At 41.1% G+C, this 141,365-nt stretch overlaps 4 protein-coding genes across 18 annotated transcripts; all 4 read left to right on the top strand.

Moving 5' to 3' along the window:
- The first annotated feature begins 29,038 nt into the window (after positions 1-29,038).
- Positions 29,039-54,877, top strand: ZNF384 (zinc finger protein 384). Of its 10 annotated transcripts, none has more exons than XM_081941516.1 (11): positions 29,039-29,062; positions 31,336-31,406; positions 31,488-31,728; positions 32,301-32,625; positions 38,598-38,822; positions 39,374-39,556; positions 40,369-40,447; positions 42,212-42,370; positions 42,550-42,804; positions 46,411-46,465; positions 51,349-54,877. In XM_081941516.1, exons 2-11 carry the CDS (start codon positions 31,341-31,343, stop codon positions 51,360-51,362), a joined length of 1,602 nt encoding a protein of 533 aa, XP_081797642.1. In that variant the 5' UTR covers positions 29,039-29,062; positions 31,336-31,340; the 3' UTR covers positions 51,363-54,877. The 10 variants fall into 10 exon arrangements, with proteins under 10 accessions (XP_081797642.1, XP_081797635.1, XP_081797643.1 ...); XM_081941508.1 differs by lacking the exon at positions 29,039-29,062 and adding an exon at positions 29,079-29,406; XM_081941514.1 differs by lacking the exon at positions 29,039-29,062 and adding an exon at positions 29,957-30,084.
- A 1,419-nt stretch (positions 54,878-56,296) lies between these two features.
- On the top strand, positions 56,297-67,117 carry ING4 (inhibitor of growth family member 4). Of its 2 annotated transcripts, none has more exons than XM_081941527.1 (8): positions 56,297-56,429; positions 57,619-57,690; positions 57,849-58,015; positions 58,190-58,304; positions 61,117-61,225; positions 62,481-62,628; positions 64,685-64,746; positions 66,418-67,117. In XM_081941527.1, the coding sequence occupies exons 1-8, from the start codon at positions 56,393-56,395 to the stop codon at positions 66,455-66,457; spliced, it is 750 nt and encodes a 249-aa protein (XP_081797653.1). In that variant the 5' UTR covers positions 56,297-56,392; the 3' UTR covers positions 66,458-67,117. The 2 variants fall into 2 exon arrangements, with proteins under 2 accessions (XP_081797653.1, XP_081797652.1); XM_081941526.1 differs by lacking the exon at positions 56,297-56,429 and adding an exon at positions 56,436-56,614.
- A 2,311-nt stretch (positions 67,118-69,428) lies between these two features.
- On the top strand, positions 69,429-92,329 carry ACRBP (acrosin binding protein; the record flags this gene model as incomplete). The annotated part of the gene is made up of 9 exons (XM_081941519.1): positions 69,429-69,474; positions 71,021-71,233; positions 75,296-75,390; positions 80,732-81,198; positions 87,230-87,362; positions 87,607-87,786; positions 87,891-88,055; positions 88,142-88,228; positions 91,836-92,329. The coding sequence occupies 9 exons, from the start codon at positions 69,429-69,431 to the stop codon at positions 91,947-91,949; spliced, it is 1,500 nt and encodes a 499-aa protein (XP_081797645.1). The 3' UTR covers positions 91,950-92,329.
- A 3,204-nt stretch (positions 92,330-95,533) lies between these two features.
- Positions 95,534-128,844, top strand: LPAR5 (lysophosphatidic acid receptor 5). 5 transcript variants are annotated; one of them, XM_081941524.1, is made up of 2 exons: positions 95,534-95,554; positions 127,214-128,844. In XM_081941524.1, the coding sequence occupies exon 2, from the start codon at positions 127,438-127,440 to the stop codon at positions 128,572-128,574; it is 1,137 nt and encodes a 378-aa protein (XP_081797650.1). In that variant the 5' UTR covers positions 95,534-95,554; positions 127,214-127,437; the 3' UTR covers positions 128,575-128,844. The 5 variants fall into 5 exon arrangements, with proteins under 5 accessions (XP_081797650.1, XP_081797648.1, XP_081797649.1 ...); XM_081941522.1 differs by lacking the exon at positions 95,534-95,554 and adding an exon at positions 107,022-107,122; XM_081941523.1 differs by lacking the exon at positions 95,534-95,554 and adding an exon at positions 107,344-107,364.
- The last annotated feature ends 12,521 nt before the right edge of the window (positions 128,845-141,365 follow it).

Below are 141,365 nucleotides of genomic sequence, written 5' to 3'. Positions count from 1 at the left end.
TTTATATTTCATTCCAAAAACCTTATTTTAAATTTATCTGGTCCCTCAGGCTGTTTGTAACTTTCAAAAACCAAAGCTTTAATCACCTTTTGCTTTTCATTCCATTAAAAAAGGTCCTTAAACTGTATTTAAAATTTATTCTGCTAAGTATTGAAGGAAACTCAGCCTGTGCTATAAAACATGTGGATCGAAAGATCCTTACAGCTGAAAACCAATTAAGAAGCAATGTCTGAAAGTTATTAGAAAAGGAATTATACAAACTTAGTGTTTCAAAGGCACTGGCTGTGGTTTGAGCAAGATGGCTATTCCCTCATCTCCCAGAATGCTAAACCATTAGCACCAGTGTCTTGCAGTCTCCTTGTAGACGGCAACAGGCTGGAGCACTTATGGGTGATCTTAGTTCTTCTCCTTATCTATAGAGGAATTGTGAAGAGCTGATTTATTTGCCAGTTCTTTCTTCAACTATGGCCAGCAGCTCTGCTTTTTGCAGGGCTGTCTTCAGTTTGCCATTTTTTTCCTTGGAAGTTCCCACTAATTGTTTATTTATTTATTTATATATGCACTAGGTCTAAATCTGCACTTTTGAACAATGATTCAGTTGAACCAAGAGAAGAAGCTAAAGGTCCATGGATCCCAGTTACTCATTTATGAACGCCTATGCTGCCCTTCACTATAAATATTTTCACAAATGATAAAACAATAAAATTTTGTTTGACTCTGACTCTGTCCCAATTGCATCTGCAGTTTTAAATTCCTCTTATACCTCCCTCATGGTAAATAATCAGTCATTCCAACAATGACAAACTGTCCATTGTTGGGGAAGAGATTGATTGCAGGTGCTTCCTCGTATCATCTTAAAGGGCTATCCTTCGGCCGACAGAAAATTATAATGGCATAACATTTGCTGCCCTACTGGTGATCCCTATCTTCCCAGAAGCACAATGCCAGCCTTTAGATCTACAAATGAAACTCTCCTTATTTACAATGTACAGAGCAAGTTAAGGACAAGGACTGGAGAATTCCTCTAGTTTATAGCTCTCCTCTTCCACCAAAGGTCATAACCCGGCAAGGAAGCATCCGTCACCCACTCTCTTTAACAGTGGGGCTGCAAAGGAAGTGAATTTTAACAGATATTTGGACCAGTCAGTTTAGCCATCTATCGAAACTCACTTGGGTTCTGTGGGGTACTAAAAAGCTTCCTGATATCAGCTGATGCACAGAAGAGCACTAAACCCAGATTCAAAAAGCAGCCAGAACAATAGCTGAAAGTCATGGGGAAAGAATTGTGCAATGAAGCAGCAGGGAGCTGACTTCCTCTGTCCCACTTCACCAAGCAGCAGCCCCATAAATGGTTGCTGTTCAGTGTTCTATGACATAAAGGCCATATAAAATCGTGTTCAAGGACCAGAGGGGAACATGACCCCACACTACCCAAGAGCCTGTTTGTGCTGTAACTAAAGTCAAGTGAGGAAAGGCTTAGAGCAGGGGTGTCCAAACTTGGGAACTTTAAGACTTGTGGACTTCAACTCCCAGAATTCCCCAGCCAGGCTGGGGAATTCTGGGAGTTGAAGTCCACAAGTCTTAAAGTTTCCAAGTTTGGACACCCCTGGCTTAGAGATATGCAGGTAAGTATTTCAGGGAAGGGGAGAAAGCAATGTGACAACAGAGGAAGAGTAGTAGAATGTGGTGAAAACTGCTGTTCATTTATCTGCTTTCCTCCTAGTTTTCTTTTCTTTAAATTCCTTCACTCCCATCTCTTGCCCACATCCTCAGTTGTGACAAATGTCTTGTGTTCCTATCATTTCCATGTAGGGAAATGATGTGAACATCTAAAATAAAAGTGGGCAGCCAAGCATGGGGTACCAGCATGAGATTCAGCATGGGTTCCAGTCAAGAATGAGCTCTGCCATCAGCATTAAGAAGTTTTTAATTATTTTGTAATGGCACAATTTTCTCTCAAGCGTGGCACTAGAAGTACAGCATCATCGTATAATTGCGATTTTTTTTTCTAGTGAAATGGTCTGTTTCCTGAAACACTATGAGATGGCCAAGCACAGGGTGGGGATGGGGGATTATTAGCAGGCATGGTTAAAGGAAGAGCAGTGTGGCTACTAAATGAAAGGCAACTGTGGGCAAGCAATTTCTCTTCTGCCACCGCTTCCATCACTGTCACATGTAACAAATGCCTCCTTTGCTGTATGTGCCATGGAAACCCATCACTTCTTGAGGCAACTCGTGGCAGAATAAGTGTGTGTGTTTATTTGTAACATGTGACAGTAAACTTGCAGTTTCTCTCATGGAAGTGGAATATTTATGAAACCTTTGGCATGTGTGCAGGGTCACTGTGTCTTTCTTCTTCCTCTTTCGCCCCTTGTGCACTGTATGATATATTTTTGTAGAATTCTTTTCTTCTCGTGGTGAAGTTCTTAATACCTGTGGAATGTTAAGTTTCAAGAATTTTAAAATAAAATTGCAAAATGATAAAAGAAAACGACTTTGGTGTACAGTAGTCTTATTGGCAGAGCTATCCAGTTATTGTAAATAGATGTATGGCCTTCTCCACCCTGGGTTCATCCAGATGTACTAGAGCAGGGGTGTCATTGAGGGCAGCATCAGAGTTGTGTTTGACCTTGGGGGGCTGGCGGGGGGGGGCACGGCCAGCTCAACGTTGATCATCTCAGGGGCGCCTGTAGTGGCCCGAGCACTCTGCCATAAAAAACAGGCTCCCGAGAATCCATTTTAGGCTTCACAGCTTCCTGCAACCCTCTGCCAGCGAAAATGGAGTTTGTGAGGGTCACCTGAGGCCTCCCAAGCTCCGTTTTCACTGGCGGAGACATCACAGGCCAGTCCTTTGCTGTTTCTAGGGCGGCCTTGCAGGCCAGATCTAAGGAGCCTGTAGGCCGGATCAGGCCCCCGGGCCTTGAGTTTGACACCCCTGTGCTAGAGTCTAGACCAGTGTACCTCAACCTTTTTTCACTTGTAGCCCCCTTCAAACCTTGTTTTTCTCCTATGCCTCCACATCCATGTCCCATTATCATAGATGGACACAAGACAGTAACTGGTATGTTTTCTGATCAACAAGACAGTATTTGCAATATGATACACTTTGCTTTTCCAAGGCCCACACAGCATATATCATGGCCCTTGATATGTATGTTTTACCTGTGGCTCCCTTAAAACATCCTAAAGCCCCCAAGAATCCATATAGCCCCCCCCCCCCCCCCCAGTTGAAAACTTCTGGTCTAGAAGACAGTTTCCACAGTCCACAAGAAGACTGAGCCACTGAGCCACAGAGCCACTGGCTGCATAAATAAAATTATGAGAATTGCACAATTCTCTCCATCCAGAGAAAGGAGCAATGCTTGGTAAGAGTGAATGTCTATGGAGATTCTCAGCCATCCAGATCACAGTTGTCACAAAGGGGCTTTTTCAAGAGGCAACTGGACTTTCTGGTTTTTCTTTGAAGATGTTTCGCTTCTCATCCAAGAAGCTTCTTCAACTCATGGTTAAGAGTGAGTTTTGGCAAAATAACACTCATGCTTCTTAATATCCCAGCATTGTCAGTGCTGTATTCCTAAGAGCTTCTAATCGAAGATAGTCTTCTGATGGAGATCTCCAGAAACTTTCAAATGAAGCTATCAAGAGATTGGAAAAGAGGGCATATGCTATCCTGTTCCATTAAGGGAAGATTGATATACTGCATATTGAAAGGCATACTTTGACAGAGCTGAGCAGAAGATTAGGTGAAAGCTGGAACCTTTTTGTAAAGATGCTTCTCTTTGGTGTCTATGATGAGATGGTACTTATGCTGCCATGTATGGATTGGGTACTGTCAAAAATATCAACAGGTTTGGCCCAAGTCATTTTGGCCTCTGAGATGAAAAATCTAAATGGCATTTTCTTAATGAGCCGCGGTGGCGCAGTGATTAGAGTGCAGTACTGCAGGGCTACCTTTGCTGATCACCTTCTGCCAGCAGTTTGGCAGTTCGATTCTCACCAGGCTCAAGGTTGACTCAGCCTTCCATCCTTCCAAGGTGGGTAAAATGAGGACCCAGATTGTTGGGGACAATATGCTGACTCTGGGAACGGCTTAGAGAGGGCTGTAAAAGCACTGTGAAGTGGCATATAAGTCTAAGTGCTATTGCTATTAATACACAATGAAGATTACTTGCACAAAGCTGCTGCTGAAGAAGAAGAGGAGCTGGGAAGCTACAAAAGACCTTGCTGTTCATCTGGACTACATATGTCCTACTCAACAATATCTTTGATAGCACACAAATCCACCATCGCACCGTTTTCCTTCATTCAGCCTCCTGGTTAGAACTGAATTTTCATCCTTGCTTCTATAATTGCTGCTTTGCCTGTAATGTAACATCTCCCATCATAAAAACATTTCGTAACATTGTAATTTCAGGCTGCACCAGGCAGGGAGGAGGAAGGGGAGACAGAAATAACTAGAAGAAAAGGAAGAACAAGGCAGGGAGCTGAAAGCTTGTTTGCTCAGATTCTCCAACCCTTTCTATTTAAGGCTCTCCTGTAGCTTTCTTTTGTGTCAAGGGTGCAGCTGCTGCTAGAGTTCTAGTTTTCCAAGGGGAAAACTAGAACTCCACTCGCCCACCTTCTGCTTTAACACCTTCACTATGTCAAGCCGGCAATCAATAATGGGAAATGAGAGTGCAGCATTAAGCGGACACATATTAGACCTTGGTCCTCCAGAGAGTTTGAAGTGGGGGATGGATTAATTAACTCCTTTCAGCTGCAGTGAGGAGTTTTCCCCCCCAAAATGAATATAAGAAGTGCCAGAATTTCTGTTTTAGAATGCATTTTATTCCCCCTTGTTCTTGCTGAATTAACTGGATAAAGTAGACCATAGCCTACTACTTGATAAGATAGAAAAATGTGGGTTAGACAGGATCATCACAAGATGGCTTAATAATTGGCTGAACTCAACATGTACTACTTAGAACTGCATCTACATACAGGGAAGTATATAGTGGAATCCCCCCAAGGTCCTGTCTTAGGCCCAGTACTTTTCAGCATCTTCATAAACAATTCAGATGAGGGGATAGAAGAGAAACTCAAAAAATTTCCAGAAGAGACTCAAGTTCCAGAATGATATCAACAGACTTGTACACTATCTAACAAAATGAAACTCAATGGAGAGAAAACTAAGCCTTTACACTTAGACAAGAAAATCCAAATGAACAGGTATAAATTACCTGATTCAATAGAAGTAACTGTGGGATCTAGGAGTCCTAGCAGGCAACCACTTAGATAGGAGCCAGCAGTGTGGTGCAGTTGCCAAAAAAGCCAATGCAATCCTAGGCTGCCTTAACAGAAGGATAGAATCAAGGTCACGTGAAAGTACCGTTTTTTTTACTGCACTAGTAAGGCCACACTTGGAATATTGCATCCAGTTTTGGTCACCACAATATAAAAAAGATGCTGAGATTCTAGAAAGAGTGCAGAGAAGAGCAGCAAAGATGATTAGGGGATTGGAAGCTAAAACATGAAGAACAATTACAGGAATTGGTCTAATAAAAAGAAAGAATGGGGCTGACATGGTAGCAGTGTTTCAATATCTCAGGGCTGCCACAAAGAAGAAGGAGTCAACCTATTCTCCAAGGCACCTGAGGGTAGAACAAGAAGCAATGGATAAAAACCAATCAAGGAGAGAAGCAACCTAGAACTAAGAAGAAATTTCCTGAAAGTCAGAACGATTAACCAGTGGAAGGGCTTGCCTTCAGGAGTTGTGGGTGCTCCATCACCGGAGTCTTTTAAGAAGAAATGGGTCAATCATTTGTCTGACATGGTATAGGATCTCCTGCTTGAGCAGGCAGTTGGACTAGAAAAGCTCAAAGGTCCATTCCAACTCCGTTATTCTATTAATATCATACCTTGACTACAAAACCACATCCCATATTTGAGGTTAGAAGAGTGCCAAAAGGGAGAGTAGCACTTGGGCAGGGAAGTAATTTGTATCACCTAAAATCAAAAACCCTCTTGGCCCAAAACAGAGACCAGTGTTAGAACAAACCCTGCAATTCCTGCCGTGTAAAGTAGCATATCTCAAAAGAACCATCAACTTCATTGAAAACATAGAATGGTTTTTCCTTTAATCCAAGAGTTTTCCTTTAACTAAGGGTTGTTGGTTTTTTTACATTTCTTTCCTCTCTTCTTTTTTAAAATGGAGCTCTCACAAAAAACCATGGATATTAACTTATTTTGGATAACACAGTCTATTAGCAACTATGCTGAAGTCTAACAGAATTGCTTCTGCTTCAAGCAACTTGTCATAAGGATACAATGGGGTCCTGCTGGACAGAGCTGCTGGAACCAACACCGTGAGGCAAGGCAGTGTTTGGGCGTGGGTAGCCTGGCTGTAGGGAACCTGAGGTAAACCAGTGCAGGGCGCGTGCATGGGCAGCTCCACCATCCCTGCCTGGCGCCACACGGCCTCCTGTACAGGGGGGGATTATACAACTCCCCCCCCCCCAAAATAAGCCCTAGTGCTTTTTGGGAGGCCCAAAAGAAAATAAGACCTGGTCTTTGCTCACTACCCAGTACATGGGTAGTGGGCAAATCCTGAGGACCTCCTCCTTCTTGATTTAATGTATTTCAGTTGCTTCAGCTTCTCCCCTTGATATGAAGCTTTTAGGTGAACAAAGGGGGGGAGAGATGTCCTTCAGTAGAAGATATTGGACACCCGAGTTATTCTCTCTATAATGGCAAAAATGCTCTGAATTTGTATCTCACTGAATTCTGTTTCTGCTTCAGCCAAGTCTTGATACTGGGAAAGAAATGTCACCTCCAAGGTTGATTTATCAAACATAGGAATACATTACTTCAAATGAAGAGTGGAAAAGTGCTGAGATAGTCATGAATATTCAGGAGGTAATTCAAATAACCCCAATAAGGAAATTAATTACAAGAATGATTAGGGCTGTCAGTTCCTTTTACTTCGAAGCACCAACAATTGCCTCTACACAATCTAGTTCACTGGGGGGGGGGGGTGCCATTTGCCGAAGAACTGAGATTCCACTATACTTTTTTCTAGATTATTATCCAGACAGGGGGCATCATCACACCCCCATGATATGAGGTTAACTGGAGACATTCACTTTCCATAAAGCTGGATTTAACTTTACAAAAAGCTAAGTGGTAATCATATAGTATATGAATATCTTGTTTTAATTTATATTTTTGGCATCATGTAGAACATAATTTTGATCTTCTGCTTCAGGCACCACAAAATATGATTGGAAAAAATAGAGTAAGAGAAGTATTGCCCTTGATTTCTGCTTCTGTGCTTCCTCCCAAAATCTGTTTCTCCCTCTTGGAAAAAGGATACTGGACTTTGTCCAACAGCCTCTTGTATTTTTATTTCTGCTAGTAGGAAAAGAGAGCATGACAATATAGTATGTATGTGAAGAATTTTATCACTAGCCTTCAAAGCTATTGATTTTCAAGAACAGCCCATTCCTAATTTTAATTTTCAATCTTAACCAAAAATCTAATATTTGAAATGCATATTTGTTTTTACAAATTAAACTTATATTTTGCCTGTCAGCAAAAGGCAGAAACTGGGTGGGATTTGTGAAAGTATAGATGGAAAGTAAGGGAAGATCAGGCCTGGGATGAAAAATGTCCAAGAAATACTTTGGCTGTAAACTAGACTGTGAAGTTGAAAAATACATCCTGAAAAAGGGCAGTAGCAAACCACTTTGCTAATGAAGCCAAGAAATCTCCATGCAGGTTTCCACGAAGTTACACAAAGTTTAGCTTGAACTAAAGGTGACTTTATCTTTGCTATATCTTGTACTATTGTATGTGATATCTATTATAATATTCTCCTTTTGGTTAAGCAATATTTTGGAAAGTACATAAAAGGATAGGAAACACCGGGCAAAATAAATTAAAGGCATGAAACAAGAGAAAAGAAAAATCTAATTAAATTTAGCTTATACCAATACCACTAGTTTTATTTTTCCATATCTTATCTTGCTTTCTCCATATCCGTACACTGATTCATACTTTGCCTTTTATTTTTTTCACCTCTCAGTCTGAAAATGTCATTAACTTGGTCAGCCATCACATTTTCAATCTTCATCTTCCCCTCAATTCACCCCATCTTCGTATATTAATTTTACAGTTTCATCCTCATTAATTCCCTTTCTATAAGCAGTACAAAAGGAGTTATGAGGTGGTTTGGCTCATTTTTGTATGTTCATTCATCGTCTATTCATTCTTGAGCCTATTCTTCTTCTTTTACCACACACATTCATTAAATAGCCCATTTCCATTCCCATTGCATTCAATTTACTTTTACATGTCTTTTTCTACTCTACTCCCTACTCTCACTTTCACATAATAAAGTAGACAGAAACACACCTATATGCAGCCACTATAATTTCTTTCAGCCAAATAGTCTTTTCTTGCAATAGATTACCTCTTATCTATAACCTATCAACAAACAGTTGGATATGTTAAAATTTCTCTATTCATTTTCATACCCTTTAATAAACTACCAAGGTACATAAATTCATTGAATTCCTCTATTTTGTTTCCATTTATGTATAACATGCAATCATTTATTCCATTTCTCCTGTCAAAATACAACTACCTTGGTCTCTGACACATTAATTTTCAGTTTCTTCCCCTCTGTGCATTATATAATTTACCGGTACCTAACATTTGCTGGAAATCCTTTATGTTCTCGTGTAACATGGAATCACCTGCATATAAGAATACACACACACATTCATGTCCCCATCATTACCACAAGCATTCCTTAGACATTTATTCATAAATGTGTTAAGCAGCACAGATCCTTGTCTTATTCCCTGCTCAATTTTGAACCAATTTCTAAGCCAGCCATTTATTCTCACAATGCTTTACTTTCATTATTTACTGCTCCTATTGCATTTAACATCCACCTTTTAACTCCATATTCGAATGAACATTCCATAATTCAAAGCACGGTTGCTATACATTTTCTTTAAAACTACAAACTTGCTGAAAAGATCTGGTCTGCAACATCTACCTTGCGTAAGTCTACACCACATTACCCAAATTGTACTCAAATTTTGTTCATTGTCACCTCTTTTACCCTCTTAGGTAGAATTATACACACATACTTTCTTGGGCATGCATAAACGAATTTCCCTTTCATTCCTGTATTTATTTCTGCTACATTTCCTTGGTAGTGAAAGAAGTAATAACAGTGAAAACCTGGTAGAAACTGGTGCAAGTCACATAGGAGGCTTTCCTCCACCGGATATCACCGGATACACATTTCAGAAGTTGAATTAATTCAACTTTTGAAATGTGTATCCGGTGTATCCTAAATCAGAAGGAACCAAACTGCTTGTCAGGTCTGCCATCTTCAGCTTCTTCACTTCATTGGCATCCTGCCATAAATCACAAGGGAGGGGGAAGGAATTTAGGGTGGTAACATGTGGGCCTGGGAATCAGAAGACAAACTGCGGGAGGGGTGACATATTCACGAGAATCAGAGGTGCCAAACTGGAATGAACCAGCCTCCAAGTACACCTGGCCTGAGAACCGAATACATAGCTGCAATGAGAGGCACCAAACATCCGAGCCATCCCAGAACATCCCAGCCCTATGGGGCACTGATGGACTGGTCAAAGGAGGGAGGGCTAGGAGAAGTGGGTAAGGGGAACCTTTGCATGGGAATATTCAGATCTAGCTTTACTTTCGTCGCAACTATTTAACTTTAGTAAAAGAACCTATCATTTCAATCAAATGCAGTCGAGGGTCATTCTTTCCTAAATGTCTTAAGTTGGGGCAGGTCTGACAGTGCTCCTCCGTCTGTTCTCATACAAATGGCCACAAATGAACATTGAGGAGCAGAATAAACAAAAACCTGATGGGGGGGAAAAACCCCTATACTGTTCTGATATCACTCAGAAACAGTGTAGTTTGGGCAGCAAACTATACAAAAAGTGAATGAAAGAATGAATAAAATCCATTCTAAACCACCAGTGTAAAATAAATGCATGCTACAGAGCTCTTCTTTACATCTGTGTTAATGTGAATTCCTCCATTCCTTAGATGACAAAAAGAAAGATATGTCACTCTGAATTGTGCTTCTCCAACAGCAAATTCTCACCTGCCCTAATAATGAGGCTGGTGAGGGAAGTTGAGGGAAGATTTAAAGTTAGCAAAAGGAAAAACTACTGATCATTCTAAATGTGAGATGTAGCTGGAGAGGAATCAAGAGTGGTAGATTTAGTCATTATGTTCTGGTTTTGTACAAGCATCTGAAAGCTGGCTGAGGTACTTTGGGCCAGTCATTCTCTCTCAGCCCAACTACTTCACAGGGTTGTTTTTGTGGGGAACATAAGAGGTAGGCTTATTAGGCATGTTCACTGCTTCACATTGATGAAATATACTGTAGAGGGTGGGGAGAGAGAAAAGCAGGCAGGCAGGCAGGAATGAAGGCAGGCGGGAGGGAGGGAGGGAGGGAGGGAGGAAGGAAGGAAGGAAGGAAGGAAGGAAGGAAGGAAGGAAGGAAGGAAGGAAGGAAGGAAGGAAGGAAGGAAGGAAGGGAGAGTCTGGCTAGCTGTTAACCACTGATAAGTCAGGATTTTTTGCACTTGATTTAGTGTAATCCTGGAATAGTATTGTTCTAGAATCATGCTAATTAATTTTAAAGCATCTTGAAAAACTACTGATGAGTGAGTAGCTGTGATGTGAGGTAGAAAACAGCTCTCACACTGCACAGAGTAACCACTCCCTGCTCCCGTCAGGTATTTTTAAAGAAGAGTGCTAAACCGATGTCTAAAAGTTGACAAGCACTGCAGAGGTCACACAATGATTCTCTTCTTTCTCTACGCTGCTCTTCCCCCTCCCCATCTGTCAGTTGTATTTCAGGCTATTTTTAAACACAGGTTTAGGAGAGTGCTAAAACCAACTTTAATAGCAGCCCTCGCACAGACGTCTCTTGCCATCCCACCCAGTCCTGGCAGCCTAGAGATCAGCAATCATCAGATTTGGGAAGAGTATTAGGAGGAAGTGAGATATGGTTGTGAGACCCTTTTGCTCCTCGTGAGATTAATCCCACTGCCCAGGAAGTTGCAAAGGTTGAGAAGCAGGCATGTACTATAGCAAAGATTTAGTTTGGTGATAATAGCGCTTGTCAACAACATAGCACTTATCTATTACTCAGTGTTGCAAACCCTTTTCCTTCTAAATTCCATCTGGGAAAATGGGAGCAGTGTTTAACGTGATATAATACTCTACTGCAGGGTCTCCAACTTGGCAACTTTAAGCCTGAAGGATTTCAACTCCTGGAGATGAAGTCCTCCAGGCTTAAAGTTGCCAAGGTTGGAGACCCCCACTCTACTGGATACCCAGTTAGATGGTCCAGAAACACGCCCACACAAAGACCCTTGTGCTGCCCCAGCATATATAGCTAGTGTAGTAAGTAAGAACTGTCTCCTTTAAGAAACTACCTCATGGGAAATGTAGGCAGAGACTGCCTTATGGGAAATGTAGTTCCATAACATGTGATCACATCTGTGTTTCTGATTGGCCACCAGGACAGTCTGCCCTGGTGCAAAGTTTATAGCAGATCAGTTTGAATGCCTTTGTGAATCAGAATAGTAGTGTTTTGTATCTCCGCTCAGCATGGGAGTGAAATCATCATCTTTTTACACCACGTGATGGGACAGATTATGGAAAGTCAGAAGTATCTTAACACTGAACTGTAAGTTTTGCTATTAAGAATGCCTGATAATAAACTTGATCTGAATAAGATTCCTAAGCGTGGAGTTAACCGCATGTCCCGAGCAAGCCTACAACTCTCGAGGCAGAACAACCCTGGACATTTAAGAACTGGCCCTTTCCTTGGCAAGAATATACCCTTTGCTTCCTTCCCAGCAGAGATGCAATGCCTGACTTAATGCTTGCCCCTGTTTCTCTGTAGGTGAACAAATTGAGTCCTACGTGGCTGTGCAGAATGACTAAATCTGGGTTTAACCAAGTGCTGATTTTGGCTGAGGTTTGCAGTGGTTACAGCTGCAATCTGGACTCAGGTGCAAGAGGGGACACCTAGAGGCCAGAAGAGAACATGCAGGTTTTGGAAGGAATCCTATATAGCAGTGATGGCGAACCTATGGCACGTGTACCACAGGTGGCATGCAGAGCCATTTGTCAGGGTACGCGAGGCGCTGCCTTGTCAGCTGGCCAGCGCGCATGTGCGCACTGGCCAGCTGAGGTCAGCCTTTTTTAAAGCCATTTTTCGCCCTCCCCAGGCTCCAGAGGCTTTATAGGAGCCTGGGGAAGGCAAAAAGAGCCTCCTCCCGCCACCCCGGAGGCCCTCATGAGCTTCCCTGAAGCCTCCGGAGCCCAAAAAACCGTCCCTACGGGCAAACCGGAAATTCAGGAATGGACTTCCTGTTTGCTCTGAGGGTTGTTTTGACTGCTCCGGAGGCTTCAGGGAAGCCTCCTGAAGGACCCTGAAGCCTTCGGAGCGCTTAAAACATCCCTCCAAGCAAACCGGAAGTTACTTCCTGTTTGATTGGAGGATCGCTTTGAGCGCTCCGAAGGCTTCAGGGAAGCCTCCTGAAGGTCTCTGAAGCTCCGGAGGGCTTCTGGGGGGCGGGGGAGGCTATTTTCATCCTTCCCATGCTCCTATAAAGCCTCTGGAGCCTGGGGAGGGCAAAAAAAGCATGCATGGGGTTGTGCATGCGCATTGGGGGGGTTGCGCATTGCATTATGGGTGCAGTACGCCTGCACACAACCCCCCTGCGTTCCCCCCACTTATGGCACGCGAGCCAAAAAAAGGTTTGCCATCGCTGCTATATAGCAAATAGATGCTGAGCTCTGTCCTGACTACATTGTTGACAAAACACATCCGCTTTGTATCCAGAGCAAAAATTGTATTGGGACAGGAGAGGAAATAGCAGTTTTAAAAGTAATTTATTAAGTTTTAAAAACTGGGACGGCTAAATAGAGCTTCAGCAGCAGACTGGGAATGGGGCAAAGCCAACATCGTAAGCACGTGTCCTTTATAATGATTAGCAGAGCTTTGTCCCACATTAGTGGGACATGACAAAAGCCCAAAGAAACACGTATTTTACTGTAGTGCCATTAAAAAAGATGGGAAATTTCCTTTGGCACAATTCTTCTTTTAATGGAAAGATTAGCTGCTGGAGGAAAATATTTATAGTTACTAGGAATGCAGCAAGTGAAGAAAAGGACTTTAATCCCACATGTTTCGTATTGCTTTGATGAAAATCATTCATTTGAAGCTTGAATCTGCCTTGGGAGGAAAGCCCCCTCAAGGGTACCAATTATTCTAAAAGTGCAAATTCCAAGTCAGCTTCTGCAGATCTAAGATGTGACCTGCGGAGGGTTAAACTGGGAGATGACATTCTTAACCTCTTTTACTTATTCATTGAAATTACCAAGACTTGTTGCCAGTACAAAGTGAACAAGCCCGGATAAATTGAAAAGAGTCTACCCTTGTGCAAGTTGGTATCTAGGCAGATAAACAAATCTCAGCCAGCCACTGCTGCCTGATGAAAGATATTATAGAGAAATATCCAATTGGTTCATTATGCAGATTTTTGCATTTATTTTTGAATGCCGCACAGACAGCAATCAATACAAAACTAATAAAGCAAAATTAATTTATGATACTTAATTGGATGCTACCTTCTTGAGCAGAACCTCAGGGCTCATAACATCTGCCATATCCTTTGCAGAGATGGATTGAAAAAGAGAGAGCAGTTCATACATATCTTGGGTTTGGAGATTATATGCTATTAGAAAGAGAGAGAAGGGAAAGTCCTGCTTTTATGGAAAACTTCCAGAAAGCTTTGATACAAGTTACTTCGATCTCAGGACTTAACCACGTTGCTTACTTACTTACTTTGTCCAATACTGTCGTATTTTGTTTAATCTTCCATTTCTTATGCCAGCTTGTTTAATTAGCAAGAAAATTACTTAGCAACTGAAATGAACTTCTTAATGATTTCTTACATGCATGATAAAAGGATTAGTCAAGTATAGAAGAGATGTGAGAAAGGCCTTAAGGACAATACATATCAGATCTGGATTACTCAGGTTTCCCAGCATGGTGTAACCTCATCATATACTCCATGGAATAACAATGATTCACACGAGGACCAGTTTGTTGTAGTGGTTGAGGAGCTGGCCTACAAATCAGGAGACAGTGAGTTCTAGTCCTATCTTAGAAATGAAAGCTGGCCTGGTGACCTTGAAGTGGTCAATCTGTGTCAGCTCAAACTACCCCACAAGACTGTTGTTGTTGTGGAGAAGTGTATTAAGTATGCCCACTCCCTCGAGTTATTTATAAAGTAATTAAATAGGATTAATATCTAATAACTAAATAATATAAATAACTTGAAGTTTTTGTTTTACAAAAGATACATTTCATTGTATCATTGTACCAGAGGTGGGTTGCTCCCGGTTCAGCCTGGATCCTGCGAACCGGTAGTAGTGGCGGCAGGAGGCTCCGCCCACCCGCCCAGAGGCTTCTGCGTATGGGCAGAAGGATCGTGCACATGGGCGAGAGCGCACCCAAACCGGTAGTAAAAATATTGGCAACCCACCACTGCATTGTACCATTAAAAACTAAAATAACAATTGAGCTTCTTCATTCCCTACAACTGATTTATTTTGGGGCGGGAAACACCAAAATCTGTATATAGTAGAACCTCTGGTCACGACCATAATTCATTCCATAACTTTGGTCGCAACCTGATTTGTTCGTGACCTGAACCTAACCAAAATTAATGCAATGGCCACACATGGGTCGCTGTTGTTTGTAAACAAACAACAGGAAATTTGATGCTTACAAAAAAACCCAATTTGGTCGTGATCAGAAGTGTTGATGACCAGAGGTTCTAATGTACCTATCCACCTTCTTATCATAGTCTTTGTGTAGTCTTCGGTTAACGCAGTTTTTACTGTTTACTGTTTACGTGGGCATCCTGTATGAAAAACAAAACATTTCTCTGAAAAGGATTAGGTTTATTTCAGAGTTCTTTACTAGGTGGAGTGTTTTTTTTTCCCCTTCAAATATATGCCACTTCAATGCAAGCACAGCTATCTTATCCATTTACTGGCTGCATTTGCTGAATAAGTCAGGTCTCCCTACACATTTGAATAATAAATATGCTGCTGAACAGAGAGCTGTTTTCTTTCCAATTTTCCCAAGGGAGTAAAATTAACAAAATAATAATTTATTGTGATATTCAAATCTGAGATCCAGGTTTGCTTCTCCAATCTCATCAAAACCACAGGCCAGCAATAATTTAGCCTGTGTTCTTTACCTTGCACAGGGGCAACAGCATTTTATTTTCTCATAATATACTATTGTGTCTTAATTAATTTTATACTAATAAATAGAAAGTATGCATTAGCATACTGCTGTTCACTCTAAGTCAAGATAAATAAAGAATTCAGATATATACTTTTGTGTAAATGGGCCACACATAATGTTTGGATTTCTCTCTTGCATTTATTGATAAGATATATGCATACAATCATACCTGATTAATTGAATAAAACATAGTTGCTTTGAGTTTCCACCGCACACTAAATCATACAAATGTTTTATAAACCACAACTGGATTTCCATGAGACATTCAGCCAAAATCAAACATATAGTACAAGTTTAGGGTTAATCATGATATATGGACTCAATCATTATGCCAGATGGATCTAGTTACCTATTGTAAGATTGATTGATTGATAGATTGATTAATGTGGAGGCCATCCAAGCTTTGTGATGCTATGTGGCTTACCATTCAAAGTGGCTGGAGGCATGAGGGAATTCTATATCACACAGAAACAAAACAAAACAACTATAGGAACTCAACCACTAACCAATCCGAAGGTCTGGGAGAACAACCATATTTTTAATAGTTTACAGAAGTATTAGGATATTAAAGTAAAATATTATTTTTAGATTTCTAAGATTGATCTCGGCCTTCTCAGGTAGTCCACAGGAAACATGGTCAGATGAACTAATTCTACTTTATTGTAAGGCTACATTAATTCCGTGCCTAAGACGCTGAATTTCTCGATCAGAAAGGTCGGCAGTTTGGCAGTTCGAATCCCTAGCACCGCGTAATGGAGTGAGCTCCCGTTACTTGTCCCAGCTTCTGCCAACCTAGCAGTTCGAGAGCATGTAAAAAATGCAAGTAGAAAGATAGGAACCAACTTGGTGGGAAGGTAACAGCGTTCCGTGCGCCTTTGGCATTTAGTCATGCTGGCCACATGACCATGGAGATTTCTTCAGACAACACTGGCTCTTCGGCTTTGAAACGGAGATGAGCACTGCCCCCTAGAGTCAGGAATGACTAGCACATATGTGTGAGGGGAACCTTTATCTTTACCTTACATTAACAAAATCTTGCAAGTCTGAAAGTACAAAAGTCCTGCCATCTCTTTTACTGTCTGATAAATTAGGGAAGTTCTTTCTTGGTTTCTTTGACTACACCTCTTTTTATCTGATACTTCCCTAGGCAACATCCCCCCCCCCCTCACATCTCCCATGGTCATCACCACATACCATCATATAAATGTTTTTGTCATAATGACAAAATGTCTAAAGTGCCAGAACGGTCTTTGTTTTTCCTAACCAGTATATTGTCTTGGAATCTAAACACAAATTGGTGGCTTCCTGACCATACTTAATGCCAAGCTTGTTATGATAAAAAAGCAATAGCAATAGCACTGAGACATATACTGCTTCATAGGGCATTGCAGCCCTCCAAGCGGTTTACAGAGTCGCCATATTGCCCCCAACAATCTAAGTCCTCATTTTACTGACCTCAGAAGGATGGAAGGCTGAGTCAACCTTGAGCCAGTGAGGATCGAATTGCCGAACTGCTGGCAGCAGGCAATCAACAGAAGTAACCTGCAGTGCAATACTGCATTCAAACCACTGTGCCGCCATGGCTCATTAGTTTAAATAATCAATTCATCAATTAGTTTAGTTCCAGAGACAAATACCCTTTTCCATGAATTCTCTACCAGAACTCTTGCAAAATGCCTCCTCTCCTGTCCCCAAGCCTGAAATCTTTTAGGATTGCAACATTGCAAATTCAAATTTTAATGGTTTTTCCAATCACATTACAAAGATGATATCATATCTCTCGGGGAGCTTAGGAAAGAATACTTTCTGTTCAAAAGTCTTGCACAAGCTGCTGGCTTGTATCAAGATTCAAGCCTGACTATAAAAACTTTCCCATGGTATATACACATCTAATTGAATTTTGTTCCATGATTCTGAAACGTTTTTCCCCACCCTGCTACAAACAACTGTCCATGGTACTGAAATTCAAGACTTATCATTCCCAGATCCATATGTTGAACTTTGTTTACAGCTTCTGTCTCCTTGCCCTTTCTCAAGCATTCTGGATGTTATAGAATTTCCAACTTATTTCTCTATTTACAATAGGTACAGGCTATCTGTACAAAAAATCCCATTCAAAGCAATTTATAAAATATCAGTATCAGAAACATTATTACGGTAAGAATCACCAATAAAATTAAATCCTCCAAAAAATTACCATTAAGATTAAACAAATACTAAAATTAAAAACATTCTACTAACAACTCAATAAAACCCTTAGGAGAGAGCTATCAAGAATAAATGGAAGAATATATAAGGATGGAAGTGTTTTAATGAGTTATGTAAATGTAAAGTCTCCATTTATTCATTTTTCTCTTATTCTTTTATCCTTTTTTCTGTTTCTTTTTCTTGATTATTCATCTCCTTCAAAATATTTAATTAAAAATATGGGAAAAATTAAAAGCCTTCTCATTTGGGCCCAACTATCAAACTATTTTTCAAAGATAATCTCAGAAGGCAGGAGGGGGTCATATCGGTCAACGTATCTCTCAAATAATTTGATCTCAAACTATTTTAAATTATAAAATTAAAACCAGCACTTTAAACTAGATTGAAACCACAAGGGAAATCAGAACAGCTAATGCAGTATTTATCTATTTGTTATATTTTTAAACTATTGAATACTACCCAAAGACTATTGCAAATATAACTGCTGTTGCAGAACAATAATCTCTGTGTAGCATCTTCTGGAATTGGTCATCTAACTATGAAGTCACATAGCCTGACTATCTGCATGAACAAACATTTCTGCTCTCAAAAAACTCACCCACCTACAGAGCAGTATACAGTAGAATCTAAATGAAATACTATATCAATAGGACACCAAAACAAGATCTCCGTATATTAACTATAATCTTAAGATATTTAAAACACACTTGGCTAACACCATAACAGACCTTCTTCAATTAATAATGAATCCAGGAGGATCCATCATGATCTATCCCTAACCTAATAATGGATGAAAGCCTCCCAGTGGTCCACCCACTGCCACCATAACTGAGTAATCAGATAGTTGTAGATCCTTGATTCCCAAAATAGAAACAACATCAATAGAAGTAACAGGGGGGGGGGGGGGAAGCTGCAAATGAAAAGACTAGCTATAAAAGAGCAAAACTCTTATGCACCATATGTACAACTTTACACTTTCTTGGCTTTTGTATGCTAGTGCTAGGATTCAGATAATCAATATGCCCAAAGTGGAATACACCCTAGTCCTTACACACGTTGCACAGTTCTCTCAGCTTACACAGAGCTGTATTATTATTGTTGGACTCTGACCAACTATCATCAATCTTGTCGTGAAATATTGTTACACTTTAAAAAAAACAATTTTCCTGCTGTTTTATCTGTGCTTATTTGTATACCTGTATCAATTTTGTACTTTTGATACAGCCAAATGACTAAATCAATTCTATCCTACTTTAGAAGACAATTTAGAAAGGGATCTAGCTATTCTTGGGGCAGTCTTGACTATGGAAGTTCATATATGCTGATTCTTGGTAATTTTATCCATCAGTCATGCTTTGCTATCTGCCTGGATCATAGCAGAGTTTAATCATCCTGCTGCCTTTCCATATATCTTCTGCATACAGATGAACTATATGTAATGTTCTTCATTAATTAGACTGAGTATTTACTGTACAGTCATTAAGATCTTTTCCCATCATGATCACGAGAAAATATTATTTGCTGATCAAGACTATAAAATATGTTGTATTCCAATAAAATATGGAATATCCATTTATATCCAGTAAGGACGGGGTATGTCTGAATATCCAAAATACTCATGGTTGGATTTTTCATGAAGCTCAATCTCTGAATACTAAAGGGTTGCTCTTGGGAGAAGAAACTAAAACTGTATCTGGAGGAAACAATATTTTCATTGATTCCAGCATATAGAATTAGGGAATTATCATTCTTCATGTGAGGGTTATAAACACTAGTGATGATTGCATGCAGAATAGTTTAAGGTGGAACAGGAGTTGAAATTAGCCCAAAAAACTCTTCTGTAGCTAGTAATACAATACAATACAATACAATACAATACAATACAATACAATAGTAGAGTTGGAAGGGACCTTGGAGGTCTTCTAGTCCAACCCCCTGCCTAGGCAGGAAACCCTATACCGTTTCAGACAAATAGCTATCCAACATCTTCTTAAAGACTTCCAGTGTTGGGGTATTCACAACTTCTGGAGGCAAGCTCTTCCACTGATTAATTGTTCTAACTGTCAGGAAATTTCTCCTAGGTTCTAAGTTGCTTCTCTCCTTGATTAGTTTCCACCCATTGCTTCTTGTTCTACCCTCAGGTGCCTTGGAGAATAGTTTGACTCCCTCTTCTTTGTAGCAACCCCTGAGATATTGGAACATTGCTATCATGTCTCCCCTAGTCCTTCTTTCTCTTAAGCTAAACATGCCCAGTTCCTGCAACCGTTCTTCATATGTTTTAGTCTCCAGTCCCCTAATCATCGTTGTTGCTCTTCTCTGCACTCTGCACTCTAGTGGGGAAGGGGTGGGGGGCATTTTCAAGATCATAGTTTCTGTGCTGAAGCAGATCCATTGGTTACTATTTACTTCCAAAATACAATTTAAAAACTCAGTTAAAAATCTAATATGCCTTAGGCTCAAGGTAATAAGTAGTACTGCTTATTTACACATAATTTATCCTGTACTTTTATATATATATATATATATATCTAGTGAAATCCACACTTCGTTAAGCATCAACAAATCTGCTTTTTTACTAGCATGGCCTGTTATGAAACAAACTGCCATTGGAGTAGAGCGAAGAACCTTCTCCTTACTTCGTCAAACAGGCCTTTGATAGTTACAGTATTTAAGGATTTTATCATTGTATAAATGTCACCACCTAGTGGCTGCAATGGGTAATTTCTATTGTTATTGTTTATTGCACTAATCAGAGCCAAAATGTTGGTACATACTGAGCCACTGCCCCTCCTCCTTTAATTTAGAAATGAATATAAGGACTACTAATGTAGTTCAGGACCACTATTGTGCAACCACACAGTGACAGCAGAAGCACCAACAGCAGAAATTGAACAGTACTGGAAGAACCTGCCCCAGTCTGATCTCTTAGGGAAGCAAAACTCTAGACTCCATTTGGTTGAAAGGAAAAGGCACTTTTACTAAGAGATGCTGACTGCAGTAAAGTCAAGCAGAATCTAAAATCCCCATGTGCCAATACAGAACTAACACCCTGGTTTCCCCTAGCCCTTCCTCCCATAGTCAGTCCAGGTGTAGCCAATTTGGCACCACCAAGATGTTTTGGGAAATGCTGAGGTGTTTGGGCTGATGAAATTCCACTCTCGGGGCAAACAGCTTTGAAGATGTCAGTGTGCCAGCACGAACTGGATACCAAAATGCTCTTATTTTTTTCTCAATTGTCAATTCCTCCCATCATAAACATATACAGTTTTATTGCCCATTTGTTCCCCCCTTCCTTCCCCAATTGATGGCAGAACGCCAGCAAGGCACCAAGCCAAAGAAGGTGAATCTGATAATTTGGGAGAAAGAGAAACTACATAACACTAACGCAAAATGGTTGCAGACCACAACAATCTCCCAGAACAGGAACCAGTCACCATCACAGTATCAGTGGGACAAGAGCACTAAGAGCTGGAGAGCACCCAGCCTGGTCAAGACCCATACCTACTGGCTAAATAAAACTAACAGCAGTGCATGAATGCCTAGCAGCACAGATGACTAGCAAGCAGCAACTAGACTCTCTAACAGAAAGGACAGTGTTGATAATGAAATATTCCTGCAAGGGAAAGCACCAACAACTACTCAATAACCTGTCTCCTCACATCATGGAACGTCCTATCAGGTATCAGGCATGGGAACAACACCAGAGGTTCAAAACACCAGCTGTTCATAGACAGAACAATCGCCCACAACTCAAGTCTAGACATGGCTGGCTGAGGAATTTGTGGAGTCGAAGTCCACAAGTCTTGAAGTTGCCAAGTTTAGAGACACCTAGTTAGACAGAATAATCTGAACACAACTTGGATTGACTAAAGGAAAACCTACCCCTCAATGCTGCACACATGAATCAATGAATGCCTGACACTACGAAGTTAACAGGACAATAAGGAACTTCCTCAAAAACTTAAGAAGACAATTCTAGAAACCAACTCAAGATAGCTTAAACAAGTGACCATCAAGTGTGGCATGTACTAAGGTGATGCACTGTATCCACTACTGTTCTGCAAAGGTTTGACCCTCTCTGTCAGATAACCATAAGGACTGGATATGGATAGAAGAATGGAACAACCATCAGCCACCTCCTCTACATAGGTGACATCAAGATGTATGCTAAGAGTGAAGAAGACATTGACTCACTGATCCACCTGACACAGATAATAGAATCATAGGACTGGAAAAGATCTTGGAGGTCTTCTAGTCCAACTCCCTGCCCAAGGCAAGAGTCCTCTCACTATCTCAAATGGTTGTCCAATCTTTTCTTGAAAACCTCCTGCAATGGAGCCCCCAAAGATCTACAGTGAGGACATTAGGATATCATTTAGATTGGAGAAATATGAATAGATGGTAGTCAAGAGAGGAGAATAGTTAAAACTAATGGGGTGGAAATACCAGCAAGCCACACAACAAATAGAGACCAGTTAGAAGAAGAGCACATGGGAACCGTGAAGAGGAGGTAAGGAAGACAGCAACATCCAAGTACTACTAAAGGATAAGACGGGTCCTGAAGAGCCAGCTCAATGAGAAAAAGATCTAAACCATCAACATGCTCTTCCAGTCACCAGACACCTGCCGGCATAGAGTTGGAGAAAGCATAGTATGGAAGATGCCAATATGAGGACCTGGAAGTTCCTTACAATGTAGAGAAACTGTACGCTACCCGGAAAGGTGGACAAGGTCTGATGAGCATCACAGCCACCATCCTGGGTAAAACCCAGGTACAAGATAGAACCCAAAAATGAAAGCTGAGAGAATATCTGAGGCAGCAGCAGACTTGGGAGAAACAACTAACAGGAAGTCCCATGGCAAGATAAAATTCTGCATGGAATGTATCATCAACCGACAGTTGAAGTGGCAAACATTGGGAAATCCTTCCAGAGGTTGGAAAGGGCTGGATTAAAAGACAGCCCTGAAGTACTGATCGTTGCAGAATATAAAGACACCAAGCACCAGATTCGTAGAAGCAGGCGTCTATCATATTAGAGGGAACCCAAAATGCAGACTAAGTCCAGAGACCTCAGAGACAGTCCAACACATAGTGGCAGGGTGTAAAATGCAGGCAGGAACAGCATACACGGATCAACACTGAAATAGCTAGATTTGTATACAGGAACATCAGCATAGAACAGCAGTCCCTAACCTTTGTGCCTTGGTGGCCAAGCAAGGGGGAGGGAAGAGGAAGAGGGGAACCGGGCTGTGCGAGTGGTGGTCTGGCACACACACACAAACACACACACACACTTCTACCTGCATGAGTGGTGGGCCAGCACGCACACACATGCACACGCATGTCAACTAATTGAGCTGTGCATACAGGTGTGTGCATGCACCAGCCCGCCACTCATGCAAGTTGAGCTGTGAGTGCATGTGCACCAGCCCACCGCTTGTGCGAGTCAAGCTGTGTGCATGTCGCGAGTCCCTTTCGGGAGAGGGGGCGGTCTATAAATATGAATAATAAATAAATAAATAAATAAATAATAAATGTGCTTGTGTGGGGGTTGTAAATAGGCTTCGGCCCAGCAGTAGCCACAGCTGAGGGGTTGGGGACCCCAGGCGTAGAATATGAGCTAGAGCAGTGTTTCTCAAACTTGGCGACTTTAAGTCCTGTGGACTTCAACTCCCAGAATCCAGAATTCTGGGAGTTGAAGTCCACAGGACTTAAAGTCGCCAAGTTTGAGAAACACTGAGCTAGAGACTCAGGATGTGGAAAGTAAAGATCAAAGCAGTCCCAGTGGGTGCAGAAGCTGTCAGGGCTGTGACCACTGAACTGAAGAACGGCTTCAAAATATCCCAGCAGCAGTGAGCATTTGAATTAACTGTGCAGCTTCCAAAAGGGATTTAGAACTTGATTTTGGAGTTCCAACTTCATCCCCTCTGCAGTCGCACGACTGCACTTTGGGTGCTCAGCAACCAGTCTGCATTTACAGTCATTTGCAGCACTCCACAGTTACACGACTGCAATTTACTATGTTTTTTGGGTGCCAGAAATCAGCCGGTTCACTTCCAGTTTCTAGCAAAAGAAAAAAAATATGGCAGCCCATAGCAAACAATGGGTTCACTTAACAACCATAACTTTCACTTAACAGCAGCAGCATTTATTTAACTGCCAAAGAAAACATCACAAAAATGGGCCTGGTCATGTGGTCCATTACCTGTGCCTGTGTGTATAATATTTTTATTAAACATTTTTAAGAAAGAGATAAAAAGTAACAAGAATATAAAGTAGAGAAAAGAAACACAACAGAGCCAAAAGTACAAAAGAATGAAAAGAAATAGTAAAAAGTAGTTTCTGGTTTTCTTTACAGCAGTTATAAGTGCAAATATAAAATTATTTCTTACTGTAATGGTTCAAAAAACTTTATTTTCATCTATATTTTTCTAATCATCAAAATCATAAATTATATCTTCTTTTTTTTTCTATTTCACACGAAAAGTTCATAAGGAGTTTTGAATCAATAATATAAATATTGCTTTTTCTCCAATCCAGGGAGTCAGTTTAGTCTCTATATAGGTTCCATCATCTTCACCAGCCAATCATTCTTCGTGGGTAATACTGAATCTTTCTAACTATATTTATATATTAATCTCATACTTATGATATATAAAAACTTTTTTTTTACAAATTTTGTCCATAAATCCCAAAAGAAAACCCACTGGTTGAAATTGTATATTAATCTGCAAGATCTTCTGAATTAAGTATTTGAATCCAAAACTTTTTAGTGTTTTTACATGTCCGTCAAAGATAGTAAAATATCCCTTCTCCAAAGAAATTGCTGAAGACTTCTGTAAAATGTCGCATATGCCTATCGGTTGTAAAAGGTTACAAAACAATTTCTAAAGCTTTGGGGTTCCACAAATCCAATCAGACACTTAATGCTGAAATGGAAGTAATTTGGAATAATAATTTCCCAAGACTGGCCATCTGCTTAAAATAACAAGAACACTGTAAACAATTGTCCATGAAGTCATTCAGATGTATATAAGCCTTTCTTGTCTTGGTTAAAATCATCAATCATAAGTGCAACATCAAAAATGACGGAGTAAAAAAGAAATTGATGAGACAGGAGTAAGCCAAAAATCTTGCTCATTAATGCCCCCTCCCCCTTGGGGGAGGGAATAAGACAGATTTCAGATTTCTGGAGGAATGTTGATAAATGAGTCAAGAGTGGAATATTTTAAGCTACATGGATTTTGGTTTAATATTCTACATTCCACAATAAGAAACTCATGCCACTGTCTGGAAGGAGTTCTTCCGGGTGCCTGATACCCAGCTGGCATCACGTTACAAAGTAGAATCATTCACTCTTAGCCAGCTGCTGCAGTCCTACGGCATCCTTGTGGCCATAGGCTAGGGTGTCCAACCCATTTTCTGCAATCCAGCGCTTGTTGTCATAGGGGCACAGCATTTTCTTGTTCAAGCGCTGTCCATAGATGTGGTGACCCTTAGACTGCAACACATACATACAATGGTGGAAGGTCTTCTTGCTGAAGAGGGCTTCTTTATAGTCTTCATGGTGGATATGCTTTTTCACAACGTTCTTTTTCACGCCCTGGGCCTTCTTGATATTCTTGGCCCCTGGGCCACCAGCCTCCAGGATCGAATACATCTTGGGGCGCAGGCCAACATACTCAGCGATGGGCAATCCAGCACACTCATCCTTCATCTTCCCTAAGACCTTCTTGTTTGTTATGCTGTGGAGGAAGTGATCTTTTGGGTAGTCGGATGTGTCATAGAGGTCTGCCTGTGTGATCATGTCCTTATATACATCCTCTGTCTGGATCTCAAGAAGAAGGGAATCGGTATCTGTGTAAAGGAGTTGGCAGCGCTCCCTATATTGAGCCTTCATCTTGTTATAGTAGAAGTCGTACATGAAATATTTTGAGAGGTCAAGGATGCTCATACCCACATATATAGGCCGATTGAGGACTAGGCGCCTCTTGTTAACCTGGACGGCTACCAAGTCATCATCAAATACATTTGCCTGTGCAAATGCTGGGCTGGCTATCAGACGTTGCAGTTTCTTTTCCTCGTTTGAGCGTACTAGTTGGACATTGACTCGCTTGCGGAGATTCTCGATGGTCTTCCCAAACACGTTGTTGTTCATTAGCTTGTACCGGTCTTTCTCAAAGTCACTGCTCGCTTTTTTGCGAAGGTCTGTGTTTATCCTAATGTAGGGCTCCATCCAAGGGCTCTGCTTGAATTTCAAGGCCCGGTGAATCTTCTTCAGGTGCATGCCAAGAGACAGATAAAGCTGAAGGTTGCGGTAATGTAGCACATAGCATTCCTTCTTACGGAGGTTGGGGACCAGTTTTTCAACTTTGGTAGATGCCACACCTTTGCCAATGAGTTTGTGCTGGTACTCTGACATCCACTTGTTCTGAACCACTATGTGCTCCGGGGCCAGTGGGTAGGCGTTGTGCATGTCATGGAGCTCTACAGGGTATTCCAGGTCCACCTCAAGGATGTAACCCTCTGGGCTGTCTGCTGGATGGTTCGCTATGGTTTTCTCCAAACTCTGCAAATCCTTTTCCCACTTGAAGCCACCTGTAGGAAGAGGCTGACTCATGGCCCATCCGTATAGGTTATTTGCATCAAGGTACATGATGTAAATATTCGGCTTAGAAGGGTCATAGCCCTCTACCAGTGCGTTGTTGGCTTCTGCATAGCGCTTTGAGACCATGGAGATACCACCCCGTTTCCCTTTCTCAACGAAGAGGTGCTGGTCATGGTCTGTAAGCAGCTCCAGCTCCACACCAGTCTTTTTTAGCAGTGCATCCCAAGAAAGGCCTGAGCTCGAATAATAGTGGGCAGGGTCTAGACCATATTGCTGCATGCAAGTCTTCCGGAAGGTCTCAAAGATGTCTGCTAGGAGAAGTACGTCTGTACGCAAGTAGATGTCATGGTAGTCCCCTAGTGTTTGGCAGCCAAAGGCATCCCAGACCTTTTGGGCATGGATGTAGTCGGCCTCCGATATGTGTTCATCTGTGAGTTTGCTGTAGAAAGCTTCCTTTGGTGGGAGCTGTGACTCAGTGAACCATTCCCAAGAGTCCATGTATTCGTATGGGTAGACGCCCTTACGTAGCAGAAGTTCTCGTCTTTCTCTGCTGGGCTCCCACTGAGCCATAATCTGAAAGCCTTTATACTGGTTAGCTGAAACAAGTTTGTCAAGAGAGTCCAGCAGAAATTGGGCACTGTCAAGGAACCGGAGTGGCCCTAGAGAGAAGGAGATGTATTTCTCTGTGTTGTTTGGAATGCAGGTGATTGGAAGCCCTACCTTTGAGATAGCCTGCATCAGGAGGTGGGAGTCATAGACCCTCAGGTTGCGGAAGACAACTGGAATGACTGGGTTTTTGGAGTGCTGCCTCAGCTTAAGGTTACAGTCATTGTGGGCGGCACCTCGGTATTGTCCTGTGATGTGGCAATGATCACGGACGATCTTTCCATCAAGTGGCTTCTGACACACATGGCAGATAGTGGCTGTCTTGTGGGCCTTCTGGTTGTCTTGGGTCATCTGTAAGGGCTGGGGTTTGGCCAGCTCCAACTTGATTTTATTTACTTCTTCTAGGAGACGGTTTAGAAAGTCCTTTGCTGCATTTGGCCCTCTGATTATAACTGGTCGCTCTGTCTGACCATCAGAGCGCACAACTATATAACCATAGCCACAGGCCTCCTGCTCTTCTGTTTTCTGAATGTTGCTCTTTGTAGTGTTGGGCTTGGAGCACTTGATCTTTGTGGTGAGGGCCTTAGTGTCAGCGTATATGACATATGGGAATGGGAGCTGTTTGTGGTGGTTCTGGAAGAAAAGCTTGTTTTTACCTTCTTCTGGCATCACCTCTATCACCGCCGCCTGTCCAATCCCACGGCAATTAGGCTTGTGGGCTTCCAGCAGGGCTTCCCTGGTGTAGCAGTGGAGGCAGCGCTCACAGAAATGTTTGCGCGCTCGATGCTTAGTTTGATGATGCAGAAATCTGTTGAGATTTTTCACCCAGGCATAGTAGAACTTACCAGCCTCCTCGGCCAGCAAGAGGTTGATCCTGGGTATGTTTCCTGGCTGCTGGCTGAGCCGGTGGACGATGACACCCTTATCGAAGCCAAAGACATTGATGGCTAGATTGTTCTGTTTTTCTACCCTCTGGATTTCGGAGATGGGTGTGGGGGCTGGGATCTCTTTGAAATCAAGGCCGTCCTGTTTGGGGTACTTGGAGGGTCTATCTACGTGGTCTTTTGCAGGGAACATGGCTAAGCAGAGTGCCCGCCTCAGAGTGTGATCATCTTTGTTTTTCACATTTATGACAGCCTTTGTGTTTCTCACCACAGATAGTTGTGAGATGTAGGAGCCATCCCGCAAGGGTCGATACCGGGCAATATTCAGCCAGAGTGTTTGCACTCTTTCAACCATCCAACCGGAGCCTCTCTGGCTCCAATTTTCAAGCGCCTCCTGAATATTGGTGAATGCCTTCTTTACTGCCCTGTTGATCTCTTTGTCCTGCAAGATGACTTCCTGCTTGAGAGAAAGCATAGCCTCTGTGCAAGTGCCTTTCCAGAGATTAACCTTTAGCACAAGCTGGAATTTGATTCCTCTCCAAGCCCGAATTTCTTCTATGAGCGTCTGGCAGATCTGGGGGCGCACACCCTGCAAGAAAGCTCTTGGGTCTATATTGAGGGGATGATCTTTAGGTACATCCATCTGCCAACCCCGCAGGCTGTTCTGTATTCCCTTTGGTGTCTGCCTGAACACAAGCTTGCCAGTCATTTGGTTTTGCTCTGAGTCACACAGGTCTAGGGTCTCCTCCTGAGAGTCCTGGATAGTTCGTAAAGTTTTGGAGGGGGGATGTGGGTCAACCGACTCCACAATGGCTTTCCTTTTTCTCCCCTTGCCTTTGTTAGGTGGAGAGGAAAGTTGATTTCCTCCTGGCACTAAGGTTTTTAGCAGACACATCTTCAATGCTGCTTCCAGGACTTTGGGATCAACCTTCTGCCTTGGCTCAGGTGTTTGCATTTCAGCTGCTAACTGGTCGTCCCTATTCATTATTACTAGTCGGACGGGTAAACAATTTATATATATATACACACACACGATCACTCTCTAAACGAGGCTTCGGATTGGAAGGAGCTCCGCCAACGCCGGTTGACTTTTAGCCTTCCTCTACAGTGTCTATGCCGGCCTTCTCTCTCCTACGGCCTTGACGAAGCTGTACGGATCTTTAGCAGGTGGACCTCCCCTCCATAAGTCGATCCGATTTTATATTCAGACCGAACATCCAATGCAGGAAAGCCCCGCTCTTCCTCAAACGCGGCCAGGAATCACGTCACTTCCGGCAAGCCGCGAAGCGGTTCAGCCCTCCGCGGACCATGCCCCGGAAGTTTTAGCTCAAACGCCGCCTCCTCAACTCGGAAGTGATTTTTTGCTCCCTTTTCCGGTGAGGAGGAGGTTGCCGTTGCCGCCACTTGGGCCAGAGCTGGGGGGCTGTGTCTCCGGGGGTCGGGAGGGGCAGATGAATGGGCAGCGGGCGGGAGAATATGAGTGGCTTTCCTCGACAAGGAGGACTTCCGGGGTTAAATCATCCGGAAGCGGAAGAGAAGGGCTGTCTGCTGTCCGCCTGGCTCTCCGCGGGAACTGCGGCGGCGGCGGGTGGCGGCGGTGGAGGTTCCGGGGCTGCCCCGTCTCAACTGGTGGCCCGAGCGCCGCTGGACTCCGCGTCATCTCGACCACTGTTCCCCGCTTCAGCCCGGGCGGGTCGGAGAGCGAGGGGCCGCGGGCGGGGTCAGTGCCAGCGAAACGGCGCGAAGGGAGCCGGGGGTGCGAATGGGGGCGAGGGGTTCTGGGGGGAGGAGCGGAGTGCCTGGATTTCTGGCGCCTGTAAAGCGAGAGGGAAATTGGGACCGACTAGAGGAAAGTTGGTCTTCGTAACGTGCGCCCTTTGCAGACAAAGCCTGTCATTGGCTGTTGACCATTTTAATGTATATAAATCCCTGGGGCTCAAAGCCTGCATCCCTCTGAATGTTGTTGCGAAAAGAAAAAGGGAGGCTTGCTGGCTCCCTAAATTGCTTCTGGGCTTCCCTGGAGCGAGGGGGTTGGGCTTTGTTAAACTCATGGCTTGATCTAACACAACGTATTTCAGAATAGATCTAATTTCCTCAGCTGTGTTTTCTATAGGTGGTTTCTTTAGCTTCTCTCCCCCCCCCCCCCTGAATGCACACATTTAATTATACTTTATTTCGGAATGTGGTAGATTTGTAAGCCTGCGCTTGGGATGCTTCAATGATCTTGTTTGACATTTCTCTTTGAAGTCTAGTTTTTTCCAAAACAGGTGCAGGCCCACAAGATGAGATTGGGAGAAAGATGGAGATGGAATGCAGATTTCCAGGAAAGAGATAGTCTAGCACTGCAATTGTAGAATTCAAGGATTGTTCATTTTTGCATAATTATAGCAGGCTTTTGGTATGTTTCATCTGCAACTTTAGCATTTTTAGGCTGAAAACTGCTTTTAAAGAACAGCAGAATTTTCCTTTGGGATGCTTGAGAGTGTAGGGAATGGGTTGCTAACTACCTGTGATCTGCTAATATAAGTGTTAGATTACATACATACATGCCGTGAATATTTCAAAGTTCACCCCGAAACATGTTTATTAAATTTTGCCCATTTCAATGAAACCAAGAATATTTGTTTTTTAATTGCTCCTTAGTTATTCTTCAGCACAACAGAAACTAAATCCATTGTGAGCTCTATCAGAATTTGGAGGCTACTGAAATTTGAATAAGTAATTTAAGTGGCATGTTCTTGGTATGCCTGTGTCATGCTATATAAACTTTGTAAAAGCTATATGATCAAGAGTTTTCAAGCCATGGATCTTGCTTTTCTACTATCAAGTTTTTAGATCAAAGATTATTTAACCACATGTAGCACTGACAATTTCTTTTAACTTGATGGATTAAAAATATTGCGTTCTGAGATTTTTCAAAGTGAAAGAATAGGGACTATGTGCTCATAATTTTAGAAGCTATATATGGAATTCTATACAATTCTAACAACTGGAGATTTTTTAGCACTTTGTTCAGTAGAGAATATCCAGAATTAGGATATGGTTATTTGTGGCTGATTGAGTATGAAATCCAGTAGTGCAACTTCCTCAACAGAATTATAAAGATAATTCCAGCTCTCCTACATAATTTGTAAAATGTTTTCTGAAGGAAACGCACAGTGTTGGCGTTTTACCCCAGTTTTCAGCAAATTATTTGTGTCACTCATTGTATGCCAGAGAACTAAACAAAATTGGTTTCTGCAAGTACCCAGATTTAGTCATCATTAGTAGGTTTACAACATTGAGATGCAGGGTCCTTTGCCAATTCTTTGTGTTAAAATGGGGGGGGGAGGGTGTTTCAATCATTTTTAGTGATTCCAAACATCTGGCTGCTATGTTTTGCTTGTCAATATTTTTTGAAAGATACTGAGAAATGTCTTTCATGTCTTTTCATGAAAATTGTAACTATATGAAGAATGATTTCCTTTTGATGATGCTTAGAACATTTGAGAGCTATTTTAATGTTTGGAACATCAGAACATGCTAGTAAATGTTTACAATGAACTGACAAAGGATCAGAACTGGTATTGTGGAGGAATCAAGATGGTTCTCAGTACCATATAGACATTACATAGTTTGACAACTAGCTTTGTATCTTTATGTCTTCCAGCTAGAATGGAAGAATCTCACTTCAACTCCTCCCCGTATTTCTGGCCAGGAGTGCCCACAGTCTCGGGACAGGTAAGGAATATCTGAAATGTAAATTGCTTTTTATGAAGTTTGGCCCGTGACTATTCTAAAACTCTACCATTTTCTCTTTAGATTGACAACAGTATGTTCATTAACAAAATGAAGGAGCAGTTGTTGCCCTCAGAAAAGAGCTGTGGTCTGGCTCCCCCTCACTATCCTACTTTGCTGACTGTCCCTACTTCTGTGGCCCTTCCCACCAACATTTCTATGGATTCTGACACCAAGCCAGAACACCTTACCCCAACCAGCCAGACGTCAGTAACACAGAACATCACAGTGGTACCAGTGCAGTCTACTGGGCTCATGACAGCAGGTGAGGTAATTTGGATGGTCCAGTTGCTAACTCAACGTTTTAGGTTGTTCTTGATAAAAGAATATAGTTAAACTTTGCTTAGACATTGGAAAGGGGGCTTTCTGATTAAATGTATAGTGTGACCTAAATATTGCTGTATCATAAAATATGTTCTCATCTAGAGCAGGGGTGTCAAACCCGATTGCATCGCAGGCCGTATCATGACATATCGTGATGTTTTTTGCTTTGCGGAGACGGGTGGGCATGGCCTGTGCAGGCCATATCCAGCCCATGGGCCGCCAGTTTGACAGGCCTGATTTAGATAATAGCTGATCTAGTCTAGAAAGTAGAATCAGGTGTGTGGTTTTATTGAAACTTACACCTTTTTTTTTAATTATTGCAGCAACTCAGAGAGGTAGGCCTAGGGTTTTAGGATGAAGCTCGTGCGTGAACATTTAAATTTGAGCCCTGCAGGCCTAGTCTAGTAGCAGTTATACATAATTATATTAGTATGCTTTCCTTCCTTTGACATGCTGACAGGTGGATTAGGACATGTACGGTTTGAGACAATCCTTCTGTTTTCTCTCATACAGGACCTGGTCTGGTAATAACTTCTCCCTCTGGATCCCTGGTGACCACAGCCTCTTCTGTGCAAACCTTTCCCATTTCTGCACCCATGATTGTCTCAGCTCTTCCTCCTGGTTCCCAGGCAGCTCTCCAAGTAATACCTGACCTTTCTAAGAAGGGCATCCTTGCAGAGGGTGGGGCACTGAGTGCTGCTGGCAGTATCACCCATAAAGCTCCCAGGGGAAGAAAAAAGAAGCGGCTGCAGGAAACGGGCCTGCCGGACATGAGTGATCCTTTTGTGTTACCCAATGAAGATGAAGAAGACCAGCACAAAGATGGCAAGACATACAGGTGAGATTATGGGGATTAGAAATCCTTCATTTTATTTATTTGACAGTTTTATAGCCTACCCAACTCAAAACGCTCTGGGCAGATTTCACAAGAGTGCATATGAACAAGTAGTATTTCATTTGAATTACAGGGGAACTGTCTTCTTCCATGATGTGGCATTCTAGTTCATTGCGCTTCTGGTTTACTTGTGATTTAGGTAAGAGGGAAGTATGCAATAGAACCTAGCAGGTTATACTGAACAATAACTTTTCACTAGCTGGCTTTTACCCAATTGACCCAGTTGATTTGTAAGTTGCTCTCTAAATTAATGTAATGGTTGGTACATGCAACTGCATGCCAGAACTACCTGTGTGAATTTAGTCTGTCCCTCATGTCTCCATTATGTGAGTTACAGTTTTAGTCTTTCTGGCAGTGGTAAACTTTGACTGCTATTGGACTGTATAGCAGTCAAGGTTTATTTCATGATTTATCCACGCTTTTCCACCTAAAGTACCGAAAAAAGTACTTACGTCTTGTTCTGGTATTGCTAGTGAATACATTAAACTCTTGAGGAGCTAATTAAAATTATCAAGCTATGGTCATATTATGTCTAATTCTGCCTGACAGAACTGTAGTAGACTGGATGATCATGCTATCCTTGTTTTGGGATTGATAAAAGTATTTTAATGTAATAGCATAGTTGGATTGTTTATATGAATGCAATAATATTCCTCTGAAGAATATATCTCCAAGATAAAATTTGAGGACTGAGCTTTGGACTATGGATATTGCTGAAACCCAAAAAACTATTTTTAGCAAGTAGCACAATAGGCTTTATTTGAAATGAATGTCTTTTTGGAGGAAGCTTATTTATTTGTCAGTGTGGGAATCTTGCACTTGTGATACTGGGTGTTTCTAAATATATTAATTTGTCTTGCCCTGATTCTCTTACAATTGCTTTTAAAGATACATATGTACTTGTACCATCCTTATTCATGAGAAATGCACTTTGAATATAGAATTAGTGTTGGTGATCATATGGAAAATTCATCTCTTGCTTTGCACAATTACAAGTTGGTGTATCTTTTTTTCATCGTCTAGCGGAATACTGGAAATACCGTGTTTATGAATTTTAGCTCATGTCAGATGGCAGCATCTAACGAATATAAGCTGATGTTGTAAGAACTAAGCAGGGATGGATTTGGCTAATAATTGGATGAAAGGCCATCAAGAAATTACAGGAATCTTCCACAGTTTTAACAATATTATTTGGCTTAATGTCTGTATTTTTCAGGAATGAGAGATATTAGGATTATTTTCTTCTCGGGGTCATTTAGAAAGCAAATATGGAATGTGATTCAAATCATGGCAGATGTTAAGATCTAGGCATATTAAACCAAGAGTTGTCTTTCTTAGTTTGAAAGCTGCTATTCATATTTGCTTAATAACAGGCAAGCAGTTTGATTCTGAATAATATGAAAAGCTGACAGTGTGGTATAACTCAGATCTGAAAATAGCAGGAATGAAGTTCCATTGGAATATTTGGGCTAAAAGGGGAATAATACTTTACATAGCTAAATGGTTTCAGCGTCCTGTGGTCACAATGTGCAACCTCCCAGCCAACTTCCAACAAACAAAGTCAAGGGGGAAGCTGGAGTTGCTTAATGACCGCATGATTCACTTAACGTCTGCAGTGATTCGTTTCACAAACATGGCAAAACGGGTCATAAAATTGAACACAACTCCCTTAACAACACCTCGCTTAACAATGGAGGTTCCGGTCCCCATTGTGGTCGTAAGTCAAGGACTGCTTGTACATACAACTGAAACATATATTAAATAAACAGTATAGCCCAGAATCATTAGCTATCTGAGGTGAGTGCAGTTATTGCACTTTAAAAAAATACTGTGCTTGAAACAACTAATTTAGTTTTACATTTTACATTAAAAATAAAATAAAAGTTAGCATTTGCTATATATTTGGAATTGGAATATCCAGTTTTTAAAAATCAATGAGTTCAGGCTTTAAAAATGTGACATATACATCATATATATTTAAAAAATGAAACTACTTCATCAGAAAATATTACTTCATGTATTTTTCACTCCTTAAAGTCTATTTTAAAGGGATAGACATTGAATTTTTTTTAATAGAGGCGCAGGGTAAGAAATTTGAATGTTCTTTAACTCATACGGTTGGGTCTTGTTACAGCCTTGTTGTTTCAAATTTATATGTTAATGTAATTTTGTGAAAAAATATTTAAGGAATATAATATTAAATGACATCCCAAAATATGGATAAAAAGGAGAGAAATGTCCATACATTTCATATACAGGGTATATGAAAGTACCATACTCTGTGTGGAAGAGCAGATTAGAAGTATCATTAGAGACTCATAATCTGCAAAGGAGAAACCCAAGAAAATGGTTATTGGTCAAAGAAAAGCATTTATGAGAAAATGTAGTCATGCAGTACCCCAAAAAAGACAAATATGAAGTGTTACAAACCTACAGGGGAATAGCATGACTAGACTCCCAATAAGGCTATGTATTTTAAAAACTATATGTAAGTGCTTGTCAGTTTTCATGTGTACCATAATAGTATTTTTGCTCAACTGCTCTATGGAAACTGTAAGGGACAGGAATAAATTTTCTCTAGAGTGTGAGTAAAATAGTTCTTTTTCAGAATATTTTTATATTAAGTAAAGTCTTTCCCAAGAGAGTGTAAACAACAAGGAGCCAGTGGCTTTACTTATTTAGATTGCAGTATGATGTGCAAGACTGTAGCTGTCGAAGCTAACATTCAATATGATCACAAAATTCCTATAGATTTTTCAGGAGTAATAATGAACCCAAAGAATGACTCAATTGAGGTTAAGTCATTGACTGGGAATTCATTGAAACTCTTGAAATGGTCCACATAGGAAACAATTCCACATGTCTTAGTTATAATGCTGGCAGCTCCTTTTCGCCACCTCTCATATTTTCTAGTATATTGCTGTTTTCTATACAAGCTTTGCATTTGATGGAGAAGATAAAGAGACAATTTTTGGTTCCAACCATACATGTCTAGGATCTCTGGGGTTATTAGTGTCAATTTCCTTCTATTGAGACCATTATTTTTTAAATAAATTAAATTTAATGACTCAACTGGTTAAACCTGGACTCTTTTTTCATATTAGACATGGTAAAATCATTTGAAATCAGTGGTCCCTGTTATATTAGATTCCTTTTAGCTTATGTAAAGCTAAAACGTGGACAAAAGGTCTTGAAAATAAGACCTAAAGCCTATTGTATGTAGACAAATCAGCTACAGTGAGACTTGGTGTAGGCAATTTGTGGGATGGGATGGGTTATGTAAAGAGTGAATTTAATGTTTTTATCTCCAAGGTTTAGGCATCCATTTTTACATTAAAAAGTCCGGATATCACAAAAAAAAAGGCGGGGGTTCCCACATTTTTAGCCCTGTCTTTTATGGATTTGTATGCTAATAGGCTTTGAGTTGGACTTCTTGGTCTATAGCAGTGTTTCTCAACCTTGGCCACTTGAAGATGTCCGGACTTCAACTCCCAGAATTCTGGGAGTTGAAGTCCGGACATCTTCAAGTGGCCAAGGTTGAGAAACACTGGTCTATAGTGTTAGACAGGGTTCTATTCAGTGATGGAATCCTACCATTTTGGACCGGTTCAGTTGAACTGGTGGTGGTTTGGTGGCCTGGGTTGCTGGAACCGGCAGCGACCCACACCTGCTACACTCCCAAACTGGTTCTCCGGGTGGCACCTGTGGCAGCGCCATCTTTTTTTTCAGTTCTGCGCATGCACAGAACAATTTTAATTGCACTGCACTTGCGCGCAAAGCGCACGTCAAGCATGCACACAGCACACACACACGAGCGAACCAGCAGTAGTGCCTGCCGGAAACACCCCTCCCCCCCCCCCGGTTCTATTATATTAATTTTTGCTACTTATTAATTTATATAGAACTGCTATGGGAGGCTGTCCACAACTTTGGAATGAGGTGCCTTCAAATATGCTGATGAACCTTCAGTAAGTCTAGGCTGATATTTAGCCTATGTAAAGTAAAATTTACTCCTGAAAGAATGACTGCCAAGAATGGCTGGAGGGTTCCTGGGCTCCCTGCCATCTTTGAGGAAGAAGAAATGACAGCTAGTATGTTTTTATAACCGAAAGTATGCCAGATATGTCTGTTCTTAATCCAATCGGATCTGCCGGTGATTACCCATACCTTTGTTACATCGTGATTATACTCGTAAATGTGCAGCATGTTTTATGTAGCGCTTCGGGCAGAGCAAAAGGTAGCACCCACTGGATAAATGATAATGTGTCTTTGCCTGGGTTGAAATCTCTGTTCTGGTTGCCAATTGTCTTTTCCGCTAAATTCAAGATAGTTATTATCTTTAAAGCTCTAAGCAGGTAACTACTTATCTCAACATAAATCTGTACTAAAGTTGACGCAGGAGTCTCTCCTAGATTTCAGGCACCTGTTTCTTGGACATGTGAGAGGATTCCCTATCTCCACCCTTCCTTGGCTTATGGAATGCAAGGGATTGTATTTATCATTACTCGGACCATTTTTAGTAGAGGAATCAAGACATTTCCCTGCAATTGGGCTTTTTAATTTATGTAATTATGACATTTAATCGTTTTTTGTTCAGAATATTCTTACTAGATGCTTGAGCACCATAGCAAGATGAGATTAACAAGAGCACAACTGATTAGTGGAGACATTCTACTATGCCAATCTTTAGTTTAGAAATCAGGGTATTCAGGTGAAATTGCACCTCTTTGTTGAGGATTTTTGCTTTGTTAGGAATGTCTGTTCTTACTTTATATATGTTAGAAGGAAGATTAGGATGCATTTGTGAAAGATAGTTCCACTGCTGCAGAAGCTGACGCTTATCAGAAAGTTTTAAGTTGTTGCATTGTATTGGTCTGTATACCAATATATACTATATACTACAACTGTTTGTCCAGGATGGTAGAGGACTCCTGCTCCAAAGTCTTTATGATTTATACTTTATGATCCTGTGATCCTGTGCACAGTTTCATGAGTTTTAACCATCTTACCATTTGGGCTCTTTTTCAGTATCTGGTCTTAGAAACACCTTGTATATACTATAATGACTGAAAAGAATTGAACATAATAGGAAGGTTTAAAAGCCTAACTAAAATCAATATAATCGTTTTTCATCTAGTAATTTAATATCAATATGATATGAATTCAGTCAGAATAACAAAATAACAGAGTTTGGAAGGGACCTCTGAGTTCTTCTAGTCCAGGGGTGTCCAAACTTGGGAACTTTAAGACTTGTGGACTTCAACTCCCAGAATCCCCCAGCCAGCCATGCTGGCTGGGGAATTCTGGGAGTTGAAGTCCACAAGTCTTAAAGTTCCCAAGTTTGGATACCCCTGTTCTAGTCCAACCTCCTGCTCAAGCAAGAGTGCCTATACCATTCCAGACAAATGATTATCCCGTCTCTTCTTAAAAGCCTCCAGTGTTGGAGCACTTACAACCTCTGCAGGTTAGTGTGCTGGCTGGGGATTAACAAATTGTAGTTCAAAACATCTTTCTCAAACATCAAATCGAGAAAGAATCTGAAAATTTCAGATTCCATAGTGATGAAGAATTTAGCACAAGAATACTTTTAACTAGCTATGTCTTCCCTGGTACTTGCATTTTCTTTGATTTAAAGGAAGATTAACTAATCCCTGTTTGATATTCTCCAGATGTGCTGAGCTACCATACTGTTCATGTTCCAAGGCAGTCTAAACTAAGGAAAGGCCTTCCTGAAAGAGCCGAATCCAAATCAGTTTTATTCCTTTGCCTCTTAACAGAATTGGTCAGGACTGGATGTGGGCAGCTCTTCTTTCACGTGATAGGATCTTTCTGGTCAGTTGTGGATGATCCTAGGAACATAGATATTGGCTTGCCCTTGAGTGACTTTGTCTCTTTTCCCCTCAACCTGGTCTCAGGTGCCGGATGTGTTCCCTGACCTTTTACTCCAAGTCAGAAATGCAGATCCACTCCAAGTCCCACACCGAGGCAAAGCCACACAAGTGCCCTCACTGCTCCAAGAGTTTTGCGAACAGCTCCTACCTGGCCCAACATATACGCATCCACTCAGGGGCTAAGCCCTACACCTGCAGCTACTGCCAGAAAGCCTTCCGCCAACTCTCACATCTACAACAGCACACACGGTAAGGTCCGATGAGACTGGGGAGACATCCATGATGCATGCTGCCAACATCGTAGCATGAGGCAAGTGCCCATGGGGAGACTGCTCAGAGCATCTCAGCCATTTCCTGCCAGTTGGTCCATGCTTACTTTGTGCAAAGAGCAGAGGGGCCTCTTAACGTATGCAATCTGGTCCTTTGCCACAGAACAGTCTGTGAGAAAATGGAGAAGCTATTGGGTCGTCAGAGACAGGAGTTCCTACAATGTCTGGGAGACTGAATCTGTAGGTGCAGGACTGACGGCCTCCCCACTTCACATCACAAAAACACTTGCTGAGCAGCTCCGCCCCCTTGCTTCCCCAGCCCAGGATTTCTCATACACATACTCCCACAACTCCCGACTCCTCTCTCTGGCCTCCTGGTCTTGAACTCCCTTTTGTGGAGTTCAAGGCAAGTATCCCACTTGGTTTTCCTCCACTGTAGCGAGAGACAGCATGGTACCATTCCTCATGTTGTCATTGCTAGCTTGCTGGCGGTCATGTCCAACTGCTGCCCCTGCTCCTCCTCTTCGGCAGGATCCACTCCAAGCTCCACACGGCGGTTGTCAAGCCACACAAGTGCCCTCACTGCTCCAAGAGCTTCGCCAACACGTCCTACCTGGCCCAGCACCTCCGCATCCATTCGGGGGTCAAACCCTACACGTGCCGTTACTGCCAGAAGGCGTTCCGCCAGCTCTCCCACCTACAGCAGCACACACGGTAAGGGCCAAGGAGGCTGGGGGCCCAGCCTGGCCCCCCGTGCCGTCAGCATGCACTATTTTGGAGCACACACGGCAAGCATGCATGGAGAGGGTGGGGGATGAAGCCAGTCCTGTCAATTGGAAAGATGTGGCCCGCCAGAGAGGAAAGAGTGGGGGCTGCAGAGGAGACACTGACCATGCCAGGGCAGGGAGTATAGCCCGGGGAAGATGTGGCCCTTTTTCACTTCCCCTCCAGGGGGTCCCAGAGAGAAAGAGAGAGAGAGAGAGACTGAGGCAGGCATGGACTAGAGGGGCATGAAGCTACAGGGAATAAAGTGGCACTGTACAAGTGGAATGTATGGCAATGTTCCTTGATACTTTAAAGGATGAATGTATGATTTCCTTAGTTATTTTGGCAGGCATTGCAAATGTGCGTGAGCGAGCACATTCTTTGGCATGGTGGAGGGCAGAATTAAAAGAAGCAACTTCCGTTTGGGCTGAGATCTTGTTCTCCAGTCCTTTGCCCTGGCACTGCCACAGGTGGCTGAAGTAACTGAGAGTTTGCTTCTTGCCTGTGAGCTGCTTGTCTCTCTCCTTTTGTTTCTGCATGCTCTTGTGGGCTTTCCTTCTGAGCTTAGCTAGCTAAGCTGGACTGGGAAAAGGAGGTGGCATGGGGCTTGGTCAAAGAAACAAGGAAATAAGTTGGTGAAGGGCGGTGCATCTCTTGCTTGCCTAGCTCAGCTGGAGGGCATCTTCAGAACATCTGGGAGTGGGTTTCTATGCTGACCTTTTCTTCTGCTGATCTTTTCTCTCTTATCCTTTTCGTAATAGGATTCATACTGGAGATCGGCCCTATAAATGCGCTCACCCTGGCTGTGAAAAGGCTTTCACACAACTTTCAAATTTGCAGGTAAGGCTCTCCGTTTCTTCTAGGTTAGTCTCTAAAGGAATTGATCCAAATATCCAGCAACTTGGGGTTGTGGTTGGAAAGCATTGAGGGGTGGCAGTACCCTTTTGTTTAAGCATTGCCTGGATAGCGTTAGCCGAGAGCCACCAGGCAGGTGAATTGAAAGGACATACGTGCCCCAATGATTGTTTTAGAAAGGAGGGGGTCCTCCGTACCTTCTCTGCCAGCATTGTTGTTGTTTTTTCCAGGCTGAACATCTGTGTACTTATTTCATAAACTGGGAGATGGGGAAACCAGCACATGTTAAGGATGTTGCACAACTCCTTTTTATTTCATTGGGATCATTGCTGAATTGCCAGTAATCTGCATCCAATCCATAGTTGTTATTATTAAAAATAAAATTGCTCAGTAGACGTTGTACGCTGATTAAACACGATCCCTATCAGTGGGTAACTTTGAATCAAAGTAAGCAAAAGAAAGTGGACGTTTAAATAGAGGGAGGAAAGGTTTCATTTCTTCGTTTGTTACAATGTGTCGTTTTATTTTATTTTTTTACACTTTTGCAAACCTATGGCTTGTATCAACAGTTCTGCTAGGAAAACGTAACATAATTTGACCACTAGCCTGATTGAGAACTGTGACAAACCTAAATAGTTTTGAAGGAAAATAAAAAGTGTGATCCTGAGAATCTGATTTTATTGAGTAAGAGGTGGCTGGTGATTGAAACTAACTACATTATCAAATGTCACAGATAAAGAATACAATTTTGCTAAGTTCAAAAATTAACTATAATTAACAGCACAGATCTTAATTTATATTGTTTTAGGTCTTGCTTGCTACCTTCAGTTCCCAGATTTGTTGCCAAGAGGAAGCATGTGTGGCAATCACACCTACCCTGCTCAGCTTTAATAGATTTTAATAATACTAACATATTTACTTGATTACTTGCTTATTTACTTAGCAACAATAAACTCACTGCTGTAGCTTTGCCTTTGTTCTTATATGAAGTTGAAATTTATATACAGTACATGTACAGTACAGTACATTTGAAATAGCATGATGTACAATTTAGTTCTTTGGGAAGGTAAATACAATGTAATTTTGTATTTTGGACAAATTTGGGCAAGATAAAACCAAAGCAAATGATAAGGGGATCTGGTTACATAAATATTATGTGAATTGCCAGCTTAGAAGATACATTGATAGCATCCGTGCCTGTGTTCGCATACACATGCCTGATTTTTATTTAAGAAATGGCATTATTTTTTATTTTATTTATTTTATGTGTGTGCATGCGCGCGCGCACAAACACTAATGGTAAAATCATAACTAAAAACTAAAATCATAACTAAAGCTAAAAGATGGGGAGGAAAAGAACAGAATGTATGGGGAGGAAGTGGGGGCTGCTATTAGTCGATCAACCAGGTCCAGTGTGGTGCTCCCTCATCGCGGCTTCAAGCCAACTGGCAGAGCCAGGTCTTTAGGCTCTTGTGGAAGGTCAGGAGGGCGAGAGCTAAGCTCACCCCAGGGGGCAAGATGTTCCAAAGGACCAGGGCTGCAGCAGAGAAGGCTCTTCTCCTGGACCCTGCCAGCAAGAATTCCTTGACTGAGACGAACTGCAGCGTGCCTCATTTGCCAACCCAGTGGGACTGGCCTGTCCCATACGGATGAGACAGATCCTTGAGTAACATTAATAGACCTCCGAACAGAATAGGACAGTACAAGGTTTCAACTCATTGCCCTTTTTCTCGCTCCTTACCGCTCTAGTCCCACAGAAGGCAGCACAACAAAGACAAACCCTTCAAGTGCCACAATTGCCACCGAGCATACACAGATGCCACCTCGTTGGAGGTTCATCTAGCCACTCACACAGTGAAGCATGCCAAGATTTACAACTGCTCCATGTGCAATCGGGCCTATACCTCGGTAAGCACAACTTAATTGAAAGAGGGAGACAACGGGAGGACCGTTTGGCCACTGCCCTCAGTGGAGAGCTCTGGAAGCAGGTTTCTGCTGTGTCCCATGGGTATGCACCATCCTCTTAGTTGGTCGCTCCACTTGTATCCATGGTTCTGAATGTATTTTGTGCCTCTTTTCCACTTCAGGAAACGTATTTGATGAAACACATGCGGAAACACAACATCCCTGACCCCCAGCAGCAGGTGGCTGTGGTCCAAGCCCAAGTCCAGGCTCAGTCACAGGCATCGCAGCAGCAGCAGCAGCAGCAGCACTTCCAAGCACAGGGCAGTGGAGCAGCAGGGGGTCCATCTGGAGACAACCCGTCCAATCCTCCCCCACAGTGTTCTTTTGACCTTACCCCTTATAAAACTTCGGAGCATCACAAAGACATCTGCCTCACGGTTAGCACCAGCACCATCCAAGTGGAGCACCTTTCCAGTTCTTAGAGACCATGGCCGAAGAGGGGAGCGGAAAACCTCTCCTGCATCATCTGTGTGCCCACGGGCAGTTCTTTTGTGATGGCCTCTCCTCATGCAGCAGCTTGTGACGGCTTCCCTTAGGGGGAGGGAAATGGGTATTCTATCTATTTAGTGGCCGCAACCTTGGCGTTACCATTAGTGCCTCCAGAGGCACAACCTTCCCCCCATAAACGGGACCGAACTCTCTTTGTGCAAGAAGAGGGCTCCTCCCTTACACCAGGCCTTCTTGTTCATTAAGGGAACCCCACTTTCTCACTTGATAAGGTATCCAGCAGAGATAAGAAATGAGGGGGTACCAGTGGACGAAAGGAGCTTCGGCAATGACTGATTGCAAGTGAATGAGGTGACTGGGAGTCTTCCAAAGATTCCCTTGGGGTGTAGACTGGAGAACGTTCACTCGTTATGTCACTCCCTTCCTTCACCCCCTCTTTCTTGTGAGCTGGAGGAAGGAAGAATGGCTGCTCCTGTTCTAGGCATCAAATGTTGTTTGGCTTGCAAAACCTTGAAGATAATGGGATGTTGCTGGTGACTTGACAGCTGAGTCTGCACAATCCATTTCTTGAGGGGGCTATGGAATGGGGGAGTGCCTAATCTTTTCCCAGCCAACTTCAGGAAGAATTAGGGATGGGAAGGTGGGTACTACAACTTAGAAACTTACATGGTTTAACTTCCACCATAATGTTAAGCCTCCTGCAGGCGTCAAGTCTAAACAAAAAAAAATGCCTAGTGGTAAGAGTGCCAAAACGATGCCCTCACCCTGCCCCCAAAGAGACTGAGGGTTGCTTTTCTGTCTTCACTCCCCTCTTTCCCCCTTCCTGCAATAAGTGCAGTCTGGAACCCAAGGCTCAAAGGAGGTCTTTGGGGGAAGCCCCCTGGGGAAGGGAACTGTTGGGCTACTTCTCTCTACGTGCAGTCCAGATGCCTCCTTCACTGTCCTTACTGCCAAGCCAGGCTGGATATAAGATGGTTCTAGTGTGGTGATGTTTGGAGAGCAAGAATCAGAGGAATCTTCCAGGGAGTGAACAGTGGAGAAGAGGAAATGGTGGAAACTATCATTCTTGCACTGCACAGAGAGACCAATTAGAAGGGGAAATTTCCCGAGCAGCAGACTCGGGCCCTCTCCCCACTTGAATTTATATATAAATATATATATATATATATATATATAAATATATATACAAATAGTTGGATAGATATATCTATTCAAACTTCAATCCCATCCAGCCTGCCCCCTCTCCTTGCTGTAACTGTTTCTATCCGTGTTTATAAAACCACATTATCCTTGCACACTTTTATTTTCAGTTCTTGATTTTTATCCTTCATACTCGGTTGCTGCCTTCATCTTCAAAGTATTTCCCCTTTGCTTTAATCTTGTAATTTCTTGTTCCTTCATTTCAATATTCTGGTTATTCCTTGGGCCACAGAGGCACAAAAAGAGGTTTCCAAAAGCTAATGGGGATTTTTGGAGAAAAAAAATGTCTCTAGTAAGCCTGCAAATGCTGTAGATTAAAAGAGTGGGAGAACTTACTTTCAAATATTGGTGCATAAAAATAAATCAGTTCAGGTGCCTTTCTAGACAAACGAAGATTCTGCCCAATGGTGGCAGTAGATGGATACCTAAGGCAAAGAATATGAGGTTTGCTTGTTCTTCCCTCAGTCATGTCAGAGATTGTCCAGGGCAGACTGTTTTCTGTGCAATTTGCACTGCTTTCCTGCCTGCTAAAAGCAGCATTGTGTGAGGACAAACTTGTGAATGATTTGATAGTCCCACACATTTGGGATGGACCAGGACTGATGGATGTTCCTCCCTTCTGCCTCCCCTTTGTTGGGCACACAAAGTCCTACTGAAATCTAAACGGTGCATAAACATTTCAAGATTGTGCTTTGGCTGCAGGGATTATGGTGAACTTGAATGTGTGTGTGTGTGCGTGTTTGTGTTCTGTTTCTATGTTGGGCATGGGTATGAATTTTGTGTGCATGTGTCCCTACACTTTTAAGTGTACATGCACATCTGATAAAATTCTGCACTTCCTTTCCCTCAGGGTATTCATTTTCTGGACCACATAAAACGTCCATGATTGTTACAAGCATTGTAAGAGCTACAAGAGCTATCTCCCTTGTTTTCTGAGCACACGGCTGAGAGGATGATGAGAGTGAACAGACCTTGATTCAGGGCTGTAACTACTTATGTGTTAATTTTTCTACCTTGTGTAGGCTTGGCAGAAGATGCTCACATTCATGAGAGATATTGATGGATTTTTTTCCAGAAGCTTCCTTGTAACTAGATTAATGGCTTGAAGGGCCACATAGAGTGCAACAGGAAGAGTTCCTTTTCCTGACAGGGCAGTGGAAGAACTAAGATTGTGGGCAGGCAATAACTCTTTATGTATCTGAAGGGAGAATACTGCTAATACTTAGCCACCCTCAGGCATTTCACCTCAAGAACAGAATGAGAGTATTCTAGGTCCTCAATTCTTGCCTGCTCTAAGGTTCATGTTGGAACTGGGAGCATGCTGCTTTTTCCACCTGTCATGTTTATCCTTCACTGTGCAGATTGTGAGGGGCTGAGAATATTGTCCTCTACGGGCCATTGGAATTGGGATATATGACCATCATCTACTTTTAAGAAAAAGCCTGGGGGAAATTGCTGCAACAATGGTGGAAGTTAAAATAAGAATACAAAGAGGCTGAGTGGGTGGAGAATATAAAGGTAGTTTGCCTATGTATGAAGAGACTTTACCTTTTGCCCATGTCTTGCATGAAGTTTTTGAATCAGTATTCTGACTTCTAACGCTACTCCAGAGAGAGAGGACATTGTAGAACAATGAAGCTTGGGTGAGAGAATTCCACAGTTTTCCTTATGGTGACAAATAAAGCACTTTTCCAGAGATGCAGTGTTAAGGGTAGCCAATAGAGAAACGACAAATGTTGAGGCATTTGACAACATTTGTGTTTTCCTCAATAATTTTCCATCTTCACTGAAGACTGGTTACTGAATGTTAAGGAGACAAATTTGTTTGCTCTTACCTTTTCAAATTGCCGCATTAGTTCACTGTGGGTAATTTTCAGCTGTTCTTAAGAATCTTTCATATTGCATTTCCCAGAGGAAGGGGGGTGTTTTAAATTTCCAACCTTAATATTGCATTAGAACTTTTGTATTTAATTTCATTACCTTTTTTAAAGAATAAATTCCAAAAGCCCTCTTAATGTTAATGAAACTGTGTTTGTGTTTGTGGTTCATCAAGGATGATAGTAAGATGGTTATAAGTGGTTCAAAGCCTACTAGAAATTATTAAAATATATCCTGTTAAGGCCCACATATTTTCCTGAAGACTGCGTGGCCAGGTCTTTGAATATGTTTCCTTTTTCCCTTTGTACTACTTCTAAAGTTGGAGTGACTTTTTTTATCAGATTGATACTACTCTTTATTGTGTATATGGATGCTCTGTTCTCTGATCTCATCTGGATCAAGCCTCTTAATTCTCTCCTCTTGTTTTTTTCCCCCTCTTGAACTTGTCTTTTGCTCAGCCACTAGAGAAGCATGGATTTATGAGTGTTTTGCTATTTCCTGAGAAACTCCCAGGTTTGTATGAATTTCATGATAATTAAGATTAGGGGCCTAGATGGCCAGAGCTTGGAAACGCTCTGGATAGCCAGAATTCAGCCCATGTGTTGTATACTTCAGAATTATGTATGTTGGCTTTTAGTATTTCTACATCAAGGATAGATTAAATCAACCAATGTAACAGTTGAAATTACTGTACTGATTTAGATGAAATTAGCTAGCAAAAATAGCAATGGAAATAATCTATTCAAATCCTATTTTTTAAAGCTTGGGGCGATAAAAAATCTAGGTTTTTTTAAAGACTAAGTGTCTGGCAAATATCAACTTGTGCTAAGCATTATAAATATATAATATGACATTTCCCATTTACCTAGCCTTGGAAGGTAAGCAAACTACAGAGGGGTTTTCTATGAGAATCGCAGTAGGCAAGCAAGTTTATGAGACAAGGTATATCACAAAGTCATTTAGATATCTAAAAAGCATACTGATCAAGAGCAGTGTGTTTATGTTAACACTCACCAACCTCTTACTACTTTGAACCAACTGACATTCTTGACCTATCTCCAAAAGCGAATCCACTGACAATATCTTTAAGAAGTCTTATTGGAATCTTATAAAGTAACAGATAAACTTTGTCTAGGGCAGGGGTGTCAAACTGGCAGCCTGCGGGCCATGCCCACCCCAGCTCCGCGAAGGAAAAACATTGCAAAATGTCACGTGATGGCAACATGATACCGCAGGTTTGACACCCATGGTCTGGAGCAAGTTGTGGAATGCTGGGAGTTGAAGTCCATATATATTAAAGTTGCTATGGTTGACAAAAACCAGTTCCAAGGGCTGCTTCAGCTGGGAAAGCTGCTTCATTTTGCATGAAGTTGCTTACCCAAATTGTCATTAAAGACTCAATAACTTAGGCTATGCATGTGAATCTTAGAACCAAAGTGAATTGAAAGTGTAACAGGTTGATTTGAATTATTTGCAATAGTTCTGGTACATATTTTTGACACAGTTATAGTAAATTAGACTGCTCAAACGAAGTATAGGAAGTGAACTTGCATGTGAGAAACAAGCATTGTTGAATAGAGAAATCCCATTTGCATACTAAGCACAAACTAAGACTAAATCATTTATAATTGATACTGAAACAATGTTAACATTTTAATTTTTTTTAAAAAAAAAACTCCAATGAATATTTCAAGTTTTAGCCACAATAATCTGTGTTTTAGCCACAATAATCAGGTTGGATGTTGTAATCAATAATACTGAAAGCTGCCGAGAAGTCCAGCTAAATTAAGATGGGTCGTACTCCTAATTGTTTTAGAACAATTAAAGCTAATTCGGGATTGAAGCCATGTCTGAAGTCAGATTGACTATTGATCTGCTTCAACCTTATGCATGAGTGTATCATACCCTATAGTAAATATCCACTGAAGTGAATTTATCTCAAATGATATATCTAACAGTTTAACAGATTAATAGAGTTGGAAGGGACCTGGTAGGTCTTCTAGTCCAATCCCCACCCTCAAAGCAGTGTCTGGCCAAAGCCATCACAATCTGGTGCAAACAAAAGCTTTTCTTTTTTTTTCTTTTTTTTTTAGCATTGTAACTGTATTTCAAGGGGACAGAACTAATTGTCCTCATCAATGGATATTAAATTACCTTGCAGGACAAGTAAAGGATATTCTTAATAGGCTACTCTCTTTTACCTGCTAATTTATGTCTTTAGGCCATAACAGATTCATCCAACAAAGCCCTGAGGTTTTGGCAGCTGCTACAAATTGCAAGGTCTATCTATCTACAAGTATTATTTGCCATTTAATTGTGGGTGTCAGGGCAGGCCTGATATGCATTACCAAACCCTGGATGGACAGCTGTCTCTCTCAGAGATATAGCCCGCTGAAATTCAGTTTGGCACCACCTGTAGCCCCAGTGAATGGTGGGAAAGGGAATAACTACTGTCACTTATGAAATTACTAGGCTCAAAGGGCCCTACCCTTCAGATAACCGAATCTGGGGCCTTGTTTATGTGGTTAGACCCAAAGGGGATAGTAGTTGAATCAGCTGCTTTACCCTGCTGCATAGACAGCATACCTCCCGGGGCTGCTTTGCCTAATTGCTGAGGTGATAGTAAAGTCTCCCAAACTGGTCGTACAGGATATTTTCAACCAGCCTTCCCTGGCTAAGGGCTTGAAGTGGCCCAGGCATTCTGGCCACTATGACACCCATGTACCTGAACTAGTTACTGAGGGCCCAAGACACATCAGAGTCCCATGCTGTGTCTGGGTTTTGTACCAGGGCAGCCATAATGTGACCTGAAAATTGGGGGCATCGAAGTCACTCTTTGTCGGGGACATACTGCTTTTTGATTGCTGTGGATTTTGCAATGGGGAACGTCTTAGGTGCTTAACAATCCAGTGGGTTTTCAGGTTTTTTTGGATCTGGTGGGCACTTTGGTTAAGACTTTAAGTCATCCATTAGAATAAAGAGGAAACTAGAATATATGACTGGGTACACCAGAGTGGTTAGAGGTTGGATTCAAATAGTAATCCACACTTCTTTGAATTGTGAATTACAACAATAAATTGAAATGCATATGGCAATCATTTACTATGAAAACATGTTTTTCTCAGGCTGTTTAGAGAAGTCTTTAAGAAAAGTAGAATTGTGCTATAACCATATTGTTGAAGGCCCAGCCCTTTTCTTATATTGCTTTATTTAGAAAATTTCTATAGCTGCCCATCTCATAAAAAGTGCCTGTTGGCACCTTAAAAAATAATCAAACTGCATCACAATATTTTATAAATCAGACATAAATAAGAAAAAAAAGCATAAAGGAATAAAGAACCCCAAGATTGCGGGCGGACAATTGTCAAATGGTCTCATTCAACCATTTCACAGACTCGCCACGGGATTCCTAGGATTGATGGAATAACATTTTCAACATTTTCTTGGTGCTGTCTGTGCTTGGTTGCTTTCTTACAATGTTTCATTACCCAAACTAAGTAACATCATCAGCACTGATGATGTTACCTAGTTTGGGTAATGAAATGTCTGCAGGAAAGCAAGAAAGCTCAGAGAACACCAGGACCCCTTCATTTCAACTGTGAGCTATAAATATTCCCCTTTATTGATCAAGGCTTGATCAAGAGATGGGGCTAACTTCACCTCAGGGAGAATGGTGTTCCTGGGGATGGAGTTAAAGCAGGAAAGGTGCATCGCCAGGGACTAATGGAACTCCTTCGCAGGCAGGATCCAGACCATACATCTGATGGATCTGATGGATGGATGGGTAGATATAACTGGGAAGAGACAGTTCCTCATTGCACAACACACATATAAAAAGACTAGAGCTTTGACTAAACAGTGGTGGCCATCTTGAGCATTGATCTCCAAAGGATTCTACTTTAGACTGATACTCTGTATAAATTCTAATTTATATCTTGCACTAAGCCTTTTCCTGGTCTCTACTCATTTCACACAAAAAATCAGCTTAGGACTTGGGCAATCTTACATTACTCTGGCAACTTTACAAAGCTGAGCAGAAAATTCAATATTTTGTTCTAACTGCTGTGTTGTAATTTGAAAACTTGCTTCTCATCTTAGGTACAAATGCAATTATTCTTTCTTTCTCACCATCCCAATGTCCTTCCTTCCCTACCTTTTATTCATCCAGCTTTATTCCCATTCCTAAATAAGCCAATGTTAAAATAGCTGAGGGAGGGTGGGAGTTTGTGAGAGGGGTTATCTTCCCCAGTGCTTAGTAGAAGATAAGGTAGCCTCTTCCTTACCTTCTTTCAAAAACACATTAAAGGATCCTGCAAATGCTAGGTCATTGGTTATCACTGTTAGAGGGATCTGTTTGAGATAAGATTTCTAGATCATGGGAAAGTGCTATTGAAAAGGCCCTATAAATAAAGGGGCAAAAAAGACGTAAATTAGAAAATATTCCTAAGTAAAAAATATGAGCCTAGAGAATAAAGGGATGGGCAACAACACAAGCATACTGTTGGAGTTGTCCTATTGAAAAATTGGAGAAATGCGAGAGGAACAAGAGTAACACATTGTATAACTATAGTGGAAAAATGTCTATGGAAATTTTTCCACTATAGTAATTAGTGTGAATAGAGATCTCCTTTGACTTTTCTGACTTGGAGGCTAAAATATTTTGGATCAATCTGGTTAGCTACCCCCTTGTTCTTGTTCAGCAGGACTAACAGCTTCCCCTTTTACTTCCTTTATTGATGCAGGTATTATTCACATATAGATCATAAAATAATTAATGGAGATAAAAGAAAGAAATCATTGCTTACTTTCTGATCAGCTGAAGATAATCTGTGCTTCTCTGTCATTACAATAACATCTGAGAAGAAGACAGGACATCCACCATCAATTCCTAATGTATATTTAACATTTTAGTCAGGAACTGATTTTAACTACATTTCCTTTCTCCAGGAATCTCCAAGATCTAAAATTCTGTGAACTGGAGTATATAAGAATGCAGTCCAACATAGGTATATTAGGAAGGTAGTTCCTATATATTCAATGGGATTACTCTTAAGTAAGTTTATACAATGTTTAATCAGAGTATTCGTCACATTTCTACACTGTCCGTTTCAAAATCCAAGTTAGCGCTCACTGAAAGCCTGATAGGGAGTAGGACACAAAGCAGATATTGCTTTGTATGTGCATATTAGCTTCCCAGCATTCAGACAACAATTGCAGTGAAAGAAATTAATTTAATTTCAATTAGCATAGATGTGTTTCTATTTAGCTTTATCGGCTGATACAAGGTTCCACATCCTTGTTTAGAAACTTCCAAAGAAATGCAGTATTCATCCTGACACACGGATTACCAAAGAAATGTGTGTATGTTTCTCTTAATTTTTTATCTCTCTTTCTAGGTGACGAGCGCTAATAGATGGTTCTTGTTATGAAGCTAGAAGACAGAAATTTGTCCAGTGACTGCCTTTTCCTTCTGACTATGTTTGGCTAATTATCAAAGTCTCAGTTCAAATATTGTACTAAGACAGGTTCTCAGATTTTTTGTGATATGGCATCTCCCAAAATGCTAAATGTATATGTGTGATACCCCATAACAATGGAATTCTTTAAAAAGAAATGATTTTTTTTTCTCTCGGGTTAGGCTGGGGCAATAAATCAATATACTTCTTACTTTTAATAATTAAAATTTAATCTATATGTCACAGGTTTTTCAAACTTTGAAGGACCACAACTGATCCTTTCAGTTTGCACAAACAAAACAAGATGCAAACCCCAGAAATTTTGATACTGATTTGCACAAGCTTGTTTTTAAAAAATACATACAGCCTCTGTGTATCCTCTCTAAATTGGGCATAGTCTGCAGCACCAAGCCACTGTTTTAATCATGATTTGTTAAGGTTAGAGATCATAGTTTCCAAATCACAATGGCTAGAGTCACAGATTCAATTACAATCACCCAAACCACTTTACGGCTTGTATTAATAAACTGCAAATGTAGCCTTTCGGAGGACTGGCATTCACTACTCTCTCTCAGTGCTCTTGGTATAACCCTAACCCTAAACCATCAAACTGAACTCTAATACTCCTGAGAAATTGGTTTTGCTCTCACTTCTGATATAGTCAAAACTGCCTTTCTTCAACTGGTTAAAATTTGGACACTCTTATGACTATAGTATTTGCTGCAATAGCAACAACAATTCTGAAGATACCTGCACTAAGCCTGGATTTGTTATAACCATAGCTTTTTAAAATAAAGCAAAATTATGTACTGTATGTTCATACAGTGCAAAAGCCATGGTTTATAAATCAGTAGCTATGTTTACATGACAGTCAACGCCAGGGAATATATATATTCATCTGTTGCAAAGTGTGAATTCAGCATGTAAGATTACCACATGATATGGCAAATGGCTTTCAGAGCAATCCATTATACACATTTTATGCTGGAACAAGTCTAAAATTGTCAGGTAGCTGCATGTTGTGATCATATATTGTGGCTTTCTTATTTTCATGGGACCAATACGTAGTCTTGATCTCTTCTATTCCTCCGTTTGCAACTTACTACCGAAAAGTGGAACTTCATTTTCCCCACTACGTGGAAAAGGGAAATTTTGCCTTTTACCAGCCAATATTTAATGCCAGTGTGTTTTACTCCAGAAATAGACACCTTGGAACATGTTATCATCAATTTGAATTTAAGAAAACATACTGGATCAGAAGAAACCTGTTGATTTACATTTTTGGTCCCCTCTTGTCCATTCTATAAAGATTCATATGTCAGATTTCTCCACTGGGACTTCTGATGTGTTTTCTTTTAGTGCTAGAGGATGGAGGTCTTTAACCACAATTTTCCTTTTCTGTTCCTGTCTTTCAAACTTTTATTCCTGTCTCAAGTAATCAGATACCAATATTTGGACAAGCCAAAGATTAAGGGGAATAGCAAGTGTGAGGCTCTATTTCCTCAGCATTGTGTCTAAGTTTGAACTGGCTTATTGTAATTGCTTTGTGGTGAAATAGGGAAATCTTCAGGAAAAGGTATGGGAGAAGCATTGACAACATGAGTTATAACATGATGCAAATGATACAACTTACATACTTGTATCGGATGTCATCATGCAAGTTCTAGGTTGATAGGTTTGCATGATGATGTTATGATGCATGTTGTCACTTTGACATCAGACAGCTTATTACAGATTCAGCTTCTTCCTTAAATCTGTCTTTCAAACCCTCTTGTCCATTGCCTGATTTCATATTTTGCAACTAATTATGAATAACTATAAAAAGCATGGGAATAAACAAATTATACAATACAAACAAAGCATAATGGCACTTGAGATGTACCCAACTTGAAACTATTTAATGCATTTAAATTAAAAATATTTAATTAGGAAATCAACTAATGTTCCATGGGCACCAATTGAATTAACATGGCAGAAATTTAATGTTTATTACTTAAAATCTGTACTGAATACTTAGAAGGCTGGAAAAAATAGAAACAATTTCAAAGTCCTGAACTTTCTTTCCTCATCTTTTTAAGTATAAGGACATATTTTAGTACAAAATACATGTACATGCCCACCATAAAACAATGGTAAATTAATGGGCTCCAGTAAACCTATTACTGCTGAATATTTTATACAAGCCATAAGTTCCAACTGTATCTCAAAGCTCAATCATTCTTTCCTAAACTATTTACATTAATCAATCTTCTCCATTAAGTTCATTGATAAGATTACCAAATGGCCTTCATTTAGAATGGGAATTTCATAGGTTTTTAAAACTCTTTAACAGCACAACAGATTTTTCTGAAAGTCCTATATAAGTTATTTGGAACATAAATTTAGAGATTCCCAGTGCGGTGCTCTGTAGTTTAAAACAGTTTGTAAATTTATTTCATGGAGTCATCTAGATTTGCTTCTGAAGTTAATCAACAGGTGGCACTCTACTCCACATATAAGCTATAAATTTTCTAGATAGGTTTGACAAAATTCTAAAGTTATAGATATCCATTTTGACAGCAAAGTCCATTTAGACATTTCAGATTATTTTTCACCTTTTCACCCATCTCACCTAGAGGTGACTATGTGGTAATAAAAACAAGATAAAACATTAAAACATGGGTATCCAACACTTTGGCTTGGCTGAGCTCCATTGAGTGAAGAGGAATTGTCTTGTGCCACATATAAAGTATATAATATAGTTAATGTAATAAATAACAAACTTCCTTAATTTTTTTTAATATGATCTTGTGGGACCGCATTGTAGTTGTCAGTGTCGCATGCAGCCTGCAGGCCACAGGTTGGACACACCTGCATTAAAACAAATAAATGTTAGTTTTGTTAATTTTTCCTAAAACGAACAAATGTTTGCAATACAAGAAATTTAGTTAATTTCTACTAGCCACCTGGTTTTTTTATGGCAAGGACCAGAAAACTGAAATACATTGTTAAGAAGTATGAAACATAAACTTAAATGGCAAATTGCTGTAACAGAAAAATCAATACAATTAGGATCTCTGAAAAATTCTGCAATTTCAAGATCTGTTGCCAATTATTTTGCCTTTGTCTGTATAGTTATCACTATGGAAAGAAATACTGTATAAGCATGTTTACAACTCTTTCAAGGTCACTTATGATTCTATATCCATGCATAATTTTTATTTTCATTTTCAGTTGCCTTTGCTTTTGTTAAATTCAATTTACATTTTTGTATTTGTTTAATAAATCAAAATATATTTGAACTATGTACAACTTAATTTCCTTTTTTTCTTCTTGCTTATGGAAATGTTGCCCTGTGGGAAAAATCCTAGCAATGTGATTGTTTTCAAATAATTTTTATTGCATTTCTATTTCTAGACTACACCGTTGTACAATACCTCTAGGGGATTATTATCTTAAAGGGCTGAGAATAAATATGAATTTAACTGTAGGGTCAGCTTTTTTGATGTAGTAACACTTTATGCTTTTGTGCATTTGCTTCTTTCTTTGCATGTGGTTTTTTTAAAAAAAGATTTCACTAAAATTCCCAAAATTCTGTGAGTAAACAGGTATTAACTGGATGAAGGCACAACTCAGTCTAGAATGATGCTATAGAGACATTATTCACTGTCGCCATTCCCCTTCCATGCATGATGAAATTGGCTGTGAAATTCCCAAATTCTCCTTCATTTTGAAAAATGGAGAAACTTCAAAGTGAGTACCTCTGAGCTTCTGTGAAATATGTCTTCTTTCTAAAAAGAATCAAGGGCAAGAAAAGAGCACTTTGGATGACAGAATAGAAAGGAAACTCCTCAAATTTTCAAACAACACTAAACTGGCAGAAATAGCCAACACTCCAGATGGATCTCAACAGATTTGAATACCAGGTCCTACCTAACAAAAAGAAATTCAGTGTAGAGAAAAGTAAGGTTTTACACTTGGGTAAGAAAAACCAAATGGACAGGTACAGATTAAGTGAAACCTGACTTAATAGCAGTAACTGCAAGAGGGATCTTGGAGTCCTAGTGGATAATCACTATGAGTCAACATTGCGGCGGCAGCCAAAAAAGCCAATGCAATCCTAGGTTACATTAACAGAGGGATAGAATCGAGATCACATGACGTATTAGTACCACTTTATAAAGCCTTAGTAAGACCACACCTGGAATTCTGCATCCAGTTTTGTTCACCATATTATAAAAAAAGATGTTGAGACTTTGGAAAGAGTGCTGTGAAGAGGAACAAAGATTATTAGGGGGCTGGAGGATAACACCTATGAAAACAGTGACAGGAATTGGGTATGTCTAGTGAGGACGACTAGAGATAAAATGATAGTAGTGTTCCAATATCTAAGGGGTCGCCATAAAGAAAAGCTCAACCTATTCTTCAAAGCATCTGAAAGCAGGCCAAGAAGCAATGGATGGAAACTAATCAAGGAGAGAAGCAACCTAAAAATAAGAACAATCTGAACAGAGAACAATCAACCAGCGGAACAGCTTGTCTTCAGAAGTCATGGGCGCTCCATCATTGGAGGCCTTTAAGAAGAGACTGGCAGCCATTCATCTGGAGTGGTATGGGATCTCCTGCTTGAGCAGGGGGCTGGACTAGATGATCTCCAAGTCCCTTCCAACTCTCTTATTCAGAGCGCCCCGTCTGAAAATGTACTTGTTTCAGTTAAAAATATATACTCGTTTAAGGTTAAAAAAAAAAGGTACATGTACTTGCTGTAGGTTAAAAAAAGGGTGGGAAGAAAGATGGCCAGGAGGACTATCTCTCCCGCTTTCTGCCATCACTAAAACTGACAGGGCAACCGCCTCTACAAGCAGGATTAAAAAGCAGCAACCACCGGGCACGCAGGCGGAAGCGAGTCTGCCGCAGAACGGAAGTCGCTTTCAGTCAGGGCGGAAATAATGCCGGGATTGGGCGGGACCAAGAGAAGCGCCTGGGCGGTTGGCTGGAACCCAAAATGGCGGCTGGGATGTACCTGGAGCACTACCTCGATAGTAAGACCGGGCGTGGGATTCGGCCGGGAGGGAGCCCGCGAAATGCCGGCAGACGCCTCGGTTTCGTGTCGCTGGGTGGGCGCATGACGTCAAGGGGACGCTTCTTTGCATGTTCGGGCGATTCATAGGTTCAGCAGCGGAGAGAACCTGTTCAGGAGGGCGCTTCGGCTCATCGTGGTTGCCCGGTGGGTGAAGCATGATCTGGAAACCCCTGATGAGTGTCTTCCCGCCTCCCGTGGTTACCCGCGGCTCTAAGGGGAAAGGCGGTGTCGCGCCCTTTTAGTCGGGGGCATTATACCCGGGAAAGGTGGGGTGAGGGAAGAGGGTAGTCGGGACACGCTTGATATTGTCTCTGATCCAGCTTAGATGCTGAACTGGAGCTTTCCAAGAGCAGCCGAAAGATTTGCAGGCAGTTATTCAATCGCTTTGTTCAGTTTGGCTCAACTTTAAGATATATTGTAATGCAATCCGGTTTTAAGGGATGGAATTGCATGCCTCCTTCGTTTTAAAAGCAACATTCGGTCTATAGGGGTGCACCTGTGCAGAGCAGATCTATAATTCGTTTATTTGACTTTATTAGCTGCCCAGCTCCAGTGGACTCCAAGCAGTGATAGTTGTTGTACCTTAAACACATGTACTTTGAAGGAATTAAAAAGAAAGAAAGAAACCTTTAAGGAATGAATTACAGAAGAAAGCACATTTTAAGAGATGCAGGCAGTATGTTGGCCGTTTACAAAACAGTTTGGGGAGTAAAACAGATATTCCTGCATCAGTGAATCAAATGTACCATAAAAGAGACTTTGCTGTAAACATTTTTTAAAAAATTTTTGCAACCCCCTGTGATGAATAGCAGAAAACCTAATTGAGCCACTATTAGTATACATATAAGCAAATACATACTAGTCACAGCTAGGATTGGCCGCAGTATGTTTAGTGAGTATGTTTAGTACTTGTGCAGTATGTTTAGTGAGAAAGTTAGGTCTCATGTCATTTAAGATGCAGATAATCATTCCTGTGTTTTTTCATGATGATATTTGAATATAAAATTAAATATCTGACAATTCATTTTCTATTGACATATACCCAATAGTATGGGTGCTCATGTGTTAAATGTGTTAAAGAAAATAGCACAATGTTATTGTCCCCTTTGGCTGATCATCTTTCCTGTTTTTGGGTTCCTCCTTTTTAGGCATTGAGAATTTGCCTTTTGAACTGCAGAGAAACTTTCAGCTTATGCGAGATCTGGACCAACGAACAGAAGGTGAATAAGAGATAGAATGAGTGGAAGACAGCAATTAATTTGGAGTAATTGTGTGTCAGACTTTTTTTTTTAAAAAAAAGTTAATTTTAATGTCCATTTCTGTTACAGTGGAATTTATGCAAAATAGACTTCATCAGACTACTTTCTGCTTCTTCTAGATCTTAAATCAGAGATTGATAAATTGGCTACAGAATATATCAGCAATGCACGGACTCTGTCTTCAGAAGAGAAAGTGGGTCTTCTCAAACAAATCCAGGAGGCCTATGGGAAGTGCAAGGAGTTTGGTGATGACAAAGTACAATTGGCTATGCAGACATATGAAATGGTATGAGATACAGCAAGAAGACAATGTTATAAAGTTTCGTTCATTCATTGCATTTCATTCATTCATTCATTTTCAGTTATTAGTGTAGCCAGCTTCTATTTGTAGAATCTCTCTCATGCTGATGAATTGACCCTCAACTCAAATTATATTCTTGCACTCCTATTATGTTTACAGGTAGATAAGCACATCCGAAGGTTGGATACAGATCTTGCCCGGTTTGAAGCTGACCTAAAAGAGAAACAGATTGAATCAAGTGATTATGACAGCTCATCTAGCAAAGGCAAAAAGAGTGAGTTCGCAGAGATGGGGGGGGGGGGGGGGAGAATAAGGAGAATTATGAGAAATCAAGTACCTATCACAATTGGATTTGAATGTTTAGGGGGGAAATACTGTAAAAGATGAATAAGGAGAATATTGGAAATTTAACCTGACCCCACCTGATATAATAAGCTGCAGCTCACAAAAGCTTGCTTCTGTTAATAAAATTTGTTGCTCAGAAAAGTTGCTGCCTAATTCCTCTCTTTGGTACAAGAGGGAGGAAGGGAAAACATTATAGGTTTTCAAGATTCTATTCCTATAGTCTTTGCAGTGCATTTCCAATTAGATTTCAAACTATTTCTTGCCTGGACCAGCCTCTGGACTAACGTTCAGTGAGCTTCTGTGGCTGAGGATGGACCTGAACATGAGTCTCCCTGGTGCCAGTCTTGACATTTGATAGCTATACCCTTAAGCAATACTGTTGGTTTAAATATGAACTAATTTTGAGAAAATATTTAGATATCACTATGAAAATAAGATTGAAATAGAGTAACAGCCTTGACCATCGAATATAAGTAATTCGTACTGGAAATAGCTGAAAGCTATGGTCAGGAGACCCTTCTTCCAGCTTTGGCAGATCTACTAGTGGCACTCTTTCCTGGATCAGGAGATGCAGAAGATAGCAATTCATCTCTCAGACTACAGCAATTCACTTTATAGGGGACTATTCTAGATGACGCTGAAGCCTTAGCTCATAAATAATGTGGTCGCCCGCTTGCCCACTAGTGTTAGTTGATTCAGCAGAATAAACCACATGTTGTAGAAATTGCTTTGGTTGCATTTTGGCTTCTGGGCCAATTTAAGATGTTGGTGATTACCTATAAAACCCTATATGGCTTGGCCTCATTACTGTTGGGACTGTCTTTTCCAGGTAGAATCTGTCCACCCTACGCAGTCTAGCAGGGAGAGAATGCTTCAGGTGCCCACCCCGAAAGAGATCAGGGACTCAGAGAAGCACATTCTCAGGAGCAGCCCCTCCCTCTGGAACAGCATGCCCCTGGAGGTCAGATGTGCCCCTCCCCTTATGGCTTTTAGCAAAGTGGTTAAGATAGTTCTCTTTAAGGCTTGAAAATCTTTTTAAGGGTAACGATAGCTCTTGCGAACAATACCTTATTGTTTTATTTACTAGTTGCTTTTACATTTAGTTTTTATACATGTTGTAATTTTGTATATTGTAAGCTACAAGTTACAAGGATAGGCAGTACACAAATGTGGCTCAATAAATAGGCAGGGTTGGACCTGATTACTATTTTGATGTGGAACCACTTAAAGTTCTAGGAATGTTGCTTAGACTAGATTGTTGGAAAACATCCTAGGGAGAAGGCAGTTACAAGGAGTTAACCTTGCTTTATAAGAGTTGTTAGCTTGTTACAGAAATCAGACAATGGGAATAAATTTGACATTGAAAGCCATATGAAATTAATACGCATAACCATAAGAGAAAAATTAATTGAAATTTATTTATAGTTATTTGGTTTCTTAAATACTAAGTTGCATCTTTTTCTTACTTCTTTGTATTAGAAAAAATGTTATGTTGGATACACATTATTTTGGAATATTTGGGGATTATCCAGTAATGAATTAATTTTGGAATGCAGTTTTAGAGACAAGATTAGCATAGTAAACAAGCCTTTTTCTGTTTATTATATACCAAAAATTATATTTGTCTATAATTGTAATGTAGTTGAAAGCCATAAAATGATTTCTTAGTTCTTAATGGAAATATGCAGGCAAAGAAAATGGACCATAGTCCATTTTCATATTCATGGAGAATATGAATTGTTCATTCCAAAGCTATACTGTTTAGATTAATTGCATAAGTTTTGTACTACAGTTTCTATTTTTTTCGTAATGCCTCCATCCTGCAAGTGTACCTTAACTGAGAAAGATGCTGCATTAGAAATACATGCCTTATGTAGTTAATAACAATAAACCAGGACTAGTTTACAAATTAAAATTGCAGCATCTTGGTGGAATATGCATATTAAAATATTTTTAACATAAACACGGTGGCTAAGATGCTGAGATTGTCAATCAGAAAAGGTCAGCAGTTCAAATCCCTAGCACTGCATAATGGAGTGAGCTCCCGTTACTTGTCCTAGCTTCTGCCAACCTAGCAGTTTGAAAGCACATAAAAAATGCAAGTGGAAAAAATAGGAACCACTTTGGTGGGAAAGTAACAGCATTCCGTGTGCCTTCGGTGTTTAGTCATGCTGGCCATATGACCATGGAGACATCTTCGGACAGCGCTGGCTCTTCAGCTTTGAAACGGAGATGAGCACCGCCCCCTAATGTTGGGAACGACTAGCACATATGTGCGAGGGGAACCTTTACCTTTAACATAAACGTAAATTTCTTATTAGACAATGGGTAAGCAGTTTTAAGATTCAGAGCTTAAGCGTGTGGAATGTGGGATCTTCTCCCAGACAAATCAGAAAATATTTCAAAATATTAATGCTAGATTTTGAAACAAATGAAACAAAGTAGAACATACTTTATGAATAAAAAGATCAACATGACTTCTACAAAGAGAAATAAAGAATAATTTAAGAATATAAACATATATAGTAATTTATATTATGATTTTTTAAATTATGATTTATTTATTTTTACATAATTATCGTCCAAATTCTTGAATGAACTTAATCAACATGGATCAGAGGTAGAACATAAGAAAAGGTGGAATACTGAAAGTTGTGTAACTAATTGGCTGATTAGCTGAAACATTTCAGTCTACGCAGAGATATTTTACTTGAATTTTTCTTTTTATGTTATCTGTACAGAAGGTCGTGCCCAAAAAGAAAAGAAAGCTGCTCGTGCTCGTTCCAAGGGAAAAAACTCTGATGAAGAAGCACCAAAAACAGCCCAGAAGAAGCTGAAATTAGTCCGCACGTGAGTGGGTGGGAAGAAGCAGCAGACTTAGGCTGCTAGTTTGTGTACTATCGCGTTTCCCTGAAAATACGACAGGGTCTTAGATTTTTTTGACCCACGAAATATGGCCTTGGGCTTATTAAAGGGGAGGGCTTATTGTTTTTGGGTTGCCAGGCGGCTGCTCCCTTGCAAGCGGGCTCCCGAAGAGCCGGGCACAGCCACAGGGTCGAATGGCTGTGTTGCGCTGTTGCAGCAGCAGCGCAGCAGCCATGAGATGACCACACTCGCCAACAGCTGCCCAGCAACCCCCCTTTCCAGCCGGGCACAGCGCCGCTGACCGATCTAGCGGTACCTGAAAGGCACCAAGCAATGCCTGTTCGCCGCAGGTGCCCAGCCGCGGGAGGTGGAGGGCGACAAGCATTCGTGTTGCTTGGTGCCTTCCGGGTACCGCTAGTTCGGTCAGCGGCACTGTGGCCGGCTGGAAAGGGGGGTTGCCAGGCGGCTGCTCGTAAGCGTGGTCACCTTATGGCTGCTGTGTTGCTGCTGCAACAGCGCAACACAGCCATTCGACCCTGAGGCTGTGCCCGGCTCTTAGGGAGCCCGCTCACAAGAGAGCAGCTGCCTGGCAACCCCCCCTCTTCAGCTGGGCACAGCGCCGCTGACCGACCTAGCAGTACCCTGAAAGCACCAAGCAACGCAAGCGCCTTTGCCCCCACCTCATTCCCGCAACTTGGCGCCTTCAGGATACCGCTAGGTCGGCGAGCGGTGCTCTGCCTGGCCGGAGGGGGGGATTGTCCAGGGGGCTTATTTTCAGGGGTGGGCTTATATTTTTGCCCACACGAAAAATGTGGCTAGGCTTTAGTTTCAGTACAGGTCATATTTTCGGGGAAACAGGGTAGTAGGTATTCCCTAGATCAGTGTACTCCATTTCCAGCACAATTGTTGTTCTCATGCTTTCCCTAAATTTGAGAAGATAAAGTTCCTACAAGGCAAGTTGTAAAAGGTGTCCCAAAGGTGCTTTTTCCAAAAGGCCACTGGAATTCCTTGGTTTTTTGTTTGAAAACATTTCCCTTCTCATTTACGAAACTTCTTCAGTTCTGACTGGTGGGGAATAGAAGGATTTGTATTCTTTGCAGTCATCTGTTGTTAGCACTCTCAGGTGCTAACCCTGAGACCAACCATTTATAATAATAAGTAGTTTAGACGATATAGATTGGAGGGAATTCTCCTAGGGACGTTAAAAAACTCTCGCTAACTCAATTTTTTCCATTTAAAGCAGCACAGAATATGGGATGCCTTCAGTGACGTTTGGAAATGTCCACCCTTCTGATGTGTTGGATATGCCTGTGGATCCCAATGAGCCCACCTACTGCCTCTGCCACCAGGTCTCCTATGGCGAGATGATTGGTTGTGACAATCCTGACGTAAGAGAGAGTCTTGCTAATAGAGGGTGGAAAATGAGGGGAGCTAAGCAAATAAGACATAATGAAGGACATAAATGGCCTTAATACTTTTTTAGAGACATCAACATAGAACTTTTTGTTAGGATCATAACAAATTGGCAGGGTGACATATTTGCATATATGATCTTAAATTGCTAAATTAGTCTTGCACTTGTTTTCCAGATGTATTCATTTAAAAAAGTTAACCCCTAGGGAAACCCTATTATTATTATTATTATTATTATTATTATTATTATTATTATTATTATTATTATTATTATTATTATTATTATTATTATTATTATTATTATTATTATGCGATTGTATCACAGCGGCCAGTTGTTTCGCCGGATTTGGCATTGATTACTAGTCGGGCCCCACCCAGGGGCCTAGGACGTCGTAACGTATTTTCGTAATATACGTGCAGATCCAAGCAGTGCAGCTTTTTGCATTTGACTGATGGTGATTTTGTCAAGTTTTAACTGTTTTAAATGTAATTCCAGTGCTTTTGGAATAGTACCCAGTGTGCCGATTACCACTGGAATTACCACTGCTGGTTTGTGCCATAATCGTTGAATTTCAATTTTTAAGTCCTGGTATTTCGCGACTTTTTCATGTTCCTTCTCGGCGACCCTGCTATCACCTGGTATTGCGATGTCTATGATTGTAACCTTATTTTTCTCAATCAGTGTGATGTCTGGTGTGTTATGCGCTATTATTATTATTATTATTATTATTATTATTATTATTATTATTATTACTACTATTATTATCATCATCATCATCATCATCTAGATGCTTTGTTTAGAAAGAGAGTCCTTTGCTTTGGGAGTCTATTTCCTTGCCAAGCCTGAGCCTTTTGCACCTCCAAAATGTTACTTTTTCTTTTCTGCTGTTCTGTATTGGGCAAATGCACTATTTTAAGAAATACTTCCACTTGAATTCATCCTATCTGAAGCCATTAAAAGTATCCCTGGAATGTATTTCACTACATCCAAATATCTGTATATATTTCAATAGCCCTTATATCAATATTTCACCGCCTCACCCCTCTCATAAAAGAAGCTATAGATGGAGGTGGCGCTTAGTGAAACAGTTATGCACATGTGTGCCCACAGTATATAAACCTTTCCTTTAGACTAGGGAGAGTGGATGCTGCGCCTGCTTTTGAAGGTTGAGGGAGAGACCTATTGCATGGGCAATATTGGAAAGGAGACAGGACTATATCACAAATCAGTGGAGAGGATACTGTTTTCTGTTTTGGATTATTTTATGGGTTATGGAAGATACTCCTTGAGTGTTTTTAATTGTACTGGTCTTTGATTGTAATAAACTTTTGACTTACTGATTGATTGACCAGATTGCAGAACACAATCAAAGTTTTTAGAAAAAACATTAAGCTGCTTCTAGCAAAGAGTCTACATTTACATTTGTGCAATCTAAACTGCAGAAACCATACTGTCAGTTTTTAGCACTTATGGTCGGTGGGCATTCAGGAAAGTGCTTCAAGGACCAGATGCTATTCTAGGCACTTAGTCAATCATCATTTTTCTACCAAAGTGCAACAGCCTGAAGCATTTATTCAGTCTGCCCCATGCCCTCACACTTGTTCTAGTAGTTAAGGACCAGCCTACAAAGTGGGAGATCGTGAGTTCAGTTCTGGCCATACCCATGAAAGTCAAATGGATGACTTTGGGCCAGTCACTCTCGGCCCAATTCACCTCACAGGGTGATTGTTCTGGGGAAAATAAGAGAAAGAAGATGAGTTAGATATGCCCACTGCACCATGTTATCTGTAAAAATAATAAAGGCAGGATAAAAATTAAATAGCTAAATAAATAACTTTTTACCATTGTCTAAATAGCTGCAGGTCACTTTGTTCCATCCTCTTATAATAATGTATCAAAACTGTACATAAGTGGTCAGGAAAGAGGTTTTGCATTAGAGCCATGTTCTGATTCCATTGGAAATAGAATTAAATCATGACCAGTTGCCAGAAGAATACTGATTCATCTCTGTGATTTGTATCCTTTACTAGTGCTCCATTGAATGGTTCCATTTTGCTTGTGTCGGCTTGACAACAAAGCCAAGAGGGAAATGGTAAGTAACAGTACTCTCTAATCCTTGGGTCTCCGAAGTGAGGCGTGGGAGGAGTCACATATGGGTATTAACACAGCCCTTTTGCCCTGGAGGCTGAGGTAAATCTTGAGGCCACACCTCCGTACCTCCTCTGACCTCCCAGATTAACCTCAGCGTTCGGCCCAGAAGGAGTGTTTTTTCCTGACTCTTCCTCACTTTGAAGACTTAGGGTTTTTTGCTTGCAGGTTTTTTGGAGTTTTCCTTTTTTCTACTTTTACCTTTTTTTCCCTCGCTGCTGGATTTTACACCCCTCCTCTACCGTGCTCAGCATGGCTAGCGCAGAGCCTTGCATAGGAGCTTAATAGTGTTGTGGCAATTAATAAAATCTCAACTTAATAAGTTTTATGTATTCCATTCCCATGGACAAGGAAATAAACCAGGAAGCCAGAAGTAATATTGCATTAAAAACTACTGGCTTTCAAACTTAATTAAAATGTTAATTATGATCTCTCCATTTGGCCATGCAATATTATTGTCAGGGCTTTAGAATACACAGTTCATCTCCAGATTTCTCCTACTAGTCCCATTAGTGATTTCTCAGACTCCTATATCAGCGATGGTGAACCTCTTTTGGCTCGCGTGCCATAAGTGGGGGGAGCGCAGGAGGGTCGTGTGCAGGCATGCCGCACCCATAATGCAATGTGCGACCCCCAGTGCGCATGCGCACAGTACAGGCACAACACACACACCCCATTTTTGCATGCTTTTTTCGCCCTCCCCAGGCTCCAGAGGCTTTATAGGAGCATGGGGAGGATGAAAACAGCCCCCCCTGCCCCCCCGCCCCCCCGGAAGCCCTCTGGAGGCTTCAGGGACCTTTAAGAGGCTTCCCCGAAGCCTCCAAAGCAGTCAAAACAACCCTCTGAGCAAACCGGAAGTGACTTCCGGTTTGCTTGGAGGGTCGTTTTAAGCGCTCCGAAGGCTTCAGGGACCTTCAAGAGGCTTCCCTGAAGCCTTCAGAGTGCTCAAAACGACCCTCCTAGCAAACCGGAAGTCCATTCCCGAACTTCTGGTTTGTCCGTAGGGCCGTTTTTTTGCTCTCTGGAGGCTTCAGGGAAGCTCATGAAGCTTCCGGGGGGGTGTCTTTTTGCCCTCCCCAGGCTCCTATAAAGCCTCTGGAGCCTGGGGAGGGCGAAAAATGGCTTTAAAAAAGGGTGAACTCAGCTGGCCATAGGTTCGCCATCACTGTCCTATATCTTGCCCTATAAAAGAAGAAAAAATTGTTTTGGCACCTTCCACCAAGTGACAATGATCTCTTGGAAAAGTTAAAATCATTGGAGAAATTCAATTTTGCTGTATCAAGGCCACAATTTCAGCCTCCAATTCTATTTGTAAATGAAATGAATCTTCTCCATTTAGCATTTGGAACCCAACTCCTGCACGAACACATGTTGAAAAAACTTCAACTGTATTGTTCAGAATTTGAATTCTATATGGTTAGTGGTATGACTATTTATACATACATTGGTTACAAAATATTTGAGAGTGGTAGTGTAAAAATACTACTTCACAATATTAGATTTTCTTTTTTTTTGCTTGCAGAATTGTCAGCTCCTTAAATCAATTCTGTGTTTCTTTTTTTCTTGGATAGTCTTGCTCCCCCAATTATTGCTTTGCCTTTTCTCCTTGATACAGGTTCTGTCCTCGCTGTTCCCAGGAAAGGAAGAAAAAATAAATTTTATCATCTTCCAAGGTCCAGATACTGTTTCCGAAATACCCAGCCCTGCAGTTGGGGTTCAGCACTCTTCTCCCAGTTCCTGGGGCTTCGTTAGGTAGGGGTCCCCACTCTGGGTGAGCAGAGCTACTTATGAATGGCTTGTATCCATTTGATGGTTCCTGTGTGTACTGAAACACTCACTGCTTGTCCTTGAGAGGAAGATGAAGTCAGTCGTTGTCCTACAGCCCTTTTCCCTACATAGGTTTTAAAACCTGCATCAGTTTAAAGGAACAAAGGTTTCTTGGTGGAGGAATATCTGATTGAAGAAACTGCAGTTTTCCTTCCAGATTTCCTAATTGGTGTTCCAGAGGAGGGGGCCCTCAGGTCAACCCTTCATGCAGTATGTAATTTAAGAAGACAGGCTTCTTATTCTCCCTTCCTTCTCCACTACTACAACATTCCATTTTTATAAAGGGAGGGAGCCATACAAAGGCAACTGAAAGTGACCCATTTTTCTTCATGGGAAAAATATTAAAAAGTGAGATTTTTTTCCCCCTGTCTGAAATATTTCATGGATTTTGTAATGGAAGCCAACCAGGCTCGTCTTTTCTTGATGGTGCTTGTTTTAGGGGGAAACCCCATATTGTAAAATATGCATTAAATAAAACCAATTCAATATATATGAGTGTTTTTCACTTTCGAAATGATGGTGGCGTGATTGATCTGATTATCAGCTGCTAATTCTTCTGCTTCAAAATATCAGTTTGCCATTTAAGCACTTCAGGGTGTTAAATTGTTTCTCCCAACATGGAAAAGGGGCTAGAATAAAAGAAGGAGCAATTAGTGGAAAGGAAAAAGTAAGTAGTAAGCTGGATGAATAAGTAGGGTATTTAATAAGATTGAGTTAAATGACTTTTATACTTGAAAGAACTGCCTGAATAAATTATATGTTTTGCTTCCATCCATACCAATAAGTCAGATATCTACATTTCATCATTTATTTTCAGAAACTCAATATTATTTCGTTACAATTTTTACTAAAAATACAACAATAGTAAGTAAAACAGCAGGATTTACATTACAAAAAGTTCCTAAGGGGATTGTGGGAGAATATTTTGGGGGGGTATAAAATGAAAGGAATTGTGAGGTCTCTATCACTGGTTAAAATTAATTCTATAGCTGTCAATGCTTCTGAAGATAGGAGCAATTGAGAGAAGACAAATGATAGCTAAAATGTATCAGAACTGGGTGATAAGTGGGCTATCAAAATATATTCAGCGGTTAGTGGTATTGATCGAAAGGAAACAAGTTTTATTATAGGACCTTGAAGTGATGCAACTATCTAGAATTCCCTCTTCTGATTTTATCTCCACAATAATATGAGGAACACAGAAACCTGGCAATTACTTCCTAGTGATTTTCCGAAGGTATCTTGAATTTGGACCCTGATCCTAGCCTACTACAAATGCTGACTGAATTTGTAACCGATTATATAGTTTTATGCATAACACTTTCCTTGCACATTCATAGATCCAACGTTGCTTTGCAATCATAGTATTTGAGTTCAGCAGCCCTATAAATCCATTAAATCAATACATAAATTCCCTAATCACTGCACTAGACTGATGTTGTTTAATCAATTTCCTACTTAAATGCATACCTTTTGGGATAGGAGAAGTCAGTCTTGATTTCTGGCAACTGCCTAGGACAGGTCCCTCCAGAGTGGCTTGTCCTTACTTCTAAGAGAGTGATAGGCATACGGTCACTGAGTAGGATTTGACCCTGTAGCAGGACTAGAACATGCAGTTTCCTATTTCAATCCAGGTGCCTCCCAAAGGTAAGCAGAAGATATAATAAAATACAATCTTCCAGAACTGGATTATCTTGCAGTAAACTATGAAACTCACAATGGTTCAGTCTATTGTCTTAAACATTGTGTTTTCTACAGTACTACTTTGGAGCTTTCTGCCTTCAACTTCCTCATTCTGCTGATTTAGGAAAACTTAATATCTGATAAATCAATATTGCATTGTATCCTTTGCAATTAACATGAGGCATAATAGACAAGTTTTTCTCAAATAAATCAAGAGTGCATCTTGTGGAATTTTCATTCATTTCACAATAAAGTTTTCAATAGGCTGTATCTACAGTCTGTCTGCCTACCATATTCTGATTTTTAACAGCAACCAAAGGCCAGGAACAGAAAAATCTCTTGCTTTACAATATGGTGACTGCTGTTTATTCCTTATATACAATACAATACAATACAATAGTAGAGTTGGAAGGGACCTTGGAGGTCTTCTAGTCCAACCCCCTGCCTAGGCAGGAAACCCTATACCGTTTCAGACAAATAGCTATCCAACATCTTCTTAAAGACTTCCAGTGTTGGGGCTTTTACAACTTCTGGAGGCAAGCTGTTCCACTGATTAATTGTTCTAACTGTCAGGAAATTTCTCCTCAGTTCTAAGTTGCTTCTCTCCTTGATTAGTTTCCACCCATTGCTTCTTGTTCTGCCCTCAGGTGCCTTGGAGAATAGTTTGACTCCCTCTTCTTTGTGGCACCCCTGAGATATTGGAACACTGCTATCATGTCTCCCCTAGTCCTTCTTTCTCAAGCTAAACATACCCAGTTCCTGCAACTGTTCTTCATATGTTTTAGTCTCCAGTCCCCTAATCATATTTGTTGCTCTTCTCTGCATTCTTTCTAGAGTCTCCACATCTTTTTTACATCGTGGCAACCAGAACTGAATGCAGTATTCCAAGTGTGGCCTTACCAAGGCATTATAAAGTGGTATTAACACTTCACGTGATATGCCTTAGGGTCCATTTCCTAGCAGCATTTTTAACCTACCTAGAGGATTCTTGTTTCTCCTGCAATAGCTTCAACTGTGAGGTCATTGTGTTCTCATTCTAAAAGTGTCTGGTCTTGTTAGCCTTTGAAATGGGGTGTATTGGTGAGAAGTGGAGAAGTCTAAGATGAAAGAAGCAAAATGCCAGTCCTGAGGTTCAGGACCTCACCATGGGCCTTTCTGGTGGGTGAGTGGCTGACTTACCTGTATGATGAGAAACTATTCAAACTACTTTTCTATCAAATTTGGTTTAATCCATAACTGCCATTTTACCTGCCAGTCTTCTCTATACTTTACCCCATGGTCTCTAGCCAACAGTTCTCGCCAATATGGAATGAAACAAAAGTCCCAGAGACTTTTGAGTATTGATCTATTTCTTCTCATATATTGGACCATCACAAAGCCTAGAAATGTGAAGTCCTTAATAATAGCAAAGATGCCCCGAGTCCCTTTTTGGGAGAGGGGGCGGTTTAGAAATGCGAAGAATAAATAAATAAAATTAATGCTCCAAAAGCTTGGAAACTGAACTTTCACATTTTGGTGAAAAATAAGCTTTCCGCTTTAATTTGACATGTATTAACATTGCTGACAATGTTTTTTTCCTGTGTTTCGAGAAGTTTTTTCCAGCCAGGACACTATGGAGAATGGCTTTGTCTGCTTACCTGGATTAAATATTGCCATCTGATAAAGCTGGGAAGTATGTGGCGTGGGAAGATAAAATCTGAACTGGCAATGCTTCCTTTTGCTCTTAAAGTCTTGTATGTGCATATTAGGAAAAGATTTCCCCATTTGCTTTTGCTTTATACATGGCAGAACATTATTTCTTCGCATTGCACTTAGAGGGGGTAGAATGTTTTTTAAAAATATTTCACTTTTAACTGAATGTATCCTGTCTATTTTGGGATTTCAAAGAATCAAATCAGAATGCATGCTCCTTAAACAAATTGAAAAAATTCTTTTAAATGACTTTAAAATATCCACACATTTTACAATCATATTTGAACAACAGACCCTCTTATATTTAAATCTAGAAAAGCCTTCAAGAGAAGAAAATAATATATCTTAGGGAAGCTGATATCTCTTTATTTCAAGGAAATCTAAAAGTGATGCTATTCCATTTGCATTAAAAAAATACCAGATTTAATTTGTTTTGGATTTTCAAGTATTGTAACATGCGAATGCACAATAATACTCTTTGCACATTTATTCAGCATGCACCCCATTTTCTTCAAGAAAAATGAGCACATAAGAGAATTTACATGTCTTACTCTTAAACTTTTCCACTGTACAAGGCCTTTTAAAATTTAGAAAGATTGCTTCTAAAGGAAATGTCAGGCTCCTAGGAACTTTTGCTTCTCACCAGAATCCCAAGATCAATTTCTCAGAGCCTGATACATATATAAACCCAAAATTAAACATTTCTTAGACTGGTAATTTACCTTTGGGTATCAGAATTTATTTAAATTCTAAGTTTTGTCATAAATCCATTTTGATCTCCAAACTTTTATTTCAGTGATATAGTTTGGAGGGAGGAGAATAATTTTTGTTACTGGAAGTCTCAGCTTGTTAGATTGTTGTATCAGTAGACCTTCTGCTCATCAGTTTTGTTGAAATATTGGAAGTTGACGCCAATGCTCTTCAGAGTTTATTGATATTAAAATTGAGGTAGCATTGCTCTGTCCTGTTTTTTCACCTAATTAATATTTTTCCTTTCTTGTGCTGTTTTCCTTCAGGATTCCCAATCTTTTTGACACCAGCAATCCAAAGTTCCTTGTCCTCAAACCCAGGCAGCCCGCTCACGGATGATGAATATAAGGTCTTTTTCTCTTCCTTGAGTCCCACATGGAAGGCAAACCTGGTGTGTCAGATCCGCCGTAACAAAGGTTGCCATGATCCTAAAATAATAGAGCTGGATCAGTTTGAGAATCATGGCCAGATCCCAGAGGGTACGTGGTACGCACTTCAGATTTCTTCCAGCACACTTTTGTGGTGAGAGTTGCTGGTAGCACTTGATTTCCCATACATAGCTAATTTTTCATAACCTGTCATTTAAAAATTCTTAATGTAACCCTATGTGTTTGCTATAGTAATAATCTTCCACTTTTTGAAAACATGGATCCATTTTTATCCCCAGTTCTGCACAGAATGGGACACAAATTTGATTTGGTCAATATTCCTTCCTCTTTGCTCTTTTCGTTGTGACGTATCCACATCGAAGACATACTGAGACTTTACAGACGCTAATCCTTTTATTTATTTATTTTCATTTTAAAATGAAAACCTAAAGCTTTGACATTATCTTTACCATTATGATATCTAAGCTGATATTCATAGTTTTACCATAATTGACTAGTCTAAATCTTTGTGTAGATAAAGAATATATAGTGACATGTCAACTAATTTAGTGTGATCTGTGGGCTTGCATTTTATGCAGGCCTAGAACTCTCTTCAGTAAGGAACACGGTGACTCAGTGGCTATTATGCTGAGCTTGTCGATCAGAAAGGTTGGCGGTTCGAATCCCTAGTACCGCGTAACAGAGTGAGCTCCCGTTACTTGTCCCAGTTTCTGCCAACCTAGCAGTTCAAAAGCATGTAAAATGCAAGTAGAAAAATAAGTGAGAAGGTAACAGTATTCCATGCGCCTTCGGCATTTAGTCATGCCGCCACACGACTACGGAGACGTTTTTGGATAGCGCTGACTCTTCGGCTTTGAAATGGAGATGAGCGTCTCCCCCTAGAGTAGGGAACGACTAGCACATATGTGCAAGGGGAACCTTTACCTTTACCTTAGAACTCTTCACCTACCAAGACACTATCAGGCTGTGAATTAACAAGTATTAAGATGTCTTTCCATGAAAAGAAAATAACAGTATCTCTCCCCCTTTTCCCCATTAACTATGCATTTGTTTGCATGTATATGTCTATAGACAAAACCCCTCTTTAAAGGTAGAAGATGATAGCAAGGGAAGAGATGAGTTGCTAAAAGAGTGCAAAGGCCCCAGATGTGATTGCTTGTTACAAGAGGGCATTAAACCTGTTCAAAATCCTGAATCATTGTGACCATGGCAGTGCGAGTACTAAACTTCATTCAATAGCTTTCCTAAATGGAGTGGTAACAGTCAAATATCAACTACAATAAGACAGTTATAAATGCCAGAGAAGACAGCCTTGTGAACACTAATCCTCTATGGAATTGGGGGAAGAAAATACTGAAGATTGATTGCTGGTGCTGTATCTGCCCTAGTTTCAGGCAGAAATTAAATGCTAAAGCTGAACAATAATGCTGGGAAACAGGAAACACAGTAAGAAGGCTCCCCAATGAAAAATGGACAGCCGAACAGCATCAGGAAATAAGCAGTCGGTTTTCTTTGATGCCTAGAAGGGCTGAGGAAACGTCACATTAGAAATGAAATTAGTTTTACTTCTCAAATGAGCCAGTAGAGGGGGCATTCGGGCAGTGGGTTATATATAATTGGATTTACATTCATTTCTTTTCAATAGAGCACTTAGGAATTGCAGTTCTATAGGGAAGAATAAAGGTTCAATACAAAGGAAAGTTAGCCTCTGTGCTAGTTTAGTTTAGTTTAGTTTAGTGTCATTGCACCTCATACAACGAAATTAAATGCCATCTTCGGTGTACATTGTAACTATAAAATAAAACACAAGCACACATTCTATACAATTAAATTGAAAACCTCTGATATTGCATTAATATTGCACTATACAGTAGAATTCAATATGGTTATTGCCCTGGGATAGAAGCTGTTTTTCAGCCTATTTGTCCTTGTTTTTATTATCCTGTACCGTCTGCCAGATGGTAATAGTTAAAAAAAAAAGGATGCCCAGGATGAGATGGATCTTTAAGAATGTTTTGAACTTTCTTTTTTTTAAAAAAGAATTTTATTGATTTTTGAACATTTATAGGGAAAGGAAAAAGGGTACAAAGAAAGTTTTGGCAGTTCCCGTGCTAGTGGTAGAAATCCCCCCAAATCTCACAATTTTTACAGTGTTAAAAACAACGTATAAAAGATGAGCATAAACAGAATCTTGTTTTACATTATATCATCCATATGTTCAATCATCTCTTTCTTTGTCACTTTCTAGTATATCAACAATTATCATAGTATTTCAAATACATTTATTTTTGTGACCTGAGCCTTTTCGATATTGCTCCCTCCTCCCTGTCCCCAGGTGGAGCGACACCCCCCCTCCTTCATATCTTGCACCTTACTACCTTTTTTACCACCTCCCCTATTTTCGTCCTCTAGGAGGGAACTATGTTTTTTAATGAAGGCTTCAGCCTCCTCCCAAAAAATCAACATTCCCTCTGGCAATAACCATCTAAACCAAACTCCTTTATTGTACAATTTCTTTGATAAGGAGGAATACTTCCTCATTTTTTCCCTTATTTTTTTTCGGAACTTGCTTTAGAATGGTGATTTCTTTATCTTTATATTTTAATGGTCCCGCCCTTTGGGCCCCTAGCACCTCATCCCTCGTGGTCCTCCTAATGAACTTGACATGTACCTCCCTTGGAACATTATGTGTTCTAGCATATGCTGAATTAATCCTGTAAACCAGATCCATATCCTACCACAACTGTTCTTTATTTCTCTTAATATATTCTGCTAAAATTGTACTCATAATATCCTTAAGATCTTCATTTTCTGTCTCTGGTAGGTTCTGGAATCTGAGAAAAAAGGACATTCTTTCAAGTTCTATTTTTGTCATAAAATTTTCCAATTCTAAATTTCCCTTCTGGACTGCCTTAACCTCCTCCCCCAATCCAGCTGCGCCCTCCTCCAGAACCCCAATTCTTTGTTTATTTTCTGTTAAATGTTGTTGTACAGCTCTGAGTTCATCTTTAAGATCTGCCACCTCTTTTTTCAGCTCATTTTGACCCCTCATAATTTCCTGAAACATTTGGTTAACAGATAGTTCTTTTGAACTCTCTCCAGCCCCTTCTTGTTGTAACAATGAAGTAATCTTCGTCTGCTGATTGCTTGGACTGGAGGTGGCAGAGGGAGGAGCCGAGAATGACTTGCCCGTTGGAGGTTTTTTGGGCCCCATTTGTCTGCGTTCAGAGATGATAAGTCTTTTACAAAGAGAATGGCATCAGTGGAGCACGCAGCTGTCGGTCCCAGGAGGCAGGCAAATCCAAAAGTAAAAAGTTAGTTCTCATTCACAGTTCCAAGACACGAAGGTACAAGAAAGAGGAAGATAATGTTTTGAACTTTCTTAAGGCAGCAGGAGCTATAAAGCTCTTCCATAGAGCTCATTCCCAGTAGTTTGTCAGGATGATCATTGTGACCAACTGCATAGAACTCTTTTCTCAAATGTAAAATAGATAGACTTTTTAATCAATTTATATTATTCGTGGATACTACTTTCATTAGATCAAACATTGACCCAACTGAATCCCTAACACTAGCTGAGATATAATGGCCCTAAGGAGAGGCGAAGGTGCTATAAAAGAGCTGGAGATTTTTATGCATGGGGAGAGGGGTTTCTTGGAAATCAGTATATGTATGTATCTCTGCATACTTGTACTAGCAACAGCAGCAGCACTTCCAGAAGTGTGATTCTTTTCTTAATGTCACATTCAAAGCCAAAATATTGCCATATAGGACAAAGAAGGGCTATGGAGCTGCTACCAAGAAGATGATCTGGGGAAGTGTTGTATAAAATTAGCTTGTGCTTATTCTTTTACATAGGCACCCTAACTAATTTTTGAAATGTATCTGTTGATTTTTCTTTTAATTTCCTACTTGGGAATTCAGGTTGCTGTTTGCCTACAATGCTGTAATGCACGTTGGCATTCTTAGAACCTTGCATTTTGGAAATAAAATGTAAATGCTATGTTAGAACATTTTATATTGTGACACTTCTAACTGGGTTAAGGAACAAATTATGAGGTTTTCTCCTTCAGAACGTATTGGATAGATTAAACTTTCACTGCCCATTGATGTTAACGAACATAGCTGTTCTCTTCCACCTTCTGCTTCCAGGTCCTATCTGTGCTGAACTTCCCCAAAGCCCAAGTTTTGAGAGTTTTTGTGTTTTTGCACAGTTTCGATGCTTAAACCAGAAGTTCTACACAAAGGTAAGAACAAGAACATATCTTACAGCCATTTTCAGGGGTCAATCCCTTAGTAGATAGTGACTTGGCTAAAATTAAGAGAGTACAGGGATGAGATTTCCTCGCGACTGTAATATACGTCCAGAAGCGGCTTTTGTGGGTAATGGGGTTTGGGCTTCCAGCCCAACAGCCCCTGCCACTTCTGGACGTCTATTGCAGTCGCGAGGAGCGCGCAAAGTCCAGCAGAGGCAGGAAGGTTCTCGTCGTTCCCCAGTTGCTTTCGAGGACTGCAGAGCGCGAGCCGGAGGAGCATGCTCAGGAAGGCGGGGAATGGGATCACGTGTGCTGGAGGCTGAGGCAGCCTCAGCCTCAAGCACACGTCCCATTCCCCGCCTTCCTGATGACGTCACCAGCCTCACCAGCCATAAACCTCACCGCACGTCACTGTCCATGATGGTATGTTGGAAAGACCTTGGGAGACAGGAGAGAGACCAGCAACCTAGGCAACCATCTGATAAGAGGCAGCTCAGTTTGCAGATGGGGAAAAAGTTGGTAAGTGTATCAGAAGAGTCTCTCCCCAGTTTTCCAGTTATAAAAAGAAAGAAAAGGAGAAATATTTTCAGTCTTGCAGGATTCTATTTAATGTAACCTTACAATAAAGATAGTGGTGATTCTCTTGGTTGTGCTTCATGTCTGACTAACATGAAGGACTAACATCAATCTTACAAGACTGAAAGTATTTCTCCTCTCCTTTTAGTCCCTGGAAGATCCCTTCTGAAAGTGCTTCCCATTCTTTTCCCCCTGCTCCCAAGGGCATTCCCATATATCATCACATCACCTCATAACTTATTTTCTCATAAGGACCATTATTGCCTAATGATCCATCCAAAAGCATAATCAGTTCCAAAAGAAGAGTTGAGCTAAGTAAGCACTCAGAGGGCATCAACTAAAAATGCAAGTGGCAAATAGTCACAAAGACAAGCAAAAAAAATGTCTAAAACAAACTGGGATGAAAAGTGTACTTAACAGAATTTGTCCATACAGGTTGCTACACAGTGTTTTAGTAATCAGCCTTCAGTGTGGAACTAGGCTGAGAACAATAATTTCTCCTCCTCCTCTTCCTTCCTCTTCTTCAAAAAGCCAGAGACCCTCTAACTATGCTCTTACCTTGAAAGAATCAATGATTGAAGTTTTTTTTTTCTTTTGGGGCAACTTTCTGTTTTGAGGAGACAGGGCCATTTTAGATAAGGCATTAATACAAAGTGATAGGCCAGAATTCTCTATCTAGGATTTATTTATTTTATTTAAAATCTATTAAGCCTATTTTAGGGCTTAAATCGCCTTTCCAAACTGGGTGTCTCCTACCAGTTTGGACCAACTTACATTCAGTAATAATTACCTAATTCGAAGGACCACTGCTGAGAATTTGAGAATCCGAGTTGAAATTCAAATACTTTTAAGAAAACATCGGGAAAGATTGATTTATCATTGTTGGTGCAGATTAAGTCTAGGGGGGGAAATCCAGTAGGCCACTAGCAGTTAGTTTAGTTAGTTCTCTGTAAATTATATTGGTGGATTTAATAAATAACAAATGCAAAGACCAGGTTTTTTTTAAAAAAAAGAACTATATTCTTGTTTATAAATATTGCTGTCAAACAAATAAGTTGTTAAAAATATATAAGAAACATAACATCTTGAAGTTTCATCAGGAAAACTTGGAATATTTGAACATCCTGACTCAAGGGCATGCTATGCTGTAAAAAAGATACTAAATACTAATAGGTAATAGATGTGTGCATGTATGTAATATAGTAACGAATTTATGATTTTTGAAACACCTCCCTTTGCATGTAAAATATATCCCTATTTGGGGAAAGAGATTCAACAATCTTAATAGTATTACTGCCCATTCCCTCCTTCCTTTATCTTATTATTTTGCCTCTTTTCTGTCCCTCTGCCTGGTGAACTCTTCTTTAAAACAGGTAGACTTCCAGATTCTTTTGTTCAAGAGTCCGTATTTGTCTTTTGTTCTTGAGATGCACATTGGATCTCGCTTTGTACTCCAGGTCCTGCTCTGCCCCATGGCTTCCTTTTTAAACAAAGTCCTTGAGGACTGCCTCATAGCTGAGTTCATACTAGGCTTTTTGACTCACATCAGGGCAGTACATTTTATATGATGAGTATTTGTAGGATCTAGGCATTTCTGGTGGAAAGATTGTGGCTTGATTAGTATATGCCTTCATTGCTTCACAGTAAGATTATTGCAATTGTCTCCTGGCAGATGTTTGATTCCTCTCTCCATCTTCTAATCTTAGTCCAGAATAGTACCATTCAGATATTTCCCCCCTCTATGCTCATGTCTTATTACACCTCAAGGCTCTTCCCAGTAATCCAGCCAGAGCCCAATTTAAAGTCTATGCCCAATCTAGGCTATCCACTTTCTGTCCACTCACATAGTGTTTAGTCGGTCTGTGTTGTACTTTGGAGATAACCCAGGACTTTGCAATACTACCTGACATAATGGGGTGGGTCAATGTCAAAGCACTTGCCTCCTTCGAGAACCACCTAAACTCTCTTTCTGGAGCCATACTCCTTAAGGCCGAGCTGTTGGAGAATTCTGGAAGTTGAGGTCCACAAGTCTTAAAGTTGCCAAGTTTGAAGACCTCTGCTTTAAAGAAACATAGTCAATACTTTGAGGTTCTAAGTGTTTCACTCAGTATCTAAGAATTCCCTTTTGTCTTCTCACACTAGGAACATGGGACCATTAGTTGCCCTCCCCAGGCAGCCCTTACCAAATATAACCAGAGATATCACAGAGATACTTCTATTAGATCAATCCTGAAGGTACCCCTGACTTTATTTATTCTATTTCTCATTCTTCCACTCTCTCGCTGCTTTCTTTCAGCATAACCATAGCCTCCCACCATACATCCAGATTATGCTGTTGCTGTTCTTTTAAAGTAAATATTCAGAACCAGACCAGAATTAATCATTTGTTTCTCTATTAAAAATCCGACTCATTTCCATAAAGATATCCACTGCTGTCTCTGCTTGAAGCTCAGCGATTGATTATCATATGTAGCTACAGAAGAGAAAGGGCAAAGAAAAGGATGGAAAAGGAAGATGAAGAGGAAACAGGAAAAGGAAAGACCCTCAAGTTCTTTCTGAATGAGTACAATTGGAAATAAACATCTCATTCATGACTTATCTATCCAGTGATAGTTAAATGAAGTAGGAAATAGGTTGGCAGGAGGGAAATCAGAGGCAACAGGAAATGAACTAAGTGGATCTTCTCCTGTCCCCTTAGCAGTGTCTTCTCTATTTTTAAAACCCTTAGAGTGGATTACACTTCTCCACTCAACAGTTTCTCTTTCTAATTGTTTCTTTTACCCATATCCTCTATGGAGTCAAAACCCTTGAATGTCCTATTTCTTTTTTCTAACTGTCTTAACCCATGGCAAATTAAATATTCACACCTCACACATTTCTTGACAGTTATGAGTCAGTATTGTTCCAACTACTGTGACTCTTTGTGGTTAGCTAAGAATATTCGGAAACTGGAGTTCAACCTGCGTTAGTCTTCTTATTATCTGCAAAATCTGATAAGGAACGGAAGGTGAAGGGTTGAGAGAGCAAAAACTATCTAGGGGAATGGAAAGGTGTATTCTTGAAAATGACACTGAGATGAAGTATAGATTCAAGTATAAGCATAGCTTCAATGCTTTCATTGTAATCATGGCATCTATGGTAAAAATAGCTTTCTTGGGATTATGAAAACTATTAGTACTAATATTCAAAGCTCCCTGATCACAATTTCCCCAGTATTTAACTACTCTTACTTTTCTTTACAATTCTATTTGCCTCTTATGTTCTTCCAATTACGATATATCTGCCTCTCTATGGCTACTACAGGGTGACAGTCTCCAAGTTCTAGGCTTTCAAGAACCAGCTGTCTTTCTCACTATGAAAGACCTGAGGTCTTTAAAAGGGATTTAAAGGCTTTTGTATTCACTGATTATTGCTTTAGTATAAGGCCTGGTTATCCCATTCTGCTCCATTCATTCTGGCAGAAAGATAATTACTAGGAGTGTTAGGAATTACATCTGAGGTGTCACATTTGCCACTAGCCAGATTTGCAGAAAGGACATAGTTTATGTGGTTCATCTTAAAGACAGATGTTGCCAAGCTCTAGAGACAGATGAGAAGGGTTTTTACTGAGTTTGTTTTCCAGGGCAGATAGTTACATCCAATAATACATAGGATTAATTGAAAGAAATAGAAGATGTATCTGAAAATGGTCAAGCATCATGTTATTATTAACCAAGACCAAAGTCCCTGTATTGGAAATATCTATGTCCCTCTTCTAACTAAGAGAGGGAGAAAGTTGTTGAAAACAATGGGCTTATTGTACCCATTATGTTAATTAATGTTAATTAATTTTATTTTTAAATTACATTTTACGTCAAATTTTGTATTTGCCCCACTACTACTCAGCTCTTTTTCTTGCCTAGGTCCCCTTTCAATCAACATGGTATTCTACAGTCATGCTTTGATTCTCTTAAAGTTGCACAATCCAGCTATATGGATTCACCTGAATTCTGAAAACCTCAAGTTGGGTTTAAATCACAGCAATTTCTCATATTGCATTCCATTTGATGAATTGTGAGTGAAGATGATGGAGAGAGTATATCAAATCAAGTAGAGATTTTTGGCTTATCTCTTTGAAGGAAATGGAGATCAGCTCTTCCTCATTCTTTCTTCTATTTTCTAATGTAGTTCAGAGCTCTTTCCCATTCCTAATTCTTCTGGCTTTGTTCATCTGCTAATGCAAGGGTCCCCAAACTTGGCAACTTTAAGACTTGTGAACTTCAACTCCCAGAATTCTCAAGCCAGCAGAGCTTGAGTCTTAAAGTTGCCAAGTTTGAAGACCGCTGTGCTAAGGAAAAAACAGATATGCTGTTCATGCTCTTTAAGGCTGTGTGGAATTCAAGAAGCCTAATGACAGGAATAGGTTGCTTTATATAACAAGGGAATATTTAGATCTTTTTAGAAAAGTACAAAGTTACATACCTTTGTCCTTGTGTGCCACCTTCCTTTCGGTCAATGAGATGCGGGAAGCCTACTTCCAATGACAGGTGCTGGAAGCAACAAAGGTTGCTTTAGGTCAATGATAGTGTGTGAAGAGAAATAATAGCAACAAATAATGTAATTAGGCATCCTTATTGGAGAGAATATCAAAGGTAGACTATATTGTAGGAGTTGGAGACATCTGTGTCCTGGGAAGGAGTGGAAATGAGATTCTGTGTGTATATTACAGTTACATTTCCCCAATTCTTCCCTCCCCCCTGTTTTTTTCCCTGGATAGCGGATCCTGTGTCCTAAGCTGCCACTCCTTGAAGAGTCTGACTTTCTCCCTACAGCCCTAAGAGAGAAACATGCCTTAGCCCCTACTGAGGTTTCTCCACCAACTCTTGAAGACCGCCTCCGCTCCAATATTGACTCCATCTTGAAATACTCCTTTGCAGTCTCAGGACAGGAGCCCATGCTGAAGAAAAATTTCCATGTTTCACACAGTAATCCGGAAGCCCCAAAGCTACCTGAATGGTCAACTGGTTTACATGCCGACATGAGCACCTTTCCTCCTGAAGCGTTCACCTTATTTCTCAAAAATGCTGAAGTCACAGAAGAGGTCAAAAACCAGCATCTCTTTGAGGACATCCACCATCTGATTGGTGAAGCATTGTCATTGGAAAAGAACCTGAAGGAAAAGAATATGAAAGAGATGACAGACAAAAATCTAGGTCTGAATAGTGAAAAAGACATCTCGGGAAGGTAATGGCCAAATCCAGCTTGGAAACAATATATATATATAGCTCTGCTATTTCATTTGAAGGAGAAATGACATGCTTGTGCTAATCTGCTTTATCAATATGCTGAAATGTATATTTTGCTTAATATGATATGGCTCCACTATTTTTATAAAGTGCCTTTATAGAAAGAATAATCGGATATGGAATTGAGCTTTGGTTGCTTAATTGCCAGTTTCCTTGTATTTACTCTTCTCTCCAAAGTGAGAGAAGAGCTAGTCAGTTCATTTCTTTTCAAGGCCTAGTAGCTGTACAATCATGGAAGCATCTCTCTCTCTCTCCTTTCTGAAGCCATTTCTCATTTGGTCTCTATCTATCTATCTATCTATCTATCTATCTATCTATCTATCTATCTATCTATATGCTGGTTTTGTTGTATTCGGGTCTTTTTCCATGTAAGATTGAGATTGTCTTCGCAGCGTTTCGGTGAGGTCTCACTCGCCATCCTCAGGCTGGAGTTTTCGGCTTAAAGCGTGGTTGGAGCTGCCGTCTTTCTATAAATCTTATGTGTGTGTGTGTGTGTGTGTGTGTGTGTGGAGTGCTGGCGTTGTTTCAATAAGTGGATTGATTGGCTGTGTGGCTGTATCATGATTGGTAGATTGGCGCTGATTGGTGCTGGCTGTGTGGTTGTTGTTGTTTTGTGTTGTAACGGCCTGGGTGGTGGGTGGGGCTCGTTTGTTGACCAGGGCTGGTTTCCAGATGTCTGCCAGCCCTGGTCAACAAACGAGCCCCACCCACCACCCAGGCCATTACCACACAAAACAATAACGGACACACAGCCAGCACCAATCAGCACCAATCTACCAATCATGATACAGCCACATAGCCAATCAATCCACTTACTGAAACAACACCAGCACTCCACACACACCCACCAAGATTTATAGAAAGACGGCAGCTCCAACCACGCTTTAAGCCGAAAACCCCAGCCTGAGGATGGTGAGTGAGACCTCGCCGAAACGTTGCCAAAACAATCTACACGGGAGATTTATATGATTTTTTTTAAAAAAATAGTTTGGTACATGGGGTGTTGGAGAATGGGGAGACAGACCAAGTTAGTGAAGTCTAGGCATAGACCAGGGATGGGTTGCTCCCTGCATTACTGCTGGTTTGGTGCGCTCAAATATTTTTTGCGGGTGAGCTGGCTTTGCTCGCGCGCACATGCACATTTCCTCATAAACATGTCTGTGCATGCACAGAACTTTAAAAAATAAAAACAAAGTAAATTTGTGCAATGAAAATTGTTCTGCGCATGTGCAGAACCAAAAATCAAGATGGTGGCACTGTAGGAAAACCAGTTTGGGGGCGTGGTAGGCCTGGGTCGCTGTCGGTTCCAGGCCGCCAAACCACTACTGGTTCAGCCAAACCAGTAGGAACCCACCGCTGGTATATACCCAAAGTCAGACTAGCATTATTCCCACGGCAATGCTCTGATTGTTGGCTTCTGACTTGTTCAAGGGGGACAGCAGCAAATCCAAGTGAGAAAGGTCATCACTTTGGCCATAACAAATGGCAGTTGCAAATCAGGCAAACACCACGTGACATTGACCCACAGAACATGTGCCCTACAGGCAGAATACAGATTAGCAACTCTGAACAGCAAAGTTTATTCTGGCATTATTTTGTGTTGATTCAAATATGAGTGGGAAGCTATGGGAAATACTTTAGAAAGAGTGACCCTGATCTAGACAAACAGGTAAGGAGTAGTTACAAAAAGAAGAAATGCTTAAGTTATTATTCACTCTGAAAAGAGTAGGTTTGAGGAGAGTGACCTGATGCACCAGGTCCACGCAAAGCACCTTTTTATGGCCTTCTTATGGCCTTCAAACTCTGACTCCCAACTATGCAATTTTACGGTAAAGCTACAATTGAAGCCATAAAATAAACTTGGCCAGTTTGAAAGAATGAAGTAACTTTTAGTTCTGTCCAAGTGTCTGATGCTAGCCAAAGACTAAGTGTGACCACTGGCTACCTAAGGTTTGTCACCTTTGAATTAAGGAATGACAACCATGATGTGCCGAAAATCACCTCTATGGTATGAAGAGGACCTTGGAATGGAAAAAGGTCTGTGGTACCAGCATTATCACTCATTGCCAGTGGGTCCTTTTTACAGCTCCTCTTCATAAGATATAGTGGGGGGAAATCTCACCTGAAAGAATTGACCCAAAACAGTTGGTCAAAGCCTGTTCCTGTATTAGATTAACAAAAATGTACAATGATCCCCAGGCAAGCAAAGCCAGGAACACTCATGTCTCAAACTAATCAAAATAATCATCAAAATAATAACAAGGGTCATCTTTGGAATCAGGAGGGCCTCTCTTGTTGAAAGAGAAATCACAACACGTGGGCATTAACTTATCAGAGGCACAGATGACTGCAAATTACTTTTTCAAGTTATTGTAACTATGCAACTCTTCCTTTTTCTAGACGTAGGAAAGTCTGAGTTCATTATCTTTATCTTTGAGTTAATCAACATAACTGAAGAAGAACTGACCTACATATCAAAGCCTTTCTAGACACAGGGAGGATAATATAAAGTAAAAAAAATGTGGGTGTTGCAAGTGTCATGAAGATTTGACATTGCTATGTATGAGGTGTGAAGAACTACTTTGCAAAGCAAATAGTGTTGCCAGCTACCATGGCCTTCAGAGTTCTATGCAGTTCACAGTTTATTGGGTATATCCTCTAATACTGCTACATATTTTATTCATCCAATTCACTCCATTCTTAATTCTACAATACTACTACAACTCTTATTTAATCCCTCCCCCCCAGAATTAAAATGCTAGTATATAAGCATGACCAAGACAATGCATTTAACTTGGATCTTGTCCATAAACTCAAATGATAGCATCTCAAGCCAACTTTAGAAGGGCAATAGGTTACAGCACAGGTGTCAAACTCACCACGTTAATGTCAGCGTTCCAAATATCATGCAGAATTAAATCATTGTCCAAGGCAAAGTTATCCTTAAAACTCCAATTTAATAAGACAGACATTGTTGACGTTTCATGATGTTTTTCCCCTTCGTAGACCTGGGATGGGCGTGGCCTGCGTGTGATGCATCCGGCCCACGGCCCGCAAGTTTGACACACCTGGGTTAAGGCAAACCTGTTCATGGATGAAAGCATATTAATACCACAAAAAAAAAACCACTGAATTTAAAATGTGGGATGCGCAAAGAACCCAGGAGGGCAGGCATTCTCCAGGAGAGTATACAGCCACAGAAACTGGCTGGGAAGGTCAACAACCGGTAATCACATGACCAAGGGATGCGGCAACCATTGTAAATAGATGCCAGTTATCAAGCACCCAAATTTTGATCATGTGATCATGGGGATGCTATGGGGGGGTCGTAAGTGTGAGGAATAGTTGGAAGTCACTCTCTTCAGTGCCGTGGTAACTTTGAATGGTCACTAAGCAAATGGGTCTAAGTCAAAGACTACATTTAGTAGTTTGACAAAAACAATTATATAACTTTCTCAATGTTTTCAATGTTCACACTTGAATGGGCATTTGGCTCTTTTAGCCAATAATCAGGGCGCTCTCAGTGTTCTTTCATATAGGATTTGGCTGTATCCCATGCATGAAGTATCAATAACACTGGTGTGCATATGAAGGCATAGAGCAAGAAGATCATGGGCATCTTTGACAATGGTATCTATAAGGTCTTCTTTACATCTGGATAAATGTTTAGAGTTTGAGGTAGAGGCGTAACCTAAATCATGTAAGTTATTGTCCTTGCTTCAATGAATTCACTATAACCATTTCTTCTTAGACCTTTGCCCGAAATGCAGCAGAAATAAATGTATTTATTTATATATATTCATTTATTACATTTCTGTGAATGAAAAGGAAAAAAATGATTATTAATCCACTGATAATTGTGCCTTTGTTATTGAGTTTCTCTAGATTATATTTGAGCAGTATTACAAAGATAATTCTATTTTTACAACCCCCTCTCCACACACACTTAGCTATTCTAAAGATTGGATACCCACTGGGGAAAACAAGGGAGCACCAATGGTGGTGAGGAAAGGGGGGAAAATCCATTGTTCTGGTGGGACACTGGATGAAGCCCTTTTGGGTAACTATTTACAGTGCACTCAGAAAGTATTCAGACCCTCTTCACTTTTGTCAATTTTGTTATGCTGCAGCCTGATTCTACAGTTGTTGAAATTCATTTTTTCTCATTAATCTATACTCAATGCCCCATAATGACAAAGTGAGAACAGAATTTTAGAATGTCTATAATTTATTAAAAATAAAAAACTGAAATATCACATTGGCATAAGTAGTCAGACCCTTCACTCAGTACTTTGCTGAAGCAACTTTGGCAGCATTTATAGCCTCGAGTCTTTTGGAGTGTGATGCGACAATCTTTGGACACCTAGATTGGGGAATTTTCTGCCATTCTTCCTTGCAAATCCTCTCAAGCTCAGTCAGGTTGGATGGCGACCATCGGTGGACGGCTACTTTCAGGACCCTCCAGAGATGTTCAATAGGGTTCAAGTTACACCTTTGGCTGAGCCACTCTAGGACATTCACAGAGATGTCCCTAAGCCAGTCCTGTGTTGTCATGGCTGTGTGCTTAGGATCATTGTCATGTTGGGAAGTGAACCATTGGCTCAGTCTGAGGTCCTGAGCACTGAGGAACAGGTTTTAATTAAGGGTATTCCTGTACTTTGCTCTATTCAGCTTTCCCTCCATCCTGACCAGTCTCGTGTCCCTGCTGCTGAAAAACACCCCCACAATATGATGCTACCACCACCTTCACTTCACGCTTCACTGTTGGGGTGATATTGGTCAGATGATGAGAGGTGCATGGTTTCCTCCAGACATAATGTTTAGAACTGAGATCAAACAGTTCAATCTTGGTTTAATCAGACCAGATAATCTTGTTCCTCACCTGAGAATCCTTCAGGTACTTTTTTGCAAACCCCAAGCAGACTTTCGTGTGTTTTGCACTGAGGAGAAGCTTCCGTCTAGCCACTCTGCCATAAAGCTCAAATCAGTGGAAGGCTGCAGTGATGGTTGTCCTTCTGGAACTCTGTCCCATCTCCACACAGGAGCTCAGTCAGAGTGACCATTGGGTTCTTGGTCATCTCTCTTATTAAGGCGCTTCTCCCCCCAATTGCTCAGTTTGACCAGGCAACCGGTTTTTGGAAGAGTCCTGATTGTGTCAAACCTCTTCCATTTGAGAATTATGGAGGCCACTGTGCTCTTAGGAATCTTCAGTGCAGCAGAAATTTTATTGTAGCTTTCCCCAGATCTGTGCCTTGCACAGATGCCTGTTTCTGGGCTTTACAGGCAGTTCCTTTGACCTCATGTCTTTTGCTCTGCTACAGAATGCACTGTCAGCTATGAGGCCTTCTGTAGAGAGGTCTGTGCCTTCTTTCCAAATCATGTCCAATCAATTTAATTTACCACAGGTCAAGGTGTAGAAACATGGCAGCAGTGATCAAGAGAAATGGGAGGCACCTGAGCTAAATTGCAGGTGTTGTTGCAAAGGGTCTGAATACTTAGGCCAATGTGATATTTCAGGTTTTTCTTTTTAATTAATTTACAGACATTTCTAAAATTCTGTTTTCACTTTGTCATTATGGGTTACTGAGTGCAGATTAATGAGGAAAAAAATGAATTTCAACAACTTTAGAAACAGGCTGCAGCATTCACTGGTGTCATCTACGGGTAGTCTTGGGTGTTTGTACCCCAGATTTGTTAGTCCTACAAGCTTTCTCAAATAAGAACAATTTAGTGAGAGGTGAGAGGTGGGGATGGGAGAATAAGGTGCCACTTTAGTGAATGCACTTTTGTCTTAAGACCCAGTTTTATTCCTAGCCCCACATCAAACAGGCACTATTCCCTGAAACAGTAGGCATTACAGTTGCCCAATAGGATGGGCAGGTGGGGAGAGAGAGAGAGAGCAATAAAATTAAAAGAGTCTTTCTTATTATTCCTCCATTGTCTTGCTTCTTTCTCTTTCGCTATACCAGTCTTTTAGCTATTGACAAGGATGAAGCTCTGGTGATTCTCTGCTATGCAGTTCTTCAGGACATTTGCATATCCTCAGCTATTAGCAGGGCCTGGAAAGAAATAGAAAGAAAAGTCTTTGGCTCTGAGGATTTGGTAAGATTGACTGCTGATTACCTAAGGTTATCTTCCCTCCAGTAGAATTCAGCACTTGGAAGACATTTCCAGCATCCACTATAAGCCTTATGCCACAACATTCATGTTGTTAGAATATACGGGTATTTGGGGAGTTTCCTGACTAATTCACCCCATCCATGATTTGCCACATATTTAGGGAAGTAAGGCCTAAAGATTATTGCCAGAATTGAGCTTTGTTTTGATCTTGTTCCCTGGTCACTAGGTGTGCGATAACCTTGGCCGGCATCATGCAGATCTGTGTGCTGAATGTGCATTCTGCTCCCTAAAAACAGAGCAGTGTCAAGGGGCCTTTAATCTGAAACGCACCCACTGTAGTGAAGGCGTCTTCACAAACTACATTAACCCTGGGATTCTGGCTCAGCATCGGGCTATGAGCCTCGAGGTAAATTAAGGGTTAGGTTGATAAGATATTGGAGAATCTTGCCTCTTTTCCTATAGCTATATTTCCAAGTAGCCAATCCGCTATTTTCCCACTCTTATCATTAGAGTTCACCAAACCTGCAAGAATTTTATGGATTTGAAAGTTACGGTGGCATGCGGGCAGAGTACTGGTGTGGCCGCTTGGCTGCTCATGGCTGTGACGATTATCGTGTGGCTCTTTGGCTGCAGTCAGAATATTCTTTCTTTCATGGAGGAGATTTCCCAAACAAGGTGGGCATTCACGAAAGAGCATTTTTAGCACTTGGTTGTTTGTTCCTCTCATGTTTCCCACTTCTGTCTCATTTCATTCTTCTTAGATTTGTGACTCAACAGGAGTTCAACATCCAACTTATTGTGCATTCAAGAGCAATCAGTGCATGGAATACACCATCCAAAACAAGAAGGTGAGGACTTCCATCTTTTTATCCCATAGGCCATCAGTAAGCCTTTCTAAAGGAAGACAGCTTTCTCATTTCTAATAAAAACCTTAGGCGATTTCTGCATTGTCATTTACCTTTCCTGTGGAATGTTTTTTAATAGCCACGTTTAGAAGAAGAAGAAAGAAAGATGGCCCCTTTTCACTTTTATAGGTTATAAAAAGCTGAAAATCACTGTCTTTGAAAAGTATCCTATTCAACAAAACAATTACAATTTAGCAAAACTCCCTGATCTTTATAACTTTCTTTTAATGCTAGGTACTTTCTTTCCCCTACTCTTAAATGGATAAAATATTTATTGCTTGTTAACTAGGAACTAAAGTAGAATAGAAATTATTTATAATGAGTTATTTTCCCTCCGGGTGGATAGACTTAATTATTGCTTTCCTTTTAACAGCCAAAATAACTCTATATGAAACTTCATTAGTTCATTCAAGACAAATGAGCAACTGTCACTTGTAATTTTCCCAATGAACTCATGTGGTCCTTTCTTCAGCCATCACTGATACTCCATATTTGCTGATTTGGGTACAGTTAATAGTTTAAGTTGTGTTGGAAGAAATGTCCATCTGGATTCAGTTTCAAGTGGGGAAAAAGACACTGGATTCATGGAAGTTGCTTGGAAATAGGTTTTATTGATAGCGGACAGGACCACATGGTCCTGGGGGGAAAGGGAAGAGATGCTGAAAGTCCCTTGATTTTATGCCCTCTCTGGGCTTTTGAATTTGAGCTTGAATTCTTATTGGTTGTCAGATTCCCATTGGACCAGGCAGGGGCAACTCTGTAAGCTGTCCTGAGTCCCAAGCTTGGTTGAGCCTTGCTGGATGATGATGTAATGAAAGGGCTTTGGGATTCCTATTATGGCTCTGCCTGAAGGAGGCAGATCTTTGTTATGTAGAATAGATAGGCTCAGACCTTAATGGCCCATCGACAAAGGGGTGGTGGTGAGTTTCTGCCTCCCTTTTAGGGGAAATATTCTGCCCTTTTAATATTTCCTAACATATTTCCTTTTTCTAGGAGAGGTGTGGGTGCTAACTTCCTACAGTTGGAATTGAGTTTCATTAACATTAAAATGGATTTTCACTTTAAGCCTATTTTGCCCTATTCTGTCTTTCTATATGTCTGTAGAATATAGAAAAAGGTTTTTTATACCTAACTTGAGATATAATTTTGATAGATTACGTGCCATCAAATCATTTTTACTACTAGCAACCATACATATTTTCTGATGATTAGCTATCCCACACCTGGTCTTTTAGGTATTCCAACAGTGCCATCATTACTTAACTGAGTCTATCCACCTTAGAGTTGATTGTCTTCTTTCCTTCCACATTTTCCAGCATTAGAGCCTTTTTCCAGAGAGCCAGGTCTTTACATAATGTATGACTTTAAAGTCTTTTCCAGAGTGGTGCACCAATGGAAAAAGTAAAACGTTGCATGGTAATTAAAAATATACACTACATTCAAGAAATGAAACACACATAAATGAAATCAAATATACAAGCCAGCAAGTCCTGGCATCATAAAGTCAGATTAAGATAGTGTAAAAGCAGGAGGGGGTTTCATTTGGAGCACTATTGTAGAACTTGTAAGTAATCCAGAAATTTGCTGTGTTGAAAAAAAAGAATAGGGATGATGATGTTTGAAGATGCAATAGCTCCGATCTCCAATATCTGATAGTGTTCCATATAGGAAAGGCTGATATTTAGGCAAAATAGAGAGGCACCTTAGTACTTAACTGCTTTGAAACTCATCAAATTTCGTACTCAAAGCATTTTGAGGTGAAAATTTTGTTTTAATACTCATAGTTTGTTTAGTACTCAATACACAAGGTAGAACTTGTCAGTGTCCACTGCCTTGTGACTCACTATATTTTATGGGAAAAATTTGTTTGGTACATATTGTTTTTGGTACTCATGCATCTCCCGGAACCAATTAATGACAAGTACCAAGGTACTAATGTAAATGTCAAGCAAGAAAAGCAGGAGTGCAGTTGTTTAAAATGCCATGTTGGTTGAAAAACTTTTCTTGGATTTAAGCATGAAAACCACCCAAATTAGTTCCAGACTTAATAATGTGAAAACAATAAGAGGGTATTTGAGAATCAATAAATATATAAAAAATAAAATGGGTCAGTTTGGACTTCTACTAAGTTAAAACTAATCCTTGTAAGATTCACATAAGCATAAAGAATGCAATAGGCTTTTGGAAGAAAATCCATTTTTTTCTTGACTGCCTTGTAAGTAATATACCGTATACACGGTATATTAATATGTAATACACACACACACACAAACACACACACACACACATTATAACTTGATTTTCAAATATTTTTTAGTAGCTGTTCTTCTTCCAATAGGAAATTTCTTCTATTTAAATATTACTGGTTGGCACAAACAGACTCAGGCTCTCCAGTTCCCATCCAAGACCTTTAGGCGACCCATGGGTCTGACTCACTCAAAACAAAATCTTCTTCGTAGTCTATATCTCTAACATGATATAGGCACCAAATATACCGTATTTGAACATCTTCAATAAGGCTTGCCTGTCCTTCTGCCCCCAATGCAGCTGTAAGTGTTTGAAAACTGGATAGTTGGGATATTGCAAAACAAAAATTCGTCTCTACCATCTGCTTTTTTTCCAGGAATGCCTGGATTGGGTAGTTTGCCTATAATGCTCATGTTTTGTATATGTAATGTATTCATTTCCCCTAGTTTGTTTCTTTATTTTCTTTCCTCTCCTCCTCTCCCCTCTTCCTTCCCTTTTTGAAAGGGTGTAGAATAGATTATATGTATGTGTACCTGAATAGCTGCAGTCAGCCCTTTTACAAAAGCAGCATTTTAAAGAGAAATGTGTTAAGTTACCTTCTGGGCATTTATAATATTTCTCATAATCAGTGGTTAGGTTCAAACATTATACTAAACTTCAATGTAGTTTCTCTGATTTGGGCACAGCTTCTTAGGCAACTCAGGAATTGGGGCTTGGGAGTTACAGTTAATAACTTAGCTCAGTGTATTATTCCTGGTAACTTGTTTAACAATTTGGATTTAGTATGAAGTACAAACTAAGCTGCAGTATGTTTTTGGCAAAATTACTTGTTTTTATATTTTAAAATTTGCCTTTTGGAAAACAGGACTTTTTATTCATTGTCAGACCTATGATTTTGCAATAAGGCTGAGAATATATCTCCAAATTCCTAATGTACCTGTGGCCAAAATAAAGGGAAGACCCTTTTCTTTTAAAACAGGGAAAGAAGTACAGAACAACACAGCAATTTTTCTTTTATTCACTGCTAAGCCTTTTAGGCTTTCTGAAAGTTATTTCCAGTCAATCATTTACGGTGGTCCTCAATGGCATTTTTTCCCAGCTCTTTTTTTTTTTAAATCAGAATTTCCAGTTTCTGAGACTGCCCTTTTTTGTGTCCCCATCTTGTTCATCTTGACGGAGCCATTATAGATTGTTTAGTACCTCCAGGGATAGTACCACTTTGAAGATATAGCGATTTTTCAGGACAGATGAATTCATCGCTAACTCTTTTTTCCCCCTAAATTCTTTCTATCTCCACTCTCAGGTATTGCGGATTGGCTGCCTAAAATATCAGATGTATCATGAGCTAAGCAGGGAGGAAGGAGAGGTTGAAGTGCTGCTCTGGAGCCAGAAATTCTTGAATTTTACAGAAGGGTGAATGAAATAACAGAATGAAGTAGTTTTTTTTTTTAAAGGGAAAGGGCCAAAAGAGACTTATGCACAAACATATATGCATATATAAATAGCCACTGTTTTACAACTCTCAATTTAAGATGTTTAAATATATAGTCTCTATATTTAAGTACTACAGTGGTACCTTTTTATTTCACTCTGGAAGCTCCTCCTACTAAATCCACCGCATACATTTTGTCCTGCTAATGTTTCTCAACAATGGTTTTTTTTACCAAATCTTCCTGGTTGGGTGAGGGTTAGAGCAAATGGAAGATTGAAACTTGGATAATAAGAAGGATAAATGATAAAAAGATGAACTGACAAATGAAGTGAAATTAAGAAATATGTATCTGTAAGAGAAAGAAGGAGTACATAACAGATCTGCATGACTGTGATTTGAACTTATGGAGGGAAGTGAAGATACAGAATTAATTATAAATAAAAGGAATAAAATGGAGGCCTGACTGTACGAATTGATATTATTTAAATTGGCATGGGTAAATGAAAAAAATGTGTTTATTGATCATTGATGCACATTATATTCCTGCAAATAGTGATAATGAAAGTACTAGAGATGAATTTGGTAGCACTGTCTATTATTCAGAAGGAATGTGTCCTAGAAGAACAGGATTGCGTTAGGTGACTTAAATGTACATGAAAGAAAAGTTTTAAAAACTACAGTGAAAGTTTTCATGAAAGTAAGTACAAGATACTTGGTGAAAAGTACTAGAAGATAACCTACCAGCAGAATAAACAAAATGAGGACATAAGGAAAAATGTGAAACTAGTTGAAACAGAGGAAAAAGAATTATGTTACAAAGTGTCTTAGAAGTGTGTAAAAAAAACCTATGATTTAAAAAAAAAAGGGTTTGGTGGAATGGTAATGTGAAAGAAGTTACAGATGATAAAATATATGTAAGAAAATAATTACAAAAAAATTAAGATGAAAAATTATCTAATGGGTAATGAAATTGTATGACAGCACATCTCAGAATTTGAAACACTTGGAATATTGCATCCATTTCTGATCACCATGATACCCAAAAGATGTTGAGACTCTAGAAACACTGCAGAGAAGAGCAACGAAAATGATTAGGGGACTGGAGGATAAAACATATGAAAAACAGTTGGTATGTCTAGTTTAATGAAAAGATAGCAGTCTTCCAATATTTGAGAGGCTGTCACAAAGAAGAGGGAGACAACCTATTCTCCAATACACCTCAGGGCCGACAAGAAGTAACAGATGGAAGCCTACCAAAGAAAAATCCAACATAGAACTAAGGAGAAATTTCCTGACAGTGAGAAGAATTAATCAGTGAAATGGCTTGCCTTCATAAAAACCTCACTGGAAGTTTTTAATAAGAAACTGGATAGCCATTTGTCCAGAATGATATAGGGCCTCCTACTTTGGCAGGGGGTGGGACTAGAAGACCTCCAAGGTCCCTTCCAACTCTGTTATTTTGTTCTGTTCTGATTTACTGTGAGGCACTTTTTCTCAGTTTGCGTGGACTGCCCTTTCTCAGGTGTTGCATAATCCCACGAACAGACACTTTTGGTTTGAAATGTCCCCAACATATGTTACATATAGTATGTTCCAAATCACATTTTGGAATTTTGGTAGACTTTTCTTTCTGTGAAAGGGGATTAAAATAGTTGAACAAGCACTTTTAGTAAAGTGAACAAAATTAAAAATAAAGATTGGAGAATTGAATTTGGATGTGATAGGAATAATCTAAGATGGAAATAAAATATGTGAGAATAAATGGAAGGCTTAGTAGATAGCAATAGCAATAGCACTTAGACTTATATACTGCTTTACAGACCTCTCTAAGCGGTTTACAGAATAAGCATATTGCCCCCAACAATCCAGGTCCTCATTTTACTCACCTTGGAAGGATGGAAGGCTGAGTCAACCTTGAACCTGGTGAGATTTGAATTGCCAAATTGCAGTCAGCAAGCAGTCAGCAGAAGTAGCCTGCAGTACTGCACTCTAACCACTGTGCCACCATGGCTCATGGTACCATTCTGAGCTGGGAGTAAGACAAGACTGTATATTCCTCCATGGTCGTTTAATGTATTTATTGATTTATGTATAAGGAATGTTTGTGGTGGAATTAGAGATGCATTGGCTGTGGATAAGATTGCAAGTGCATTTTTATATATAGATACTACTATGTTGTTAAGAATGAGAATAATTTGTGGGGAAGCTTCAGTAGATTGCATGATAGAAAGAGAAGCTGATTACATTCCATCAAGTCATTTTCAACTCCTAGTGATAACATAGATTTTCTCCATGACAATCTATTCCTGACGTATTCTTTCAAGTCTCCCAACTACGGTATATACTCATTGCCACTGCAGCCATTCACCTTGCTGCTGGTCGTTCTCTTATTTTCTTTCCTTCTATCTTCCAGCATTACTGCTTTTTCCAGAGAACCAGGTCTTTGCATAATATATCTGGAATAGGATAATTTGAACCTGTTCAATTGTGCAGCCAGCGATAGTGCTGAGTTGAGCAATGAGAAGTAGGGGTCCAAAAACTAATTATCTATAATAGACCAAGGTAACTGTGTTTAAACAGGGGAAATGGAACGAACAATTGCAAATTTTCCGTGAAAAATGAGGGCAAGGTAATGAATTTTTGTATCTCGGAAGAACATTTATTAAAAATGAGGAAACGAAGAAGCTTTAAGATACCCCAAATTAAGATTAAAATGAGGGTAAAATGTGAGTGGTTTATTGCAAGGAATGACTGCACTAAGAACTGAAAACTGCAATATCCAAAAAGGTCCTTGTCAGCCCTGAAGCTGATCTGGCCAAAGCCATATATGAAGCTTAAGTGCTGCTACACTGAAGCGAGGGATAGGGAGGAGAGATTAGAGATAGTTGGGGTTGCATAGTCAAAATAAAATGCTTTCGCTTGGGAACCAAGGGCATTCTCACACCTGGCCAAGAGGAGGAGGAGTGATGTCACTACACCAGCAGACACTACCTTGATTGGGCCATGTGACTGATTGTTTGGGGTTGAGGGGAAAACTTTCACTTTTAATTAGGTGAAAACCAAGGGGCCCTTCAGAGTTGGTTTTCACCAGATATGTGCCAATATATTTCCAATAAAGCTATTCTTTGAGGAATCCACCTGCCTTGGAGTTTTTTTCCTTGGGATGGATCCATTACTTGGAACCCTGATAGTCCTTCTCTTCTCTCTACCTTCTTCTGAGCAAATGTGATTTCAGTCGGTGAGGAAAAGCTTCAAAATAGTTAACTGGATATTTAAATGTATGCACTTTTAAATAAGAAGCAATTGGGTAGTAAATGAATGTTGACTGAATACAAAACGAACGCTACAATAGTAGTATATTGAGGTGGTTTGATCAGACAGAGAGAATGAACAAGGGCTGGATTGTGAAGAATAAATGGGTTGTAAGGTACAGTGACAGTGAAAGTCGTGACTGGATGGAGCTGCAAAGTTCCCCAAAAAAGAGAAATGAAGAGGTTTAAAGAATAAAAGGCAACGCATGAATTTAAAGGGAAAGGAGAAATGGTTTACCAAGAATAACACGGCATGGGACAGTATAGTGAATTTCACCGGTATATTTTGGATTGAGTTTTTCAAGTCTCAAGCCATTCATTTCTTTCGTTTACTATCCCTCGCGTGTTTTTTCCCCCTATTCTCTCTATATTGCTCACCCCGAAAGGAAATGGTGTGGTGTGGTTAGGTACAGGCTCAGGCTCGGAGCAGCACGCCTCCAGCCATGAAACTAGAAACCACAAACCGTAGCTGAGGCGCTTAAAAACGAAAAACAGCGAACCCCGCCTCCTTCCGGGAACAAAATCGCTATTATTTCCCGCTTGCTCCCAGCCCCGACAGAACAGCGGCCCGCGCGACTCCCTGGGCTGCGCCGGCCAAGTCCCGCCTCTTTGTTCCTCAGCTCCCCGGCAGCAATTCCTTCCGCGGCGCGTTTTGGGGGGGTGCTCAGCCGCTGGAACTTACAGCCTTTGTGTTCCCCACCCACCTCGGCTGCGGGAGGGAGCACAATCGAAAAGAAAGGAAGGGCTTATCGGGCGGTAATCTGCAGAAGCTGGAGAGGACAAAGGGCAGGACGTGCGTTTCAGGCTCTGATGAGCTGGGCAGCTTGTAGGAAAAACAACGCCATAAACGGAATTCAGATTCGATGGGCTTTTGGGGGGGGGGGCGAAAAGTGACAAGTTCTTGCTTTGGAAAAGAACTGTGGTGATTGGCTTTGTTCTAGCAACCCTGAAATAGATTTCAGCTTGTCGGAAATTAGTATTCGGAAAGGCAGCTAATCAGCCCTTTTGCTGATGCATCACTTAGGAGAGCTACAGAGGGACTGCCTCTCTCTGCATATGACCCTGAACACCTTGGTACTTTAGTGCGCAGCTTGCTGATAACTGCTGATGGACCATGCCTTAATTTAGGTACAAAACGTAGCTGGGAATCTTCCGTAGATAACAGGTGGAGACTTGCCTTGCTCACACCAGGAGTTCCAAGGCTGAAAGCCTGAAAAGTCACAAGACTGCCAGGAAGCGTCCATGAACAGCAACTAGCAGCCAGAAGACTCGTTGTTAACCATAATTTCAAAAAAAAAACACCAAAACCCAAAACAGCAGACTAGATCTTCCTTATTAGATGTTTATCAGTTTTCACCTATCCCTGCATTAATGTTATATGACATTACACTGTAGGAAGTTATCACCCAGCCCTCTCCCAGAAAAATGAAATATCCTAGGAAATATTGATAAGGCAGAATATTATATTTTCCTGGATGTGAAAAAGAGAGAAACACATTTTAAAAAACTTAAGTAAATTCCCGCAGCTTCCTGGCTATCCTCACTTTATCAATGGGCCATTAAGAAGGCCAAGCTAGTCCACTTTACATAATAAAGAGTTCTCCCCTTCAGCTCCAGGGGGATGGGAATGAAGGCATGATAATATAAGTCTTTACTCAACTGACCACATGGCATCTGAGAATTCAACCAAACCTGGATTCAAAACTCAGCCTAGAGCAGTGATGGCGAACCTTTTTTGGCTCGCGTGCCACAAGTGGGAGCGCAGGGGGGTCGAGTGCGGGCGTGCCGCACCCATAATGCAACGCGCGACCCCCCCCCCCCCATTTTTACATTTTTTTTGCCCTCCCCAGGCTCCAGGGGCTTTATAGGAGTCTGGGGAGGGCGAAAAGAGCCTCCCCTGACCCCAGGAGGCCCTCCAGAGGCTTCAGGGACTGTCCAGAGGCTTCCCTGAAGCCTTCGGAGCGCTTAAAACCACCCTCCGAGCAAACCGGAAGTGACTTCCGGGTTGCTCGGAGGGTCGTTTTAAGCGCTCCGAAGGCATCAGGGAAGCCTGGGACAGTCCCTGAAGCCTTCGGAGCGCTTAAAACCACCCTCCGAGCAACCCGGAAGTCACTTCCGGTTTGCTCGGAGGGTGGTTTTAAGCGTTCCGAAGGCTTCAGGGATGGTCCCTGAAGCCTCCGGGGGGGCGGGGGAGACTCTTTTCGCCCTCCCCAGCCTCCTATAAAGCCTCTGGAGCCTGGGGAAGGCGAAAAATAGCTTTTAAAAAGGTGAACTCAGCTGGCCAGCGCGCCCATGCGCGCTGGCCAGCTGACAGGGCAGCACCTCGCGTGCCCTGACAAATGGCTCCGCGTGCCACTTGTGGCACGCGTGCCATAGGTTCGCCATCACGGGCCTAGAGGGTTGCCCTTGCATGGGCCCATGTGAGTCTGACAACCAATCAGAATACATTTCTTACACAGGAACAGGAAACAGAGAGGTGGGACTGAACAGGTTATAAAAAGCCTAGCAAGCCCCTCCATCAGCCCTTCTCTTCTTCTCCACCAACATTGAAGCATGTGATCACCTTTTCTGTTCAGGACTCAAGCCATGCTGTCCTGTCCACCATTAAAACCATCTTTCCAAGCAGCCTCCATGTCTCCAGTATCTTTTTCCCCACTTGGAGCCGAACCCAGAAGGACATTTCTTTCATCAACACCTTATTTCTAACAGTACAGCACTGAATATAAAGTTTATGGATTTCTGTTAAAAAATATGTATGTGTTCTAGTGAAATATGGTGTGTCTTTATCTTTCGACCCCATTTTGAGGGCAACAGATGAAAAGTCTCCAAACTGAGGAGCCTGCGAATCACTCGGTTCCTGTCCACTTACGATTCCACCAATATAACATCTGTCTCCGTGTCCAGCTGTTTTTTCTTCCCAGATCTTTTCCTACTGTCAACAAAATTGCAAGACAATTTCATTGCTGATATTTGATTGCCTATATTTGATTAAGCACCTATGAAATGGTCAACTACTTAAGCCCGCTATGATTCACCTGTCCACATAGTGAGGACAGACCAGTTGCACTTAAAAGCTTGAGGTGCCAAAATTATTTTAAGATGGTCTTTGGTGCAGATATCTGGGCTGGGCACCATATTAACTAGGACATGAATACAGTAGGACTGGAAATAGAAACTCAGATACTTTTTGAATTATCCAATGTTTCAAAAATACCTATGCCAGCGATGGCGAACCTTTTTTGGCTCGCGTGCCATAAGTGGGGGGAGCGCAGGGGGGTCGTGTGCAGGCGTGCTGCACCCATAATGCAATGCGCAACCCCCCCGTGCGCATGCGCGCACTACAGGCGCGACTGCCCCCCCATTTTTGCATGCTTTTTTCACCCTCCCCAGGCTCCAGAGGCTTTATAGGAGCCTGGGGAGGGCGAAAACAGCCTCCCCCGCCCCCCCCCAGAAGCCCTCGCGCCACCCCCACGGAAGCAGTCAAAACGACCCTCCGAGCAAACTGGAAGTCACTTCCGGTTTGCTCGGGGGGTCATTTTAAGCACTCCGAAGGCTTCAGGGACCTTCAAGAGGCTTCCCTGAAACCTCCAGGCCAGTCAAAATGACCCTCCGAGCAAACAGGAAGTCCGTTCCCAAACTTCCGGTTTGCCCGTAGTACCCGTTTTTTGTTCTCCAGAGGCTTCAGGGAAGCTCATGAAGCCTCCAGGGGGGGAGGCTCTTTTCACCCTCCCCAAGCTCCTATAAAGGCTCTGGAGCCTGGGGAGGGCGAAAAATGGCTTTAAAAAAGGGTGAACTCAGCTGGCCAGAGTGCGCATGTGCGCTGGCCAGCTGACAGGGCAGCGCCTCGTGTGCCCTGACAAATGGCTCTGCGTGCCACCTGTGGCACGCGAGCCATAGGTTCGCCATCACTGACCTATGGGATCACCTTCAACCAGCATTGGTCTGACCTCTTAAAAAATCATTACTTAAAGATCCCAGAGGTTTTGGGGTGTGGGGGAGCTGAAACCCAAAGGCACTGTTTTCTTCCATGGCAGCACTTTTGCTCTGGAATATTTTCTTCATGGAGGAAACACTTCTTTGCCACTTACTCCACCTGCTGTGGTGCCTTTCATTGCCTGCTCAAATAAAAGTTGCCGTGCAATTCAGCAACATCACTGTGGGTTACTTAAGCAGAGCAAGCCTATACATGTGTGATTCATGACTGGCCTTCCCTTTGCCTGCCTTACTGGTTTGGATCAGCACTTCCCATCTTACAGTCTCCAGACATTTGAATTATTATTTGTAACATTCCAGAGCAGCCAAGTGGATGGGAGCTGCAGTCTAACATAATATGGAAGTCTTTAGGTTGGGCAAGGCTGAACAGCACCTATAGAAGAGAATATATATAGCCCAGGGCTGAAGTGTGGAGTTCTTGCTGCTCTCGGTGCTTAGTTGTTTGCTTGCAGAAGTTTCATTGCCTGCCTTAGTTCTAGTGAGTGTGAGGTTTGCTGCCTGTTTAGTATCTTGCCCTGCCAGTGTTGGTGAGGGTGTGTTTTTTTTCTTGGTAGTTCCTTGACTGGGGAAATGTTTCCTGCTCATTCTGTCTGGTGCTATTCAGTGGTGGGTTGCAGGCAGTACGCCCTAGTAGGGGGTGTACCAGAGCCTGCCCAGAGCACTGGATACCGTTCCAGTACGGTGCTCCGGAGGGCCCGCCCGCCCGCCCGCACTCCTTACTGGTCTTTTAAGTCTTTGGCACTTCTGCACATGCGCATGGCACGTACAGCGCCTGCGCAACGCTCCACTGAGCAGTATTCTGGTTGATGGGATCCAGGAGGAGGGCCTTCTCTACTATTGCTCCTGACCTCTGGAATATCTTGCCCTGCAATGTGAAGTTGGCCCCAATATTCTGAATCTTATAAGTAGGACCTAAGAAAAATTATCACTTTATTTGACTGCTGTAATGATGGCTTTACAAGGCTGAGCTCCAGTCTTAAAATATTAGTGTTTCAATCATCATTTTTCTCTGCAGGTGGGGTTACATCATCTTCCTGTTCCAAACAACCACCGGTGCTTCTGCTCTTCTCTCCAACCACAGTCCAGACAGCCATTGCATGGCTACTGGTAACTGGCTTCCCAGATATTGAAACACGCTCATCAAATGAACTTGGGGAGTTGGGGCTGAGACACAAAGGAGGAAGGGTTGGAAGCAATTGTTCTTGTCTCGTTTGAGTACAATGCTATCTTTTTTAATATTCTTCCATTTTGCAAACATGCTTCTAGCTGCTTTGTACAAAGCAGCAAGATCCTGGGAAAATGTGATGATAGTAAATAGAATTATTTTGAACTCTTTAAAATTATTATTTTATTTTAGTAATTATACATCTATTTTAAATCTTTCCTTTATTATGGTTTTGCAGATGGACATGTTAGTTTATTACATTGAGGCCTCAAATGCTTTGTTCTTTCTTTACAGGAAGATATCAAAATGTGTAGGTATGCCTTCTAGCAATACAGGACTCACCTACCTCTAGAAGACTGATACCTTTCAACTCCTGCTTTTTTAACCTGATGCTCCATCCTGTGACATCATATCTGCCTTTGTTTTGACCTATGTACAATAGGACGGTTCCATTGACTGCATTCATTTTCAGATATTTTTAGCTACTCCTTTCCTATATTTTTTATAAGTTAAATACTGTCCAGGAAAACAGCACGTCTTCATTTTTAATGTGCATGGATATTGAGGCAGCATAGGCTTTACATATTTCCAGCTGAGTGTTGGAATTATGAATCATGGTACTGTAGATACTCTAAATACACATAGGTACTACTTTAGAAGAAGTGGGTTGTCTCCATTCAGTCTGGGTTCAGACCTGTGTATGGGAACGAGACAACTTTGGGTCACTTTCTTGGATGATCTGTGTAATGCACTTCTCCTTTTCCTTTTAGACTTCTTAGTAACCTTCCTGCCCTTTCAGACACCTTCTCTCTAGCACAGTGATGGCGAATCTGTGGCACGCAGAGCCATTTGTCAGGGCACGCGAGGCGCTGCCCTGTCAGCTGGCCAGCGCACATGTGCACTCTGGCCAGCTGAGTTCACCCTTTTTTAAAGCCATTTTTCGCCCTCCCCAGGCTCCAGAGCCTTTATAAGAGCTTGGGGAGGGTGAAAAGAGGCTCCCCCCGGAGGCTTCATGAGCTTCCCTGAAGCCTTTGGAGCGCAAAAAACGGGTACTACGGGCAAACCAGAAGTTCGGGAACGGACTTCCTGTTTGCTCGGAGGGTCATTTTGACTGGCCTGGAGGTTTCAGGGAAGCCTCTTGAAGGTCCCTGAAGCCTTCGGAGCGCTTAAAACGACCCCCCGAGCAAACCGGAAGTGACTTCCAGTTTGCTTGGAGGGTCGTTTTGACTGCTTCCGGGGGGGGCTTCCGGGGGGGCGGGGAAGCTGTTTTCGCCCTCCCCAGGCTCCTATAAAGCCTCTGGAGCCTGGGGAGGGTGAAAAAAGCATGCAAAAATGGGGGGTCGGTCGCACCTGTAGTGCGCGTATGCGCACTGGGGGGGTCACGCATTGTATTATGGGTGCGGCACGCCTGCACACGACCCCCCTGCGCTCCCCCCACTTATGGCACGCGAACCAAAAAAGGTTCGCCATCGCTGCTCTAGCATCTTACTAGACTACCTAAGAAGGTCAGGCTTTGGGGCACTGTTTTGCAGGGGTTCCACTCCTGTGAATGGCTTCAGTCTGCTGTAAAAGAGGGAAGTGAGGTCAGCCTATCAGACCCTTTACAGGGATTAGTCTTCACCCTCCTGCTTCTTAACTTTTATTTGAAACTGTTGGGGAAAGATCATAAGATGACAATTTTGGTTATGAATAATCTGTATGCTACACATTGCTATCTTGGGTAATAAAGGGAGATACTGCCAATATTATTTCCTGGGGTTTAAAGCCTTGATGGCAGGGGTGGGGTTCTACCAGTTCAGATCAGTTCGGGCAAACCAGTAGCTCCGACCATCAGCTGGGAGTGAACCGGTTCGCTCCAACAATGAAGTGGGCCTGCCTGCCCCTGCGCTTTACTCGCCTTTATCTTCTCAGTTGAGTCACGTGGCAGAGCAAATAGCCAAACCTCAGCTGCTTTCCTCCCCAGCAATAATCCGAAAGGTAATTTTTCCCAAAACTGCGAAGCACATGATCACCGAACCGGTTGTTAAACCAGTAGGATCCCACCACTATTTGATGGTCTGGAGAGAGAACAGGTTCAAATTGAACCCAAGGAACTTGGAGCTTCTCTTTGTTCAGGTAGTCCTCAACTTACAACTACAATTGGGACCAAAATTTCTGTGATTAAGAAAGATGGTTGCTAAGTGAGTGGCACCCAATTTTATGACTTTTTTTGCCACGGTTGTTAAGAGAATAACTGCAGTTAAGGTGGTTATTGAGTGAATCCGTCTTCCTGATTGGTTTTGCATGTCGGAAGCCAGCTGGACAGTTCGCAAATGGTAATCATGTGACCTTGGCATGCTGCAATCATTCATAAACGCATGTTGGTTGTCGAACACCCAATTTTGTTCATGTGACCATGGGGGTGCAGTGATGGTTGTAATTGTGAGGACTGGTTGTTAGACACATTTTTGAGGCTGTTGTAACTTTGAATGGTCACTAAATGAATGGTTGTAAGTCAAGGTTTATCTATATGTTAGGGCTCTCTTTTGGTGCTGGTGTTATTCATGAATGGAGAGGAGTAGGTCTTTGATGTAGGGATCCTCCTGGACTTGTAGTTCCCATTTGAACAGGAGGTGGAGGCTATGGCTAACAGAGCTTAAACATATCCTAAAGCTAGTGGAGGAGGATTTAGCGACAATAACTGATGCTCTCATCACCATCATTCATAGAGGCTGCTGCAGTAGGCTTTACATGGGGCTGCCTTAAAGACTAATCAGAAATTGTAATGATTAGCCCAGAATGTGATGGCCTGTCTTTTAACTACCTCCTGAGGTTGGAAGCATATTTAATGTGTCTGGCAGGCCCTTCATTGGTTACAGGTTCAGTTCCACATGTAACTTAAAGTGTTGCTGTTACCCTACAAAGCCTCCATGACTTGGCACCTGGGCATCCATGGGACTGACTCCTCCCAACAGGTTGGAGCAAGTAGGGAGGGTCTCCTTGTTTTACATTTCTGGGACATCAGGAGAGCTGAAGCTAGAAGGCACTGCTTCTCCGCACAGCATCGACCTATAGAAAGAGCTCCCTGCTGAGACCCTGCCAGCCCCTACCAGATTGTTCTTTTAGTTGTTAAAAATAGTTTTTTGAAGAGTCTTTCAGTAGCATCACCTGCACCTTTGGTTGTTCTTACTATATTTCTGTACTGCTTTGGTTTGTTTTTGTAATTTGGATTTTACATTGCTATAATTTGGTTGTTGTTTCTGTTGTGACATTGAACCAGGGTCACAAGATTGCAGCAAGAGGAGGGAGGAGCCAATGCCCCAACGGTACGGACGTGCAGTCTCGATGCTCCAAGACCGCTGCCGATACTTTTGCCACTGGGTGGTCCAATCAGACCTAAACCGTCCTGAAGAGATGGTGAACAGGAAGACCACGTCTTGCTGATCTCAGGGACCCCACAAGTCCCTGATCAATCCAAGAGAAGGCCTTCAAGCTGGCGACAAAGGCAGTCTAGGCTGATGAAGTTGGGACGGCTCTGGAACAGAAGGAAACGGAAAGAGAAAGTGTGTTCATCTGGTGAGAAATCCTTTCTGTTTTGAAAAATACTGCCCAAAAGAACTTCTTTTTTATGCTAAATTAAATCCGTAAGCGGCAGAATTGATCTCCATTGGATTGTTTTGGTTAATATGCTTTTTTTTCCTTTTGTAATTGTACTTTGTGGATTGAAATGCTTGCAACTTTTTTTCTCTCTCTTCTTAAAGTGAACAGACCGGTTTTTCTTCTTTTTCTTGCTTTATTTTTTAACTTAAGAATTAAAATCTCCTTCTCTACTCTAACAAAAATCTTCTATTATCGTACGCTGCAGATCGTACAACCATAGAGCGTACTTCCAGAGCGGCATCCATCCTCCGTGCTTTGAAAAAAAAAAAACCAAGCAGCGGATGGTGCCAGCAGTGGAGATGCCCTTCGCGCGAGCGGGGAGCGGAAAAGCACAACTCCTCTCTCCAGCCATGCAAAGCCCCATTCACTCACCTAGGGGCATTCCGAAGGCACCGAACCGTGGGAGGCGGGGGGCGGCGAACAGGCGCTCGTGTTGCTTGGTGTCCGGGTACTGCTAGGTCTGTCAGCAGCACTATACCTGTCTGGAAAGGGGGGGTTGCCGGGCGGCTGCTCGCGAGCTTGGTCACCTCATGGCTGCTGTGTTGCTGCTGCGACAGGGCAACACAGCCATTCGACCCTGAGGCTGTGCCCAGCTCTTCGGGAGCCCGCTCGCAAGAGAGCAGCTGCCCAGCAACCCCCCCTCTTCAGCTGGGCACAGCATCGCTGACCGACCTAGCGGTACCCCAAAAGCACCAAGCAACGCAAGAGCCTTTGCCCCCACCTCATTCCCGTGGCTTGGCGGCTTCGGGATACCGCTAGGTCGGCGAGCGGTGCTCTGCCTGGCCGGAGGGGGGGGATTGTCCAGAGGGCTTATTTTCGGGGGTGGGCTTATATTTTTGCCCATACGAAAAATGTGGCAAGGCTTTAGTTTCAGGACAGGTTGTATTTTCGGGGAAACACGGTAGAGTTTCTGAAACCACATATTCGTTACTGTTTCTCTTTTGATTTCACTGTCTTTGTACTTCAAAGTTCCATAATTAAAAGTGATAAGAGCCAAAGGCACAAGGTGTTTACACAGCTGTCCTTTGAGAGCCTTATCGGCACTGGGAGAGGGGGAAAAAAACGGAACCTCTTTCTTGTGAAGATTACAAATGATTTTGTGTTTAAGCTATATTTCAGAAGAGGAAACTTTAACTTTCAAAAGATTTAGGATGGAATTCAAAATTTATTGGAGGTAACTGCGAGAATTGAGAAGAAAATAGAGTTTATACTAGAAAAAATGATGGAGATGGAGCCCCAAAATTTGAAGAGAAAAATGAATACAAAGATAAGAAAACTAATGATTTGATTTCTGGAGTGAAAGTGGTTGAAAGCAAAAAAATGGGAGTATGGAAAAGGAATTTGATGGACTGGAGCTCTACCCCAAATCTCAAGGCACAGAAGAAGAAAAAAGAGAAAAAATGATGGTTTTAAGGAGAGAAATCTTATCAGAAGCATGATTGACAATCAGAGATAAATTAATTAAAGTAGCAAATGGAGGGCGCCGAGATTACCTGAGAGATGCAACAAGTAACAAGGTGCGGAGAGATGTCCATAAAAACTTTACCAAGGAAATAAACAGAAGATTAACTCCACAAATGGCAAATGAAATAAGACTAGATGCCTCCTGGAAGGATGCAGGTTGATATATGAAAGTTGATAAATAAAAAAGTAGCTAGGTTTGGTGATTAGTAAGTAGGAATTTAGTAATTTTTAGATTGCTTTGTTAAATAAATAGTTGATAATGGTAACAAGGTACATATTTATGTTGGCTGCAGGTGAGGAAGTTGGATATAAATAATGATTTTGTTCACAAATATTCATGATAACAATAATGAAATGATAAGAGATATAGTTAACTACATATATATGTACTGGTTTAATATAAGGAATTTGGATATAAATTGCAAACAGTGACTTGGAAAAAAAGGCTTAGACATTTTGTTAATTAATTCTTATTTTGAATATGTTATAAAGGTGTAATGTTATTGGATATATGAACGTTGATAACAAAAAATTAACTAAGTTTTATAATTAGTAAGTAGTAATTTAGTAACTTTTAGATTGTTATGTTAAATAAATAATCGATAAGGGCAATAAGGTACGCATATGTGTTGGTTTGATGAGAAGAAAATGGATATAAACAGTAAAGGATCTTCTGTTAACCAATATTAATTATAACAACTAATAATGGAATGATAAGGATAAGGGATACAGTTAATGATATATATAGGTACTATCATAACAAAAGGAACCTAGACACAAATTGTAAACAGTGACTTGGAAAAAAAGGCTTAGAAACTTTGTCAACTAATCTTTATTTAGAATATGTTATAAAGGCTATCGGATGATTTTGTAATAATTAATGAAATGCCATCAGGTGGTTGTGTTTTTAACTATGGATTATTTTAGGCAAAAGGACACTAAAACGACTTCAGTCAAATGAGAACTATGCTATGTTGATAGTAAGACTCATTAAGAATCTTTGACATTTGATATGAATGTAAGTAGTGACTGTGGAAGAGATGCACGAAAGCTAATTGTAACCAATTGACACACTTTCTACAAGATGTAATGTAAGATGATGATTTTTTTTGGTGCTGTTTGTTTAATAAAAATAAAAATTTCTTGCAAAAAAAAGATTGCAGCAAGATAGGCATTAATTCATTAATTAAATAATTAGGATTGTTGTTTGGCATGCAGTCTGTTTGAGAGGAATGTGCAGCAATTTATGTGGAGAAAAGAAGAATGTCTCCGGACAAGGAAATGACTCTGATCCATGAAATGTCAGGGGATACCTTTCAATATGCCATTGTAGCTGATCATTATTATTTTTAAATATCCTTACTAGGTAGGCCCAGAAACTTGTTAGGATCTGCAGCTCCCAGCACACTCGACACACCCCATAAGACTGGTTTTACCTGCTGCCAGATCAGAAAAGGGCTTTGGGAAGCTTGAGCATGTCTGTTCCCTTTCCTGAAGGAGTTACGACCAGGCTGTGCAACTCCCAGTCCCATGCTTTGCTACAACGGCACAACTTTACCGCTTAAAGAACTCCAAGAACCCAAGAGGTAGGACAATCTGAGCATGGAATTCAGAGCACAATAGACTTAAGGTTGGAACTCAACAAATGTATCACCTATCATTAGTGTTCAGGCTTAGGGCAAGTCAAGAGGGATTCATGTTAACTGCTGATAAAAGTCAATTAATTCAGCACCTTTTTGCATCCGGAAATCAAGATATTTTGCTGTTGCCACTTCTTTTCATTCTTTCTTTTGGTAGGCATCCAGCAGGAATGCAAGAACTGTCTTTGGTGAGTGATATAACTGGGGGAGCTAAAAGTTGGAACGAAGAAACAGGACATCTCAGGTTCAAATCTTGCCCTAGACTAGTCACTTGTTCAGGGTGGTGGTGAGAAATGTTCTCTAACCAAGAATGAATTCATTTCAATCTATTATTTTAAACTGGACTTTTTAGGCATTCACCTTAAACATAAGATGCCTTGAAAAAAAATCTTCTGTTTTGAAAAATGATACCTAAATCCACAAATAATTAAACAGGGATGTTGTAGAGGGAAATATAAGGATAAAATTATTTCAATAAACGTTATTAACAGAAACCTAGATTCAGGAAAGGGAGGAAGTGTTCTTTCTCCCCCAAATAATGCTTTATAGACTCTAATGTTGAGTTAATAGCCTAATAACAGACTTAGCAGTTTTTAAAAAAATGATTGGACTCATTAGGTTGGGATCAGTCTGCTAAAAAATATTAATAGTAAAAACTAAATGAAGCCCACATGTTAAATATAATTTAGCTCTGACTCAATAGAGGGTGGAGAGAGATTATACTCTTCTCTTCTGAGTTTCCTAAAGGCATCTCAGAAATCCATTTAATTTAATTTAATTTTATTGAATTTATAGACCGCCCCCTCTCCCCAAAGGGACTCGGGGCGGTGTACAGACCACAAATAAAACAATATACAAAACTTAAATATTTTTAAATACCCATAAAACCGATTAAATGATAGGCTGTACAATATAGTTAAAAATCATAATCAGAACTGCCTTCTTGTGAATGTCCATGGAAAGATAGAAGTTTGGGGAGTGTGAGCCTTTTAAAACATGAATCAGTATACCTGAAGAGGAATGTCAGGGTAAAAGAACAATAATTCTGAGAAACAAGATCTCTTAGAACCATGCCAGCTCAAGAAAGAAGGTTCTAAAATGAAATTGGTTACAATATTTGTGTTTTATTTCAAGTTGTAGAGGTGGCAATGAAATATATATCTCCCAAGAAGATATTAAAGCAAGAAGGAAAGCGAAATAGGGAAAAAAAGAGACTTACAAAGGGAAAGGAGATAGTGAGGGAGCCCTGCATGCCAGTATTAGGTTTTGTGAAATTCTACTTGACCTTCACGCGATCCCTCATGGCAACTTTCAATAGGATATATAGATAAAAAGAGTTGTGATTTTAAGTATAGATGTTATGTTTCAGCTATGTTACAAAAGGGAAAGGAAGAGATATGCTTGATCTTCAGCTTGTACACTTTGGTTGATGCTCCAGTTAGAGCTTTGCCCAGACTGGGAAGCCTTGTAACAAGATTACTGTGATGTGGGGCTGCTTTTGAAGACACCCTAGAAACTAAAATTGGCTCTGATATTTCTCAGTGACCAAAGTTATACAGTCTGCACTGGTTATCAGGCCCAACACTGTTTGCTTGCTTGCTTGCGCATTAATTTATTTATAAAATGTATTGGCTTCCCATCTCACCATAGGGTTACTCTGGACTGCTTACAGATACATATACAGTTTAAACCTAAAAGTTAAAATCAGGCATTAAAGACAAGGATGCATGGGGAGGGTGGGGGTGGAGGAGGGACCTGTTATTACTCAATCACTTACCTCCATTGTGCTGTTTCCTCACTGGGGCCCCAAACTGACTGGCAGAGCCATGTCTTTAGGCCTTTATGGAAAGATAGGGGCCAACCTCACATTGCAGGGCAAGATATTCCAGAGGGCAGGAGCAATAGCAGAGAAGGCCCTCCTCCTGGATCCCATCAGCCAGAATACTCGGACTGATGGGACCCACAGCAGGCCTCCACTGCAAGCATAAGTAGTACAGGCCAAGCCCAGTGGGGTGAGACAGTCCTGAAGTAACCTGGACCCATGCGATGAAGGGCTTTAAAGATGATCACCAACACCTTGAATTGCACCCTGAAATGGCATTGGCTGAAATGGCAAAATTGACCACTTTGATTAAAGAAAAGAACATAAGTACTTTTGTTTCCACATGGAAACAAAACTTGAACTTCAAACTTGATATGGAAAAGAATGAAACCTCTGACTTTGGGTTTTACCGATTAGACCGGGGCTGTCAAACGTGCGTCATCACAGCAGTGTCACATGACATATCGGGACTTTTCCCCCCCTTGGCTAAACTGGGCCAGCAGGTGATCCATCCGGCTGGGAGTTTGACAACCCTGAATTAGACTGATAGATCTTTATAGAAATGGCTTGTTTATATTATTATGAAAAAACAAAAAGTTGTGATTTGATGTTAATGCCTTATTTTACTATAAAAGAGAGAGTCAGAAGTTAATTATTCTTTTTCTTATTTTTCCTCACTTCTCTTTTCCTTCCCTCCCCCACTGCTTTTCTATTTACTTTGTATTTTGTATTTTATCATACTATATACGGTAATTCAATAAAAAATGTTGACTATAAAAAAAAAAGAGTTGTACCCAGAAGCAGACTGGTAACCAATGCGGTTCATGAAGCAGTGATGTTACAGGCGGTATTCCTGGGGGTGTCCCAAATCTACCTGCACTGCTGCACTCTGCACCAGCTGCAGCTTCTAACGCTTTTCAAAGGTAGCCCCATGTAGAGCGCATTATATTAGTCCAGCTGTGAGATGACTAGACTGAATGACTGAGCGCAGGGAATCCTGATCCAAGGGAGGCCGCAACTGGTGCACAACACGAAGTTGGGCAAAGGCTCTCAAATGGTCACAAAGTGTTAGTTATTGCCTCTAAATCCTTGCAAGGAACAACACTAGGTTATGTTAGGCTCTGCCTAGTCCCGTGATGGCGAACCTATCGCATACGTGTCAGAGGTGGCACACACAGCACTCTCTGTGGGCACACGCACCGTCACTGGCTGCTCTTATGGTCTTCAGCATGCCAGCCAGCTGGTCTTCATAAGTGCCGGAAAAAGGATTGAAAACAGCATGAAAACCAGCCAAAAACGCCCAAAATCCAGGCCATTTTTCGGGCCATTTTCAGGATGTTTTCAGGTCATTTTTCAAGCGATTGTCAGGCCATTTTGGGGGCATTTTTCACATCATAAATGGACCAAAAATGTCCAAAACAGCCCAAAAGACAGGCATGTGCAGGCTGGACAGCTGGTCTTCATATTTCAAGCACCCTAGCGCGCGCTCACATTTACACACATTCCCGTTTGGGCACTCAGTGCCCAAAAGGTTCGCCATCACTGGCCTAGTCTGTCTTGTCGAGTCATCAAAATGGATCTGCTCAGATTCCCATTCTATGAGAAGAGGTTCATGGGGTGGAATGCAGGCCTTCTATTGGAACCCAGTGCTCCTCTAGCCCCCTCATTTCTGATTTTTGGTAGCGTTTTTTCTTTGTAAATGGATGTAGGAAGCCTGATGCCTAGATGTTGAGGCTAGGTTATCAAATTTTATACATTATCTTAAGGGCTTGGTTTGTTAATGGAGTGGGAAATGCTGCAAGAGATTTTGTTAGTGTAATATTGTTTGCCTAGGGAATATATCTATTTCAATTAAATAGTAGTAGTAAAAGTAATAATGATGATAACCATTTTCATGCCAGGGCAATGTCTGCAGATTTCTCCCCTGTATACTTATTATAGAGTTCTAAGTAGCTTATAAGATACATGTTTATATACCTCTCTGTTTATCTACTATCCATTTATCATCTGTCTATCTATATATCTATTAATACAGTAATCAAGAGCATTATCCAAATTATCAGTATACAGTATACAAGAAATGAAAATATAATACTCTGATATTTGCATCCCGTTGTCTTTGCTATTATTTGCTATGAGGCTGTGCAAGGTCCTTCATCTCAGAGCAAATCACTCTTCTGGAACAGCTTAAGGTTGCAAAGCAGCTGCTTGAATATATGGTGCAGCTGCTTCATGTCCTCCCAATGCCCCCACGATCTCAAAGTAGAAATATCTACGCCTCCTTTGGTAGCTGTGGTTTTGTGGTATCTAGAGAGGATCGTCACTTAAAGTAAAGCATCTCTTTGAATGATTTGCCTAGCTTGGTCTCTAGACACTGGGGGCTGAGATGGCTTGTGCAGTTCCCTATTAGCTCATGGACCAATTGTTCCCTCACACTCTGCTCTGTCTCAGCCTTTGTCCCTGTCTGCATCTGCCTCCCTCACCTGCAAACATCCCATTCCCAAGTACATTTCTTGCTCATGGGATTCATGGAGCCTTGGCTTCCTCCTTTGTGTCTCAGCCTCGACTCCCCAAGTTCATTTGATGAGCGTGTTTCAATATCTGGGAAGCCAGTTACCAGTAGCCATGCAATGGCTGTCTGGACTGTGGTTGGAGAGAAGAGCAGAAGCACCTGTGGTTGTTTGGAACAGGAAGATGATGTAACCCCACCTGCAGAGAAAAATGATGATTGAAACACTAATATTTTAAAACTGGAGCTCAGCCTTACAAACCCATCTTTACAACAGTCAAATTAAGTGGTAACTTTTCTTAAGTCCTACCTATAAGATTCAGAATGGAATACTTCATACAGAGAAGGAACTAGATGTGTTTTCTAAAGCACCTTGTTAATTTAAGAATTAGAAAATAAACTGCAATGAAGAAGAATACAGGACAGTGACAAGAGTATAATTGTTACTGTGAAAGACAGAAATCTGGTGAATGTCCGAAATATTTGCTAAATACCCTTATTTATGACTTACACTAAATACCTAACCCTAACCCTAACCCTGCGTATTTGGTATGTGTTGACATTCACCGGTGAATGTCGACATTCACCAATTTCTGTCTTTCACAGTAACATAATCATCATACAATGATTAACTATTCACCTATACAGAAGGACTGGGAAATAATAGGAATAGCTCAGTTGAAACAGCTTCGGGTTGGGTCTCCCTTACAGGCAGAAGGAGACTGGTGAACACTTTTGGGAGTATGTGTAAAACAGATTAAGACTGAATCCTAAGAAAATCTCTTTCCTCCTTCCATCTCAATCTGATTTACATGTCACGCTAAGTAAAATTTTGGCTTCTTTGCTTTAGTTGGTATATTCTATGAACCCAGCCTTGTGGTTTATAAACCATAGTTTAAAAAGGTAAAGGTTCCCCTTGCACATAAGTGCTAGTCATTCACAACTCTAGGCAGCGGTGCTCATCTTCGTTTCAAAGCCGAAGAACCAGTGCTGTCCGAAGACGTCTCCATGGTCATGTGGCTGGCATGACTAAATGCTGAAGGCACATGGAACGCTCTTACCTTCCAACCAAAGGTGGTTCCTATTTTTCTACTTCCATTTTTTACATGTTTTCGAATTGTTCGGCTGGCAGAAGCTGGGACAAGTAACAGGAGCTCACTCTGTTATGCGGCACTAGGGATTCACACCGCTGAACTGCCGACCTTTCTGAGCGACAAGCTTTTAAATAGTTTATGGTACTCCTAAAGTCAACCATCTATACTTTAGCAAATATTAAATGATGGCTCACTGCAGTATGCAAACAAAGCCAAAGTCTGGATTCATACAGACTCAAAGCCATCATGTGCTTGGTTGAACTTGGTTTAGCATGTAAATGAACAATCAAAATCACTGAAACTTTCTCAATATGTACTGCATGTTGGGATTTGAATCTAGGTCTCCATATTATAACTCTAACCAAATTGGATTTGATTATCACTGTTCGTGTTATCTGCCACTTGAGCTGTCTTGCTATTTGGATAAAGGAGATAATGCTATCTTGAGGTACTACAGATACAAGATGTGAAAAGTTCTTAAGTGCAGAACAACACTGAACATTATTTCAGAAAGACCATAGAAAGGCTGAAACGCTGTTGTACTGGGCTTTGTGTGACATATCCATCTAGGGAACTGTTAGATATTAACATATATCGGAGGAAGTCTCCTCTCTGGTCCGCTGCTACAGCGGGAAACAGGTATCGCTCTGATTGGTCGAGAGGCGTACCCGAGTACTATAAAAGGGGAACCCTCCGGCCACAGAGCAAGCTGGATCACTACTACTATTAATAAAGAGCTGTTAATCACTTCGTGTCCGCAGTCTGTTCTCTCGTGGCCCAGATCCAACATTGGCGACGAGGATGGGATCGAGAGACAGATAGGACGAAGAACGCTACTCCAGAATCTCCGGATTTGATCCAGCCCAGGAATTCGGCAGAAATTCCGGCAGCCATCTCGGTCACCGCAGCGCGGCAAATTCAAACGAGAGAAAATGGCGATGCACACTCCCCCCGCTCCATTCGACCCAGTGAACGACGAGTGGGAAGCCTTCATGATTCGCTTCGAGTGTTTTCTCGAAGCGAACGAATACACGGGGATCACCGACGCCCGGAAGAAAAACATCTTCCTCGGCTACTGCGGGAAAGAAGTCTTCAACACGGCCAGAGACCTCACCGCGCCTACTCCAATACAGGCAGTATCATGGACGGCGCTGCAACAGGCTCTACAGACCCATTACGCGCCAAAACCTTCCCGCCATGTTTGCCACAAGGAATTCAACACGCGGAACCAGAAAGCGGGAGAATCAATCAATCAATATGTTGCAGCCCTGCGTAAAGCAGCAACTCACTGCGAGTTCAGGGATCTGGACGAGCATATCTTAGCGCAGCTTATCTGTGGGTTAAGAGACATTTCACTACAAAAGAAGCTGTTGGCAAACCCGAATTTAACCCTACAGATAGCTCTAAACGAAGCAAGAGCGTCAGAGTCAGCAGAGAAATCATCGGTAACCATACAACGAGGTTTCAGCATAAACCAGCCAGTACCAAGGCAACCCAGAGTTCACTACGAGGACACAAGCCCCGACTACGAGGATCCCGAGTTCGAGGACAGTCACCTGATGCGGAGCAGTCACATGAGGCCTGGGGGGAGACCCGGATCCCGTTTGCCGCGCTGCGCAAGTTGCGGAGGGAATCACCCCAGGTCTACCTGTAGGTTCAGGAACGTTGTTTGTTCGCACTGCAACAAACTTGGGCACATCGCACGAGTGTGCCGGAGCGAAGTCCCTGCCTCACGGCAGCCACCCATGTACCGCCAACAGAAGCCCAACCCAGGGGCTTGGCGAAATCAAAAAGGGCGCCCAGAGAGAAATCCACAAGTGTTTACCCAGAGAGAAAATTCCCAAAGAGCTGAGCGAGCGTATCCCCAGAGAGATTACACACAAGGAGCTGAGCGAGCGTATTCCCAGAGAGACTACACACAAAGAGCTGAGAGAGCGTTCTATCAAGACGCTCAACGAGAGTATTTTCAGGATACAGATGATGAGATAGAGTTGACCCAGAGAGAGGAATTGCGAACGTATCTCACAACAATAAGCCAGGTCCGCACCAAGCGGCCTAAAAAGCTGAAAGTCACAGTCCTCTTGGAGGGCTCACCTTGCGAGCTGGAAGTTGACACAGGATCGTCCCTGACGATCATTTCATGGGCATCCATGAAACAGGCTATCCCTAGCCTCAAAAAGAGCCAACTACGCGTTCCAGACATCCTGCTACGAGACTACCAGGGGAACCGAGTCCCCATCGTAGGCCAAGGCACGTTCCAGATCCGTTTCAAGGACATCGTAGCCCAGCTGCCCGTGACCATCGCCAGCGCACCATTACAAAACCTCCTAGGACTGGATTGGTTTGAATCCTTGGGGCTAGAAGTCACCGGAATCAACGCCGTGGAAAACAGCAGCGCTGAGCAGATTTTTAAGGAGTTCGAGGATGTGTTCAGCCCCGGTCTTGGTAAGTATGTGGGTAAACCGATTTCATTCAATTTAGACCCCAAAGTGGCGCCAATCCGACTTAAACCGAGACGAGTGCCTTTTGCACTCCGCCCAAAAATAGATAAGGAAATAGATAAGCTAGTGGAGCAAGGAATCCTTGAGCCGGTGGATCACGCGCGCTGGGAAACGCCCATCGTGACCCCAGTCAAACCAGACGGATCAGTCCGCATCTGCGCGGACTATAAATGCACAATTAATGTCGCGCTACAACAAAGCGCATATCCTCTGCCTGTAGTACAGCACTTATTGCACTCGTTGGGGCCAGGAAAGGTATTTGCAAAATTAGACATGGCACAAGCTTACCAGCAGCTGCCCGTTGATAGCGCCACAGCGGAGGCCCAAACTATAGTGACGCATAGAGGAGCATTCAAATGCAACCGGCTACAATTCGGCGTGAGTATTGCTCCAGGATTGTTCCAGAGCGTCATGGAATGACTTTTGCAAGGGATACCGGGAGTCGTCCCCTATTTTGACGACATCTTGGTGTCCGCTGCAAACGAGGAGCAATTAAATAAAAGAGTCAGAACTGTTTTGGCCAGAATCAGAGAAAAGGGTCTCCGCCTCAAAAAGGAAAAATGCCAAATTAACGTGCCTAGCGTAGAATTCCTGGGTTATAGAATCGATGGTCAGGGAATACACCCCACTTCAAAGAAAATTAAGGCGATCCAGGACGCCCCCACACCACGAAATCAGACCGAGTTGCAGGCCTTCCTCGGACTACTTAACTTCTACAGCGTTTTTCTGAGACAGAAGGCGACCGTTGCTGAGCCACTACACCGTCTACTCCAGAGGAACACACCATGGAAATGGGGACGATCCGAAGCAGCAGCTTTTGCTGGAGTAAAGCGCCTGCTCACCACTGACTCACTGTTAGTCCAATACAGCCAGACACTACCGCTGGTATTGACCTGCGACGCATCACCTTTTGGAGTCGGCGCAGTCCTCAGCCACCGGATGCCCGACGGAAAAGAAGCACCCATCGCCTTCTACTCCAGGACTCTTTCATCGGCCGAGAGGAATTACAGCCAGATGGACAGGGAAGCGCTGGCTGCTGTAGCTGGAGTAAAACATTTCCACGAATACCTCTACGGCCGCGATTTTGAACTGATTACAGATCACAAACCGCTGTTGGGACTTTTGGCGGGAAACCGCCCCACTCCAGTCTCCCTTTCTCCACGCATGACCAGGTGGACTGTTTTCCTGGCTGCGTACTCATACAAATTAATTCATCGACCGGGTTCCACTCTAGGACACGCAGACGCACTCAGCCGTTGCCCACTACCGGACCTTTTGCCAGACCCCACTCCCGAAGTACCGGTGCTGCTCATTGATTGTTTGGACTCAGGACCGGTTTCTTCCTACGATGTTGCAAGGTTTTCTTCTAAAGACATGTTAATAAAGCAAGTTCAAACTTGGGTTTGGAGGGGGTGGCCGAAGGGAAACGTGGGCCCGGAATTCAAAGTGTTTTGGTCAAAACGGGACGAACTCTCAGTGTTACAAGGTTGCTTATTGTGGGGGGATCGAGTCGTTATTCCGTATGCTTTACGTAGGAATGTATTAGATGCTTTACATGTGGGTCATCCGGGGATTGTTAGGATGAAGGCGTTAGCAAGAAGTTACGTTTGGTGGCCAAACATGGACAAAGAAATAGAGGAATGGGTGGCCACTTGCGACCCATGCCAGGAATCGAGACCAGCACCCCCGGAAGCGCCCGCCACAGAATGGGAGAAGCCTAAAGCACCCTGGTCGCGAATACACATCGACTTCGCAGGGCCATTCCAAGGTCAGACTTTCCTTATAGTTGTGGATGCATACTCGAAATGGCTAGAAGTAGTCCTAATGACTTCAACCACGGCAGAGGCAGTCATTAAGGTTCTACGGCGACTTTTCGCTACTCATGGCCTGCCCGACCTCCTGGTCTCCGATAACGGGCCCCAGTTCACGGCCATGCAATTTGAGACATATCTAGCAGGTCAGGGAATTTGGCACGCCCTCGTCGCGCCATTCCATCCGGCGTCAAATGGACAGGCGGAGAGAATGGTGCGATTCGCAAAAGAGGCCCTCGCTAGGATGGGTCCAGGTGATTGGCAAACACGCATTGACCATTACCTCCTAATTCAGCATATTACCCCAAGCGCAACGACGGGTAGGAGCCCCGCTGAACTACTCATGGGCCGCCGTCTACGGTCTCACCTGGACCGTCTTCACCCAAATTACTCTGCCACAGCACCCCCAGACTCCACAAGCAAAATTCGGACCTTTAGCATAGGGGATTCAGTATACGCCCACAACTATGCAGGGGGAACATTGTGGATGCCGGCAAAGGTCATTGGCATCACGGGTCCACGATCGTATCTGTTGGAACTGGAAGATGGGCGGAACTGGAAAAGGCACATCGATCAACTTCGAGGTCGCCTAGCACACTCAGACCTTCGAACCGAGGACGAGAGCTACCTACCAACGCAAAGTCAGCCACTCGAGAGCCCCAATACAGAGAACTACGACACCTGCGAGCCCAGGTCTGAACAAGAGATCGAGCACGAAGCAGAGCAACCCCCAAGCAACGTAACCGAGCAGACTCCGGAACGCCCTAGCAACGAAGGCACGAAACCACCCGAACGAGAAACAGAAAAAGCATCCGATCCTGCAACCACTTCTAACCAACCCGAACTGCGACGCTCCTCCCGAGTAAGGCAAACTCCAACATACCTAAAAGACTATGTTACTAACCGCAACGTTCCGTCTAGGAGGGGAGGGGTGTTAGATATTAACATATATCGGAGGAAGTCTCCTCTCTGGTCCGCTGCTACAGCGGGAAACAGGTATCGCTCTGATTGGTCGAGAGGCGTACCCGAGTACTATAAAAGGGGAACCCTCCGGCCACAGAGCAAGCTGGATCACTACTACTATTAATAAAGAGCTGTTAAGTCACTTCGTGTCCGCAGTCTGTTCTCTCGTGGCCCAGATCTAACAGGAACACTTCCAAGAAAAGATCTCAAGGGTTGCTGACAGATGTTGGCTAATGATTAATGTTTTTGCTTTGCTCTGCACTCTTCCCTACTCCAGGTAAGGTAGAAATTTGAGGAAATGTGAAGTGGGGACAGTAAGTACAAGTTTTAACCAGCCTACTTCCTTATTTGTCACATGTCCATAGTTGCTGCTTCTTTCACTCTCATTTGTGCCTTAATGAAAAATGGCTTGTTAGCTACCGAAATGAACATTCCTGCCAAAACCTAGTTAGTTGCATTACAAAAAGAGGCTAAAAATAATGGAATGGAGACAAAAAAGCAAAGAGATGTATCTGAAGGAAGAAGTGGAAACAATCAGAGAGGAAGTAAAGTTGGACAGATCGAGGGAAGTTTGTAGAACTGAGAATTGTTGCCACTTGTCTCAGATTCTTTTACTGAATTTTCTTTGAATTTTTGCTGATGAACCAACGTCTCTTCAGTCGTTGCAAGCATTAAAAAGAGGAAATTTAAAGCCTGTAACTCCACCAACAAAGGGAACACCAACGGAAAGAGAAAGGTAAAGTACATGGAGTGTGAGAGAAAATGGGCACAGGATTAGATCTGATAAATCATGGTAGTTAAACCTCTTTGATATCAATAAGGTAATCAGAAAATTGGGGTGATTGGGAAAGAGGAAAACCTCAGACCAAATTTGTCATCTGGATCAAACCAATGGGGCCACCTATTTGTGTGTGATCATGTTTGAGATATGGTTTCTGCAATCAAACTTAGATTAGAGATTAGAAGATACATATATTATGAGTAGAGATTAAGTAGTACACTGTGAGTGATCAATACCGTATCTGATTGTATCTTGTATCTGATTTTGCTCTCTGCATCCCAGTTGTGAAAAATGAGTAGTGATTACTCTGAGGTAAAAAAATGTGAAATATTCATACTTATAGAGAATTTTGTGCACAAAAATGAAAAAGGATTCTGCTCAGATTTAGTAAACCCTTTTCTCAGAGATAGTTGCTCTTTTTATTTGGACAGAATTTCTCTTGTACTGCTGCAGAGCAAACGAAAATCCAGCAAAGGCACAGCTTCCTTATTGCTGCTTTGCTATGTTGGAAAAATGTGGGTAAAGAACATCACAGTATTATGGGTGAAACTCGAAAAATTAGAATATCATGCAAAAGCTCATTTATTTCAGTAATGCAACTTAAAAGGTGAAACTAATATATGAGATAGACTCATTACATGCAAAGCAAGATAGTTCAATCAAGCACAGTAATCCAACAATTATTGAACCAGGTTTTGGTGCTTTTGGCAGTGTGGGCAGCTAGAAAATGAAGTCAGCATCCCCCAAAAGCTCGTCTGCGGAAGGAAGCATGAAGTGCTCCAAAATCTCCTGGTAGACGGCTGCGTTGACCCAGATCTTAATGAAGCACAGTGGTCCAAAGTCTTGTTGCTCAGTGGTCCAAAGTCCTCTTTTCTGATGAGAGCAACTTTTGCCAAAAGCACCAAAAACTGGTTCAATGACCGTGGGATTACTGTGCTTGATTGGCCTCTCCATTCTTCCTCCATACTCTGTGTCCTTGGTTTCTGAGATGGTGGATTTGGGGTTTTCATGAGCTGTACGCCATAATCATCACAATTATGACAAATCACGGCTTGAACGATCTTGCTTTGTATGTAATGAGTCTTATCTCATGTATTAGTTTCACCTTTTAAGTTGCATTACTGAAATAAATGAACTTTTGCACGATATTCTAATTTTTCGAGTTTCATCTGTATGTAAATTTGGGGTTTTCACACTGGATTGTACAAGAGTTTAAAACAAAAATAGCTCATTCAAATCCAGTCAGTTTTGTATCATTAAAGCTTTAGTTTCTTGGATTTATTGTTGTTGTTTTTTACTAACATGTTCCACAGCTTGAAAAACTTTGCCAACTTTAGTGTTATGGTTGGTCATACAGTCAGCCAGATGTTTGAACTGGATTTGGCATTTTTATCCACCTATGGAATTCTCCCCAAGCATCAGGGATAGGCAGATGTTGATATTTGATTGTGTTAGAGATATCATTGCAGGATGTAAGCTGTTCCAAGTACCGCTGTCTTTTGCCATAGACCGATGGTGAATTTCTCGGTGCCGATGGTGTTCAAGTGATGCTCAAGTACATTTTTTAAAAATGTCCTGGCCATGTAAAGCTTTTTCTTTCCATGTCTCTTTTCTTCTCTTCATTTGGTCTTTCTGGTAGGCCAGTTTGGTCTCTCCAATACTCAGTAAGCCTTCCTGATATACTAGTCTCAATGCATCTTTTTCAGTATCCTTCAGATATTCTCCCAATGCTCTTTTTTCTTATTATTTTTATTATCAAGCATACACGGGAAAAGGCTGTTACAGAGTTACATAAAGCAACAGTGGTGTATTTGCTAAAAGTGTTGAACTGATTAATCATTAAGACCTGTTTTAAATGTTACCCCTGCCATGTTCCAGATACTTTTAGGCAACAAGACTAAGTTGCTTATTCTCAGTATTGTTGTTATATCATTAAATCTTCTGCCTATTTTGGTGAGATGCAAGTTTCTGATGTCCAAGATTGTTTTCATACTACTGAAACTTTTCTGTGCAATTCCACCTTTCAAAGTAGTATATGGTACATCTGTACATACATGACCAACCCATGCATGTTTTTGGCTGATCATTCCTGAGATAATTGATATATTGAATAGGGCACAGGTAGTGGTAGATGCTTCTCATTCATTTAATCTTATTTATTGATCCATTACACAGGATGCTTCACACTTAGTAATATGGAATAATAACAATGGAATTCGGTCTCTTGACATCCAATTAAAATTTGCAGATATGTACAGTTAATGTCCAAATAATAGCATGAAAGGAGAAAATGCCATTGTTAAGTGTCACAGAAAAGAAACATCAGGGATTGGGCAAAAAAATCAAATATCTCAAAATGCTATATTTACAAGTAAATGGATATTTCAGGATCAGTCTTCTTTGGTTGTTCCTTTGGTCCTATATTCCGGAAAAAAAGACATTCAAAAAGCTTTTTTAAAAATAAAGATTTTACCTGTCCCTAGCCGAGAGCTGGTATTCAGGAGGTTCTGACCAGTTCTGGAGAACCAGTAGCAGAAATTGTGAGTAATTCGGAGAACTGATATATACCACCTCTGAGTGGCCCCGCCCCGATCTATTCTCAGTCCCAGCTGATCGGGAGGGAATGGGGATTTTGCAGTAATCTACCCCTGGAGTGGGGTGGGAAGGGAGATTTTACACCATCCTTTCCCTGCCACACCCACCAAGCATGCCACGTCCACCAAGCCATGCCCACAGAACCAGTAGTAAAAAAAAAATTGAATCCCACCACTGCCCTAGCCCCCCAATTTTGGCCCAAAGGCCTATTTTTGCTATGATGTTGCACAATGTAGCCATCTTATGCTCACCCCAACCCATATCTTAAGTCATCCATAGCTATTCCACTTTTAAAGCCATGCTTTCCCCTTGAAGCAGCAGTTACCTTGAATATGCTTTGTGTTTTGTGCTCTACTGACCATTCATTTGGTATTCTAGTCAGGTGCTTCCAAAGGACTAGGATTAGCCCTACGTCAATGGGACACTTTAGAATGGTGCAGATATGCCCCCTTCCTTCAATCTCTTAGCCTTGTCCTCAAGGATCACTCTAACCCAGGCAGTAGGCAGGTCTGATTCGTTCAAACCAGCTTCTCTCCCTGTACCTTACATGAATTAGGAGGGAGCTTATTTAAGGGAAATCACTGAGCCTGGAAAAAAAAGAATAAGCATTTACAAAACTCTGTTAATTAAGAGATGGGTGCTCCATTTATGTCCACTAAATGGCAGTCAGCTTTCCCTTACATCAAGATACGTAAAGAGGATCAAAAATATTAAAGAAGGGCCCACTTTAAAGTACTTGGTGATGACCTAAGGGTGGCCTCACCCCAAGTTAATTGCTAGCCCCACCTTGCTTCTGAGATTTTCAATCTAGTTCCTTTTTGCTTGAAATACACCTGATGTAGAATATAGTTTAAGAAATTTTAAGCTGCATTGCTTATAAAGCTTATTAGGGATACTGACATACACTGCTTACACCTGCTTCCTACCTGTCACCATAATGCCTCGTTGGCTTTACCTCATGACTCATTCCAGATTTCCCACTACTATCTTTTTATCCGTGTCAGCTTCCTGAAAGTGAAAGAACTCCAGGTTCTGTTCAGCAAGCGGTTACTAAGTGAGATAATATCAATTTTCTCTTGCTTCAGTCATCCCTGTCCCTGTGGCAACCAGTAATCTTCACTGGAAGGAGAGAGATTCAGCAGAATTGTGTTCCATCTAGTGAACAGGTAGAAGGAGAACCATGCTAGTCTATGCTCAGGGGTGGGTTCCAGCAGGTGCTACTGCCATTTTGTTTGTGGACGTGCTGCACACAGGTGCACACTTGATGTGCACTGTGCGCACATGTGCAGTGCAATAAAAATTGTTCTGTGTATGCGCCAAAGCTAAAAACAAGATGGCGGTCCCTATGGTGCTGCCCGGAGAATCGGTTTGGGGACGTGGCAGGCCTGGGTCACTGCCGGTTCCAGCGACCCAGGCTGCAAAACCACTACCGGTTCAGACGAACCGGTAAGAACCCACCACTGTCTATGCTGGCAAAAATAAATCATGATCTAGTACCGTGTTTCCCCGAAAATAAGACAGGGTCTTATTTTCTTTTTACACACAAACTATGGCTTGGGCCTTATTATGAGGGGAGGGTTTATTGCTTTGGGGTTGCTGGGCGGCTGCTCTCTTGCGAGTAGGCTCCCAAAGAGCCGGGCACAGCCTCATGGGCAAATGGCTGTGTTGCGCTGTCGCAGCAGCACAACACAACAGCCATGAAGCGACCACACTCATGAGCAGCAACCCGACAAACCCCCTTTCCAGCCGGGCACAGCGCCATTCACTGACCTAGGGGTATTGCCAAGCTGCATGAGTGTCTGTTCGCCACCGCCTGGCTCCCATGGCTTGGCGCCTTCAAAATGGCAGTGAATGGCGCTCTGCATGGCTGGAGAGGGGGGTTGCGTGAGTGGCTGTTCCGCTGTTGTTCGCGTGCCTCCCAGCCTCACGATCCTCTGGGGACTTCCGCTCCTGCCACCGCCACCACATGGCTTTTTCTGTGGCTTCCAAACTGATTCTTCCAGCAGTGGCTGCTCTGGGTGTATGCTCTATGGTTGTGGGCCAGCTGCCGGCAGAGCATATAACCATAGAGTGTACGCCCAGAGCGGCCACTGCCAGAAGACTCAGTTTGGAAGCCGCAGAAAAAACCATGCCGCAGCGGTGGCAGCGGAAGTCTCTTGGCTCTGCAGAGAGAGCTGGGCCAGTGCATTGTGAGGCTGGGAGGCGCCCGAGCGACAGCAGAACAGCCACTCGCGCAACCCCCCTCTCCAGCCATGCAGAGTGCCATTCACTGCCATTTTGAAGCGCCAAGCCATGGGAGCTGGGCGGCGGTGAACAGATGCTCATACAGCTGCGACAGCGCAACACAGCCATTTGCCCATGAGGCTGTGCCCAGCTCTTTGGGAGCCCGCTCGCAAGAGAACAGCCACCCAGCAACTCCCCTCTTCAGCTGGGCACAGAGCCACTCACCAACCTAGTGGTATCCCGAAAGCGCTAAGCAACGCGATCACCTTTGCCTCCCCCCCCCCAGTTTCTGCAGCTTGGCACCTTCAGGATACCGCTAGTTGGTGAGCGGCGCTCTGTCTGGGCGGAGGTGGGAGGTTGTCCAGGTGGCTTATTTGCGTGGGAGGGCTTATATTTTTGCCCACCAGAAAAATGTGGCATGGCCTTATTATCAGGACATGTCGTAATTTCGGGGGAACACGGTAGCACATTTTCCATATATTCCTATACATACATACCTATATACATACATACATACAATGTATATATATATGAACACTTAAGGTTTCATGAGCTCCAACTCACTTCTTCAAATGTAATGATCAGGAAAGCTTTTAGATTTGTTAGCTACTACAGAGGATCTGAAACTGTCTAAACCCCATCAAATTGTAAACTATTTAAAACCAATGAATAACATCAAGTCATTATTATGCCATGTAATAGAAAAACTCAGATTTAACCTATGCCCTCTTGAGTAAGTGTCGTTATATTTATAACTGGGACAGACCAAAGGCTTCTAATTAGGTTATTAACTCATCAACCGTTCCTGGCGTGCATTTTGAAGTTCTCTGCCAGAACAGCAAATCAGCAGGACTTCACCCTTTGGCCTCTCTGCTAATTGATGGAAACCCCAGTGATCAGAGCTTCCTCAGTCTCGTTCAAACAACTCCTGAAGTTACAACCCCCCAAGCTGCCTCCTTCTTTGATATATATTATCTGCAGTACTGGGAAGCTTGATTCTGCTTCAATGCCCTTCACTTTTCTACTTTACAATACACGATCTAAGCAACAAGGACTGTGCTCCTAACTGCTCCATCCAGATTTCCTGCAAGTCTGCTTTTTCCCTTCAACCAAGCCCAAGGAGTAGGCTGATGAAAGCTGGTAAAAGCTGTGCTAGCAGACATTTCATTTGAAGCACCTGGAAGTTGCTTCAAATGCAGGTTTTCTTGCAGGAAGAGATGGGTAAAGACCACTTCCTGCCTGTTTCTGCATGGAGGGAAATGCTTAAAGTAGGCAAGGTAGAGAATAATGGCTTCCTGGCTTCATCAAGCACAGATTGCTTTATCCTCATAGAAGGAGACAACAAAAGTCCACCATCTCCTCCTGCGATTATACATCAAAGTTCTTAATAACAGTTGACTGTTACAGATAGTTCTCAACTTATGACTCATTGCTTAGCAATCATTCAAAGTTATGACCTATTTGAAAAGGGGAACTTATGACCCGGAATGAAAGTTTCAGTGTTTGGGTATCTCTCCTGTAAGGTCCTAGGACCGCACTTCAGGCCCTCAGCAACTATGCTGCATTTGCAGCCATTTTTTCCCCCACACTCTCATCCCACATCTCAGCCCTTGAGCTTCAGAAAGAGAGGGATTGCAGGTAAAGATTTTATTGCTCAGGTAGTCATAATTTTTGTTTCAAGCAGGTATTTATGTGTGTGAGTAGTTAAAACTGATTTTTTATTGTATTTGTATCCTACCTTTATTCTTTTTACAAATAGAAGGCAGTGACCATATTCAATACAAATTTCTCCTCCTATTTCCCCCACAATAAGCAATCTGTGAGGTGCATTGGGCTAAGAGTGACTGGCCCACAGTCAGCTGGTTTTTGTGGCTAACGTGGGACTTGAACTCATGGTCTCCTGGCTTCTAGTGTGGTGCCTTAACTATCAGACCAAAGCAGCTCCAAACTATCAAGCCACCTTTCTCCTTGAAAGACTTGCTAGAGCAGTAGAAACCCAGAAACTAATTCTCTCTCTCTTCTCTCTCTCTCCCCACCCCATGTCTGTGCATGAAACTAAGGTGACCAACCGTCCTCCTTTAGGGAGGACAGTCCTTCTTTTGTAAGTTCTGTCCTCCCTCGAAAAGTGTCCTCCTACATGTCCTCCTTTTTGATATTTGAAGGCTAATCTGTTGCGCGTTATGTGACGTATTTTATTAAACAGTTTTTAATGGTGGTTTTTTTTACTTCATCGCAAGTATATTGAACAAATATTGAATCTTGTGTTGAATTTTTATCTAAATAAATGCTAGACATTAAACTAGACAATTGTCTCTTTGAAGAAATTAGAAGACTGAATGTATATTTAAATTCTGAAAAATTAATACAATGGGAAAATCAACATGTTGAAATTGATAAAAGATGGGTGGATATTTTCAGCCATTTCAAAAATGAACATATTCCATGTGAACATTTATTTATACTTGTTCAATTTACGTTGTGCTGCCCTGGAACTAATGCAGCAGTTGAAAGAGTTTTTTTCAATTGCCAATGATTTTTTGACAAGTGAGAAATCGAGATTGAATGTTGATACTCTAGCTGCAGCACTTGCCGTAAAATTCAATATGAAGGATATTTCTTGTTCAGATATTTCCAATATATTGTTAGAAGATGATACATTGACAAAAAATATTAATTCAATGGAAAAGTACTCATTTAAATGATAATTAACAGGCATGTAAGCATAATTACAATATAAAATGTTGCAAATGTTTTTATTATGCATATATCATATTTTAGTGTATTATTGTTGCAATGGATAAAATATTTCTTTTATTTACGATATATTTTTTCCAATTTATTTGTCCTCCTTTTCATTGTAAAAAAGTTGGTCACCTTAGCATTTTGGACAATAGAATGTGTTTTGTCCTCCTTTTCATTGTAAAAAAGTTGGTCACCTTAATGAAACAAAAGTTTTTGCAAATAGGAAAATGACTGCCCACAAGTTCAGCAGAACTATAATATTGCAAAGCAAACATCAGCTTTGTTTCAAATAACAATGGAGCCAGAAAAGAAGAATAAAAACCACATTTATCTATCAAAACCAGCCATTTCGATAGAAGTTCAAAGCTGGTTCCAAATTGGTACAGCAGGTTTGCTATTCCTCCCCTGCTGCTGTCAGCTGGAACCCACCTTATATAATAACTCTGTTATTTAGAATATGTAAAATTCTGGGTGCATGTAACAGATAGTTAGCTCCAAAATTAGCACAAAAAATAGAGAAATACCTGCAGAAATAAATAAATACATACATACATACATACATACATGCCTGCATGCATGCATACATACATACATTCATGCATGCATGCATGCATACATACATACATACATACATACATACATACATCTACTTTTGATTTCACTTTCCATAATTTTTAGTTTTGCCCACAATTTATTTTTAAATTTTAAGATGGTTTGTTTTTTTGATGCCTTCAAGATATTGTTGACTCCCTGTGACTGCTTGAAGTTTTCTTGGTAAGATGTCCACTTCCTGTTTCCTAGGGTTGAAAAAGAATAATTGATCCAAGGTCACCCATCTGGCTTTGTGCCTAAGAAAGAGTAGGAGTTTCTAGATTGGTGCCTTAGCCACTACACCAAACTGACTCTAATTTAGGGGCCATTTCATTTTTTGGAGATTTAATGCTTTTGCTTTTTCAGAATGCTATAATAAAGCACTTTTTCTCATTTTTTCTCTAGACTCATCGTTCTGTGACTGAGAATGGCCCTAAACCTCCTGGATTCTGATGGATTGTGAAGCCCAGAAGTCCAAGTCAAAGAGTTAGGACCACCATTTGTATTAAGGAATAGAAGGATGAGCACCAACTTTAATTCTAGGCCCTTTTTTGGTCTCTTGTAATCTCTGCTTCTGCCAGAATCTTAAACAGACCTATCAAAGTCTTCCTTTCAGGTGATTTCCAGGCATGTCAACTACCAATGTTACTGTATGCCCTGGTGACATTCACCAACTGCAGTTGATTGGATACAGCTTGATCTTCATAGCAGGCTTATGTCTCAATGTTGCGTCCCTCTTGATCTTCTTGTACTATCTGAAGCTCAAGTCAGTGGTGGCCATCTACATGTGTAATCTGATTATAAGTGACCTCCTTTTCACCATATCTTTGCCCTTCCGTATATACTACTATTACATGGGGAAATGGCCCTTTGGAAGTTTCCTTTGTCAAGTCTCGGGTTCGCTTTTCCAAATAAATATGTACGGTAGTTGCATTTTCCTGATGTGCATCAACTTGGACCGCTTTGTTGCTATTGTCCACCCGCTACGCTGGCGCCACTTCCGGCGTCCCAAAGTGGCCAGGCTGCTCTGCTGTGTAGTTTGGGTACTAATCCTGATAGGCTCTGTTCCAGTTGCTATAATCCACAAGACAAGTTCATGTACTAAGAGAAGTGGGACAAATTCTAACCTTAAAAAAAGTGAAATCGTGTGCTTTGAAAGCTTCAGTAACAACTTGTGGCAGGGAAAAATCTTCGGTCTGGTCATTTTAGCAGAGATTCTTGGCTTTCTCCTCCCTCTGACCTCTGTGACAGCCTGCTCAATCCGAATTTTTCAGAAACTATGCCAGACTCGCGGGCCGCGGAGCCTGCGCCAAGAAAAGACCATTCGCATGCTTGTAGTCAACCTGGTCATTTTTATCATCTGCTTCGTACCCTACAACACCATCCTGGCAGCTTATGGGATAATAAAAGCCAAAGTGATTATTACTGATTCAACCACACAGGCTTCAGTGCGCAATGCCCTTATCATCACTATGCTACTTGCAAGCATGAACTGTACCCTGGATCCCTTGATCTATTATTTCAATACAGAAGGCTTCAAAAATACTTTGAAGAGAATAAGCAGAGGGCAGACTTGGGATTTTGAGATGGGAACCTTTCAGACTCGAGCAAGAAAAAACAAAAAAGCTGCCTCCTACAAGGCAGCAAATGTTAAGCAGTATAGTAAACAATATCCAGCTCAGAATTCAGTTGCTCCCTGTGAGGGCTTGCCATTTGCTTCCCCTAAGATATTCTTGAATAGCTCCATTGAAGACTCTGAAATATAGAGATGGGGGAACTATCAAACTATCAAGCTTTTGGAATGAAGTGGCATTACAGAAAGTGACTGTCAGAAACATTTGAACAAAACATGAAGGCTTGATGCACTTAAATACTGTAAATCCCTCTACTGTACTGTAAGACCGTTTCATATTTCAAGAACAATTTCTGATATTGATTTTAAAATTTATTTTCCATTTCCTATCCATAGAGCTGTATGATATTCATATGAATGCTATGAGATATTTTTGTGATAAAGTCACTCATTTCCAGGTTCAGTTCAGGCTCTCCATGGTGTATTATCATTTGATTTAGCAACTGGCATCAGAATGAACCAAGAATGGTGCTGATCTCTGGGTCACACTGCTTGCAGAAATACAAATTGCCATTGCTGTACTTTTCTCCAAAACCTTACACCAAATATATTTATTAGCTGTTTCTGTATCCATAATTACATTTTAATGGCAGGGTTGTTTTTTTTTTTTTTTGTTTTTTTTTTGAGCTTTGGAAAATTGTTTACAAATACCTAAAATAAAAAGCCAACCAAATAAAAAAAAATCCTGCATGACTCAACGTTGGTTTAAGGCCCAGGGCTAGGCGGAAGACATTCAGCAAAGTCTCAATTGTCTCTTAAAGATTTGAATTGGGAAAGGACGAGGTTTTTTTTCCCCGCACAGACAACCTTCAATTGCTATGGATGAGAGTGGAGCTTATAGGAATTATTATTAAACTCCTCCCCCAAACACGCACACAGTACAGGTAGTCTTACAAAAGTTCATTTAGTGACCATTCAAAGTTGCAACGATACTGAAAAAGTGACTTACGACTGTTTTTCACACTTATGACCATTGCAGTATCCCCAAGGTCACGTGATCAAAATTCAGACACTTCGCAACTGATTTATATTTATGACGAATAGAGTGCCCCGGGATCGTGTGATCACCTCTTGTGACCTTCTGACAAAATCAAGGGGGAAGTCAGATTCACTTAACAACCGTGTTACTAACTTAACTGCAGTGATTCACTTTCTTGCTGTGGCAAGAAAGGTTGTATGATGGAGCAAAATTAACTTAACAACTGTCTCGCTCAGCAACATTTGTGTCTCAACTGTGGTAATAAGTCGAGGACTACCCTGTACACACATTGAATGCAAACACTGTATTTCTCTATGTTATCTCTTGCCACCATAAAAAGTTCTATGCAAGTTGTTTGTAAAAGCCTGTTTAAATCTTCCATGAAAGGGCAATAGGACATCTGGAACATAATGTTCAATAAAAAGGTATTTGTTCCCATTTTCCACAACGTAGCATAGGTCCGGGAACTTTTGGCTCTGAAGTATGAAAATGTCATGCCCTCAATAGTTACGCTTCAGAGAGAAAAAAACTGCCATTTCTAATTTAGTAGGAAATTTGACCCATACATCTTCCCAAGTAAATATTCACTGGAAGTATTATCTGAAAAGGTATTGTTCAAAGAAATGTCCTTCAGGGTTTGGCTCCAAGTGGGGAAAAAGACACTGGAGACATGGAGGCTGCTTGGAAAGATGGTTTACTGGTGGACAGGACCACATGGCTTGCGTCCTGAACAGAAAAGGTGATCACATATTTCAATGTTGGTGGAGAAAAAGAGAAGGAAGGACTGAGATGCTGAGTCCCTGGTTTTATGCCCTCTCTGGCCTTTGATCTTGAGCTTGTATTCTGATTGGCTGTCAGACTCCCATGGGGCCATGCAGGGGCAACTCTCTAGGCTGTGTTTTGAATCCAGGTTTGGTTGAGTTCTCAGATGCCATGTGGGGAGTTGGGTAAAGGGCCAATATTATCATGCCTTAATCCCATCCCCCTGGAGCTGAAGGGGAGAACTCTTTATTATGTAACGGGACTGACTTGGCCACCTTAATGCCCCATTGACAAAGTGGGTGGAGGCAGGAAGCTACAGGGAGCTACTCTCAATTTAAAACATGTTTCTTCCTTTTCACACCCAGGGAAATATAATATTCTGCCTTTTCAATATTTCCTAGGATATTTCATTTTTCTGGGAGAGGGCTGGGTGATAACTTTCCACAGTATTACGTATGGTTTATTTATTATAAACATGCCACAGTATCAAAGATCCAGAATGTAAATGAACTGGCTTTAATATCACCAAAGCAATATTCAGAAATATGCTACACCAAAACTCTCCTTACTATGCAAGAAGAAATAGAATTTTGATCAAAAATAAAAATTTGAACATCAAGCTTGTGTGTCTTAGTCTTCAGGATTTCCATAATGTCAGTATTTTTACTATCTTTACAATGTTCTGTCACGTTAACTCATGTCAAAAATATGAAAAATCTATGCATTTGCAGAACCTCTCAAATAATCATAAAAAATCCAGAAGTAACAAAAGCACCAAGGCTTGAAGGAGACCTTATCTTGTTCCAGAATTATGGTGTGAGGGTTTTTATGGTATTATTACTGAACATAATGAAGAGGGGGGAAACAAGTAATGCTTTAATTTCAGCCATGGATATGGCAGAAAACAGTGTTAAACATATTTAGGATCTGCAGCTAGACTAGATTTTTCAGATTTGTCTTTCTGGGAAGCCCAAGTTTTTTAAAAAACTTTTCTGCTGTTGCTATATAGTAGGGCCATCAAGCATAGGAATCAAAAGTGGCACTGCATTAGAGAAAATTTATCCTAATTATATTGAAAAAGTGCATTTGCATTAAGAATAAAGAACAGAAAAATATGATATTGTCCTTGCTTTAAATTGCAGTTTGTCCAGTTATTTCAGTTAAAGAGTGAAGCTAATTTTTAAAAAATCATTGGAATTCAATAAGGCTCTAAATTGTAATTTAAAGGTACGCTTGATTCATTTTAGGACTTCCCCTCTGATATCAGATTTGCTCTTGCAACTTTTATGCAGAATACAAACAAAAATAAATACATTTACTTCCTATGAAATTACTAGAGATTGTACATATTTCTTGCATAGAATTAAACAATTTCATCAATGCCCCTGGGATCTTGTAAATGTTCTTTAGAAGCTGACTCTATTGGAGCTTCAGTTAACCTTAATCACAACTAGGTATCTTAAGCCTCAAAGTGCAGTAGTTTAGTCTTGTTCCTCTACTGCCACCTGGTGGCTCAGAATCCTTAGGGTGAGAGTTGGAGACAAGTAACTTTCAACAGGCCTGAGAAGCATTGCTAATGTAGGTCAATGCATTCAGTGTTATTCCAAATCTTATTCACTGTTAGAGGAGTTTTCAGAAGACCTGGACTTGGAAGCTTATCTACTACAGCTACACAATACAGACTTTTCTCAGTTACTATGAGTATCCCATCAATTTGAAAATAACAAAGATGAATGTTGAAAAACGTGTTTATTAAATTAGCAGTATCAGGTAATTTTTAGTGGCCAAAAGGTGTTTAGAATTTTTCTAATGGCCAGCATCATTTGGATGGCATCTGAACCAGCAGTGACTGATGAGGAAAGAGCTCTAGGAATAATGGTAAGCAGAGGTGTCGATGAGTGTGTATCTGCTGTAAAAAAAAAAGCCAACAGCACATTTAAGATAATAAGAAAAAAGGAGTGAAAATAGAGATGCTAATATCATAGTAGCTTTACATAAAAGGGATAATCTGGAATATTGTGTGCAGTTCTGGTCTCTGCACTTCAAATAGGATGTGATGGAGCTAGAAAAAGTTCAGAGGATGACGACTAAATGATTAAGTGGCTGGAGCAGCTTCCCCATGGAGAAAGATTGAGACATTTGGAGCTTTTTAGTCTAGAGGCAAATGAAAAGGGACACGATTAAGCTTTTCAAAAGTACATATGTTATGGATAAAGTAGACAAGGAGAAATGATTTTCACCTTTCCAAAATATTGGAACCAGAGGTCATTGAATGAAATTGAATCCTGAAAGAATCAGGATAGACAAAAGGAAGGAAAAAAACATGTGTAATTTGACTTTGGCTATTCCTATGGAACCTGGTGCTGACTGCTTGGGTGGCTTTAAAAAAAGGGTTACATCAAGTCATGGAAGTCATGGGGATCAATAGATATTATTCTTGATAGCAGTGTGACTACCTCCAGGCCTTCCGCTGGGAGACTAGTGGCTTCCTTGTGCAGTTGTTGGCCACGGTGTGAGAATAGATTGCTGGATTAGGTAGTCAAGAATTTGATCTACCAAGACACTGCTTATGTCATTGGTTGTTTTGTTTTGCTTTATTTCTTCTGTGATAATGAGAAACATCAAAATTATTCAGAGGAAAAGTACCTCCAAGGGTCCTTCCAACTCTTAATATTCTGATATTCTGTTAATTACGTACAGTATTACAGGCAAAACATTTTTTTTATCAAAAGTTGGTAGGTAGACTGGAAAGTCAAGAAACTTAAAAAAGAAATTGATAACAAACATAGAACTGACCAAAAAACCTGCACAAATGAATTCAGTAAAAGTTGAGTTCAACATGATGGAATCTTTAAATTTATTTTTGTAAATGTCACATTTTGTCAATCTGGGCTCTCTCACAAGTGTTAAACAATTTCCAAATTTCCAATCACCATAAGAAAGCTGCAGTAAGCATAGTAGTTTACTTTAGCTTTAAAAATTTTTACTTTTCTTTTCCTTTATCTTAATGCACCATCTAAAGCAGGGGTGTCCAAACTTGGGAACTTTAAGACTTGTGGACTTCAACTCCCAGAATTCCCCAGCCGGCCAGCCGGCTGGGGAATTCTGGGAGTAGAAGTCCACAAGTCTTAAAGTTCCCAAGTTTGGACACCCCTGATCTAAAGTGATGTCAAGTTTTGTCCAGTGGCTGCTTTTATTTCCACCTATCCTAGATCTTTTGCTTATGGAATAGGTTTGAACACAAATGACTTTTAAGATTTAAAACTCTTTGTTGCTTCCTTCTGTACACTGAGGCTAAGATGAATCTTATTCCAGTTTGGGGTAAAATCCAAACCTGTGATGAATTGAACAATGCAGAAGAATAGATTCTTATTCACTAGAGGCAGGATAAGTGGCTCTAAACTACTTTATCCCAGTTCAAACCTTCCCCTAACTTGTTGAGAATGAGTTGTTGAGAAAAGAAAAGGACAGGATTTTAAATAACTTTAGCATTGGCTTTTTAGCATTTTTAAATACCTTGGTATAAGAAAGGGGAGTTTTAGATTCAGAGATCAATTTTTCTATCCTCAAATCAACATCACTTCGGCTCAAACCATTACCAGTACAGATAGTCCTCTATGTTTAATAACTGCTAACAGTCATAACAAAGGGACGCGGTGGCTAAGTGGCTAAGATGCTGAGCTTGTCGATCATAAAGTTTGGCAGTTCAGCAGTTCGAATCCCTAGTGCCGCATAACAGAGTGAGCTCCCGTTACTTGTACCAGCTTCTGCCAACCTAGCAGTTCAAAAGCATGTAAAAATGCAAGTAGAAAATAGGGACCACCTTAATGGGAAGTAACTGCATTCCGTGTGCTTTTGGCATTTAGTCATACCGGCCACATGACCACGGAGACGTCTTTGGACAGCGCTGGCTCTTTGGCTTTGAAATGGAGATGAGCACTGCCCCCTAGAGCCGGGAACGACTAGCACATATGTGCGAGGGGAACCTTTACCTTTAACAGTCGCAACAGGTGCTTTACGGCCCACAAAGCACTTCCAATCATCATAAAACATTGCGTCCCCCAAATTCACATGATTGAATTTTGGCTGCATGGCAACTGTTTGTATTTGCAACCAATTGCCAGCTTCCGTGCAATCATATGATCACCATTTGCAATCTTTTCTGCCAGCATCCCCAGAAAGGCAATGGGGAGGCCTGCAGAGAAAGCTGCAAGGGAAGGAAACACTGGATTTGAAGTCTGTTCCTCCAGTGCACTGAGGGTTTGCCTCTCCACTTTATGCAAGGAGGGGAAATCCTCTTGCACGTTGAGGGAACAGAACACAAATCCAGCAAACAAGCACCATATCTTGAGCCTCTCAGAATGCTGGCATTTGCTAGTGTTTTCCCCTCCCTCCCAGGAGGCTCAGAAAGACTCCTGGGAGGGAGGACGAGAAGAGAAAGTTAACAAATGCCAGGGTTCTGAATGGTGGTATTTGCTAGCATTTTTGCTATATTTGAAGTCTGTTTCTCCAGCACACTGAGGCATTTCCCTTGGTGCACTGGAAGAATGGACCTCAAATCTGATGAAAATACTAGCATTCTTATGATCATTTCCCCAGTGGAATGGGAAGAGGTTCCTTCTGCCATACCCAGACCCAGGCAACCTCACCAGTGGTCTGCTTAATGACCTGACTTAACAACTGAAACTGGAAGAGCCAGGATTGCTATCATTAAGTGAAGTAATAACAATGTCTCACTTAACCACCACTTGTGACCGAAATTTTGGGCCCAATTGTGGTCATAAATGGAGGACTACCTTGTACCCCAAAACAGCATTTTGGAAATGATGTTATTTTACTGTTTACTTCAGTTCATTAATTCCCCATTTTGATTTGTCTAATAATTAGATGGATTTATGGAAAAGATCAGTGAGTCAATCTCTTATACTTTTTCCTGTTCTAAAATCTCCAACTTATAGAAATGGGTATTATTATTCTTTATCATCACTGCTGTGGTTTGAAAAGCAAAGCCCTCAGCCTGTTTGAAATTTGTTACAATCCTTCTGAAAGGAAGCTTTGCTGCCACAAATTTAATTATATTCTAACTCAAACAGAACATTATGTGTACAGCGCTTACAGGAATACAATTTTCCCATTTTAGGGAAAGGCAAAAGTGGTTCTTGGTTTCCTGAATTATGTTCCAGAACTGGGAATGTGTTGAGGCAAGGAATTCCCAGGATTTTAAATATGGCCCTCATAGAGGATTAGACATTTTCTGCACAGCCCATTTGGTCATATATCAGAAAATAATATCTAAATTGGAAGCCTCTCATCATCTAAACCTCAGTGACCCCAATCCTGTCCACTTTTTCTATGTTCCTGTTCCCCAGCACTTTTTTTTGCAATGCTCTTTGAAGAATTATTAGAAGTATGAGTTTAATGTAATTAAATTTAATACTTTGATTGCTTAATAAACCATTTGTCCTAAAATTGATGGAGAAATGACTTAACACAGTTCACAACCACTCCAAACTAGGGATAAAAAAAATCACAATTTTCTCTCTAAAAAGGTATTTTTATAATAACCCTTATCCTCATATTCTCCTTATTACAGCTGAAAGAATTCCACTGACCATTTTTAATGGACAGGTTCTCACGGAGTAGCTTTTATTATCCAACTGCAGAGGCATTTTACATTTGCATTTAGGTATTTGCTGTAATTGGTGTTTATAGTGATGGCTGAATCTTGAATTCTTTAGCAAAAGCAAAAGGAAAGGAGATTCCTCTCAAGCAAACTATCAAAATACACCAATTGCATCCAGGTAGCTACAGAGGACTTCTTGTTTCTTTCATTGGATGTCTGAAGCTTGAATTAATAATCAATGGAAAGATGTTTTCATTTCAAATCCTCGTTTCTCTTAATAAAACAGCAACAGGATGGACACAGAATATTAAGTTCTACTATTTCATAGTTTTCACTACTATATATAACAGAAATATATGTCACTAATTTTATACATTTAGTTCCTTTTTAAGAGAGACTAATGAAATTAGTAATGGCTGTTTCCATTAAAAATTTATTTGCCAATGCACATATCTCTACAGCATATTGTAATCCATTTATTATAAGCAAAACCTCTTAAAACTGATTTCTAATTCAATTTCAGGTTTAATTCAATCAACAAACTGTTTCCCACTGATTTTTCTACTGATTTTTAAACATACATAAGATAAACATACGTAAACATACTCATTGTTCATTATGAATTTTTCTATCTTTACCAAAGGCAATTAATTAATTGTATAGCGAAAAACTAGGATGCTATCATTTCTTACTTCTCAAATCAGTTATATGCATTGTCCATTGTGTCTGTCCTTCATACCTAGAATAGAATAGAATAACAGAATTGGGAGGGACCTTGGAGGTCTTCTACTCCAATCCCCTGCTTAGGCAGGAAACCCTAGACCACTTCAGACAAATGGTTATCGAATCTCTTCTTAAAAACTTCCAGTATTGGAGCATTTACAACTTCTGGAGGCAAGTTGTTCCACTGATTAATTGTTCTGACTGTCAGGAAATTTCTCCTTAGTTCTAGGTTGCTGATGATGACCTCATGACTTCTAAACTGTCTTTTAGTATGACTACTATTATAGCACTCTGGTTCATATCTCCCCGGATAATAGGATCCAGTCTGATAAAATTAAGGTCCTGCACTTAGGCAAGAAAAACCAAATGCATGAATACAGAATAGACAGTAACCAGCTCAACAGTGGTGGCTGTGAGAGGATTCCAAGTGACTTTGTGGACTCCTGCTTAAGTATGAGTTAGCAATGTGATGAAGCTGCCAAAAAAGCCAATGCATTCCTAGGCTGCTGCCCCAACAGAGGGATAGCATCAAGATCACAGGAAGTGGTAGTACCATTCTATACTGCACTAGTGAGACCACCCTTGGCATACTACATCCACTTCTGGTCACCATGATCCAAAAAATATGCTGAGGTCCTAGAAAGTGTGCAGAGAAGAGCAACAAAGGAATCTGGAGGCTAAATTGTACAGTAAACGGCTATGGGAAGTCAGGTATATTTAGTCTAACAAAGAGAAGGATTAAGGGTGACATGATCGAAGTTTTCCAATACTTGAAGGGCTGTCAAAGGGAAGACGGGGTCAATTTATCCTCCATAGCACCTGAAGGCAGGACAAGAAGCAACGGGTGTAAACTCATCAGAGGGAGATTCAACCTGGAATTAAAGAGGAATTTCCTGACAGTGAGAACAATCAATAGAATAGCCTGCCTCCTGGAGTTGTGGGTGCTCCATTACTTGAGGTCTTCAAAAAAAAGATTGTACAGCCATTTTCCAGGAGGGTGTAAGGACTCCTGCCTTTGGCAGTGAATAGGACTAGAAGACCTCCAAAATCCCTTCCAGCCCTATGATTCTATTCTGTTCTATGATTCAGTCCTACAGAAACCTGTTTCAGAGCCAGGGGCACTTTTGTTATTCTGAGACAGTCCCTGTGCAGACTGCAAGCTGTTATTGTCCTTTACTTCTAAGAGTCTCCGAGGGCCAGTCTGAGTTGGTGGATGGAGGTACTTCACTCTCCTTGCCAAATGATCCAAGCTGCAGAATGTAAAGATAATTGATGGATGTTAAAAATAGCAACTCGGGAGGCAGAATGATATAATGTACATTTATAAATAAGACTATAAAATAAACTTTAAGCAAGTAAAGGCTGCTTAATTTAATGAGAGGATTTCCAAAATTATATTGCCACTTTTTTCCTTTTAATTTCATTGCCTTTCTTTTGTATGGGTATAATATACAGTACATAGTTAGTTTGATTTCTGGCTTCTGTTATTGTCAAAACTGAAGCCAGGTGGTAAATGCTAATAACCTTTAAAAATAAAAAGTCCATAAACTGCTGTTTAGGCACTAAAATACTCTACTGTATCACAAATGCCCCACTGTTGCAATCTACTCCAATCATTAAAAGCTAGCATTAATGGTCAGGCTTGGATTGAGGAGAATAAATCTACACCTGACATGCAATGTAAATTGTTTATGCTTTCACTGGCAGCTTCACAACCAGTTATATTTTGATAGAAGGCAAAGCAATTTCATCAAATTTCCTTGGTGGAGCAATGGTTAGAATGCAGTACTGCAGGCTAATTTTGCTGCCTGCCGGCTGCCTGCAGTTCAACAATTTAATCCTGACCAGCTCAAAGTTGGCTCAGTCTTCCATCCTTCCAAGATCGGTAAAATGTAGACCCAGATTGTTGGGGGCAATATGGTGACTCTGTAAACCACTTGTAGTTGTAAAAGCATTGGGAAGCGCTATATAAGTGCTATTGCTATACTTCCTAATATGTTTTTTTTCTTTTAAAAATCATGTTTGTTAGTATTTTAATTTTAACCATACGGTGTAATAATCAAAAAGTATTGAACATTGATCCAAAATGGACAGATTAAAGATTTCTTATGTCAGTATTCAACTCCACAATTATAGGATCCTACTGCCACTTCCCTCATCAAGAAGCCTGGGAAGTTCTTTAGAAAGGAAGAAAAATAGAGACATACCTATAAGGGAGGAAGCAACATTATTGTAAAAAGTGTTTGTCTCACTTTCAACCACTGGGAGGATACAGGCTCAAGGTACAATGGTACAATCAGAGATTAAATAGCCAAGACCTGGCTGAAGATATATCATCCTTATTGAAGTAACTGGAAATGATAACAACAGTACTATTGTATTTCATTTAACGTAGCGGACAAATGCCAAACAGATCCAGAAGAGCAAGCTTCAAAAAGGTGAAGGGATTGGTTAAAAAGAAGAGAGAATCAAGAGGCAAATCTGTAAAAGGATTTGAGATTTATGAAAATCAAACCTGATGAAACAAATAAGTCAAATCAGGAAAAATGAAAATTTACAATTTGCCAGATCTTAACAAACATAAGAGCTTTTTAAAGGAAAGAAAGCCATCTTAAAAACATGATAAGTCTTTCTGAAATGTGTAACAGAAAAAATCATTGGCTTGGGGAAAATAAACACAAGCTCTCAAAAAAGAAGCAAAATATTTTAAGCATGTGGCTAAAACATTAGGACATTAGAAACAACAAGCTAACTAGATAGGTTGTTGGACAAAAAACATTAAAGGAAGATAAGATTTCAGGAAAACAAAAAATTGTTACATCTGTGAAGGATGAACTAAATAAAAATAGAAATATCAAGAAAGTGAAGTAATAGGCCTACTGTAGTCACCAGAGTAAAAATAAACAAATCACTGGGTCCAGATGGTATCCACTCAATGTTTTCATTTCAAGGTGAATTTGCTAATTTTCTAACAAAACAAAAAAAATCATTGCTTCTCCTTAAATCAGCATCCATCTCTGAGGACTGGAAAAATGGTAGAAAAAAGGGATACAGGAAATTTTAAAGAGCCTAAAGTCTGTTCTACTACAATGATAACTTTTATTATTAAAGTGAAAAATGATAATATACATGTCCAATAGAAGACCTGTAAGCAATTCTTCTCATCATCTAGATGTTTTAAAGTTTTCGGCAATTATGTAGATTGTATAAGCTGGTAAATACTGTATATTTAAATATTTTTAAAACTGTTTAACTCCTTATGAACTCATGAAAAGGCTTCCTAGAGTTTTGGGTGCTTCATCATTGGAGGTTTTCAAGAAAAGATTGGACAGCCATTTGTCCAGGATAGCAATAGCAATAGCACTTAGATTTATATATCGCTTCGCTGTGCTTTTACAGCCCTCTCTAAGCGGTTTATAGAGTCAGCATATTGCCCCCAATCAGTGGTGGGTTCCGGATCCCAGTGCAACCGGTAGGGTGCAACGGGCCCCAGTGTCCACCACATGAATGTGCACACATGCGCAGCACGCACATGCATCCTTACCTCCTGTGAAGCCTCCATGATGCTCCAGCTGCTCAGCAGAGCGTCGCGCAGGCATCGTGCGCATGCGCGGAAGGACCAAACACCTCAAATACAGATAAGGAGGGCGGGCGGGTGGGCCCTCTGGAGTACCATACCGGAACGGTACCCGGTGCTCCCGGCAGGCACCGGTATGCCCTTATTGAGGTGTACCGCCTGCAACCCACCACTGCCCCCAACAATCTGGGTCCTCATTTTACCCATCTTGGAAGGATGGAAGGCTGAGCCAATCTTGGGCCTGGTGAGATTCAACCTGCCAAATTGCAGGCAGCTGGCAGTCAGCAGAATTAGCTTGCAGTACTGTATTCTAACCACTATGCCACCATGGCTCCAGGATAGTATCTGCTTTGGGTATTGGTTGGACTAGAAGACCTCCAAGTCCCTTCTATGATAACTGGTTAAAGAAGAAGAAGTAGAGAGTAGACATAATGGACAATTTCCCACAGCTGAGTTCTCTAAGTGTGGGTGTTGGGACTAATACTTTTTCATATAAATTGAAGATGAAGAATGATATGGGTAGTTTGTTGATGACATTGAATTTTCGAAAGTGGCAAAATCAATAAGAGATTACTCAGAGTTCTAAAAGATGCCTCTTAATTTAGCAGAGATGCTAAAAAAGGATCTTAATATAAGCAAGCGCAAAATAATATACTACTTATACAGTAGTTGGTACAAGCAATCTTATCAAAAATGCATTAATGAGATCTAAGCTGGTAAAGACTTATCAAGAAAATGATGCTGGATCACGGTAAAAATCCCTCTTAAAAATAGTAGTATGAGGTTGCTTTTAAATAAATAACTTCTACAGTTGGGAAATTAGGAAGGAGACTAAAAATAAAGTTGTTAATGTAATAACAACTTTGCATACATGAACAGTTGAACATATTTGGGTCTGTTCAGCGTTCTGATTCCTGAGTTTGAAAGAGGTATTACAATCTGAAAAAAGTACAGAAAAGGGCAACCAAGATGTGTATGAAGCTAGAAGAAAATGTTAGTATTTTTTTATTCTTTAGCAAGTAAGAAGAGATATGATCAAGTTTTATAATATGGAAAATGTGGACAAAGATAAACTGTTCTCCCTTTTTCATATTAAAAATGAGATAGTGTACTAAATGTGAAGAGATTCAATATCTATAAAAGAAAATTCTTCTTTGCATAATTTGTAAATTATTATATTTTCTTGCATTTGGATGTGATAAGGGTTACCAATTTAAATGGTTTTAAAAGAAGGTAAGCCACAATTCTTAACGCATCTAA

Source organism: Natrix helvetica (assembly GCF_964273705.1).
Source record: "Natrix helvetica genome assembly, chromosome: 2".
NCBI lineage: Eukaryota > Metazoa > Chordata > Lepidosauria > Squamata > Natricidae > Natrix > Natrix helvetica.
Note: the sequence above shows the minus strand (reverse complement) of the source record. Positions and strands in the feature narration are given on the sequence as shown.

Bases quoted from the DNA above. Each gene is read 5' to 3' on its own strand.
- LPAR5 (XM_081941524.1), top strand. From the start codon at position 127,438: ATGTCAACTACCAATGTTACTGTATGCCCTGGTGACATTCACCAACTG.
- ZNF384 (XM_081941508.1), top strand. From the start codon at position 29,142: ATGGGCAGCGGGCGGGAGAATATGAGTGGCTTTCCTCGACAAGGAGGA. The intron at 31,407-31,487 runs GTAAGGAATATC...TTTTCTCTTTAG, and splicing joins TGCCCACAGTCTCGGGACAG to ATTGACAACAGTATGTTCAT. The intron at 42,805-46,410 runs GTTAGCACCAGC...TCTTTTGCTCAG, and splicing joins ACAAAGACATCTGCCTCACG to CCACTAGAGAAGCATGGATT.
- ING4 (XM_081941526.1), top strand. From the start codon at position 56,539: ATGTTCGGGCGATTCATAGGTTCAGCAGCGGAGAGAACCTGTTCAGGA. The intron at 57,691-57,848 runs GTGAATAAGAGA...TGCTTCTTCTAG, and splicing joins TCTGGACCAACGAACAGAAG to ATCTTAAATCAGAGATTGAT. The intron at 58,305-61,116 runs GTGAGTTCGCAG...TTATCTGTACAG, and splicing joins ATCTAGCAAAGGCAAAAAGA to AAGGTCGTGCCCAAAAAGAA.